The 118,227-nt window shown below is 37.4% G+C and overlaps 1 protein-coding gene and 1 pseudogene across 1 annotated transcript; both read left to right on the top strand.

Moving 5' to 3' along the window:
• The first annotated feature begins 24,923 nt into the window (after positions 1-24,923).
• Prr27 (proline rich 27) lies at positions 24,924-103,542 on the top strand. The gene is made up of 14 exons (XM_051170163.1): positions 24,924-24,974; positions 26,100-26,126; positions 26,614-26,655; positions 28,523-28,546; positions 30,072-30,194; positions 33,289-33,315; positions 35,508-35,630; positions 68,354-68,473; positions 69,239-69,313; positions 69,582-69,626; positions 99,856-99,879; positions 101,213-101,459; positions 101,547-102,235; positions 103,531-103,542. The coding sequence occupies exons 1-14, from the start codon at positions 24,924-24,926 to the stop codon at positions 103,540-103,542; spliced, it is 1,629 nt and encodes a 542-aa protein (XP_051026120.1).
• A 5,075-nt stretch (positions 103,543-108,617) lies between these two features.
• LOC127210504 (cilium assembly protein DZIP1-like) lies at positions 108,618-110,215 on the top strand (annotated as a pseudogene).
• Positions 110,216-118,227: the final 8,012 nt, after the last annotated feature.

Genomic DNA, 118,227 nt, shown 5'->3' on the forward strand with positions numbered 1-118,227 from the left:
ATTTATGAATATAAGCAAAAGTCATAGAATTACAAATTATTCCCTTAGGTTTAGAGATAGGAGTTGAAAAGGAAGAAGGGAGAATATAGAAATATATAGGGAAGACAGAACAAAAAGTAAATTAGTGAATCTACTTCTCAATTTAATGCCTTAATTCTCACTCATAAAGTTATTTTTAATTCACTGCTATAGAATTTTGTATATAGATGCAAATAAGTTTAATTTTAGATACAGTGGTATAGAATTCAAATGTAAGATTCTTCACACACACACACACACACACTATATATATATATATATATATATATATATATATATTCTAATATAAGGTACCCATATAACTCAATTATAATACAAAGTTTACTTCCAATACTTTGAAAGTGATGTTGCCAGCTGTTTAGGATAAAAAATTTATACAAGTTAATTGTTAGTTGATCAAATCATGGTCTTATCAATTACTAGTTTATTTTTATCACAAGAATAAACATCTTATGTGCAACAGATAGCTATGAATCTATAGAAATATAAAGTAAAATAGTTAAATAAGGTCTTCAAAAACCTCAGAGTCATACAGAATATGGCATTTAAAATGTTTTTCTTATTTTACAGATTCACTGACAATGAGACAGGTTAACTATTGGCAACACCCAGCCTACCACAAAGAGGATGATGAGCATCAAAGAACCTACGTATGGAGATTACTTCAGATGAGGCAAACAAGCCTCTGGGCAAAATGACCTCTTTTACCACAGACAAAATTCTGCCTAAAAACGGGCAAGCTTGGCTACAGGCAGAGTCAATGGCCAAATTCTGCCAAGAGAGGGCAAACAAGTCTTCAATAGTTCCTGCCTCACAAACATGTCTGTCAGATATACTGGGCCAGAAGACTGAAGAAGATGCTACAACATTATAGAGAGTTTTTGGTAACTGCTCAGGTAGCAAACTGTCTCTGTCATATTCTCATTACCTGTATACTTAGGTAACTAATTGTATTCCCTCTCAAGTCTCTGATGAGGATGAAGACTAGATAGTGTAGGTTTACAATTAAGCTTAGTTGTTTAGGGGTTAAGACGTTTTTAGGTCTAGATAGATATTTTAAGTTGATAATGAAAAGATACAAGATATGATAGATAATGATTTACATTCAGAATTTTAGATGCACCAAGATAGGAAAGATGTTTACTTCAAGGCTGCCAAATACAAATAGCCAAAACACTAACAATGTAACATTTATATAAGTCCTGATTGTTTCATAGTTCTTCTTGCTGTAGTTAGTTTATTGTATATATGTGTAATAATATAAATTTATATATAAAAAATAAAAACCATTTAATAATAATAAAAAACTTAGACTCCAATGTTCTTAGTAGTATTAGTGATTACAATTACTGATTAAAAATAAAATTGTAGCCCGGAGATCCAAGATGGCGGCGAGAACTGTGGACCATGTTTGGAGGCTCCAGTGAACAATTCAGGGAATAGCACAGATTTCTGAGCCAGGAACACCGGAGTCCCCACACCACAGCAGCGGGAGTGGTCCACGGTTTGGAGGGACCAGGGTGTGAAGGACCGGCAAGCCCCTGCACACAGGAGGAACGTGGATTTTCTTAGATCAGAGCGGCAGCAGCAGAGGCAGCAGCAGCAGCGGCACCAGCAGCACCAGCGGAGGTGGCTGAGGTTTGCAGCTCAGAGCCATCCTATGGAGGCAATTGGTATGGTGGCCGGTGGGACTTGCTGTGGGAGAGGGAACTCTGGGCAGGATTTGGGTCATGTGGTGCCATGGGACCCAGACTGGACTTGGCGGACAGTTCGGCCCCAGAGTCCCGGGTTCTGCTCAGTGCAGCAAGCAATTCTGCCTGGGGCACTGACTCAGCACAGCAACAGCTCCCCTGCTGTGGCGCAGGCTGGGCAGAGCGCTCAGTTCCACCCTATGCATCAGCTTAGCTCAGCGGCACCTCCTCTGCTGTGAGGCAGTCTGGGCGTAGTGCTCAGCTCCACTGGAGGCGCTGGCTCAGTGCAGCCACAGTTCTCCTGCTGTGATGCAGGCTGGGCGGAGTGCTCAGTTCCACCAGCTCTAAGACTCTGGTTGGACACAGTATGCAGTTTGAATCCAGAATTTTTGGCTGAGCTTGGCAGACAGTTCAGGCCCTGAGTCAATAACTGACCACAGCATGTACTTTGGGCCAAAAGCCCCTAGCTGAGCTTGGTGTGCAGTCCCAGCCCAAAAATTCTGGCTGGACCCTGTGTGCATTTTGGGCCCAAAATCCCTAGCTGAGCTCTGCAGACGGTTCAGGCCCTGAGAATCTAGCTGAGTTCTGCCCGTGGATCGGGCCCAGTGATCGTGGCTGGACTTGGTAGGGGACACAGAAAGCTGTGGATACCTTGGCCCGACCCAATGCGCATTCAGCGGTCCAGAATGATTGCAGGACCCACAGCACAAGGGAGCTGAGGATAACTGGCTGTGAGAGTTCGAAACAACAGGGCTAACCTCCTAACATCCACACCAGTGAAGCATTAGAGCTCCCAGCCTAGAAAAATCGTGAGAAAACAAGTGAATCTGTCATCAGACTCCCTCCATCCAACTCTGGAAGCTACCCAACAAAAACAAAGATGGCAAGATGTTTAAAGGACAGCGAAAAAACATACACAGAAAACCCCAAAACAACATGGCGTCTCCAGTTTCCAGCTATCCCAAAGAAAACAACTCAGAGAACTCAAAAACAATGGAAATGCAAGAAAATGACCTCAAATCCTTAGTAATGAGGATGATAATGGAGGAAACAAAAAAAAAATTCGTAATCAAATTCAGGAAGACGCAGCCAAACACGTGAGAGACTAAAAGAAGCACATAGAGTGGAACTGGAAAAATTGCAGGAAAATGGAAAGAACCAGATGAAAGAAAGAAATAAAACGGTTCAAGCTCTGAAGACCTATAAAGAGGCAATGGAAGAAACTCAGGAATATACAAACAATCAGATGAAAGAAATAAAAAAAAAAAACATCAGTTCCAGATCTGAAAATGAAAATGGATTCAATGATAAACACACAGACAGAAGAAAAACGAGAACGTGAAACCTCAGAGAAGAAGGCGAGCAACACAGAGATGAGCTTTTCTAACAGAATCCAAGAGATGGAAAAACGAATCTCAGGTCTAGAAGATACAATCACAGATCTTGAAGCAACCATTAAAGAAAATGCCAAATCTGGAAAAATCCTGACACAAAACATCCAAGAGATTAAGGACACCATGAAAAGAAGAAATCTGAGGATAATTAGCATTGAAGAAAGAGAAGATATCAGACTCCAAGGCCCAGAAACTATTCTCAACAAAATCATAGAAGAAAATTTCCCCAATCTAAAGAAAGAGATGCCTATAAACATACAAGAGACATGCAGAACACCAAATAGAATTGACCAGAAAAGAAAAACTGCCTGTCACATAATAATCAAAACACAAAACATACAGAACAAAGAAAAAATATTAAAACCTGCAAGGGAAAAGAGCCAAATAACATTTAATGGCAAACCTATCAGAATTACACGTGACTTCTCAGCAGAGACCATAAAAGCCCAAAGGGTCTGGACAGAGATCCTGCAAACCCTAGAGACCATAGATGCCAGGCCAGACTACTTTACCCAGCAAAACTATCAATAACCATTGATGGAGGAAACAAAATATTCCATGACAAAACCAAATTCAAACAGTATCTATCCACAAATCCAGCTTTACAGAAGGTACTAGAAGCAAAACTCCATCCCAAAGGGCCAAGCTACAACCAAAACTACTCAGGAAATAGATAACTATCCCATTGCAAAAACACAACTACACAAACGCTCAACTGCAAACAACATCAAAATTAAGACTCTTAATAGTCAGTGGTCATTAATATCTCTCAACATCAATGGTTTCAATTCTCCAATAAAAAGACACAGACTAACTGAATGGGTGCATAAGCAAGATCCAACATTCTTCTGCATTCAAGAAACACATCTCACCCATAATGATAGGCATTACCTCAGGGTAAAAGGTTGGAAAAAAATATTCCAAGCAAATGGTCACAAGAAGCAAGCAGGTGTAGCCATTTTAGTATCGAACAAAATAGACTTTTCAACCAAAATTAATCAAAAAGGATAAGGAAGGACACTTCATACTCATCAAAGGTAAAGTCAACCAAGATGACATCACAATTCTGAACATCTATGCTCCCAATACAAGGGCACCCACATTTGTAAAAGATCTCCTAAAAAAGCTTAAGCCACACACCGATCCCCACACAATAATAGTGGGAGACTTCAACACCCCACTATCACTGAAGGATAAGTCATTGAAACAGAAACTAAGCCGAGAAATAACATCATTAACCAATGCCATGGGTCAAATGGATCTAACAGATATCTATAAAGCCTTTCACCCAAACAAGAAAGAATATACCTTCTTCTCTGCACCCCATGGAACCTTCTCCAAAATTGATCACATCGTAGGTCACAAAGCAAGCCTCAATAGATACAAGAGGATTGAAATAATACGTTGTATCCTATTAGATCACCATGCTCTTAGGCTGCAATTCAACAATAACAGAAATAACAAAAATCCTACACGTATGTGGAAACTAAACAACTCTCTGCTAAATGACACCTGGGTCAGGGAAGAAATAAAGAAAGAAATCAAGGAGTTTCTGAAATTCAATGAAAATGAAGGGACAACATACCCAAATTTGTGGGATACATTGAAAGCAGTGCTAAGAGGAAAATTCATAACACTGAGTGCCTTTAAAAAGAAATTGGAAACATCACACATAAGCATCTTAATGACACAACTGAAGCCCTAGAAAAAAAAAAAGAAGCAGAAACACCCAAGAGGAGTAGACGTCTGGAAATAATCAAACTCAGGGCTGAAATTAACAAATTAGAAACTAAGAAAACAGTCCAAAGGATCAAGAAAACCAAGAGCTGGTTCTTTGAGAAAATCAACAAGATAGACAGACCGTTCGTTAGCCAAACTAACTAAAAGGCAGAGAGACAGTATTGAAATCAACAAAATCAGAAATGAAAAGGGAGATATAACAACAGACACTGAAGAACTACAAAGAATCATAAGATCCTACTCTGAAGGCATATATGCCACAAAATTTGAAAATCTAAGGGAAATGGATGATTTTCTTGATCAATTTCACTTGCCAAAGTTGAATGAAGAACAGATAAACAAGCTAAATAGTCCCATTTCCCCTACAGAAATAGAAGCAATCATTGATGGTCTCCCAACCAAAAAAAGCCCAGGGCCAGATGGTTTCAGTGCAGAATTCTACCAGACCCTCAAGGGTGAGCTAATACCGATACTATTCAAGCTACTCCAAAAGATAGAAATGGATGGAAAATTAGCAAATTCATTCTATGAGGCCATAGTCTCATTGATACCTAAACCTCACCAAGACTCAACAAAGAAAGAGAATTTCAGACCAATTTCTCTTATGAACATCGATGCAAAAATACTAAATAAAATACTTGCAAAACAAATACAAGAACACATCAAAGATATCATTCATCATGACCAAGTAGGCTTCTCTGTCTCTCTCTCTCTGTCTCTCTCTCTCTCTCTCTCTCTCTCTCTCTCTCTCTCTCTCTCTCTCTCTCTCTCTCTCTCTCTCTGTGTGTGTGTGTGTGTGTGTGTGTGTGTGTGTGTTTGTGTGTGTGTGTTGATGTCTCCTTAAAAGATATACCATTAGAGTACTACTTGATGTCATTTTAAACTCTTCATCATAAGAAATAATTTTGGAGGAAGATTTATGAGAAAATATTGGATTAAAAACCCATAAAAACTTAGCATCTAAGAACCTATATTTTAACAGCATTCCAACAAGATCTATGAGATATATTTTAGGAACCTGGCCTTGTGGAGCTAACAAAACAAATGATAGACTGATAAAATAATTTCTATATGAAAATGCAGAAATGTCATAAACTTGTACTTTAGTGTGCCAACTTTACTTATTTATATGTGTGTATTTGTTGCCCTACAAATTTCAAAAATTATTTGTCTTTATCTCTTGAAGTACAGGCTGAAATGGAAATGAAATCACTACATATTCATCTCATGCTTCACCCAAATCATTTACCACTATTCCTGAGATTGCTACCTAAAGATGACCTACTTGAATTTATGCTTCTGCTTAATGAATGTTTTATTAGTCGATTGCAATTTTAGGTAAAAAAAAAAAAATGACATTATTGATGATTCTATAACCAATGATTTTTCCAATAATTTAATAAATTTCAAACATACTCATTTGTGTATTGTCCATTCTTGTTTATAATATTTTAATATTATTTTCCACATTGATTACTTTAACCACATCCTTTCACAATATAAATAGCATGGCAATAAGTTTGTGTGAAAGTTTTCTTTTTTAAAAAAATAAAACAAAACAAAAAAAGAACATTCTTTCAAATTAAAATTTAGTTTAGTCACACACATCACTGTTCTGTGATGAGAGTATTCAAAATGTAACCTAACAGCTATTTTGAAACATAGCATTATTTGTTTGTTGTTGTTTAAAGATTTATTTATTTATTTATTATGTATACTGTGTTTTGCTATGTTTTGTTATGCATATACTTTTGCTCGCCAGAAGAGGGCACCAGATCTCATTATGGATGGTTGTGAGCCACCATGTGGTTGCTGGGAATTGAACTCAGGACCTTTGGGAAAGCAGCCAGTGCTCTTAACCTCTAAGCCATCTCTCCCGCCTCCAGCATCATTTGTTTTAACCATACTTTTCTTAATGAGCTAAGTAAGATTAGGATTTAATCTTTCCTATCATTCTGTTCTCTGGTTTTAGAATGGGAATATTTACTCCCTGTTCCTGTATATATAACTAAGTGGTAAGTTTGTTTGTTTGGTTAATTGGTTTTTTCATTTTACAAGTGCTCAATTTAAGCATTATCTCAACAGAGACCCTGCTCTTAGATCTGTTAACATTCCAAGAACTACGATACTTAGAATTAAACTGTATGCATTTTACACTGTGAAATAAATATCAGACTTTAGGAGTCAGGGACAAAGCTGACAAAGTGTGGCCATGTAATAGTTCATTTAGGATGTTTATTTGATAGTTTTATGAGACTCCAAGGTAATGATCCACACCTTTGGGTGTGTTGTGGGAGCATTTCTGGAATGTTTTGACTGGGTGTTGAAGACTTTTCAATAACCAATATGCTTGGGTCCTGGGTTAAATAAAAGAAGGTTATCTGAGTTTGAGATTTGGTGTTTATGGGATGTTTGATCTGGAGAGCAGACAACATTACACTCCTAAAGCATAATGTCACCTGCCACCATGCCTTTCCTGACACAATGAACTGTTCTCTCAAACTGTGAGTCAATATAAATCCTTTATTCAATTAGTGCTCATCATCATGTATTTAGCCACAAAGAAGAAAATGAAATAACCAATACATGTACTTTAAAAACCCCCTTCTTTCCTTCTATAATATAGTTATATTATAACCATCTCCATCATGGTTAGTATCTTTTATACCCAGCAAGAAGAAAAAGAAATTACTCACATTTAACAAACAAAAGGCACTGAACACTACCTTTGCACTTACTGACTAAAAATGATGCTGGATTATTCCAGATACTCCTACCAGAAAAACAATTCCAACCTTCTATTTTGACAAACATAGAGAATGCTTTGGTGTTTGGGATAGAAACAGTTCCCATAGACTCATGTGTTTGAATGCTTGGCCCAAAGGGAGTGGCACTGTTAGGAGGTGTGGCCTTGTTGGAGGAAGTGTGTCACTGTGGAGGCAGGCTGTGTGGTCATACATGCTCAATCTGTGACCAGTGTGGCACACAGTCTCCTTCTCATGTCTGCAATCAAGATGTGGAACCCTCAGCTCCTTCTCTAGCACACGTCTGTCTGTATGCCACCATGATGTAAGCCAGCCTCAATTAAATGTTTTCCTTTATAAGAGGTGCCATGGTCATGGCGTCTCTTCACAGCAGTAAAACCCAAACTAAAGCAGAAGCTGGTACCAGGGACTAGGGCCTTGCTGTGATAAGCCTGACCAGCTTTTGTTCCGAGGAATATGGATCTTGGGACTTTGGATGAGGAAAGCAGTGGGATGCTCTGACTAGGGCTTAATGGGCCATACTAGTAGGAACATGCAAGACGATGGTAATGAGGAGGATTTGAACTGTGGGGGCTCAGAAGGTTTCAGAGGAGAAGAATCTTAGTATGTGGCCTAGAGACTGTTCTTGTGATATTGTAGTGAAGACTATGGCTGCTTTTTTGCCCTTGTCCAAAAAGTTTGCCTAAGGCAAAATTGAAGAGTTTTTGATTAATTGGAGTGGCAAAAAAGTAAATCTCAAAACAGCCTAGTATAGACTCTGTTGTGTGATTATTTATATTCACTCTTATGAAGAGCTTATTGGTTAAAAGGAGTAAGCTGAGCAAGGAAAAGTAGAAAATATATGGTTCAAAAAGAAAAGGAGCACCAGGAAGTGGAAGGGAGCTAAAAACCTGTGTTCAAAGAGATAAACAGATTAAAGATAGTAAATGGAATAAAGGGAGTGGTAACCTCACCCAGGATCCCATACATCTAAGCTTCCACCTTGTGAAAAGGAATTAAAGAACAGTTTATATTTAGGCACAGTGGTACAAGCCTTTAATCCCAGCACTCAGAAGACAGAGACAAGCAGATCTCTGAGTTCAAGGCCATCCTGGTCAAAAGACCAAGCTCCAGGACAACCAAGCTTAGGCAGTGAAGGAAACCATTGAAAATAGAAAGCTGGTGAAAATGTCATTGAGCAAGGGGCTATGTTCCACTCCCAACAAACAGTAGAACTTGGCAGCTTTGACCATCTGGTTCTGGCTTTAGAGTGAAGAATAGAAGAAAGACGTTACAGAGTCTCCATCCAGGACTAAGGAAAGTCAGTGAGGCCAAGCATATGGCAGGTTATCCCTGCCATAAAGGCCAAGAAAGTCCACAGTGTGAATCTGTGTAAGGGTAAAGCCTAGATTGCCTTGGAGCCCCCAAGAGGTTAGTGATGACAAAGCCATGGAACACCTCCTGAGGAAAGCTGCTAATAGGGAGTGCAACCAACCCAACAGAAAGAAGTGTGTTGCAATCAACAAATATGGAAGGAGTTGAATATCTGATGGAGATGCAGAGTTTGGAGTTAGCCCAGCTGTCTTTTGGTCTTGCTTTGGTCCAGTAAGTACTTCCTTGCTCTGATCCCTTTCCTCGATTTCGGGACGGTAATGTATATCCTATGTCATTATATGTTGGAAGTGTATGATCTTTTTTAATTTTTATTTTACATGGATTACAGTTAAGAGATTGTATGGATCTTAGAACTTAGACTTTGGATTTTTAAACAAGTATGAGACTGTTATAGACTGTGCAATCTTTTGAAGTTGAACTAAATGCATTTCACATTATGTTACGGCTACAAGACTATGGAAGCCGGGGAGTGAGATGTGACGATTTGAATAGGAATGACCGCCCCATAGACTCATGTGTTTGAATGTGTGGACCATAGGGAGTGGCACTATTAGTAGATATAACCTTATTGTGTCAGTGTTGAGGCAGGCTTTGAGGTCATATATGTCCAAGCTATGCCCAGTGTGGCACGCAGTCTCCTTCTACTGCCTGCAGATCAAGATGCAGAACTCTCAGCTCCTTCTCTCATACTGTGTCTGCCTGCGTTCTTCAATGTTGATAATGGCCTAACTCTCTGAAGCTATAACCCAGCCTCTTTCCTTTATAAGAGTTGCCATGGTCATGGTGTCTCCTCATAGTAATAAAACCCAAAGTAAGACAGAAGCCAAATATGATTTCATATGAACAATGGAAAGGACAAAATGGCTGAGACAAAAAATAGCTCACATTACAGAAAGCATTGTGATCATAAGATCTCCACATACTTTAGTTTGTACCCAGATTTTTAAAAAATATTTTTCTCTCTTTGAATCCATGGCTCCATATCTATAATTATGTACATATCCAAGATATCTGAAACAAATTCTAATAACTTCAGGATTTCAGTAACTCTAGAAATTCACACATATTGGATTCTATTCCCTCTACAAAGAAGACTTAAATCTACAAGAATGATTTTATTGTATTATATTTGAAGTTTTTGAGGAAGGGCCTCAGTAAACAGCCCCGGCAGTCCTGGAAATTTTCATGTAAACCAGGCTGTCCTGTAACTCACAGACCTTCGCCTGCCTCTGCCTGCCAAGTGCAAAGATTAAAGGTGGGCATAAGCACACTCAGCAAAGTTTATGTTTTGTTTCGTTTTTAAATGTAGAGCTAAACTAGTGCTTACTAAATATTTTATTTTGACTTGTCCTTACATAGCTCTCATGAAATGCTAATATGCTAGCTTCATTCATACTTAAATCTATGAAATGGCCAACTCAACTAATCCAGCAGTCAGTTTCCGAAAACAATCTACATGTGTTGAACAAAACTAATGAATTATTCAGTTCATTTAGTATAAAAGTGTTAAGCAATAGTCTCAATATTCTGAAAAAGAATATACATTTCATTTAATCTCTAACTCTCTCCCCCCAGCTTTGAAAAACACCACAAGTTTTCTGCAGATATTTTCTCTCTCAGTTATAAGGTCCTTCTATCATTCATCATATTTTTTGAATAAAGGTTATAATGGCACCAAAATAATGTTAATTATTTATGTTTAGTTATTTGTTCTCTGAAATATAATGAATAATCATTCTTGTACATATTTTATCAAAACTTTACATTCATGCCATCAAGGAGCCTTGGAAGTCAGGGTAACATTGACTTACAAGCGTCACGTTTTCCTTCTTGAATTTTGATCTCTTATGCTTCCACAGTATTCCCATATTCAACAAGTTCTCTATTTTCATGTTCCTCTCTATCATATTACATCAGGGTTATCTGTGAGCTCTGTCATCAACTACTTTATTTGTGATTCCAAGAAGGATTTTGTTATGGCCTCTTCCATTTGCATAGTTTTAATTATAGCCAATAAGGTAATAAAGGTCAAAATTGTATCAAAATGTAAGAATTTTGTTCTGAAATTTAAACCTGTATAATCAACTTCATGATTCTTCTAAAGTGATTGATATAACTATGTGTGTTTTAAAAATTGTATAGTCATACACTAAAACTAAGAGCAGAGATTATCACCATGTGGCCCTATACCAGAGAGACTTCATAATATTTATAACATATATTGCTGCATATCTATCAGAAGTTTCTACTTCATGGATTCTAATAGGAAAACAATATATTTGAATTAAGTAAATATCAAGAGTTTTCAGTATGTTCTGGAGCATGCTTCAGTCCCCAGGATAAATAAAAGATATAGGGAAAGGGAAGAAATAAATCTTGTTTAAATATCACTGTTAATATTACTTCCTGTGTCCATGTTATTATTGTGGCCTTCTGTTGATGTTACTCTAATAAAAGATGATCTGGCATTTCCAACAAGCATGCTGTGTAGTGACAAGAGATTGAAACATCTGTGCTTTCTTATAACAAATGTCAAGATATCATCATCTCTGCCATCACCAATCTAAAATGACCTTTTATTGTGTATTATGAAATGATAACTAATATAACAAGGTTACTACTGTTCAGAGCCCACTATTCCTGCTACCTGTCATGAATAACCTGTGACCTTCATAACTAATCAAACCGGAAAATAAGGAATACAGTGATGGCACTTCCTGTACAAATTCAAATGACTTAAGTATAACAGCAGTGCTTTCTCAGGTATGAGTACCTGAGTGTTTGAGAGCGATTTTGGATCTTTAGTTTGCTTATTGTTCACTGTTTTATAAACACAAAGGTTCTGTTAAAATCATACCAAATTAGATTGGCTAAGTGAACAGTAAAGAAATAAATGAAATGACCAATATGAAGAATGTAAGTAAGATAAAATATTAAGCTCATGAATGGCAATCAAAATAACTAAAGTAATTATTAATTTTGAACACCATGTATATTGCAATAGGCACAGAACACTTGGAATCACTTTATGTTTCTATTTATATATAATTTCTTTATTTGTTAAAAATATAATATAAATACATCATTTTTTTTGTTCCCTTTCATTTCCCCAACCACTCTTCTGTACTTCATGTGCTTTCTCAAATACATGGCATATATATGTATACATATTCCTAATGTATTATATGTAATAGATTACATATATTATACATAATACATAATATATGCTCTTGTACAATATATTACATACATAATATAGTGATATAATTTAAGATCTAATATAATATATGTTCCCAAACATATTAACATGTACCGGCCCACGGGGTCTTCAACGGGTACCTGTGGAGGGGGCAGACAAGTGGGGGGACAGGAGACACGAAGAAATGAGGGCAAGTCTGGATTCTGATCAAGCTTCATTTATTGAAAAATTTCACAGGGTTTTTAATAGGCACTGGAGCATGGGTATTTGCATAAGTGAGGGTTGCTGTAGATACCTAACTCTGGAATGGTCCAGCAAGTGTCTACCTTTACAGCTGTTATAATCACAGAAAGGGCGAGAAATTCCAGAGAAAGAGGAAAGTTGTAAAACATCTGGTTAGTCAGGAAAGAGTTACCAGAACTGCTGCTTGTGGGCAGCTGGCCTTTAATTTGATATTACCAGTAGTCTTACTGGAAAAGCTAGTTTATAGCCAGAAAGGAGTAGCTCTTACTATGAGCTTGGGGGTCTTAGAATGACCGTCCTCCACAATAAACCACAGCAGGTTGGCTCCATGTTAGTCTTATCTTTAGTCTAACTGCCGAACCACGACAGGGTCAGCTGGTTTCTGGTAAATGACAGACTGCTGGAGAAATAGAAGCCTAAAGGTGCAGGCTCTGACAAGATGCCTGAACACTGGCCATATGGCGTACTGTCCCCAACATTAATACAACCTACTCACTCCTTGAATATATATAATGCAGGCTGACCACTTGATTTCGAATAACTACCAGACTCATACCTGAGAAAGATTCTCACCATTCCTAGTTCAAGATGTTCTTTACTTTTTTTTTTTTTAATGTGCTTCTAAAGAGGTTTATTATTTTAAGAAGTATTAGGAAGAATCCCAATTGGAAAAAAAATTCTCACAAAAGATGAGCCAGACATACCAGTTTGTCAGTCAGTCATGTGGTCCCCAACAAGGATTCGTCCAAATAAATCTGACTCCCCTAAGACCCAGGGCAATGACCAGCAGAAAGAGGGGAAAGAAGAGAGGAAGAAGGTAACCAGAAGACTATGATAAAATAGAATGTTAGGAACAAGAGTGCCAAAGGCAACAGCAGCAGAAGTTGAGTGTCATGTGGACAAGAGCAGTCGTGTTATATCATTGATCACATCTTGCTTAGGAAGCCATCTTGAGTTAAATTCTAAGCCTGTAGCTTCAAAGGCATTTCCAGGAGAAGCAACCTCATTGCAAACTTCCTGTTCCTGTCTGTGATGATTCCACTACCTCCCACTTCTTTCACAGTGATGTAGCTTAGGTGCAGGAGCTGTGCTAAGACAGGGTCTCCCACTCCTAGGGCTCTTCTATTAATAAAGATTAGAAGAGATGCTAGGCATGGTTCATACATTGTTCGTTAGATATATTGAAACAAGAGTACTTTAGACCAGAAAATTGCATTATTTTTAAGATAGTATAGCTATTTAGATATTTAATCAATCTTAAAAATATTCAAAACACACTTAAATAAAACGTGGACATAGGGGAGGAAAGTAAGCAGTGCAAGCAATATAACATTTCAACTATAAATAACAGAATTAATTAAAAACGTCTATGTAGAAATGAATACATAATGGCATTTTATATGTAAATGGAATATTTTAATTCAGTCAAAGGATTATTTAAATATAATAAAATTACATATTACTCAAATTGAGTTATAAATATAAGCAAAAGTCATAGAATTACAAAGTATTCCCTTAGCAAATATCCTGGGAAAATAAAGACACAAATTCTAACTAATACAACACATTTTTCAACAGGTCTTAATTGTTTTTGCTTTACAGAGAATTACAAATTTCATTATGTTCAGGAGAGGTTTATAAAGCATAGATAGACCTAGTGTTATACTTAATCCTAAGACTGCCAAACATCTTTTAATATATAGTTTAATAATCTATTCATATTACATCTTAATTGTTATCCCCTCTCTTGTATCCTCCCATTCCTCCCTCCCTCCTTCTTTCCCCCTACTCTCTTTCCCTATGACTGTGACTGAAGGGGACCTCCTCCCCCTGTATATGCTCATAGGGTATCAAGAAGACTGCCAAATATAACCAGGTTAGACATTGTGGAAGGCTTAGCAAAAGTTGCTTCATTATTATAAATAATTTTACTGTATTAGAGTTAACATCATTTCTTTTTATTTAGACAAAAGGGGTGATATATAAATAACATAGGAACAAGAGGAAAAGATATAGATTATGTGATCTCATAGATTTTTGTATATTGATACAAATTAAGGTTATATTTTGGTACAACATACTTACATATCAACTCTCTTTAAAATATTATACCTATGTAATTCTTAAAAATGCAATGTGAAGTTCTAGTCCTTCTGAAAGCTACTATCCAAACTGTTTAGAATAATTAAGAAATGCAAACTAATAGTCAACCAAACTTGTGCTTTTGTTAGGGGACAGTTTTCTAAGTTAATCAGTCAGTATTTAGCTAGAACTAGTGATTCAGATGTATTAGAGATGGATAGAGAGATGGTCTTCAGGGACCTCAGAGATCTGTAGAATATGGCATTTAAGGATGTTTTGTTAATTTGAGATTACTTTTGACAATGACACCTGTCAGTTCCTGCCATCACCTCCTTTGACTTCAAAGAAGGTAAGCATCAAAAAATCCTCCTTTAGGAGATGGCCTCATATGTGGCAAACTAGTTACTGGGTGAGAATTCTTGCATCTACTGCAGACAGAATACTGGACAAACTGGATACAGAAAAGTGGGCTGCCGAGTTTTGCAAGGATAAGGTAGGCAAGTCCTTAGTAAAACCTGTATAACACCTAAAAGTCTGTTAGATTTTTCTGAACCAGAAGGCTGAAGATGGTGGTCCAATGTTATAGAGATATCTTGGATGACTGTCTAGAAGCTATTTGTTATTTTTGTAATTTTAGAAGCTGCTTGTCCTGCATTTCCTGTTTATTCAGATAATATTTATCTTTCTTGGTCTCTGAGGGGGTTGGAGACTAAATACTTACAGTCTTACAATTCAACTTAGTTGTTTAGCATTTAAGAAGATGTTTTAGATCCAAAGGTGGTTTTTGATTGGAAATGCAAGATTTGACACAAAATGATTTAGGTACAGAACTTTAGACTCACAAGATAGTATAGACTGTAGAATACTGTCTCCAAGGTTGCCAAATACTAATCACAGAAATTATGAATTATACATATTATAGTATTATGAGTGCATGTTTTACCAGATAATATGTAATTTAGTGATGTTAGAGAAAATTCTTTTATTTAGACACAAAGGGGAAAGAGCTCTTCCCCCCATCTTCCTTGGACCTCTCCCCATGCTTGAGTCCCCTACTTCCTCTTCTGACTCCTCTCCCCACCCAGGCCCATTCCCTCCCCTGCTCATCAATTGGCTTAATCTGCTTTATTAACATATCAGAGAGACAATTGGGGAGCAAAGTTTACATAACATTTAGACAGGAAATCAGAATTTAGACTGCACGATAACCTTATGCCTACAATGGGCTGTTGCTCCAACTTGCAGAAGTCACAGGGCATTGTTAAAAATGCAGGTTCTTGGTGCACAGCCAGGATTTCTTAAGCACATTAGTGGAGGAAGACTAAAGTGAAGATGCTGGATGTGCCACACTCCAGAGATGTGCACTCCCTTCAAAGTTTACCTAAGGAACAAGCCATTTCTCAATACATAGCTCTGAGAACAGTGGGTTACCCTATAAAAAGCAAGTCAGCAGATGTCTATGCACATTTTCCTGGAACAGAATGATTTTCATCTTTTGTCTAATGTTCATGTCAACATCTAGCTTCTAATGGAGACCATGAGTTCTTAAGGATCCAGAAGCTGGGATCCCTGTTATTGTATAGTTTGTATAATGTGATACTCCCAGGAACATTTTATTTTGGAGAACAGTTTTATCCTGAAATTTCCAAAAAGTGTACTCAATTAAGCAAACGTTTATATTTAAGAAATGACGTGCAATACTCTAAAAACAATACAAGAATATCAAAAATAAAATTAAAATAGAAATCTGCAGAAAATATACGAAACACACACTGACTACTTTTATTGCAGCATTATATCATTGCTTAGAAATAAATTCAATTGTCATTATCTGTTACATTTTGTGGCACAAAAAAATGCCACCTTGGATATGCATGCTGTAAGGAGTGTGGCTTCCAAGAAACATTTTCACCATTCCCCTCGCCCTCACCCTCTTCTTCTTACTTACCAAGATTACCAGAGAGACTGATATGCGATGGACACATTTGTTTTCAAGTTATTTGATCATTATAATGCCATTACTGGATCGTTATCTTAAATTTGCTCTAAAGATTTCTGAAGACAGACACTAGGCATTGCTTTCAGTTTCCATAGCAAAGGTCTAGCCACAGGCATTCAGAAGATAGCTATTATTCCAATGTGTTTAAGTACTATAGTCTAGTAGACAGAGCATACATACACAAGAGCTACCCGGAATTCTGTTGGAGGTTCTACCTCACAAAACACAATATTATGAGAAATAATACAGTCTTTTGTGGAAGTGGGAGAGCTTGAGAGTAAGACAGTGTATGCAACACTGTGGAATTCAACTGTACATTTTAAATATATTTCAATGTGAATGAAATGCTCAGGGTGGAGTAAAGGGGTACAGAAATAAATAACTCAGATTCAAGGGATTTTTAATTTTATATTACAGAGGATAGATGACAATTTAAACTTAAGCATTTCTACACGTAGGGCTGAGTAGCTTGGTGTTCTTATGGGGTTTCTAACAGTGGGAGTGGGACTGTCTGTGAATCTTTTGCCTGCTTATGGGACCCTTTTCCTCCTACTTATTGCCTTGTCCAGCTTTGATGTGATGGTTTGTGCCTAGTTTTATTGTAGCATATCATGCCATGTTTGGTTGGTGTCTCTGGGAGGTCTGTTCTTTTCTGGGGAGAGGCAAAGAGTAGGGTGGATCTGGGGGAGAGGAGGAGAGACTGTGGAGAATAGGGAGAGGCAACTGCGGTAGAGATGTTATATATGAGAGAATAATAAAAAATTCATCAAATATTTATTTTATTGTCCTCTATACCTAAGATGCACTTTTAGTACTGGATTAAATTCAATAGAATTATTTATAGATAATTATTTTGTTACCAGGTAATGCATATGTTTATTAATTTTGGAAGTAATTTGTTACTTTTTTGCAACATAGGTTTGACTGAAAAGATCAACTCTTACATACTTTCTTGTGCTTTTTATATATTATTCTGATGCCATTTTGGCATGATTACCCAGAATGTTATTAGAAAAGGGTGATTCAGTGCATTTTCTATATTTTTTAATACTTGTGGTTACAATTATTTTTTTATTTGGTGGAAACCCCCCTCCAGATGTAATAAATTTCAAGCAGCACATCCTGTTGTGTCTGGCCCTCATTTATGTTTTCACACGTATAATCTAAATTAATATAAATCTTAATTTAATAATTTCCATTTCCTAAATTGGAGCCACTAAAAAATTCACATGAACAGTCCTCTTGGGTTGTGTGTTCTTTAACCTGCTGAATTTGTGTTATGTGTGACAATGATCATGCAACATGAATATAGATAGTGGCAGTGAGATGAAGAGACTTGGGCCAAAACTCACAGGAGAAAATGTAGCGATCTCTGCAGCTGTCTGAGGGAAGAGCAGTTTAAGAAGGGAGAACAAAGTCAAACGCCCTGAGCAGAAGGAATGTGCTTAATCAATGTATGTAGGGTAGAACTAGAACAACAAGGGAAGTCAGGGTAGGAGAGGATGGATGGCAGAGGAGACGCAAAGAAAGATGAACAGGGGTGATGTCACAGCGGGAGGAAAGAGGAGAGTTCTGAATGCCTGTGAAAAGAATGAGAATAGTGAATTATAAAGCCAGGTGCATAGGAAGAGGGGAAAGGTGAGAAATCTTATACTTCTGGTGTTTGTTGACATCTATTATGGTAATATTCTGATCTTGGGAGACCTTGAGCCATGAAGCAATTGAAAGCCTCCTTGAGAAATTCTTAGACATAGAGAAGCTAAATAAAAGGATACAGAGGGTCCTAGAAATCTACAAGTAGAACAATATGATAGGCAGATTTGGGCCCAGGGGTCCCGCTCAAACTAAGGCACCAGCCAAGGACAATACAGGAGGTAAACTTTAAACCCCTTCCCAGATCTAGCCAATGGTCAGAACATTCTCCACAGTTGAGTAGAGAGTGTGATATGACTTTCTCACGAACTTTGGTGCCTCACATTTGACCATGTCCCCTGGAGGGGGAGACCTGGTGGCACTCAGAGGAAGGACAGCAAGTAGCCAAGAAGAGACTTGATACCCTATGAGAATATACAGGGGGACGTAATCCCCCTCAGGAACAGTCATAGGGGAGGGGAATAATGGGAAAATGGGGGGGGGGGAGGAATGGGAGGATACAAGGGATGGGATAAACATTGAGATGTAACAAGAATAAATTAATAAAAAAAACAAAAAAACAAAAAAAACAAAACAAAAAAAAAACAAAAAAACAAAAAAAAAAGAAGCTAAATAACAAGGAGGCCCCTAGGGACAAGGCTTAATTCTCATTCAGAAGGGCAACTAGAAGAGACACCTGAAGTGGTTGGAGACAGGGAACACGATGGGAGCCTAACAGAGAGATCCTCTGAAAGACTCCAGCCACGGAGATCAAAGAGGATGCTGAGACTCACAGACAAGCTTCTCGGTGGAGCAAAGAATTGGGGCATAAAAACGCAGAAGCTCCCCAAGGGGAACAGCAGAGCCCAGGTGCACCTACAGAGACCGATGCACCAACCAAGGACCACGCATGGAAAAGACCTAGACTCCTTGCTCAGATGTTGTTCATAGGCAGCACAGTCTCCTTGTAGGTCCCATAATATGGAGAGGAGGGGCTACCTCTGATGTGGACTCTGGTGCCCACTCATTTGATCACTTTCCCCTGGCAGGGTGGCCATGCCAGGCCACAGAGGAAGAGGATATAGGCAGTCCAGATGAGATTTCATAGGGTAGAGTCAGATGGTAGGGGGAGGGCTCCCCGTTTCTGAGCACCAGGACACTGGGGAACAGGCATGAGGGAGCGAGGGTAACACTGGGAGGCTACAAGGGACGGGGCTACAATCAGGATGTAAAGTGAACAACAACAACAAAAAAAATCCTAAACATTCAATCATTGGTTGAGCAGGCAACTGATGCATAAGCTTCCCCCTGACAGTTCTGCATTCCATCTGGACAAAGTAGTTTGGGAACCGACTAGCAGCAAAATATAATCCTAAAGGTTTCAGAGGAATCAATGGGAGGATAGTATGCTGGGTGCTTCTGGAGTCATCCCTCTTTGACAGTACCAAATGGCAAAGATGATGTTTTCAAAAGCTCCTTTAATTCCTTACTATAATTTTGGCACCAAATAAATAGACACATGCTTTATGGTATTCTTTTTTAAACATAATTTATTAATTTATTCACATTACATCTCAATTGTTATCCCATCCCTTGTATCCTCCCATTCCTCCCTCCTTCCTGCTTTCCCCCTACTCCCCTCCCCTATGACTGTGACTGAGGGGGACCTCCTCCCCCTGTATATGCTCATAGGGTATCAAGTCTCTTCTTGGTAGCCTGCTATCCTTCCTCTCAGTGCTACCAGGTCTCCGCATCCCAGAATGAGTCAGATGGTAAATACTCACTTATATCTGGACACTAGCCCAAGGGGCATGTCCCATGAAAGTTTTCACTTATCAGGAAAGTGAGACAGAGAGAAGGACATCCTACTGGGACTCTAGGTGAGAGAAGCATGGGAGAATGGGGAAATAGAAGGCTCCAGAGGGTCCTAGAAACCTTCAGGAAGAACATTATGCTGGGCGCATCTGGGCCCAGGGGTCAAATCAAACTATGGATTTATAGTATTCTTAAAAAGAAAAAGATCCTATTTTCTCCCCCTACCCCCTTAACATTTTGTTCACCATTGAAAGTATCCGTAGTCCACACAGAGCAAAGCATAAAAAGCAATACAATAAAGCTTTTCTGGGTTTGATTTTTTTTTTTTTAGCACAGTAAAAGATTATAACTTGAGAATGAGATTGAGCAATGGTCAAAAAGCACTCCATGGAAAAATCATTCTCACAATGCAAGAGTACACACTAGCCAGAAAGACCACTGTGTTGACCAACATGGTGAGGTAAGCCTCAGTATTTGTTCAAAAGACTCTGGAACTTCCCTGGGGAGTATTTTCCTGACCTGATGATTGACAGGTCCTCCTTTTGGATTAACCCTAGATGGAGGAGACAGTGGTGCGCATGCAATCTTACAGTCTTCTCAGCAATTCAGAAAGCTATATTAATTACTATAGAAATACATAATTTTCTTATATTGACCTACAACCTTAATAAAGCTAATTATAGATTATAGAAGTTTTTATTGCAGATTGTTTTACTTAAACAGTTACATTAAGTGTGAATAAAATAAACTTTTATAATTTTAAATTCCTTTATTTACACTATTACTTTGACATTAAAATATCAAATAACAGCTCTCGGAGCACTTAATCTTTGCCCCATTCCTCTGTGAGGTCTTGGGTTTTTGTTCTTTCTTAGATGAAGATTATTAGGATTAGAATGTTTTGTTACATTCCTCAATTGCTGCTGTTTTGTTTTTCTTCTCAAAATAGTTGTTATATATCCTCAAGTGTTTTTCCTTCCGTTGGTGAAGTGATCATCAGTTTCTTATTTTGGGGTATGTTGACCTGCTTACTTGTGTTAATTTTGAAATGTTAAACATATGCTACTTAAACCAACTCTTTTGGATATGATGTGTTAATATACACACATACAATGCATACAAAATATATGTATTTTTATATATTTCATTTTGCTTTGTTGAGTTTGAGTCAATTTTATATGGCACATTGTTCTGTAGTCTTTGTTTTATCTTGCTTTTTGTTGTTTAGGAACACATATATGCTAGGCAAGCACACCACCTCTGAGCAATCCCCAGTTCTCAGGAGATTGCTTGTATTTTATAGATTAGCTGTCAGGATAATTCTAGCACTGTGTAAGAATTCTCCCAGGGACTTGAAGCAGCTGGATATATAGGCACATTTAATCGGCTTATTCACTGATTCCCTACTATGTCTGACTCTGGATCTGTTCCTAACTGGGCATATCTTCATTGTAAGCCATGTTTTCTATTTTATTGCATAGTTACTGATTTTAAATGGTATGGAAGACAATGTAAATATACCATTTGTGAGATGCCATGTTTTAAACTTCAAATACAGTTTGGGCTCAGTTCTGGATCACAACCAAGGCATTTAGAACAAATTTACCGGGTATAGTCTTGATTCCAGCCTTCTTAAGCAATGCAGAATAAGGAACTATTTTGTTTAGAATGAAATCTAGTCTATTAATGAAGCAATACTTTTCTAGGAATCCTAACAATGACCCTTGCCTGGCATTATACAACCTGTTCATTTTTAATGTTCTTTCCTTGCCATTTTATTGTAATCAAGCCTTGGAAAGATATCACAGAAGTGGGGTGGTTTTCAGGATTCCTTCTCAAGTGCTTGTGCACCATCAACATTTCTTCCACTTGACCAGTCAGTAAGAATTTGCTGTGCTGCCCTTTGCTGATATCAACAGTGTCTACCCTTGATAATCAACCTCTATCCTGAGGCCTTTACTATTTCTCTTGGCATTTGTAAACATTTTAAGATCATAGATTAAGGGAATTTTGTTAAATATATATATTTATGTATGTATACATACATACATACCCTATCTCCAGTTTCCTTTCTTCTTAGTCTTCCAGTGATCACTGTTCTTATTAGGTGATATCTCAAAACTGTCTCTCATGTGTTTTTTTGACCTTCTTTTAGTTATTTAAATCAGGCATGTTTATTCTCTGATATGTTCTCTGATACAAACGTGTAATTTCACAGGGAGAACCTCGGTAAGTCCTGGAAGTATGCTACCATACTGCATTTTTCTAATCCCATTGGTTCTTTGAAATTCAGGTCCAGGACTTCTACTCACCTTTACTCACCCTATTGTGTTAGTTGTTTTAAAAGATTCAGATGTGGTCTTATTTTAAGAGCTAGAGGGTTAGAGTCCTCTCTGTCAGCTCCCTGCCTTTTAACTCTCTTCCATCTTCCAGCTGATATTCTTCTGTAGAAAGCCTTTCTGGGACCATTACCACAGAGAATTCCATCTCTACGAAGACTTCCTATCTCTTTATTCCCAGTCAGTTTCTCATGACCATATCTAATGGGGATTGAATGTATGCAACATTGCTAAGACTCCCTGCAAGTTATAGTATCTACCTCAAGAAGACTAGAATTTTTGGTTGTGGCTTCATTCAATGTGTGTAGAATTTGATGTACTAATTATTTTTCAATCAAACACTCATGTATCAACCTATACTAGACATAATTTTGTACATCCCTTTAAGCTAAGTAAATGAAGACATAGACGTGAGTTAACGAAAGGAATCATTTTGCATGATATTCATAGTCTATTTTATAGCTATGTGAAAATTTTAAAGTGATCTTAAATGGTATATAGCTATTTACTGTTTTGTTTTGTTTTGTTTTGAGATGATTTCAAGGGAGGGAATTCTTAGAAGAAACAAGGAGTCACAGAAACATGAAATTTCATGGTGTTCTCAAGTAAGAGTGTGACTGTATCAGTACAATATGAAGAAATGAGACTGGGGGGCTGGGGATATGGGTCTATTCGGAGTGGGGGTGCCCCTGACCCTTTCCCCATGCTCTTGGGATCCTCCCCTCACTGGGTTACCTCATCCAGGCCTGATATGAGGGTTTGTGCCTAGTCTTGTTATAACTTGTTATGCAGTGTTCGCTTGATATCCCTGAGAGACTTGCTTTTTTTCTGAAAGGAAATAAAGTAGAGTGGCTCTGGGTGATAGGAGAAACTGGGAGCGGAGACGGGGCACAGTAGTCAGGGTGTACTGTATGAGAGAAGAATTTTAAAAAGCAAACAAAACAAAACAAAAACAGATACTTGCTGCTTCTGCAGAGGACCTTGGTTTGGTTCACAGGACCCGCAGTCACCTATAACTCTAGCTACATCGAATCCAGTTGCTTCCAGACTTTGAAGGCTCCAGCATGCACATGGTACGCACACATACACTCAGGCTTACACACATGTCCATGAAAGAAAATAATGAAACAAACTTCAAAAACTGGAAATGAGGCCACAAATAACTACTGTCCACAACGTGATGATAAAGGGGTGGGGGGACAGCTTTAAGAACACGAGAATTAGGGAGTTGGTTCCTAGAACAGGTGAGACTGCCTTCACCCAAATACAATTAGTCTCCATACACCTCAGATTCCTCTCCCTGTTATCATGTTATCAATCAGGCTGTTTGAGGACTCCTTAGAATCCATGGGGAAAAAGCCAGAACTACAATTTCTTACCAGGGTGCTTTCTTAGAATTCAAATGTCTTCTTAGGTATTTGAAACCACAGAATTAGCATATAGTGATGGAACAGGGTTTAAATAGTACGGCAGCTATCCCACGGCACATCGTCACCTACCCAGTCCTCTGGTCTTCCATTGGGAAGGAAGCAAGGTAACATTTCATATATTCTTTCTTTATAGTATACACTAACAAATATATTTCAAAATTCGTTAATTCTCTCCTATATGATAAAAATTACGGTATGGGTAAGAATACATTGCTTGAGAATTTTTTTAATTTATAAAATTTCATCATTTATCTTGTTTTAAATTTTTAGTTGTTAGACTGTAGATAACTAAAAACTTTATTATGATACTGTGTCTTGCAGCTGTACTGTAAAGTCAGGAAAAAGATAATGCGGCTTTTAAAAAATATATTAACTTTTTACTTTGTGAACTTTAGACCACTTTCTTCAACTAGAAGTTGGAGGAAAAATTACATGCCAGTCAACATTAAAAATTATTCAAAAGGCTTCAGATGATAGTATAAAATGTCTCGCTAACACAGTGATTGCTACATAGCAACTGCTTTAAACACAGCTATGTGAAATGTACTTCTCCATTGAGCTGAGACTGTATCTAATTAAGAACAAACATTCAGAATATATTTTAAGAGTGAGTTTTTAAAATTATCTACAGAGTGAAATATGGAAAGGAGACATTAGAATAATTTTATTTCAGGTTTTTAATACAGAGAGAGAGGGAAATGGTTTACAGGTTGTCACAGAACCTTGTAGATGTGCTTTTCAATGGCTTTAGAGTTAGACTTTGCTGTAGCTCATTCCTGTCTGCCACTTCTCTGTTAGGAAGCCAGGCTTGATGCCTTAGCTCACCTAATCTAATATAAGAGGAGTTTCCGTTTTATTTCATACTCTTGAAAAAATCATTCTTCACAAAATGTCCATCTTCTGAGACTATTTCTAAGAATTCATGATTGTCTCTGAATGAACAATTCACACATTTTAACAAACATGGCTTTAATGTTATGTTGGAAAAATAGGGGCCTAAATTAAACTGTGATATTTCTATTCATATTCATAAAATTTTCCAAGATAGCCTATTTTATTTGTCACCATTACCTTTATTCATTACATGTATAATAATAGATAAATGACTGACTATGTCACAGTGTCAATGATAAGATGAATTATTAATCTTCTATACATGGTTTCTATAGGGTCAAGCAGCCATGAAGTTCTTCATCTTTATCTGCCTGGTGGCTGTTGCTCTGGCAAAGCATGTAAGTGAACAAGGACACATGATGCGATGCTGTGACTTCCTTTTTGAATTATGAAAGGAGTGAATCTGTTACTATATGCAAATGATGCAGGCATTGACAACAACAGACAGAGACTGAATCTGTGACCTTGGAATCTGTATCAGTGATAGGACTGACCTGACTGTGTATGAAGCACAAGGGTAGACAGTCACGCTGTAAACCGAAGACACTGAGAAGACCCAGAGATTGTAGACAACGGAGAGAGGAGCTGCTTCTCTTCCGCAGTATGTCCTAGTTCTAGTAATCTGGACGAGCCATTTCTACTCGCAATGTGTCCTGGAAGGATAAGTGAACTCCAGCCAGTAGTCAGTGAATTCACAGAATCTTGTCACTCTTGATTAAAACAGTATAGAAATCATAGTTTACATAGAGAACTTGGTTTACAAACATTGCTCAGTAGATAAATCACTTGTCACATAAGGACAAAGATAGAACTGGATTCCTAGGACCCACATAAAACCTCCTATGAACCACTCAGTCTGTCAGCATTATCTTTACTATCATTCTGAATGCAAACTCTACCTCTAGAATAAAGAAGTTAATTCATACAGAAAGACAATACCATGGTTTGGAAACATTTTACAGGGTCCATATCCAGTCTCTTCTCAATTAAAAACAATTTATCCAGATAAAAGCATCTCAGTGTAATTAGCAAATGGTAGCTCAAGATCTTCCAGAGCACCTGTGTCAGAGTTATTCTGCACTGATATTTGAAACCTAGCCTTTCATACAAAGCCCTTTTGCATGAAATTTGTCTAAGAAGCTGTTCTTGTAGCAAAGCCATTTTTACTAATTCGTGTGTGTGTGTGTGTGTGTGTGTGTGTGTGTGTGTGTGTGTGTGTGTGTTCCACAACACCCACGAGGAAGCCAGAGAACAAACGGCGGGAGTTGGGAGGCAACTCTTGCCTTCCGTCAGGTGTGCCCTAGGGAATGAACTCGGGTCTTCACACTTCATGGCAAGCACCTGCACGTCCCTCAGCTTTTGTTTTAAATTTCAGTGCCATTAAGCAATAGAAAAGGAGACACACCTTGCCACTTAAAAATAAGCTGTAAAAGTTACATTTGTGTTTATTTTTACTTTTGCAGGAGATAAAGGATCAATCCTCCAGTGAGGTAAGGTTCTTTATTATAAAGGCTAATCCTTGCACCTAATAGTACTTGTCCCGCAGGAGCACTGAGAGCATGCACATCTGCATCTATGTAGGGCTCCATTTCCTGGATGTCTTCTTCCCTGCTTCACTGACAGATCCCAGCTCAGTGGTACCCAACAAATTACCATGCTTTCCTACTATGACTTTATTTTAATTTTTTAAAATTTAAATTACAAAGGAAAAGTAAAATTGTTTCTTCCCTCTTTGCTATTGTCATTATGAAATACTGTTACTGTAAAAACTCTTGTATTCAATAGTCAGTGCTCATCAATATTTCTTTGGGTAATGTGGGTAAAAGATTTCATAATCATAATAAAAATGTATTATCATTTTTAATGACTCTGCCAGCATCAACCTTGAAGTAAATCATACATTCTTATATTAAATATACTTTAAAATATTTTTCGATTCATATAGGTATAAAATGAATGTCATTTATTTCTTTTCAGGAATATAAGCAAGGCAGTAATGCATTCTTCCAAACAATTCAGGTAAAATTTCCTTATTAATGTCTGTGCCACTCATTTGCCCAAATGATTGTTATTTTTTTCAACTTTAAACATCAAATGTCAACGTTTTCAGAATCTTAGTTAGCCAATGTAATAATGTGAAAAAAAATCCCACAAGGATGGCTGTGTTTCATTTTGGAGCCATGTTTTCAAAGGTTACTTCAATATAAACCCATAAAATGGAGATAAAATACCAGTATACTTATTTCTAAGTAAAATGGATTTTCTCTAATTTCATAAATAATATTGTAGGAATAATGCGCCTAATTCCTTGTAAACTGGAAATCCACATATAAAAATAGAAGAACTGATAAGAGATTTTTATTCATCTTAACTATGTTTGATTAACAATACTCTTACTTGATGTGTAATATTACTATTCTCCCACAGACCTCTCATAATAATAACCCCCCAAATAAGCCAGAAAATGGTATCTATAGTCACTTAAACTATAATTTGACTTTATTTGCACTAATTTTATCTGGTCATGTTTCTCAATGTTCACCAAACCCCATTTACACACCTGGTAAAGTGAATATTTCCCATTTATTTTTCCAAATGTGATTAGCAATCAGTGCCCATGAATCATAATTTTATGCTTTTTCTCTATGTTCTGTTCTGCATATTAGTAATCCAGTGGGAAATCAATATGGTATGAGTTGTGATAAATCTGCTTTTGGACAAAAATTGTTGAGAAATACATCTTTTGTCACTAATTCTTTTTTTTTTTTTTAATTTTACATATCAAGAATTCTCCTATCAGTTCATCCAGTGAGGTAAGGCATTGTTTATACTGTATTATTTTTGAAAAATAGTGACTTGACAATTGTGTTCTATAATAACATTACAGCTCCTAGGAGATACACATATAAATATTCAGTGGAAGAAAGGGATCTTGAAATTACCCCCATCATAGCTTAAATTGACTTACTCATAAAATTCATCAATATCATTATTTATTCTACCTTATTTTCTGCTGTATTTGTGGCTCAGTGAGAAGTTGAGGCAGGAACTCTGAGCTGAGCTAAAATTTCTCCATTTTACTAAATCTTTGATGTGATACCAGCATAGTAAACATTGACATCCATTTCAAACGAGTCAAAAGAAGGTTTGTATCAGATATTCTCTAAGTTGCCAATATCTTGTCTGCCTTTGGTTGATAAGAAGAATGGTAAAAGATTGACTTATGCCTTAAAGGGGCTGGCAGCACCATAATGGGGCATAGTACAGAGCCTCATGGCCTTGAATGGTGTATAAACTCTTCATGGCTAATGTCTCAGAAAACAGGTGTCAGCCTTTCTGAAAATGTAAGTCTCAGACTGAGAGCCTCCAACCATATTGGTCACTGAGCACACATCCATGAGCCCCACTTCCCACCAAACGTGCCCCTCCCCCACACCCCTCTCTCCTTTGTTGTTCAGGAAGGGCCTCAGGGTCTAACTCTAACTCTGAAACCTAGGTTGACCCTGAATCCATAGTAATCCTACTGCCTTAGATTACAGAGTGTGCTGGGATTACAAGCATGAGTTCACACCATGGCTGGTCTCATTAATTTATTTTGATCACTTGCCTATACTCCATGTCCAGAAATATGTATTTTTTAAAAAAGTTTTGAGTAAAGTAGCACTAATAATATGTTAAAATTAAAATATATTCTAATTATGTTATTATTTCTGTAGAGGAAAAAGAAGACACAGAGAGTTCTGATAAATATTTAGCTTAAATAACTTAACATCTTAGACCAGGATTCTGAATATTTGAGTAATTACCCCTGGCTTTCTACTAGAATCATTTCTATTTATCTATTGCTATATTATTCAAGTAAAGCTACTTTCATGTTTTCCTTTAGGAGTCTGAAGAGGAAATCAATGCAGTAAGTAGTTATAATTCAACTAAGTTTCTTTATTAGCAGTGTTTCTGTCTGTACCTCTCTGACATAGGCAATCTTTTTCAACAGAAAATTGTACAGACTGCAGAACAAAAGGTCAACCTAAACCAGCAGGTAAATTTATCATGACCATATTATTTCATTTCTTCCCAACATTTAACACAAAATTAGGACAAAATTGCTCCCATAATATGTGAATATAATCTTTAAAATATGAAATTTTATCAAAAGGTAGGCAGTCTAAATTCTAAAGAATTTTAGAAATCAGAAAAATACTATGGCTGATATCCTTGAGGTGGCCTCAGTTATATAATTAGTTAAAATGTTCCTCATTGAATCAACAACAACCCAAAAAAAACCTGACACACAATTTAAGGTCAAATGTTACCTCATGTCCTCCTTCTGATGTGCATCTGATGACGAAGCTTATCTCCAGGAGACAGCAGAAATGTACTGTGCAAAAAGGAACAAGAGCATTGAAATCGAGCAAATTCCTTTCCAATGTTCGCCCCCGGAGCAGCTGCTTAACTCCTCCATTCCACAGCTTTCCAGTGCCTAAAGAAACCACTGACACTACAGCTGCAGGTTGTAAAGGTGCCAAAGGATAATTGTGAGCTACATAATCAAAAGTTTGCATCAATAAATTAACAAATGGTTAACAGCCATTGACTTAAACATATAGAAAAATCCATTTGAATTCTATCATAGCAAAATAGTTTCACACTGTACCATTCAAAACAAGATAAAGTAGTCTATTTTAAAGAAATAATTATCCAATACTCTTTTCTTACTCGATATCTGTATCCTTCTGATAACGTTCCTCTCTTATACCCATTCTCACATATATGCCCATCTGACACTGACATCCCAGCAAAGATATACCAGTGTTGTTCAACACATCGACTTAATTATTATCTGTGTGGATTGGAAATTCTCTGACTTAATTATTATCTGCGTGCACAGGGAATTCTCTGATAGATGTGGGGTTTTGTGTGGTTTCAACTTTAACAACACAGTTGTTTGTAGGCAGCTAGCCATGTCAAAATCAAAATTGGAGCATTTCAGGATGAGTACATGAGATAGGCACTATTCAAGCCACTGCGCTCATCAACGCGCATTCCGGAAAAGGGACGCTCCAGACATTGAGAAGTTAGCCTATAACAAAGAAAATATAAACATCACTGTTTCAGAGTGCAGGCATCCCATTTCTTCAGCCAAATGTGAGAAAAAAAATGGCAATGTCAGGTACACCCTTGACAACTCTCAACATTTACAGAATATCTCACTCTCCACAGATAGTAAAGCTTACTTCTTCTGGAACCCTTAGCTATAATGTCTTCAATTCTAAAACTCACTTTATTCACTTTTGAATTGTATTGTATAATAAAATGTCTAACTTAGTCAACCTGGTATAGGTTTGATATTTGTATAAATTTTATTTCATAGGGGTACACACTGACCTATAGAGAATAGTCACTATATAAATACTGGTATATTTGTTTCCTTCTAGAAAAAAATCAAGCAATTTCCCCAGGGCATTTCCTTCCCTCAGTGTTGCACACCTTTTCACCAGCAGCAGGCTAATATGAACCAGTGGGCCCAGAGTAAGACCATCCACAATATCCCCACCCAGGTGAGTGTTGCATGTCTGTTATGTGTTGTTTTGTTTTTTGTTTTTTTTTAACCATTTCCTTCGCTTGAAAAATAATTAAAATAATTAATTGGAAGAAAGTATTTCAGTTCAATTTGAATATAGAAAGCAAAAACCTTTTAATAACACGTGTAATAGCATTTTTAGAATGTAAATCAAGTCAAATTATATAGACAAATTACTATTAAATTACTATTTAAAAGCGCTATAAGTAATTCAAAGAGTAGGTTAACTACATGCAGTTCTCACAAATTTGCATTCAGGTGTTACTTGAAGTGATTATGAAAGCCCATCATTTTCAAAAGTATTCTGAAAACTAAAGAAGACAATCCAGTTGGCTATCTATTTGATGTGTCAATCTCAGTAAGGTATTGGGCTCAGGGAAATCTTTGACACAGGAGAAACAAGTGCCATGTAGGGAACAACGCAGAAAGCAGGATCTTAACTATAGCTTGAGCTGTGAAGTCAGATATCCAGGGAGTCAGAGGCTGAACTAACTACCAAAAGCGAGCAACAGATGACGGCCCTTATCTGTGCTTCTTCTGTTTGGAGTGTGAATCATTTTCCCAAGTGTCTGCTAGATACTAAGAAGCCACTCCTACCACTAGAGCAAATAAGCTTTCATATATTGTCATGAACGCTGCATGACTATGACACCTCCTAAACATTAAAGCATGTTTTCTTCTGAAATGCAAAGGTTTTGATGTTTTATTCTGTCCAGGAGATGGCAGAGTTGGAAAGCCAAGGTTGTAGATCAGCTAGTAGATTTCAGCTGTTAACCAACAATAGAATACACATTTCCCCCCTAGAGCAGAACAAGAAGTGATTTAATGCCTAGGTCTTTACAATTGTAATATTTCAAGTGCTTTTGTGGTTGACAATTTCATATATGAGTAATGAATTTGCATAATTGCATTTCTCTTTCACCTCCGCTCTACAAATTCATGGCCTTTTGTTCTTTAATTAATAGTTACATATAAAGCACACACATGTATTTATGTATTTATATAGCCTCCTGGAGCCTGCTACCCTATCAGCAGGTCTTCCCATGACCTGTAGCTCTTTATCCAGATGTGAAGCCCCACAAGAATCCCTGACCCACGTTTGCATGTCAGCTGGTGTTGCCACTTCTTTAGATCTTGCTTTTAGGCAACCTTATTATTGAGATTTCCTGTGTGTGCCTTCCCTACTGTATCCAGAAGACACTGTCTCACCTCAGATGCCCTGGTTCTCTGGCTCTGGCAATATTTTTTTAGTGCATTAATTTCTTCTTTCTCAGGCCACACTAGTCTTCATAACTGTCTTTATCTTTTTGTTTGGTAGTTAGCTTTAAAAAAAAAAAAAACAAGCAAACAAACAAACAAAAAAAACCTTTGTTTGACCAGAGGTAAATTTCAGTTATAAGTAGGTGGCAAATAAACTATTCCTTTGTCACATTTCGATTTTAAGCTATTTATATCAATAAACTAATTATCTCACTCCTTCAAGGCTAGTGGATGCCTGCTTCATATCATTATTTTTAACATTTATTATAAACCCAAGTACATACTTTTAACTGTAGAATATAGAATAATACTAAAATATTGCAGCATTCTTTGTCACATTTCCACAGACAGGAGTCTACGATTTTAAGTGTGACAATGCTATCAAGTACAACCACACCCTAAATATAAGAAATATATTTAGAAAAATAATGTTTCCAAGTGTTTCTGAATCATTTGTATGTTGCTATTACAAATGACCACGGGTTTGTTCCAAGAAAGCACCAATTAAAATAAGTCATCCCAAAAAAAGGGATATTTTGCTTGGTTATCTAGGTGGGTCATAAACCAAACAGTATGGTTTTTTTTTTGTTTGTTTATTTGTTTGTTTGGTTTGGTTTGGTTTTGGTTTTTCTAGACAGGGTTTGTCTGTGTAGCCTTGGCTGTCCTAGACTCTCTTTGTAGACCAGGCTGGCCTCAAACTCATAGTGATCCCCCTGCCTCTGCCTCCCTGAGTGCTGGGATTAAAGGTGTGCACCACTGCACCCAGCAACAGTTTTGTTTTTTATAGAAAAAAAGAGGAAGAGTCCACTGAGTTTTCCATGAAAACAAAATACAATACCAGATAATCTCACAGTAGAGTTCTTTATTCAAAAAAATTATTATTTTATGCATAAGATTAGATTCACAGCAACAGAAATTTTTATGTCACAATGATGAAAAACTGTATGGGAACAGACAAAAGCAGTAACATTCAAATTTAGCAAGAGAGATTTTCACATTACTGGACCAGAACAAAATGGCCAATACTACCTCCACTGTTAAGAGTGCCTGAACTAGGGAATAAAAATGTATTTCACTTATGATAATTGAGAAGAGCGCTATAGAAAGTAATATTTACCATCAAGATAATTTGGTGTGTTACTTTTTCCTTAGGAATCCACTATTGCCTCTGTGGAGGTGAGTAATGACTACCAAAATTTTGCTTTTAATTTTATAATTAGTGATTAGGAAAGTGTTGTTTTCTTATCATGAGAATATGCGGGACTAAGTTGATGAGCTAAATTCTTATTTCCCATGAGAAATGAAGGTCTTATTATTTAGTGATTTCAATAGTTATAAACACTAACAATAAATGTATTGTTATTAGTTACTAAACTAAGCACTAACGTTTCTTACAAATTGTGTATAAAGACTACCCAGGGCACTGATATGGGTATTTTATATACCAATACTTATTTAGCACAGTTGCAACAAGCATAGTATTATTTAAAATGTTTCATTATGCTAGTAAATTAAACACGTGAACGTATCCATTTATTTGGGAATTATATGACTATCAAGCACTGTCTCATCTTAAAGATTCTAGATATTGGAAATAAGAAAATGAGTAAGATGAGCATGCTCCATTTAGAGTTTATACTCAAATAATGCAGTAAATTATTCTATTATTTGAAGGATTCAGATATAATTCAGTAAACAAATCGTCCTGCTTGAGCTTAAGGCAGATGGACTAGTCGTGCTAAAAGTAAATTTAACAAAGTAAATATAGTGTTCAATTCAATATGTTACATCTTTGTTTTGCTTTCTTTCAGAAAATCCTGAAGAAGATTATGGATGTGGTAAGTTTTTTAGTCTTATGCATTTAGTCGTATGTGGCTTACAATGTTTATAATATGAAGAATGAGCATCCTGGAAAATGTCATTTGTTGAGAAAACAGAGGTTACTTTAGATACATAAAAGAGAAATTTTAGTGGCTTATTATTTAAAATCTTTCCCTTAATTGTCTGTGATTCTGTCAATTGCTTTTTAAATTATCTGAATTTCTATACATTTGAAATGTCTATGTTTTACATTAATTTTTAAAATTTCTTTGTTGCTGGAATTGCTTCACCTGTCATAGTAATGGCCATGTTGGTATATGAACTTTCCAGTTAGGTGACAGATTATAATTTAAATCATTATAAATTTAATTGTCATATCTTCAGATTTTTTTATTTTTTATTTTTTTATTTTTTAATTTTTTGTTAAATTATTCTTGTTACATCTCAATGGTTATCCCATCCCTTGTATCCTCCCATTCCTCCCCCCCCCCCCATTTTCCCATTATTCCCCTCCCCTATGACTGTTCCTGAGGGGGATTACCTCCCCCTGTATATGCTCATAGGGTATCAAGTCTCTTCTTGGCTACCTGCTATCCTTCCTCTGAGTGCCACCAGGTCTCCCCCTCCAGGGGACATGGTCAAATGTGAGGCACCAGAGTATGTGAGAAAGTCATATCCCACTCTCCACTCAACTGTGGAGAATTTTCTGTCCATTGGCTAGAACTGGGTAGGGGTTTAAAGTTTACTGCCTGTATTGTCCTTGGCTGGTGCCTTAGTTTGAGTGGGACCCCTGGGCCCAAATCTGCCTATCATAATGATCTACTTGTAGGTTTCTAGGACCCTCTGGATCCTTCTACTTTGCTATTCATTTTATATACTTTTTATTTCTTAATGACATTTATAGCAATTCATTTGGTAAAATGACTTACATTTTCACATAAATCAAAGAAATAACCAATCAATGCACATATCACGTTTTTCTTCTCTTGCAATTTCTAACAAATTGTTAATTTCCAATCTTATTAATTACATTGTTGATAGTGAGGATTCTTGTTTGCAATTCAATTAATATAATGTATGCATGTGTATAAATCTCTTATTCCAATTATCACATCATTCAATCTCAAGAAGATAATTTAAAAACAAATTCAAGACAAGTAATTAAAATTTTATTTTCATATAAATATGGTTCTGAAAATAAAAGCAGGTCTATTTTAAAAAATGAATTACTTGAGAAACTATCTGACCATTTACAAATTAGTTAGAAATCTTAGTACAGAACATGTTTTTATTTTAAATAATTTAAGTACTCACATAGTAAACTGCATCCCATCTTCTTCCTGCGTCCCACCTTCTCTTTCTCAAAATTGTGCTGTCTCGGCGATCAGGGTCAAACAACATATTGCGTAGCCATTTCCTGAGTCTAAAGCCACACGTGCCTCAGTGAATCTACACAGGCTTTATATTCAGGGCAGTTATACACCAGGCCTGCTACCCTGGTGCAGCATTTAACAACTTCATTCTTGTGATATACCTTATCTCTAACTAAAAATAAACATAAGAATAGCCTAGATACCCTCAAGAATTTTGTGATATATACAAACTCTGTAATGACAGTGATTTCAGCATTTTCTACTACTCTATCAATAACATATTACACCGTGTACTCACTCACTGGAAATAAAAATAAAAGCTCTCATTCACGAGAACTGGAACTCCCTCTTTATTCTCTGGACTCATCCATGGTAAAGTCAACTGAGCAAGCTTTAAAGATCTTGAGTGAAACTGCACATAAAACACACGAAATGCGCTATTCACAAAGCTCTATGTCGACTCTATAAAGTAATTCTGCAATAGAAATGATGCTAAGAGAGAGACCAAGCAACCAATTCAGAGGCATAGATTCCAAACAGTCGGTCATACAAATCATCTTGCAACTAACTCTCTGGCTGTAAAGGTCATTCATGAAAGCAGATGTGGAGAAAAATTAGCAGGCTCACAAAAATGTTATCTCTTTGTGACACACAAATTTGCCTTTTATACATTTTTGTATCTGTGTATTTACTAACAAAATTTCTTCTTTTGTCTCCAGTCTTCTTGGAATAATTTAGCAACTGTCCAAGTAGCTGAAGTTAGAATTCACTAGCTTCCGTTTTGAAGTTTAGAGGATATTAAATTGAGTGGGCTTTCATATTTTTATTTCTTTTAGGTCAAGCACTACAAATCTCAACAGATCCCCATCCCCCAGTATCCCCAGGCTGTTTATCCTCAGACACCTGTGAGCTACTGGAACCTGAATAAGCCCTACACCTCTCCATATGCTCAATATATGGTATGTGCCTGTGAAAATATGATTAAATACATTAGCATATAAATAGCATAAATAAAAATAGTATTTACAATCATTAGCTTTGTAAAAAAGTGACATAATAAGATGAAATAAAATACGTTTTTATACAGAAATAAAATATAGTTTAAACTTAAAATATCAAAGGCATTAAAAATATATTATTTAATTGAAATACATGCAGTTGTAACAAGAATCGTAATTGTTGAGTGTAACAATCAGCAATAACAAAAATTGTGTTGATATTCTATTTTAATTTCTTTTTTAGGATTTTATTTATTTTATGGATATGAGTGCTCTATCTGCATGTACACCTGCATGCTGTGAAAGGGCACCAGATCCAAGTGTAGGTGGTTGTGAGCCACCATGTGGTTGCTGGGAATTGAACTCAGGACCCCTGCAAGAGCAGACAGTGCTCATAACCACTGAGCCATCTCTCCAGCCCTCGATTTTAATTTCTTACATACAGTGTTTTCTATGGAATTTAAAGATTAAGCAGTGAGCAAAATTCATCCCTCTTTATCTTTCTTATTTTTAGCCATATGTATGCGTGTATGTTTGTGTGGGCATGTGCACATAACCCTAGAACTGGATGGCCAGCATGGTTCCTGGGGATGGAACTCTCACGTTCTAGGCAAGAAAAGTATGAACTCCTAACTGCTGAGCCAACTCTCCAGCTACAGCTTATGAGAATAAATATCCTCTTGGTTACTATAGTTACTTATTGAGATGGCATATTTTAATTTTATAAAATAAGCAAGAGTTAAATGAGCAGAGTGAATCTGTACGTTGTACTCAGTAGTTCTACCTCATCCCTTGCTAAAAAAGCCTTTGGCTTGGGATGCTCTTTCTCCACTCACATGTGGAGCAAACGGTGAAGCACAAACCTGAAACTTTCGTATCAGTGTTAGTGATTTGACATCAAATCCTTATCACTGAGTTCCACATGTGACAGTCACCTGCAGGGTACTTCCAACTTTTGCTCTTTGACACTGTGTTTCCCAGCATGAAACAATTGCCAGACCAGCTTCATTATAGAAAGTAAAATTCAAATTTTAGGTTCAATGTTAAACACTTAGGTAATATATATGATATCTTAAGTGAAATTCAAACATTCTTAGGGAGTTGAAATGCATTGTACTTTCTTTTTTTTTTCAGAGATACTTCTAAGATTCTCGAATTAACTGCTTCACCTTAGCCATAGGTAAGTGCCATTTGGCCTGCACGCTGAGCAACTCCTGAGCAGCAGTTAAACTTTAGCATGTCACACTATAAAATGATCATATCTCAACAATATAGTTATATTTTAAAACAAAGATTCACTGAAAATATTTTAAGTTTTGCTATGACTTTTTGATTTGCCAGTTAGTTATCTGTGTAACTTAGAAGCATGTGCTAATTATGGGTATCTACGTTATACAACATACCTCTGTGGAATTGAATTGATTCAACCAGAAGTAATAAAACTGAGCAGAAATTATTAAAAGTATATGTGACCATATTGGGACACACTTTCCTTTTATACTTCACACAAGGTGTCTTCCTCACAAAAGATACGCCTGTCTAGCCTTCTGAAAAGAGGGATGGATAGACAGGAGAGATTCATTCTGTGCATTTCCTTCTTTAAATTTTAAGCCATTTAAGGTATCTTCTCTTTTCAATAAGTGGTGGATCTGGGAGTATAAGTGTGTCTTAATTATTGGAAACATTTCATAGAATAGCCTTTATAAAATGTATGAGAGAACTTAGCACTTAACTATCATTTAGACAGTCATGATAGCTACTAAGTCAGCATTTGTATGGCATTACTATGTCATCAATTAGAGTTAATTATACATAATTTTATTTGACCACCCTGTAGGTTTGACTGTTTGTATAGATATTTCATGTATATATGCATATTATATCTTTCTACAGTATATGTTTTGATAATCCATTATTTTCTTTTTGTTCATAGGTTTCAGTAGAAAATTGCTTTCTGCATAGTTCCCCCATACAGCATGTCTTCTCCTGCTATTAACATTCCCTAAGATGTTTCTTGAAAAGACAACAAATATTGAGCCAAAAGAGGAAAGAGTGGGATATTTTCTATATTGTTAATAATCTTCCTTGTAGGTTGCATTGGATGTACCAGCTTTGGATTATGGAACCATACTAATTGTGTTGCTTAACTGAGGTCTTTTCAATACTACTTCTGAGATAAGAACCAAAACAGCTCTTGTCAAAACATTAAAAATTTTTAATGCATTTTACTGCGTGATTTTTTTCAACTCACATTCATTGTACATTGAGATGGGGCCAGTTTTACTAGAACAATCAATTTTATAAAAGTAATAGTTAACTAACCATGGAAGCCATTGAAGTACTTTTTAAAATTTAAGAACACTTTTTTCCACACAATGTAAGGTTGTGTCAGTTCTTGACTTTGTGAATATGCATATTTATATACAATTCTGAGTTTCTACTATCTTTTACCTCTGAAAAAGCCATCTTTATATTTCTCAAATTAAAATGCAATCAAGCTGGATGACGCTTCACTTAAGCTTCTCTTACACTAGCGGCTTTTTTTTATAAATTCATACTTAATTGAAATGTTTCAGATAAAATGAAATACAAATATATTTTTTAACAAATTAATTTGTTTATAATGAAACGGAGTTGGAGGGTTTGGACTTCTTTTCAAGACCAGCCTCCAGCTTTTTTATGAGTAGAGATGGGAACTAAGATATTTTTCCACTAATTAAAGTAGTTTACAAATAAAGCTGAAGAGATTAGAATAAACTTTTGACAAATAGTGATTCTATGGAACCAATTTTTTAAAATCACAATAGCTTTTGTCAAGCATTTGTCTCTTAATGAAAGAGCTTATGTATTTTCAAATCATAGAAGTGGGTCATTAAGATAAAAAGTGTGTTTCCTCTATTGTGAAAGACTAAGACTTATTTTTTTTTCTGCCTATATTTAAGTCTCCTGAAGCAATCTGAAAGGTTTAGAAAAAAATAAACACACTCAAGAGGAATACATAGCAGGAAAAAAAAATCAAGCTTAGGCTGAAATCAATAAATTACAAACAAAGAGAACAATACGAAGAATCAATGAAAACCAAGAGCGAGTTCTTTGAGAAAATCGACAAGATAGACAAACTCATAGCCAAACTAAATAAAATGCAAAGAGACAATATCCAAATTAACAAAATCAGAAATGAAAAGAGGGACATAACAACAGACACTGAGGAAATTTGAAGAATCATTAGGTCTTACCTAAAACCACTAAGTGTATTAGAAGAGAAAGTGAGGAATTGCCTTGGACTCATTGGCACAGGAGAGAACTTCCTGAACAGAACACCAACAGCTCAGGCACCAAGATCAACAATAATAAATTGGACATCATGAAACTGAAAAGCTACTGTAAGGCAATTGTCAATAGAACAAAGTGGAAGCCTACATCTGACAAAGGGCTAATATCCAAAATATATAAAGAACTCAAGAAACTAAACACCAACAAACAAAATAACCCAATTTAAAATGGAGTACAGTATCACTAACGTACAGAGATGATAAATTCTTTTCAAACCAATATGCGTGTCTTAAAGTTGTGAGGAAACACCATGACCAAAACCAAGTTGGCAAGGAGAGCATTGATTTGACTTATGCTTCCACATCATAGTCCATCACTGAAGGAAGTCAAGACAGGAACTCAAACAGAGCAGACATCTACAGGCAGGAGATGGAGCAGTGACTATGGAGGGTGCCACTTACTGTTTTGTTCCCCATGGCTTGCTCAGCCTGCTTTCTTATAGAACCCAAGACCATCAGGCCAGGAATGGCACCACCCACAATGGGCTGGGCCCTCCGCCATTAATCACTGATCAACAAAATGCCTTACAGGCTTGCCTACAACCTGATGGTATGGAAACATTTTCTCAATTAAAGCTTTCCCTCCTCTCAGATGACTCTAGCCTGTGTCAAGATGAACAAAAGTAGAATTGCTCCAGGGAACTGAGTCTAAAAAGGTCTATATCCCCTGTCCCTACTAACCTTCTTTCTCCCCTACCAGGGCTAAGTGGATTGAAAGGGAGCATTAAGGAACCCCAAATAAAGTAGGTTTTAAAAAAATCAAAGCCACCATCTTGGATTAAAAAGTCATCATCAGTTTATGCGGTAATTGCTCAGACATGCCTGCTAATGATGTCAGTCATGAACAAGATGAAATAACATAGCGTCCAATAGAAATGTTAGATCTAAAGCATTTTAGAGAGTTTATTGTTTTCTATGGAATGAATTCCCCCTTCACTGAACAAATATTAAGTAACTTAGCTATCCAAAATAGAATTACTCCTCAAGACTAGAAGGGATTGGTTTCAGCTGTGCTGGAAGCTGGCCAGCAGTACAGTGCTTATCATGGTGGAGGGAGGAAGCCATGAGTGTAGAACAATGAAATGGAGCAAAGGGGATAAATGTTGGTAAGGATCAATTGCCTGGTGAAAGGTGTTATTCTAATCTACCAAAACCAGTCTGATCTGATGGTGTAGTTATAGAACAATGTCACTTAGCAGCTATAAGAGCATTAGATATGGTTGATGAATGATGGGAAATATCTAGTTCATTTACTAATATAATAGAAGGCTCCGGAGAAGCCTTCACACACTTCTTACAGAGATTGATTTCAGCTATAAACAAAGCCATATTAAATAAATTCTGATGCCAGGCAGGTGTTAATAGAGACCTTGGCATTTGAGAATGCAAATACTGACTGTAAGAGAATAATTATTCAATTAAAGGCATAAGCATGATCAATAGACAAATGCATAAGAGACTTTGCAACTGACGTTGGCTCTCACGGGTATCATGACAACATCGCAGGACAAGCCATAGCTAGAGATCCCAGATATCAAAATATCTGGTGATTTAATTGGGGTGAACTTGGCCATTTACAAAGAAATTGTAAGGCTAAATGTGGGGAACTGCAGCTGTGCTGGTAATGACCATTACTTGTTTTTCTCTGCAGTTGAAACATTGTGCTCCACTGGTTGCCTTCATTTTTCTTGTTTTGAGTCTCATGATTTGGCCCTTGGTTTGCTCCAGCTTGGGGACTTTCCACAGTGCTGTTCGATTGCTGGTTCCTCCCCTATAGAAGCAGTTCTGTTACTCCCAATAAACGGCATTCTCTTAGCACAAATGACCCATTGTTGTGTCGTCTTTTCAATTCTCAGACCCTCGCCATAGCCTAGACTAGCAGCGCAGGTGCTGCAGCTAAAAGCCTCAGAGCTAAAAATGGCAGGTGTGTTCACTCTAGGGAATTCTGTACTCTCACTCATAGATGCGAACACACAATTTCTGGCTGCAATAGAATGCCCAGGTTTCCCAGGTTTTGTAGGCACTATGGGGAAGAAATGCACTGAAATACAGATCCAGGAATGACATGCAAGTTAACCTCTTGCTATCAGAAAGTGATCTGAGGGGCTTGTCAGCTCAAGGGCCTGCAGCAAAAAATATGAGCCATTTTCCTTTGGTTAGCCAGGAAGCAACAAGAACACAGGCAAACAGCAATTAAGTATTGCTGATCTCGTGCACACTACTAAAAGCAGTGTGGATTTAGATCTGGCCAAAGACAAATCCCTTAGCCTATCTTCAAAAGTGTTAAAAGTGTAAAAGGGGAGGAGAGATATAGGATTGCAGAATAAAATGTAGATTATTGAATCTATGTCTCATTTTACATTGGTATTGATATTGATAAAAATTTAATATTATTTTGTTCAGCTCTTGATTAATGTATTGTAAATAAGCAACTCATTTGAAAAATGTGATATAAAGTTCTAGTCTTACGAAGGTTACTATTGCAAATTGTTCAGGATAATTAGAAATGCAAGTAAGTGGTTAGTCACCTATAAGTAATCTTACTTGTAGTCTTATTAGGTTCTAGTTTAATGGATTAATTACAGATTACTAAATAAGCTTTATTTAGTCTCTTGTATATGTTTTCAAAGTTAAGACAATTGTAAGCCATAAACATAAACCATAAACAAACAGGTTTCTGTGTTATATGTACCATAGATAAATACATGGTCTTCAAAAACTTCAGAGATATAGAGAATATGGCATTTAAAGATGCTTTAGTAATAAAAGGATTTTTGACAAAGAGACACATCTGCTCCTGGTGCACCCCCAATCTACCACAAAGAAGATGATGGGACTGATGAACCTACAAGTGGCACTTGCTTCAAATGTAGCAAAGATAGCCACTGGGGAAAAAACTGTCCTTACCTCAACTGCTGACAGCAGGTTGCCCAAACTGTTAATTTGTAGGACCCTGGGAAATTGACTGTCCAACTTTGCAGAGTCAAGGTAGGACAATCCTTCAAAACTCCTATTTCAAACATAAGTCTGTATGCACCAATGACATAGAGAAACCTCTGGAAACTGTCCAGGTATCCATCAAACTCTGCCATTTCTATAGTTTTAGAAGCTTCTTGTTCTGTACTTCTGGTTTCTCAGGTAATATTTATCTTTCCCAGGTCTTTAATGGGGTTGAAGACTAAATAATTATAATCTTACAGTTTTCCTTATTAACAATAAAGACAAAATCTTAGGTTGTTTTGAATCTAAGAAATGTTTTAGGCTCTAAAAAGATGTTCCTAGTCTGATAAATGCAAGTTAGAGAGAGTGGTTTAAGTACAGAGCTTTGGACTCACCAGGATAGAATAGGTAGTGGAATATTTTTTTCTAAGGTTGTCAAATACAAATGGACTGGACTTTATATATGAAATTCTTACCTAATAATTCTCAATTATTTTTATTGTATATAGTTTGTTAACGTTCCCAAAAAAAGGCTACTTTATAGACTATAAAGGAGAAATGCAGTAGGAATTTGCCATCCTTTAAAGCTCAGTTATGTTGTATAAACATGATTTTGTTTTAATCCCAGATGTATGGGGCTGTTTTGGTTTGTACACAGCTGTTAACTATGATTGTCTCATGTTCTAGCAGGGTGTGATCTTTGCCAGCTGCAGATAGTTTAATCCTGAGGACCCAGAGACAAAATAAATATCAAAACCAGGAAAAAGAATGAGGAAGGAGACTGATGCTCCCCCTGCTGTTGCTTCTGGTTGCTGCTGATGCAGTCTGATGAGAAGTTGAAGACTGGACTTGCCCTGAGAGACCCAACAACCCTAACAAGCAGGAAGTAGTGAAGAGACACACTCTGCCCCTTTCCCCTCTAAACTCTTTCTCTCCTACCTACTGCTAGGGGATTGGAAGGTATTAGGGTGGATAAGGGTTGGGAGATAGGTATAGGCATAAGGAACCCAACAAATTAAAATATATTTAAAAATACAAGCAACAGAGAATTCTCAATAGAAGAATCTTGAGTGACTAAGAAGCACTTAAAGAAATATTCAACATCATTAGCCATCAGAGAAATGAAAATCAAAATGACTCTGAGAGTCCATCTTATACCTATCAGAATGGAAAAGATCAAAAATTGAAGTGACATCACATGCTGGTAAGGATGTAGAGCAAGAGGAACACCCTTCCATTGCTGGTGGGAGTGCAAATTTGTACAATCACTTTGAAAATCAATCTGGAAGTTTCTTAGAAATTTGGGAATAGTTCTACCTCAAGACCCAGCTATACCACTCCTGGGCATATACCCAAAAGATGCTCCACCATAACTCAAGAATACTTGTTCACATATGTTCATAGCAGCTTTATTCATAATAGCCAGAAACTGGAAACAACCTAGTTGTCCCTCAACCAAAGAAAGAATAGAGAAAATGTGGTAAATCTATACAATGAGATACTACCCAGCTATTGAAAACAAGAAAATAATGAAAATGGATGGAACTAGTAAAGATTATCTTAAATGAGGTAACCCAGACCCAGAAACACATTACATGGTATGTACTCACTTATAAGTGAACATTAACCGTAATGTACAGGATAACCTTGCTACAACCCACAGACACAAAGAGCCAAAGAGGGTGCAAGGGAGAAAATAAAATAGACATCTGAAATAGATGGAGGGATGGAGCTGTGTGGCAGAGCAGTAGGGAGGGTAATGGGTTGGGGATCAGGTATGGGGAGGACGGGGAGAGGATGAGGACTGGGAGAGATGGGGGAACATCTCAAGGACAGGATAGACAGTCTATGGGGACCCTAGATGAGCTCTCTAACATCAGAGGAGGATAGATATTGAGCCTGAAGTCACCACCTCCTATAAACAGCTGGGACTTCCAGTGTAGGGATGTTGACACCAACCCACCCATAAAACCTTCCACACAAAATTTGTCTTGCCTACAAGCGTAAGATAAAGAGGGAACCGAGATTGAGAAAATGGCAAAACAGTGACTGGCCCAACTTGAGACCCACTCTGTGGGAGAGAGCCAACCCCTGGCGTGACACTATTAATGAGATTCTGCTATGCTTGCAGACAAGAGCCTAGCTTAACTGTCTTCTGAGGGGCTTCATCCAGCAGTTTGTAGAAACAGATGCAGAGACCTAAGACCAAACCATAGGCCAAGTTTGGGAAGCTTTGTGGAAGAGTAGAAGGAAGGATTGAGGAAGCTGGAGGGATCAAGAACACCACAAGAAGACCTGCAGAGTAAATTAACCTGAGCCCATGGGGGCTCACAAAGGACTGAACCACCAACTCTTGCATGGGCCAGACCTAGACCCCTTACACATATGTAGTAGATGTGCAGCTTGGTCATCACATGGGACCCCAACAACAGGAGTAGGGGCTGTCTCTGACTCTGTTGCCTACATTTGGATCTCTTTTCCCTAGCTGGGTTGCTTTGTCTGGCTACAGTAGGAGAAGATGTGCTTAGTTCTACTGTGACTTGAGGTACCAGGGTGGGTTGGTACCCCTTAGGGACCTCCCCTTCTCTGTGAAAAAGGAGAGGATAGAATGGGGAGGATGGGGTGGGGGAGCAGAGCTGGGAAAAGAGGAGGGAGTGGGCTGAGATCAGGCTGTAAAATGATTAAATAGATAAAATTTGAAGAAAGAAAGTGAAATTGTCAAAGAATAAACAAAAGATACTTTATCTGTAAAAGAGTAAATAATGTCACAGTTTTAATGTTTAAATTTATATAGGAACTTGGGTGCTTTTCAAATTAGTAAAGGTTTTCCTACATAGCAATAAAAAATACTTGGGAGCTTTACTTCCAAATACCTTATAGGCTCTTAATTTTTATATTAATTTTTATCCCATATAACTATTGTGTTGAAGAATGTTTGATGAGTATTGTAAGGCATAAGTCAGCATGTAATGAAAGACTTAAAAAAATGAAAAGATAGGCAAAGGGAAGCACATTCCACTAATATTGTAACTCAATAAAAATGACTGCTTCAAAGTTCAGTTGTAAGGAAAATTATTTTAGTGAACACAAAGGATGTAATAGAGGTTAAATGCAATCCTAAAATGCTTAGATCACTTTCCAAAATTATGAAATTCAATTATTTTTCTTTAGATGTATATTAATCTATATGTTTTCTTGAAACCAGATGAAGACACGATATCATGCAGTAGTTCTTTGAATATACTTCAGGAATAGTCCCATAAAAATACATGGTACATATAGACATGATGGCTCACACGTGAAATGCTTAGATTTGGGAAGCTGATGCAGGAGAATTTGCATGAGTTTGAAGCCAGTCTGAAATACATAATGAGATCTAGGACACCCTGAACCAGTGGGATTCTGAAAGAAAGAAAAAAAGGAAAAGAAACAACAGAGAGAGAGAGAGAGAGAGAGAGAAGAGAAGAGAAGAAGGAGGGAGAAAGGAAGGAAGGAAGGAAGGAAGGAAGGAAGGAAGGAAGGAAAGAGCTATTTAAGAAATAAGAGCATTCTATTGTGGATTAGTAGTCATGGGGAGGCCTCTGGGGAAGGAGGAGTGAGGGAGCGGGATGGGAGGGTGGGACTGGGAGCAGAGGAGAGATGGTGGGCTGCAATCAGGATTAAAAATGAATAAATAAAAAAAAGAAATAGAAAAAAAGAGAAACAGGAAAGAAGGAAGGAAGGAAGAGAGGGAAGGAGGGAGAGAAAGAGAGAGGAAAGAAAGAAGGAAGCAACTGCGTGATACATGACGTATGATGCAAAATGAAGCCAAGTTGTTTAGTTTAAACAAGTGGTATATTACTGTAGCTAACATCTGTAACTTTAACTAGCTATTGTAATATTCTGTCTGACAGACTACATTCATTTCTCCAATGTAAAACTGGGGTATACATTGTTTACTAGGTGAGTAATTTCAGTATATGTAAGTATAGCAATATATAGATTCATTTTAGGAAGTCCTTGCAACAGGATTGAAATTGGTCAATGAGATACAAAGTTAAGATCTCAAGGATGTACATTTTCTTGAGTATAGATTTATCAAGAAAAACCAGGAAGATACTAAAATTTTTAGGAATGTATGTCATATTTTGCATAGTTTGGGAATGTAATGAGTTTTATGTATTTTATTCTCTTTTAAAATCATATCTTTTGTTTTGAAGATTATAATTACATCATTTACTGCTTACCTTTCTTCCCTCCAAAATGTCCATATAGACCTCCTTGCTCTCTTTAAAATTCATGCCCTCCTTTTTTTTTATTGTCTTTGCATGCATATATGCATATTCCTAAAACTAATCTCCTCGTTCTGTATATTAACTTGTAAGTGTGTTCTCAGGTCTGACCATTTGTTTGTGAACAACTAATAGGTGTGCTTATCACTTTTTTCAAGATTATGGTAGAAGCACATCATTTCCCCCTTCCCCTTTCTTCCCTCCAGACTTCTTCCCCTGTGGCACTCCTCATCATCAAGACTTTTAAAACTGTAGCACGAACATGTAGAATCCAGTCACTGCCTCACTGTGCCACTCCCTTTCCCGTGCTCTTTTCTCAAGATGATTATTCACTAAGCTGAAATGTGTAGCTTCTTCCTCGAGTCTACGTTCAACAGCCACAGGCCCAGTTATGGGAGAAGTCTAAGTAATGACACTAGCATTGAATGTCTTTGTGCCAATAACAAGGGTTAACTGGGTTTAAAAAAAAAAAATTAAAATGACAATTTCTTCTTGGATTGGGGGAGAGCAGGGGATACTCCCTAACTCTCTTAGAGGACTTACCTCAAAGACTTGTAACTATGTTTTTCTCTGTTTCTTAAAAGAGGTGTCAGTATTCAATTAGGAAATTGTTAAATATTTAAGACAAAATAACAAAGACTTTAAATAAGATAATAAGTAAAGGGATAGAAGAGACAGCAGTAAATTTACTGTGTTGTACATTCAGATTATATAACTTTTGCATAACTTTAGAAATATTTTATATTCAGTACATTAGCCTGTCAACCAAAAGTTTTATGTAATGAATTTTTATTATATGATGATATAACAATGGGTAGATACAAATTAAAATCATCAAAAGATAATATTATTAATAAGTATGTCATACATATTCTATGTAACTTCCTATTTTTACAAAAGGTCTTTGAGAATTCAGTGTATTCAGTGTACATAGTTTCTTCCTCCTTGACAACCCTTCTGTGCATATAACAGCATTAACAGATATACTCAATTTCCATTTCTTAAAAAAAACTCCTTATTTTAGTAACTTTTAAAATAACATGTGGTTTGCATTTTCTTGTATTATAATGGCATTTAAAAGTAAAATAAAATGACCTATGAACAGTTGCTCAGAGTTCAAATCAGTGACCTACATTAATATCACAAATTGACAACCATTGGCCACTATCATCAAAATATTGTGTGTTCTATAGTGTCAATTCTCACATAAATCACTTTTGCTTCAGAAGACTGATCGGTGTACCAGTATGTATAATGATTTTTATAAAGAAACACAATGTCAAGCTGTTTCATAGTCACCAAGTTAATCACTATTTATTCAGGAAGTGAGGATGTAAGATTTCAGAGCACTTCATCAACGTGGGCATACACACAACAATAACCACAACTTTTCTTTCACTGTTTTAATTGTATCAATTCTTTTTTTGATGTAGCTTGTAAAGAAACCAGTAACAATCTTACTTTTTATTCCTACTTTAATCAGAAAGGACACAGACTCACATGTGTATCATATCTACAAAAACATATCCAACTATATAGTTTATAGGTAATTGTTCCAGATCATATTACATTTTAATAGAAATATGAAAGCAAAACTTATGAGAAGAAGGCTATCTCCCTCGGAGAAAAGCAGTTGGAACTAGAGGTAAAACTGTAACCGATAGTTGCTCATGGGGTCGTAGGAGAAGCAGGGGGAGGGTTGAAGTTCATATGAAGAGGAAGGAAGCAAAGGATGGCAGAAGGCAGTGGGACACATCAAGCCCGACATCCACTCCTGGTACCAATGTTGTGCCTATGAATTGAACAGTCTCATAGGGCTAAATAAATTCCAACAGACATACCGCCTGCCACAATGGAATGTCCATCAAAAATAGAAAATCTGACCACATCAATAAAGAGCTGGGTACCGAATCTGTCACGATCAGAGATCAATGAGATAGCTGGGAAAGTAAAAGCACTTGCTACATTGGCCTGAGGACTTGAGTTCCATCATTAGATCCTGTGGTGGAAGAAGAAAACAACTAGATCTTGGGGACCAGTAATTAGCATCAGGATACATAGCACCAGACCAATCCCAACAAGCTCTCATTTTTGAGAGGGGAAAGTGAACACAAACTCCCATCCCTAACTGTTACCAATTGATACCTATTGGAAAAGAAAAGTTAATATTCCCTAGTGGAGTCCCCTTGGGTATATTAACAATTTAAGGGTTATATACTGCTGGTCCCATGCCCAGCAGTAGATGGTCCACACATAATGAACTTAATGGTATTTTTATAGATTTTTTTTTTTTGGTCTCATATAACTTTGTTTGGGCATGTTTTGTCTTAGTGGTCTTTTGCACATTATGTTTTCCAATGTTGTGCTTTTATAAAGGTGTGTGTAGTGTCGGAGGTGGAGGTGGTAGAGGGTTGGAGTTGTGTGGATGGATAGTAAGGAGGGGAGGACCTGGGAAGAGTTGGAAGAGGAGAAACTCTGATCAGAATATATTGTATAAATAATTTTTTCCAATAACACAAGAAAATGGACTCCTGGAGATATGCTCTGACTTCTACACACGTGCTTTGGCACAGCTGCAGCCTGTACACACACATACCACCACCACCAATACCACCACCATCACCACCATCATCATCATCACCTAAAAACTAATTTTAAAAATTTATACATTCACTTTACATCCCAATTGTACAGTGTCTGTTGCTATGCCTCCTCTTTTAAAATATCCAAGAAAAGCCAGAATCTGGTGTTTTCACTGCTGCATTCTACCAAACCGTGTAAGAATTAACCCCAACCCTGCTAAGACTCTTCATAGAGCAGAGAGGTAGGGAGATTTCCAAAAGTCACTCTTCGAAGTCCTCATTGCCCTGTTGTTAAACCCACTCACAAAACCCATCCCTGAAAAGCCTCCTCACAAGATTGTCTCTTCCTGCCTTTTTTAAATAGCTCAGTGCACACTGCACTACATTTCCATGCCCTTCTTCTTTCCTGACTCTGCAGCCTTCCTGTCTCATCTTATCCACATGAATGACTTTAATTACTGTTTCTATCCTATAATGCCCATTTGTACTCATCTGCCTCCTAGACATCCCTTGTCTTCATCTGTCTCCCAAGACGATCAATGAGCACCTTAAAGGAAATGCTGAGGTCTTGTGGAGATCCCAGGGCATAAATCGCTAATATCCACACATTTGCATCCAAAGGCTGTTTTAGTAAGTGAAACAGTAATAAAACTTGTGTCTAATCTCTTTGGGTGATAATTAAACTGAACTTAAATTTTTTTTTCCAAGAGAAATTAACAATCAGAATTTGACAAATGAATTTAAACACTCTCCAGCATTGAGGATCTCTCAGTAAAGGTTGCTGGCTATAGACTGCCATTGAATATTTATAAACATAAATCAGAAATCTCAGGCTGGAACTTGGCCATTGTTTATAACTATGACACAGTGCTAACATTAATATCCTTTTATTGAGCTGTGTTATGTGAGTGAAATACTTGGACATTTTTTAGAGTACAACATTCACTCTCAGGGGAGAATACGCATTCTTTCTTTACTGAACAATGACAGCACATGCTATGGTACACCTGTTTTCAACACCCTTTTGCTCCATCAAGCAAAGGTACAATGCCAGTCTTATATTAGACTTCGCAGTTCTTACTTTTAATATATCTTACTGAATCATAAATTAATGAACTGTGGTATGTTAAGTTTAGTAATCAAAAATGTTATAGCATGTAAGTTTCTGTAACCGTTATAACTTCTTTGTTTATATAAAACCGGTGTCACTTGAATTTTAGTATTTATGATTATATATTTTTATAAATTCATAAATAGTGAGTATCTTTTATGTTGTGTGTGACTTTATGATATGTTCCAGGCAATGGCTGGCTCTAACAACCTGGCATATCAATTATTTCACATTGTTCTATTTAGTTTCAAGGCCTCTTAGAATCTTTCTATAATTTTAATCAATTAGTTATTAACTATAATTCATATGTTATACAATGCATCTTTATAACTTATTCCATTTAATTAATGAAAATTTTATACATGTTGACCAACAGCTCATCAATCAACCTCCTTTTGCCACGCTCCTTGAAAACCACCATTCTATTCTTGGGTCTACATGTTTGTTTGTTTTTTTAATATTTTAATCAAAAGTAATAACAGGCAATTTGTCCTTGTGTTATGTGAGTGAAATACTTGGACTATTTTTAGAGTACAACATTCACTCCTAGGGGAGAATACGCTTGGAATGCTGTTCTCTAAGCTTATTTGTGTGGTCAGAAATAACAAGAGTTAGTTATTAAAGTCTGTGATATTCCTTTTGTCTACTTACACAGCATTTTCTTTATCCAGTCTTGAGCTGATGGACTGTCACTTTTATATCTATAGATTTATTCTGATCCCAAGCTTGGACAGAGAACCTTCTTATTTCATAGGAAATAAGTAGTTAATGCAGTAGAATGTGCTGGTAAAATGTGTTGAGAAGATGTGATTGTGAGTTTAGATGCAACATATATAACATTCAGCACCAACCCCCAAGTTCAGGGAATGTTTCATAGAAAGGGGCTAAAAACAATTCTAACAGCTGGAAGATGGGGAGGAAGGGTATAAACTGTCCTCTGGAAATGACAGGGCTATCACACACATTAACTTAGGTGACTTACAATTGATAGCTGCTAGAGAAGTAAAATTTGCTTTTCTCCAGTGGAATGAACTGGTTATATCAGCCTCCTACTCAGGAGTAGCTGACAAACCCAAAATGAACTTCATGATTTTGGGTTGGTTGGTGTTTGTGTGTGTGTGTGTGATGTTCTTTTTATTTTTTTCTTTGTTCTGTTTTTCTAGACAGAATATCTCTATGTAACCTTGGCTATCCTGGGACTCACTCTATAGATTAAACTGAAGTGAAACTCAGAGATCAGCCTGTCTCTGCCTCTCAAATGCTGGGATTCGAGGCATGCACCACCACTACCCAGCTTGTTGTTTTGTTTTGGGTTTTGTTTGTTTGTTTGTGGTGTTTGGTTTGGATTTGTTTTTGTTTGTTTGTTTGTTTGTTTTTGTTTTCAAGAGTACAGAATTTACTTCAGTTCACAATTTAGGCTACAGTATTCTAAGGTGCCAAAGGCATGTTAGTGAGAGGAGCTCCCATTGGTGATGGGAAATAAATTGCGTATGTATAGGTGCTCTAGTTTGGACAGAAAGCAAGGGCTTCTTCAGGAAAAACTCTTTAGGAAAAAAAAAAAAACTTTTAACTTTTCTGATACATGCTTGGCCAAACTCCTTTCAGGGGTGACTAAGTCCCTAGTACTGCAAGATAGCCTTTTCTGTGAGTGCTCGATGTCTTTGTCTCCTACACATGGCAGCAGATCATTTCATTAGCTTGTTCAAAAGGCCTACGGTGGAGATCTAAAATTGGCTAGAATGTCAGGGGAGGGGGAAGAAAGAAGAGACTATAGCAGAGACGTGGCAGAGTGTAGAATATACTTAAGGACTCTGTCTCATCCTCATGACATTTTTGTTTCTTTGAGGCGTCTGCCACACAAGGCCTGCATAGAAAGACTCTGGCTCACAATGCACAATGCCTGTCTGTCTGTGTATCTATCTATCTATCTATCTATCTATCTATCTATCTTCAGCTCACAGTAATATTATAGCTTCTTTGATTGTATTTATTTCAATAGGATTCAAATAAAAATCAAGTTTCTCTCCATTGCTGTAACCCATGTTCTTGGGCTTGTCATGTGTACAGGTGTAGAAGAAAATTCTTATTCATTCAGTTAACAAAAGCTAATATATTTTGTGTACTTTTTATATTAGTTATCAAATTACATTTGTTTCCTATGAGTAATTTCATCAACTGAGCTTTAAAAATACCCTGAAAGTAACCAAACAGATTTTTGTACAATTCACACTCACAACCCTATTCCTCCCTGACATATCTAGCTCACAATCTGATTGTTCAATAAAGAAAAGGTGATAAGTGAGCACAGTCCTCTTAATGTCAAAATTACTGGAACAAAACCTGTGTTTCCTGACTGGAGTCCAGCTGCAACAACACACCCCTCACATGACTTCCCTAATCTTCTTCTGGTGAATTTAGGAGATCTTCCGCAATGATATTCTCTGAATCCAGTTACTAGAAAAGTCACGTGCAGTTAGTGGCAGTGCTCTAGACCAGTATACATGGTCCTCTGAGTCTAATAACATTACACATCAGTACCGAGGCCCTGTTTTCTTTCCTCACAGTGATGTGGGAAAGAGAGTAAAATAGCAGTAAAACAAAAAGGCAGGAGCATGAGCAATATCAGCAAAAGAGTCAATTGAAGTTACTCTTATTTCTAGACCTTAGGACAAATCCTCACTCAAATTGCTCTTCATGATCAACTTTATGCAACTTTAAATAAAAATAGCAAGCTTAAAGAACTACCTGATGGTATGCATACATAAGTCCTGTGATCAATGCTAGTAATGACACAAAGTCAGCCATTGTTTTCTCTAGCATGTAACAAAATTAAGATTCTTGCTTTTCTTTTACTATGAAAGTGAATACTTTTCCCTGGTGTGTACTGTTATTATTCACATAGACTATGGGCACTCTAACTTTTTAATACTTTTTCTTTATTTCAACACAAATATTATTAGGAGATATCACTATGTAATATGCTATGTTTTTGAGTTGAACATTCAACAAAATACTGATTCTCTTACATGAGTTAAACAAAACAACAAAAAACCAGAATATTTTATATTTTCAAACTTAGATTGTGTTCATAAGCTTCAGAATACATCAAAACTTAAGTTTAATATTACTTTTACAGAATAATGCAAAACCAATTATAACATCAGTTAGATATGCATAACTCAACACATTCTCTACCACGTATATTAACTCACTATGTATGAGTTTTGTTTTCCTTCCAAAGACTAATTCCATTCAGATTCAGAGCTGAATAAAAATTTCAAAGTATTTCCCAATAGGTCCACTTTCAATGATCAATTAAGAATTTTCCTAATGTAATCAATACATTTGTTTAAAGCTCAAAATTTGTATGAATTTTTAACATGTACATTTATTTTATTGCACATGAATAGAACAAACTACATACAGCAGGGAGAACCAGGAGACAGTCATGAGTTATATAAATGTTACGTTCATGGTGATTTGGCTATTTGTATTTGTCAAACTTGAAATAAACATCTCTCCTATCTTGTTTGGTCTAAATTCAATACCTATCATATCTCATCTCTATTAACTTTAATCCTTTATCTTGATCTAAAAAGATTTTACCTGCTAATGAACTAAACTTGATTATAAAACTAAACTATTTGGTCTTCAACCCCCCTCAGAGACTTAAGGAATAAAAATTAAATGCCTGAGTGAACCAGCAGTGCAGATTAGCAGACTGAGACACTTTACTGCCTGAACAGTCACCCAACACTTTCTAAAACGCTGGAGCCTCATCTTTGTCCTTCTAGCCCAATATCTCTGCCAGACTTATTCACTAGGCAGGAACTATTGAGGACTTGCTTGCCCTGTCTTGGCAGAGTTTGGCCATTGATTATGCCTGCATCTAAGGCTGGCCCAATTTTAGGCAGTATTCTGTCTGTGGCAGAAATTGGGACATTTTGCCCAGTGGCTTGTTTGCCACATCTGAAGCCAACTCCATAAGGGGGTTCGTTGATGCTCATCATCTTCTTTGAGGCAGGCTAAGTGTTGACAGGAGTTAACTTGTCTTGTTGTCAAAGAACTTTTAGAATAATAAAAACATCTTAAATGCCATATTCTGTGAGTCTCTGAGGCTTTTGAAGACCTTATTTAACTATCTTACCTTATAGACCTATAGAATCATATCTATCTGTTAGACTTAGGATATATATTCTTGTACTAAATCAGACTAGTATTTGACATGCCTATGATTTGCGTCAATATACAAAATTCTATACCAATGACTTAGAGATAACCTTCTTTGTGAATAACATTAAGGCCTTGAGTTAAGGAGTAGGTTCAATCATCAACCTTTTGTTCTATCCTCCCTCTGTATTTCTCTATCCTCCTTTCTTTCGTTTCAGCACCTATCTCCTTACCTACAAGAGAAAGATGAGTAAAGAGACATCCCTGAGTTCAGCCTAGTTTCCTCTCTGTATAAGACCAATAATAACATATAACCACCTCCCAATGACAGTAAGCATTTGTAGACCAAGAGAGCAAATAGAAACTTACCCAACCCCCCTTAAAGGGAATGGGATGTCATTTTCTTAAGGTTTCTTCAGGCTGAATTGGAGAAAGGCTAGCATTATTTCAGTGGACTTCAAGTCTTCAAGTACATGTTTGAAAGTGATATCTAATTGAGGGACAAACAAAGTGATGAATCATAGAAAGATTTGACAGAATGAGTCAGATATAGGACGTACCCAACTCTCATGCAAACAGGACAGAAAAGAGGGGCTACTAAAAAGCAATGTGGGGAAAGAAGAGATTTTTTTTTTTACTGAAGTTCTTGACCAGGGCAGTTTTACAGAGAAAACAAGCTAGACACTGGCAAAGAAATAAAAAAATGAGCCAGAGAATGAGAATGAGCCAGAAGATTAAGACATATTTCCAGAATTAGTTTAAGGGCAGGCAGAGAAATTCAGTGAGAATTCTAGAGAAGCAAATTTGAATCTGTCAGTGTGGAGAGGAGTTTGTCCCAGAAAAGCTGAGTTGAACCAGCCAGTGAGAGTCCAGAAAGAACTAGAAAGGATGAGTTTAAGAAGCTGAAGCATTCTAGGTCTAGGTTAGCAGACAAAAGCTAGAAGCTGACATCTTCAAGATTCAGGTTTTCAGAAGATTAGATTGTATGGAGGCTAGAACCTTGCAGGCCTAGGGAGAGTTACAACAGAGAAAGAAATGCTCTGGGCTCAGCCCAAGCCATGTCTTCACACAGCTTAGGCACTGCTCTTCTCATCTGGTCCCTTCAACTGAGGAAATAAAAACAACAATTACAGTTCAAGATGATTACAACAATTCCTGGCATTTCTGAGCAATAAAAAAGTATCCAGTCTATAAAGTATCTAATTTTAATTGTACTTTCAATTTACCCAGAGGTAGCAGATTTGTAATCGCAAACATAAAGAACATGAATCCCTGTTATCAAGTATATGAGAGATCTTTTCACAGATTGTTTCAAATCTGAGTGCTGTGTTCTTGAACACATGCAATACCGTGACGTAGAGTTTGAATGAAGGATGTTCTGAAACAGAGGAACCATGGTGTCTTCTAAAGTGCTCTGGAAACATTGCTGATATAGAAAAATATAAGATGATAATATATATTACCAAGACCAGAGGGGAAAAATAATTACTAAGAGGATTTTTTTGAGGCTTTAGAGTCTATGACAAATATTTTTAATTCCAGATAGTACAAAACGCAAAAAATATTTTAGTTCAGCATAACTAGCTGTTATATCTCTTTTAGAAAATAAGTATTTAAGAAACTGTAAGAGAAATGGATCTTACAGACAGAATAACAGATACGAGGCCCTATGACCTATGGTCATCATATTGTTAAAAATGCAGTCTTAATTATTATTAATGATATATATATTTCTACACAAAATGACAAGCATTGTGAAAATCCTGGAGCTTAAACATTAATTCTTCAGCTAACCAAAACCTTGGGTTTCTAAAATGATCCATTTCCCAATAATTATAGATGCACGAAAGTTAACATTTTCTCCAAACAGTTAAAATCAAAATTTTTTATCATCTCGGAAAAAGTCTACTATAGTTTTAATAGTAATCATAAATAATATTTTGACAGTTGTAATTTATTATAAATATGTAAAATATTTCAAGGAAATGTTAACATTATAGAAATAGCAAAATTGAGGCAAACGGTTTAGACTTAACTTATATTTAAGAATATAGAATTTAGGATTTTAGAGATTATTATGTATATGAGCATTTTGTAGTGTATCGACATGAAAGTCTCTCTAGGGGAAAAAAACCTTACATTTGCTGATGCAGCCAGTACAAGGTAAATATGAGCTGCTCAGACACAGAGGAAAGATAAGGATGATCTTGATGTCATAATCACAACATCCTCATTTTGTTTTATCATGTTCTAAATCAATCTAAGTGGAAGAACTCCCAGGAATAAGTGACACAAAATGGAAGGAAAAACAATTTCTAATCATCATGACTTCTTAGAACTCACGTCTCTCTAGGATTATTTTGAACCACACAATTACCATGTCATGGAGAAACAAGATATAAATGGGACTGGGTGACTCATCTCAGGTCTCTCATAGCCTGGACAGCTCATCTTCGGTTTAGGAAGCAAGGTAACATTTCCATTTCTTTTATTCATCTATTATTATTGTTGTTGTTGTTGCTACTGCTGTAAATAATATTGTTATTGTAAAACAGACTGCCATTATGCCAAAAGTGTAAAAAGACTAATGCTAAGTAGCTTAAAGGTCTTTGAGAATATGTATTTTTAACTAGCAAAATCTAAAAATTTGTCTTCTTTAGGTGTTGGTAGAAAGAACTACCATATAGACACTAGAGACAATTAACTACACTGCTCAACATAATGGAAATCCAGGGTACTGTGTATTTGATGTTTGGTACCCAGACATCAATATTTAACTATTAGTTTCTTATAGGTAGCTTTGTGCTTGGATAAAACAGCTGGTTATTAGTCATCTATTTCTGTTACCAACATATTTAATTTTTTTCTTTAACTAGAAAACATTACTTTAACTCTCAATATTTGTCCAATTCCAATTTATTTTATCCAAGCAACAAAAAATATGTATAAAAACTGCTTTGTTAAGAGAAAACAATTATGACCTTACATGTTAAAATTAAATGCTCCTGAAATAAGTATCCTATGAACACATGTATGTTCCCAGAAATATTTTTAGAATAGGCATTTTAGTAGGGTAAAGGACTAATAATAAACTTTGACTTTGCAAATCTTTTTCTTAATACATAAAAAATGATTTCATGTACACATTTCCTAAATGTGTATAGTTACGTCCTTGGCATACTGTTATTGTTTTAGAAAAATGTCATGTCCCTTAAAATAATTTAATGTTTGTAGAAAATAAACAGCAAAATATTATTTTACCCCTGTAAAACCTAAGAATGACTTTATTTCGTTTTTCTGGTGTTGTTGTTGGTGTTTATTTTGATAGCTCATGGAAAAAGTTAAGTTGATGTGTGATCAAAAAACTACAAAACTGTACGTAGTCATTGGGTAGAGACTAATTGAGTTGAAGAAAATCTTCAAAATCTTGCTAGGACTGTCATTGTCTGGACATGTGAAATGAAGGGCACCATACTAGGTGGCTTTCTTAAGCCTGGAATCCTAATGCCTAACACCGTATCATGCTCACTCACTCCTCCAGTTAAGGAACCAGACTTAATGATGTGGCTGAGGGGCCCCATGATGAAGCTTAGAAACCTAGAAATGTGGCTTTAGCTGAGAACTCTAATCCATGAGTGTTATCTGCCTGTGTTTTACTGTTTCTTGTTCTCTCCGAGACTGAAAATGATTTGTAAAAAATGAGTCCTGAGGCTGGAGAGATGACTCAGAAATTGAGAGTACTTGTGCTTTCTTTGTGTCTCTGGGTCTATAAAATCTCCTAGAATGTGGTAGCAAATATGAATAAATTGATATAATCTCATGTCTCAGAAGTGAAATTTTCACAGTATGCTCTTTTTATGAAGAATTTGTTACATGCATACATGATTCCCAAGCTAATCTGCTTCTGCCAATCTCTGTTGCTCTATCTCTATTAGAGGAGATGAAGCTGAAGTAACAATCAGTAAAGACATTTATGATATCAATGAAGGAAAGAAATTCATTGACTTTCTATCTATTTGACAGGACTTAAGAATCATGAAGTTCTTCATTCTTACTTGCCTTTTGGCTGTTGCTCTTGCAAAGCGGGTAAGTACTATGAGAAAATTAAGACCATCTCTGCTTATTTGCATATATGAAGCATTAGCCTCCTGTGAAGATAGGAACAAGCACATGGTCGTTTGAACATGTAATCAAAGATATCATTCTCCCTGTTTCATACCAGACACACGGCAGGCATGGTCTTTGTGAAGTATTCTTACAAGGTTAGGGAGATTTCCTTCTATATCTGCTCAAATGTAATAATGAATCGTTTTCATTGCTCTGATAAATTTCTCTAAAATTACAAGAAAGGCACAGTTTAAAATGGAGATTTCAACTAAAGAAGAAGTAAGTCATCATTTTTGACTACTCTGGTTCACAAGCGAAATTTATTATGCGAGCAATGGGAGAGCTTTGCACAATTCTTTCCAAATATCTTATTGCAAAGCAATCTCTCCACTCTTGTGGAGATATTACAGCAGTATTGGTGTCACAAATGATAGAATCTGGCCTGGATACTTCATGTGATATGTTTTTAAAGAATCTATATGTCCTGCTTACCTCCTCAAGGTGTCTGATTCTGTTCTTCTCCCTGACAGTCCACACTATCCACTCCTCTTGCTCACATCCTTTCTCACTCCTCAGAGGGACATCATTTCATACTTTGTGCTACAATTCTTTACTCATAAATATTAACTAGTGGCTGTTACCTCTTAAACTTGAAGATGGTAAAAGAAATACTGGGTAAAATTCAAGTTAATGCCTTTAAAAAGTAATGTTTCAGTGTCATTATTAGAAAGCTTCACTCTTTAGTCTTCACCACACTTCTCCATTCTCTCTTGTCAGCAATAGTTCTCAGTGTTTCCTTTAAACAGAAGAACTTCCTTCAAGTAAAATTAGAGCTGTTGGTTTAGCAAGTTACCAAATTAGATACTATTGGAAATAAAGGTATACAGTTGAACTTACATGGCAGTTCTTCACAAAAAAGATTTAATCTTCATCTTTTATGCTACTTCACAAAAGCACTTGTCCCATGTTAATTTTAATGGTTAATAAAAACCAAACAAGATAATACAGAATGCCATGATTGCTAAGCATTTTAGATTCTGTGATGTAAGTTTGCATGTATCATATTTTAAACTATAACAGTGTAAAGAAAATTTATTCTATTAAACTTACATAAACTGAAGGAAAAGAACCCAAAAGAAGTCACGAGAATCTAAGACCCTCTCGTTCACACACTCAAGTCTCATAAAAACACTAAACTGAAAGCTTTACTTAGCTGACCAGGTACAGACCCATGCAAGCTGTGAGCTTTTCACATCTCTCTCTCTCACTGTGTGTGTGTGTGTGTGTGTGTGTGTGTGTGTGTGTGTGTGTGTGTATGTATGTGTGTCTGTCTGTCTGTCCATCTGTCTATCACTCTTGTATCTCTCTCTGTGTGTCTCCCTGTCTCTGTCTCTCTGTCTCTCTCTGTCTCTCTGTCTCTCTCTGTCTCTCTCCCTCTCTCTCTAATGTCTGGCTGTGGATCTCTCTCTGTATTTTTTTCTATTTGGTTCTGGAGGAAGCTGTTCTGATAATAACTGAATAAGGCATTGATCTACAAATATAGCAGACTATTGTTAGCAGCCATTTTATTGATTTTTAAAGGCCAGTAATAATAATATTTGGTTTTACCGTAGGTCTCTTGGCTATCTAGTCTCTGGTTTTTGCTCCTCTAAGAAGTGACAGGTATGGGTTACATCTCATGGAGCAAAGCTTAAGTCAAATCAGATATCGGTTGCTTACTTCCACAAACTTTGTGCCGCCATTGCCATAGCATGTTTTGAAGGCAGAACATATTGTAGATTAAAGGTTTTACAGCTTGGTTAGTTTTTATGTTTCTCTTTTGGTAGTCAGACAAGTACCCTTCGTACCAAAACATTGGAATATACCAATGATATTTCTATGTAGGCATCAGCTTGATGTTCAATGAATTGTGTGTTTATGTCTGTGTGTTGTCTTCAAGATCATAGTATACATAACATATATTATGTATGTGTTCTATTATACACATCTAATTTTCATATTATATACATATTCTTATGCAATCTAAAAAACAATAATGAACCGACTACAATGGCAGCAAATGCTGTGACAGGCTGTCACACTAAAGAACCACAGAAATATGCCATGTTTTTATATTTGTTTGTAGTATTTACATTTTGTGTTTCAAAACTAGAGAGAACAATTTTGTATTTTAAAACTGAGATCTGTGCTGGTCTGAACAAGACGATCCCCATAAATTCATATTTTTCAAAACTTGGTCCTCAGTTGGTAGGTTTGTTTGTGGAAGAATGGGAGACAAAGCCTTTCTGGAGGATGTTTGTCATTGGTGTTAGGCTTTGAAGTTTCAAAAGACTTAGTCCGCACTGCTATTGCTTCTCTGCCTCCTACTTATGGATCAAGATTTAAGCATTCAGCTGTGCCTGCTGCCATCTCTTTGTTTTACTCTCATGGACTCTGACCCTCTGTAACTGTAAGCCCAAATTAAATGCTTTCTTTTATGCATTGCCTGTGTCATATTGTTTTGTTACAGCAGTAGAAAAATGATCAAGAGAATTTGTAAGAATGAGTGACAAGAAGAAGATCTTTTGCAGGAAAGGGGTTCTGATTGCACAAATGTTATTTAAATGTAACTTTATGGTTTGTTCACTTCTTTCATTATATGACTTTATTAATATTTATCTTAATCAATAAAAATCTCTTACATTTATTTCTTTACTTTGAGTATTTATGGAGTCTGTTGTGAATGTGTGAATATATGTCATGTTGTACTTGTATAAGTCAGGGGACAGCTTGTGGGAATCAATTTTCTTCTACTACTGTTATTCTCAGTGTTGAAATGCCTGCCGTCATCAGGTACCTTTATCTGCCAAGTCATTTTACCAGGCCTCTCCATTTAAAGAAAAATATTTATTTTTAAGAATTTGAAACACACACATGTGTATATGTATATATATATGTAAATATATATATATATATATACACACACATATATAATGTTATAGTACATCTGTATGAAATATAATCATTCTCTTTCCCATTTTCCCCTAAACTTTCCATATATTCCTCCAACACACCTCTGTTGATGTTATTTTCATAAAACTGCTTATTTCTCTTAGCCTGTTTCTTAACCCAGCTATCACACAAGTAATTGAGACTTTTATAATACAAGCTTCACAACACAATCTAGTCAGTTTAAGTCTGTGTTTAACCCTCTGTGCTACCCTGTCTTACTCCAGCAAACATCTCAAGAGATACTCACACTTTGTAGCTTTCCTTGGCTCCATCTCCTTCCTCCTGGTCTTCCTTGGACCTGTACCCATGGCTGAATCCCTGCTTCCTCTTCTAACTCCTCCTCCCCTGGCTGGCAGGAAGTCCTGGTCTGTTCGCCCTCCTGCTCAGCGATTGGCTATAAGCTGCTTCATTGAAATAACAGGGGGACAATTGGAAAGCAGAGTTTACACAACATTTAAACAGTATATCAGATTTTAAACTGCACAATAACCTTATACTTATTCCTCCTTCCAAATTTTTATGGTTTCTTTTTTTAAAATGAAAGTAAGATACATTTATGTTGCACAGATTACGTTACGAGCATGCCTGATATGTTAAATTGCTTAAGAGGTTTCTGGTAGGGAAGTAACCACCAACACCTTAAAATTGTTGTTGCTTTTAAAAAGAAAAAAAAACAAAAAGATTCCCCCAAAGTACATCAAATTCCTTTACAAAATGGCAAGATAACTTCATATTATGCATAGCCATAAAAGTAAATTTTACATTTTTGTATGTTTTTATAGAAGATGGAACAATACTCCTCCAGTGAGGTAAGACATTCTAATATTAATACAAAATAATTTCACTTGGTAAGCATGTGCTATGGCCTAAACATAATGGTTTGTGAGTGTCAGAGTGGTGTCTGTGACAATGTCCCTTTCCATTTCTGGATTAAGAACCCTGCAAGCTTCTTTGGATCTATATTAAATGTAAATTCCTAATGACTCCCTGATCTCAGGTGCATTAAAAAAAAAAAAATACCTAACACCTAGTGATCAATATCACATAAGAACTTCCTCATTGCTTAGTAGAACCATATGCATAAAATAGCATTATATGGGCTGATAAGATCATATTTATATACTTATGATTATATATATAATTATATATGTAACAATGACTAAATAAAAAGGTGCCAGTGGCCATGAAATTAATACAGAGCAGGAGGAGTGTCATATTGGAAGACTTGGAGGAAGGAAAAGGAAAACTTATGTAATTAATTTTAATTTAATAAAAAGACAGAAGAAAAATGTCAGAAGGAAGCAAGAATAGAAAGAATTAGGAAACGTGCAGGAGAAATAGAAAATAATTTAATTGCTTGGTTCTTGATGCATGAGAGCTTTTGTTTCAACAAATTGTTTGAATGAATTATTATCTGGACGGTGATAAGCTCATTATATAGAGAGTGAGACTTTTATCAACTCTGCTCTAGAATTCAGGCAAACGTGTTATTTACACATTGACGATGGGTGTGGATTGGAACTTTGTAGGTAGTGCAAATACTCACGGGGTGAATAACACTTTTTTTTTTTTTCCTTTCTAAGGAATCCATGGACATCTCTCAGGAGGTAAGGTTTTTTTTTTTTTTTTTTTTTTTTTTTTTTTTTGCAAACTAAATATATTGTAACATTTCATTTTATCAAAATTGTAAAATCAAATTTTATTTTGCAGAAGTTTAAGCAGGATACGGATGTAGTCATTTTTCCCAGTCAGGTAAATATTGATCACTTTAACCAATAATTTTGACCAATACTTGTTTCTATGAAACTATGTCATTTTCTCTTAAAAATGAGTATTTTATGATTCTGGAAAAAAATGCTTTCTTTTGTTTTCCCAAAATTATATGGCCTACTATGAAGAAGCCCCAGGAAAGATGTCTGAGCCATTTGTTTGCCCTGTTTTTAAAGTGGAAAGTATTTAAATGTCTTGGCAATTCGAATCCCGTGCTTTGCTGGTTCGCTATCCCAAAAGCTGTCACAATTCAGTTCAGAGGTGATATATCACAGTTCATTCATTTCTTTCTCAGAATATCACATTTAAGAACCATCGATAAGAAAAGCCTTACTTTGAGTCTAATTAAAATTAATCTAAAAATTAGAAATTATTTAAATATCAAGACAACCAAACTTGTAAACCAAGATCATTTGCAAAGAATGAAATGCTAATACACCCTTTTATTTTAAAGCTGTAATACACTGCAGCACAATATAGTCACATAAATTAATTAATACATTTTATTCACAGATTCTATTGGTTCTAGAGTATTCATGAGTTAGTAGTCTGCATTCTTTTCTCTCTCTCTCCTCTCTCTTCTTCTTCTTCTTTTCTTTATTTTTTTATTGTTATTTTTACTTTTTTTATTCACATTACATCCTGGTCATAGGCCCATCTCTCGTCACCTCCTAGCCCCACCCACCCTCCATGTCCCACATGCCCCTCACCTATTCCTCAGAAGAAAGGAGCCCCTTCCTATATTCCCACCTACCTCACCCTACCCTACCCCTGGCTCATCAGGTTGTATTAGGACTGAGTATGTCCTCTTCCTCTGTGGCCTGGCAAGGCTGTCCTTGAAAAGCTGTCAAAAGAGTCCATGTCAGTGAGAGCCCCCACTCCCCTTACTATGGGACCCACATGAATCCTGAGCTGGGCCTCAGTTGCATCTTTGTAGTGGGCCTAGGTCCAGTCCATTCAAGGTCCTTGGTTGGTGCTTCAGTCTTGCCAGCACCCTTTATGCCCTGGTTAGGTGGCTCTGTTGGTCTTCTTGTGAGGCTCCTGTCACCTCCAGGTCCTTTTCTCTCCACCCCCCGCCCCACTTTTCCACAAGGTTTCCTGTATTGCTCAATGTTTGGCTGTGAGTCTCAGCATCTGTTTCAAGGAGTTGCTGGGTGGGGCCTCTCAGAGGACAGCTCCCCTTGACTCCTGTCTGCAAGCATAGCGAAGTATTGCTAATAATGTCAGAGGTTGTTTCTCTCCCATGGAGTGGGTCTTGGGTTGGGCCGGGCATTGTTTGGACCTTCCATCAATCTCAGCTTTATCTGCCCTACCCATCCTGTAGTTGGGGTGAATTTAGGAAACAAAGTAGGAGAAGAAATACAGAGAGATAAGAAGGAAGATCATGGGTAGGAGAACAAAAGGCCTGTAGAAAAAAAAAGAGAGAAACTGTGAGAGGGGGCATATCTGCTACAAACTGGAGATCTATGTCAGGGTAGGCTCCTGGGGGACATGAGAGGGACCCTAGCAGAAACTCCTCGTAGCAGGGGCCATAGAGAGTGAAGAGGACACCCTCTAACTAGACAAGTCTCCTGGTAGAGGGAGAGGAACACCAACCCACCCACAAAAACTTCAGTCCTCATTCTTAAAATCCTCATTTTCTGCATCGCTTCACCCTTCTCTTCCTACTTAGGTTTTTCTATTTAGTTAATGCATAAAATTATTTTAATTGACTCATTTAGATTTAAATCAATAAACTCCTAAGAAAGCATTATGTATTTGTTGTCAAAAACATATTGGTAACCCAAGTAGTACATTTTTATTAATATATAGCATAAAACAAATAATATCAAATAAAATGAAAAATTATGAGTACATTGTCTGAACTAATCTTGAGTAGCCATTCATTGTGTCACAAACTTGTATGGCTTCCTCCAGCTCTGGGGCTGCAACGAATATGAAGGCAGAATGTCTTTCTCTTCATGTTCACATTCCATGTATCTACTGGTTCTGTGTTTACCACTGAGTGAGATATTCAGATGTAAATCAACAAAACTTGCAATGGTGAAGAATCTGTTGTGATGCTTGCTTTATGGGAAAAGGAATTTTCATACACACACACACACACACACACACACAAGAAATGCTTCATGATTAGTACTGTAGAGAAAATAAAATATAATTGTTTTTCTTTTTCATTTAAGGAAACTGTAAAAAAGATTCACATTCCTCAAGTGGTAAGAACTTTTGTTTATTTAAAAGTTTTGATTTGTACTATTATATTCAATAATACAGTCTTCCTGGCATACAAGGACATATCTTGAAAACCTTACTTTTAATAAATGAGTGATAATTTATGTTTTTTTCAAAGTAGACAGTTTCTCCCTTTTACTTTAACAGTAGTTACCCAAATGGGTCTTGTTTCTTGGAGACATTTTTTATCCCTTTTACTTTTTACCAAGGAGTCAGTCAACTAACCTGACTGTTTAAATTATCCTTTTTATACTAATGACCATGTAGGCAATATTGGACTTAAATCAAAATAATTTTTAACATTTTATAAATAATAGTAGACATTTCCTTTGATTTCCAACCTTGATTTTTAATCTTAAGAAATTTTAATAGGCATATATTTATTACTCAAAGTCCTGGGTTTCATAAGGACATTTTCAGCCAACTGTGTAATAAGTTGAGGGTTGCCAGATTTTTATTATTCACTACATTTTTTTTTTATCAAGGATGCTAATCTAAGTTTCAGCTTTAACATCAAAAGCAGGTTCATCCAGAAAGAGCAGATTTTTAACAAGCAGATTTTCATGAGGCCCTTACTTAAACATACTGTCATTGCTGGGTGAGGCCTGAAGGTGGCCATCTGCACTGTTTCCAATGTTTCCTGCTTAGCATTCTTTCACAGTAGAGACCAAGTGTCTAACTCCACATAAACATCTTACAAGGGTACAGTGAAGTCGCTCCCAACTATCAGCACCACACCCAATGGGTTTTCTGATGCAACTGTGAAGATTTTTTTTTTTTTGCAATGGGAGTGAGTGAGGGAGGGTGTGCAAGGGTCACTGGTTTGGTAAGAATATCGAAATTATAAACATGATTAGGAACGGCATCAGGAAAACAGAGACAGAGAGCAGCCCTGAGCTTTAGGTATAAAGTGAATCCTGCCATGCTTGTGTGACCGTCTCTCTAAACTGCAACACCAGTTTCTTGTGGCATCACCTTACCAGGCTTGTGATGTGCAACCTTCTGTGTCACCTGCCCATTGACTGTAGCATTAGATATTTACAATGTGTGTGGAGTTAATAGAAACTTAAAGCATACTCTAATCATGTACTGTTATTTCACTGACGTTTCTGATGCTAAATATTTTATTTCATTTACTCTGTTAATTTTCCAATGAATGATATAAATTGCTGATTAGTGATGATTTGGGCCCAAATTATCCAATTACCTTTCTCTAACATGTCATCATGACTTTAGGGTGAAATATTATTTCTAAGGTGTAAGTGATGTTATTACTCTTTCTTAAGGAATCTGCTGAAGCTCCCTTGAAGGTAAGAAATTTTCTTTTGAGTGACATGATTAATTTAAAAATAGTTATAATTAGTATAAAGTAAATAACTTCCAATTATGATGTTTAGTCATATGAAATATAAAATCAATATGAACTGCTAGTGGCTTGGGGTTTTGTGTATTTTAAAACAAGCTTCTTATCACAAAGCTAGGTTCACTATGGAAGAAAAACATCAAATTTCTCATACAAGTTATAATTTCAAGAAAATCATATCAAATTTACATTTTTCTTCTGAGTGTTTCATAATTCATGTCATCTCAGTGAGATACTTAGTCCCTCCAATTTATAGGCAGTAATACAGTTTTCCTGTTTTCTTTGTTCTGATCTCTGGCCAAGAATAGGTATGGATATTTTTAATATTTTTAGTTGAAATAAAAATCACATAAAGTTCCATCTTCCATTTCCTCCCTCCAGCCCTCACTATCATTATCACACTGAGGGTCTTTTTCTTTGATTATTATTTTTACATACATATATGTGTGTGCATGTATGTACAAATATGTAAATGCAACATGATGAGTATATTTTTGTATACTGAATATTATTTCACTGACTTCAAAATGCCATCATAATATTGTATCATCACTTGTTAAACTTTTTCATAGTAGCATAGCAGACATAAATTTCGAAATATTGACAAGCAAGAGGATTTCCTAATTCCAGCCATCTGGAGAACATTGATAGGTACAAAGGGAAAGGTCAGTGTTGGAATTTTCTAATTTAATTCCAACTCAAGCTCTTAAAATTCAGTTTTTTTTTCAACTGGCAGTGCAAAGTGTATTGGCTTTGAAGGATTATACTGGATAGCAAACATTTAAATTACATAAAATATTGTGCAGTGTATAGTTCTATATACGTGGCATTTATTCCAAATTCTTTATAGCTGAATTAGTTGTCTTTGAAAGCTTAAAACTGAAGAAATCCAAGTGAGTCCTTTCTTTTACAAAGATTTTTAATTTTTGTAAAAATCATTTTATTTTGTGAAAATTCTTCCAGGAATGTTCTCACTCCTAATGTAGCGATGAATTGATCTAACGATGGCTCCAGGAAATGATAATGGTCTACATATAGGCCAGCTATGAGACTCACAGGGTAAAGTTGTTTGTTGCCAACCCCAGTGACAAGAGTTCAAGCCTCCAGGCTAAACTGAAGGAAGGAACTTCTTCCTTCTGTAAATTGCTCTCTGACATCCACACTTCACAGAGGCACTGTGGCATAACTAAATAGATACCAATATGTGTGCATTTATTTTGTCCAACCCATTTTCTGTCTTCTCTGATAAAAATGAAAATTTTCCTGAAGAAAGAGGCCATGTACTTTTTTTATACACAATGTCTAAAAGGAACATACCAAGTCAGACTCAGGGTTTTAGGACTTAGTGCAATGTCGTTCAACTATGCAAACTGCTATACCTGTAGCAGCAGACACAAAGAGAGTAAGCAATTTCTTTAAGTGTCAGTACCTGGAGCCAAAGAAATTAAAGGTTGGTTCCTTCTGTCTCCTAAGACCTTGAGACATACGTGGAAAAGAAATGAAAAAGAGACACACAACTTCTGTTTCAGTCTTTCCCCTTTGCCTTTGTTGAATAATTTGTGTGATACATGTAATCTTTGTTATTATATATTATATACATAATTAATCCAGAAATATTTCTTAATAAGACAATATTTCTAATTGTCAATAGGCTACAAATGTAAATGCTGTTACAGGAAACTTTATACTAGTAGATTTCTGTCACCATAGATTATCTAATTCAAGTTCTAATTCTTTTGATTCTGTCAATATTTGCTGGGATACATGGACAATAGAAAACACTGAAGTGAATGTTGAATATTTCCCTCTCTCTAGAACAAATGCTACCCATCTATTCAGAAGGTCAAAACACCACAAGCCTTCAAGGGTCTTTACGAATACCATGTTGCCAGGAACCCATGGAGTCCTTTTGTGAACCATGCCACTCACACTCTGGTAAGGGCTGGGTTGGGGGAGCAAAGAGTAAAGCAGAAAGTAATTAGTGCTAAAACACCCCCAATTGTAATTTAGAAAGACCATAGTGAAACTGAGAGGAGTAGAGGGAAGGGAGCCATAATCAGGATATATTATGTGAGCAAAAATTTTTTCAATAAAAGGAGAAAACACAAAACTAAGTTTTAAGCAAGGTTACTGTATAGCCTGAATACAAAAATAATTTTCAGTAATAGCGATAGTCATGAGTGAGAAATGTTATTAAATTCACTGTGCATGCCCTTGGTATTTGCTCATATTTTCATGTACCTGGTTTCCTAAACATTCTTTACTGTAGGAGGAATTAGAAGCTACTGTCTTCATTTAATAGAAAAATCATGATGTGAAGAACTATAAGGCAGTGATACCCAGCATTTTGTTTCCTTAGGATGAGTCCCTCTCAACTTTCAGTAAAAATGTAAAGTCACAGCCTTTCTTTTTTCTTTCTCATGGAGAACAGAGAATAGGTCTTGACTAATAGGGTGAAGCATTTTATTATGAAAACAATATCCTGTAACTAACAAGATGCTACACACAGTAGCGGATGCTCTTCATCCTCCTTTATAAAGTAATAAATTTAAAGAATCCATTTAAAGAACTTAAATCAGAGCCTTGTAAGAAAGATCATGTAAGAGCAGGCCACAAACATAAACCTTCAAGAGTTTAAAAAGTAAAGTTGCACTAGGAGACACTGCCAAAAGTTCTAATATTATTTCCTCTTCTATAAAGACATGCATCAGTACTGCTGCTAAACCAGAGTGTGGTACTCAGGCAGAGCACCATCAGCAGGGAGAGAGGGTCCAAGTGAGTCACCATGGACTAAGAACTCTCATCCAGATCCATAGAAAGTGCAATCAGGCCAATGCTTTCCATGTATCAGAGATGATAGAGACAATTCAGTGCCCCAGCCCTATAGATAAAATAATTAAAACATATTATTTTATTTTAAAGGACTCTGACATCAGTTCTCAGCAAGCTGGTCAAGTTATATCAACTATAATTAGAAAATTATTTTCATTTTGCTCCCCGCTCAAAATGCTATTTGGAATAATAAACATTATTTATTTTGTAGCAATATAAACAGAAGATGACGGACATAAATAAGCTTGTCCGAGAGGTAATATTTGTCTTGTATTGCTTCATTAATGAGATGCAAATTAAAAGCGTGTATGTTTTCCCTATTTTACACTCAATCAGCATCTTCTAAAATCTAGGGTTGTGAAAGGTGGTGGTTAGTTAACTTATACATTATGAATATATGTGAAGGTCCTGAAGAGAAGAGTGGTTGTGCTCTTCTGTGTTCACACTGTAAATGTCAGGGCTCCTGGGAGGATTTCTTGCTATTAGGCCATCACTGTCTATTATTATTGATTTGCAAGAGTACCAAAGAGGTGTACTTGTACCATACTCATCTTTAATGAGGAGAAACATGTGTATTTTATTCCTTCCAGCACTCAAAATCACTAAGTTGGAACTTACGAGGATCTTTGTTTGCAAAATTACCATGTGCCACAAGTGAATTAGACTGTTTTAGAGGGGGAAAAAAAAAAGTAGTTAGGATAGAGTTGAAAACAGTATGCAACAGTAAATCATTTGACTAGTGGCCTAACTGCATTTGTAATGTTAACTTAAATTTGTTGTTGCTAATGTGCATTCTTATTTCACTATCGGAATAAGTAAAAAAAAAAAAAAAAAAAAAAAATTCACATTTTTAATTTTGCTTGAAGGTCCTAGTTACTCAGAGTAACCCTGAAAAGTCAGTTGTTCAGCAGGATCTTGGTCAATACACCTATGCCAACATACTCACACTGTATTTATTATGCAGTGCCTGAAAATTAACTTACACATTAGTATGTACAGTGGCAAGTTTTATGTGAACTTGACATAAATTAGAGTCCTTTGGGAAGACGGAACTGACAAACGTCCCCATTAGACTGGCCATCTTGTTGTACTTTTTTTTTTTAACTGATTGATGTGGGCCCTACCCAGAGTACTGCGGGCGGTGCCATCCCTGGGCTGGCGGTCCTGGGTTCTATAAGAAAGCAGACTGAGCAAGCCAGTAAGCAGCACCCCTCCATGGCCTCTGCATCAGGTCTGGCCTCCATCTCACTTCTCTGAGTTCCTGCTCTGACTTCCCTCAGTGATGGACTTAGAAGTTAAAAGATGAAATAAACCCTTTTCTCCTGATTTGCTTTTGATCATTGTGTTTCACCACAGCAATATAAACGCTAAGTAAGACAGGCTGTAAATTCTAAAATAAAAACAAAACAAAACAAAAACAAACAAACAAGCAAAAACCCAGAATAACCTTAATTTGAGACCAACAAATAGTTTGCTGAATAGGAAATTTTCACTATTTTTAAAATGCATTCCTTTTATAAAGTCAGGAACTATTTAATTTACCTGAGTACATCAGGGATCTTTGAAAACAGGACAGTGGAAAATGACTCAGTGCTGTATCACTATCAAAAAATCTAAAATATTTCACACTTTTATTGGAAGGATATGTTAGGGAGTGAGGTGGATGTGAGTGCATGTACATATTCTATACAGTTTAGATGGTCACATTTTATTATTATTAAATTATTATTAGAACATATTTTATTTTATGATCCTGGGGATCACACTGACAGTCTTGCCTACACATCCTCCATCAAGTGACACCCAAGCTGCCTGTTTTGTTTTAGATTCATTAACTTCATATGGTGCTAATGACCACCAAATATTTGAGAACAGAGATACTGTGTAATAATTACGACAATTACTTTTCCTATAATTTGAAAAATAATCAAGTAAATAATGAATATGGACTAGAATAGTGAGCCAAATTAAATTTGTGAGTTCCCATTAGGAACGGAGGCCTGATCATTTAGTGACTTCATTATTTTTATGTATTATTTACTTTTAAATTTGTTTCACTGCACACACTGATCTATTTAGTCTCTTGTTGAGAACACCTCTCATCCTTCCAGTTACAAGTAGAACTATATGAATATAATTTTCTTATTTTTAAAATGTTTTATTCTTTAATAATTTATATATATATGTATATATATATACAATGTACACTGATAGTAGTTATTCCTCAATCTTCTCCTTCCTACTTTCAGACCACCACCACCCCCTTTGTATCTCCCAATTTGATGTTCCTACGTTTTGTTTGTTTAAAAATCTGAGTATAATTAGCTCACCCCGTGTGCACATGGGTGCAGAGCCACCCACTGGAACACAGAAACCATCACGGACTGTATCACTGCAGAAACCTGACTCCTCCCTCTTCCAATAGCCATCTCAGCTGCTCAGCTAAGGGTGTGGCCTCCTGATGCCCTCCCCCTTCTTGCTCTGTTGATTAGCTTGATCTTGAGCAGGCTATGAAGAGGCAGCCACAGCTGCTGTGAGTTTGTGGCTATAATAGCCCTGTCCTGTCTACAAGACCCTATTTTACTGAAAATCTCCTTCTGCAGTGTTCCTGAGCTGTTTGGGGATGGGGACAATACAGCTGCTTTATCAAAGGCTGAACACCCTACCCCCACTCTCTGCTCTATGACAAACTGTGGGTATTTGTGCTAACTAATCTCTGTCTATTGCTTTTCTGATGAGGGTGAGAGTCTGTGAACTTAAGGACAATTATTGATAAGGCAGTTTGGATCCACGGCTTCTCTGAGTAGATGATTCCTCAAATTAGATTTCTTTTTTCATTTGGGTTTTCATTCTTTGGAAACTGCAAACTTACTAATGCTGTTTTCTTACCTATTTATTTAAGCTGAGATTTGTTTAACATTTTTTAAGGTACTTTATTTTAAAGTTATTGTTAATGCTGTGCAAATTTCACTTGGCTCTACAATGTGGTTACATGTTTCTATACCAAATATAAACACATATATTTAATTTATTAACATTGATTGACATTGCTATCTAAATTAGCCCTAGAATTTTCTCACTCATTTGTTATTTATTTATTTAAAGATAAACATTTAGCCAGCGTTATGCGCCCTACATGCTTTCATATTTGGGGGATACATACAACTGTGATTAAAGAAACTAGTACAAGGTAATTTATATTTCTTTTTATTAAGTCATAATTGCATATACATACACACATACATATATACACATATATAATGTGTTTAATCCTTCATATATTTTTAAAGAAACCCTAAGGATAATTATTGATAGAATAGTGTATTGGTTTTATATGAGCTGTATTTTGTCCGCATTTCCAAGAGATAACTAATGTATTGATGAAATTTCTCTAAACCGCTTAATTCTGAGTCTTTTAACTAAACTGAAGTTTTCGGGTAAGGACTTTCATGTATGCTCTCTCTCCACAGAAGCTAAGTTTTACACAGTTTCAGGGGTTTCCTTTTCTCTTGGATTTTTTAAAGTCAAATTTTTACTCTTCTTAAGTTACAAGCTTTACTGGAGTTGGTCTCTGTCTTTCTTACATTGTTGCCCCAGTCAAATGAAAAAGACCTTTAAAACCACAGCTATTGATAACATACTTAAAAAGATTCAGTAGCCCTCTTCATTGATTTCGTGATATTAGTATTACTGTTTTTATTTCTCAAGGAATCTCTTAGTCCTTGGTTTAGAGACCAACAGTACCTTTAATCAAATGAGGTATTGTTAATTTTACTCAAAAGTCTCTCTCTCTCTCTCTCTCTCTCTCTCTCTCTCTCTCTCTCTCTCTCTCTCTCTCTCTCTCTCTCTCTCTCTCTCTCTCTCTCTCTGTGTGTGTGTGTGTGTGTGCGCGCGCGCGCACGCGTGCACATGCAAGGGGAATCGGGGAATTAAACCCGGGGTTTCATGCCTGTTAGGCAAGTGTTCTTCCACTAAGTTAACCTCTCCCCCATTCTTCTACGTATCCAGTACAGATAAAAAGATAAAACTCCCGTAAGAAATAGGCACATCCACAGGTCTGAAATGAATGGCCAGCATAGGCCATCTGTCCTTCCCATGCGCTCAACTAGTCCGTAGCTGGAATTTGGTTCCATGGAGCACTCCCCTTTGCTACAGTTTACACGGGACGTCTCCATAACACTGTTTTATGGACTGACCTAGAAATCATGTAAACAAAACACAAAAGACATACTTGCTGCTACAGAATTGGGAGAAATCCTGAGAGAAGGTGCATCTGGGTGTGAGTCTTGTAGCCTGAGGCACAGCCTAAGGTCTTCCTCCTCAGTACCTGGAAAGCGTTGCTACCCGGAACTCCAGGCCTCCAAGAAAAGGCAGGAGGATTCTGCCAGATGCCCTGGCAGAGCTAGTAGCTCCACTCCTTCCTCTTCAACCTCACCCCTCTCTTCCTTCTGCCTTCCTACATTTCTTGAAACCTTAAAATTCTTATAATAAGGGTAATGAATAAAGAATCCAAAGTAACACATATCTTCAGCTAACTACTCTTTTGTTGAGAGAACATAGTCTGATAATATTTAAGGTCATAAATCCCTGTAAAATGTCACTTTGGGTAGTATGAATATAGCCTTGGATTGTTCAAAAAAATTAGCTCTACCTCCCTTCTGCAATGATATAGACAAAATTGTCAGCAGGTTATTCAACTGAAGCAATCCCCACGACCACCCCCGCACCCGCCAAAGAATCCACTGAGGTTTTCACTGAAATTAAGTATTTTCTATTCAACTAACTAAATATCACCCCAGAACATTTTATTTGTGGCGGCTTCAAACAAAAACCTGATTTTATGCAGAAGGCAGAGACAGCTGGTGGGAACTGGTTTCCTGGCTACCATGAGGTTTCTAGGGGTCGCACTGTAAGGCGAGGCAGTAGAGCCTTTTGCTGGCTGGCTGTACTTTGTGTTCTGCAGTCTGTGTCACCTGTAACACATTCGCTCCTGGACACTGCTGAGATCTTAGTGACAAAAAGAAAACTTTTAAGGAAAATTGAGGGGTTGGTGGTGGTGGTGGTGGTGATGGTGGTGGTGGTTAATTATGGGTCATGTTTGGTTTGGTTTGGTTTTGAGAAAGACAAAGCTGTCTTTGAATTTTCTAGTTACCCCAAGCCAGACCCAAACTCAAGTCAATCCTCCTGCCCCAGTCTTTTACTCCCGTCCCACTCCACTTCCCACACCCACATTAAAGTGAACACGGTGACTATGAAAGTCTCCCTTGTGTCTTGTAAAAGATGCTACAGAAAAAGCTGGCTCTCAGAACACCAATTCTCTTCCAGGTGACAGCCAGCCAGCAAGTAAAGGCTCTACTGCCTCGCCTTACAGTGCGACCCCTAGAAACCTCATGGTAGCCAGGAAAACCAGTTCCCACCAGCTGTCTTCTGCCTTCTGCATGACATGTGGTACACATGCACATATTAACACAAAAACACACATACAAATAGATACACGATGATGAAGATAGAGAGATAGATAGAGAGAGAGAGAGAGAGATAGATAGATAGATAGATAGATAGATAGTAAATAGATGATAGATAGATGGTAGATAGATAAGCACATTTAACTGGAGCTCATCCTAGAGGAAGATGCTACTGAGTTTAATTGGAGCTTTAATCCTTACAACATTCTGTGGCCAGGCCCACATGGACGATTCGAAACGGGACATGAGAATGTTCATTAGTCATGAATTGTGTTAATGTCCTGTGCAGCATGTTCTCTCTCTCTTAATTCCTTTACTTCTGCAAGGTAGCTAACACCCAAGGACAAAGTAATTTGATGTTACAGATGGTACTCAAGTAAGTCACCCTTAATTGACTCTGGCACTGAGGATGAGGGAGATAATCACATGTGTCTTTTTTTTTTCCTTAGAACAAAATGAAACAATATAACAAAATCACCTGGCCTCAGCTTGTAAAGCTTCTTCATCAATACCAGAAAACTATGAACCTACTGAGCTATTACCCGTATACTCCCAGCCTGGTGAGTGTGCTATTTATTTTCAGTATAAAACTGAATTAAATTTTTGGCAAAAATAAGATAAAGAGATGAAAGAAAACTTCACAACTCTCTCAAATAAGGAAATTGAAGGGAAACTAGGTGAAATTTTGCTAAAGCAGAAAAAAATAAACTATGAATCATGTAATAAGGCTAATTCGCTTAGATGGAAATTGCATTTGCGTTGATCTTTAACTTAAATGTTTACCAACAGCATTTTAACTCTTGATTCCTTTAGCAATGCTTAAAGGAATCAAAATAACTTTTTAAAATACACAAAGGAAATGCATTTTCTAATATAAGGAATAAAGAAAATACTGAACCTAGATAACTGACAACTTAATAGTAACATCATGGGATTTCCTGTCAGAAGTTGAACTTAGGCCGTTTCTCAATATTTTATAGCACTGTTTATGTCACGCATATAGCATTTAAATATATTTTACTTATATTAGATAAAAGTTTTATGCCTGATATTTGTATAGAAGGAGCCAAAAGAATAGAACGTTGTAAATATTTTCGTGGGATGGAAGTAGATTTTTGCTTGTTTCTTTATATAAATCTGACAATAAAATGCATTATTTCTTTATATTTTTAAAAAGATATTTTTAAGATTCTTGAATTAAATGCTTCTATTTTACTTTGATAAATACGCCTGTAACCTGGGTGATAATTTAAGTCAGAGTTTTATGAGATGAATATGTTATTATAGTTTTTAAGTAATGTATGTTTAACTTCAATGAAAAATAGTTATTTATGGGGGCTGGAGAGATGGCTCAGCGGTTAAGAGCACTGACTGCTCTTCCAGAGGTCCTGAGTTCAATTCCCAGAAACCACATGGTGGCTCACAACCATCTATAATGTGATCTGATGCATACTGTATACATAATAAATAAATCTTAAAAAATTGTTATTTAGTTGATTAAATATTACTGATAATATTTTGTATGCCTAAGAAACTAAGAAAATAATTTTAATGTTTCAAAATTTACTCACAAGATAAATCTGCCACTATTAATAAATTCTAGAAATAGTATTTTTGCATAATAAACTGAAGAAGCTGAATATTAACTCTCAATCATTAATTTGCTCAAAGTTATAATTTAAAAAAAAAGGCTTCTCTGAACTTTTCATCAGGCACAAACAGAAATAGTTCTTAAAAACCTTACTGTGTTAGACATCATCGTGAATGTAGGAAAATACTAATATTAGTTATAAATACTTACATTATACTAAACTAGGATGGATGAGTATGTCTGTATCCTATATACAAATCAACATTATCTTTTGGAACATAAATCCATTTTTGGCTTTTGTTTAACAGGTTTGAGTGGGAAAATTCACATCTCTAGTTACCTTTCTGTCATAATTACTTCTCGGTACCCCTGTATTGAAACAGATTTATTAATGAGACAGAAATGCTGAGCCAAAGGAAGACTACAAAACAGCTCCTGAATGGCTGCTATTCTTGTTAATTTATATTGAGAATGTTGGGTCTACATTTGGATTTCATCTCTACAAGGTTGATGATTATTAAGTATGTTCCCACCACTGCTCCTGTGTCACTAAACTATATTCCTTCTCAAACAATAAACCTTCAAGTGCATTCTTTCACGTGTGATTGTAATTTGTGTTGCCTATTTTGACCCAGCAGGTTGGTGACTAATATAAAGTCCTTCAACAATTAAAGCATAACTTCAAAGACACATAGGTTCACAGTTCTGTGAAGCCACAAGTTTACCCTCTCGTTGCTTATTTCTGCTTACAGATTGCCACAGCATTAATCACAAAGCCTCATCACATCCTCCATGCTCCCTCCAATTCCATAGTCACAGCAAGAAATCAGACACTGAGAACATAATCCTGCCAGTGAAGTAATCTACATCAGAAATATACCTCTTTTATATAGATTAAGCCAATGAAGAGTTTATAGGTCCTTTATCTTTGGCTAGTGATAAAGAGTGGGCAAATACCTCAGGGTCTCTTGGGACCAAACCTCAGGGACATTTTTTTTTAAAAGAACAAACCACAATTACATAAATCTTAAATGGGCCATAGTAAAGTACCTCGCAGCATTTCTTTTTGGCAGAATAAAGTAGGTCAGACATAACATGATAATTATTTTTTAACCTACGCCTTCTTAAATCCCCTTGGTGGGGAGGCCTGGTGGCACTCAAAGAAAGAATAAGCAGGCTACCAAGATGAGACTTGATAGCCTATGACCATATAGTGGGAGAGGAGGTCCTCCTCAGCCTTAGACCTACGGGAGGGGAATAGGGTAAAAGTAGGAGGGAGGGAGGAATTGGAGGATACAAGTGATGGGATAACAATTGAGTTGTAATCTGAATAAATTAAATTCTTAAAAGTTTAAAAATTTTTTATTTTTTTGGTTAATATGTCTGGAATATGGTCAGGGTCATAAAAAAAATCTTAGAGGTGTTGCCAAGGCAGACATGACTATTGAGGGTATAGAAGGCTGAGAAGTTTCTGAGCAATCACAAAATAGAGTCAGGACAAGCTGCCATTTCCTGAGTCAATTCACGTAGAACATAATCACCCGATCTGTAGTGTTCTCAAATGGCAAAACAGGAAAAGCAATCACCCAGTGCCCCTGTGAAGGCACCTACATGGTTAAGTACATCCAGAGAAGATAGAGGCATGGAGGATTATGAAGTAGGCAAAGGAGCATGGGAGTGGGGAGATCGAGGGGAGGAGAGGGGAGTGTTTATTTTAGTTTAGAAATCTGTTTTACCTATTAGCTATAGGAGAGGCATTAGATGGGCTTTGTAGGAAACACTGCATGACATCTGATGCAAAGACAAGAAATAAAGTCTGTATCTTTGACACCATAAACTTTCCCTGCGCTTTGCCCCTTGCATAGTTCAGTCATCAAATCCCCTTAGCTCCTTTCTGTACAGTGTAAAGGGTCAAAGGCTATTCTGTAAAGGGCGAGTCTGCCATGTGTTGGGAAGAGGTAAGCCAGTCAGAAGCTATGAGAACTCTTCTTTGTCTCCTTAGAACCTTCCATTGTTTAGCAGCCTGGTGATGCTGCGTTCCCTCTGTTGACATTCTCTGGTGGCCTCACGTCTCCCAGACTTCATCCCTGGTAACTTAAAATATTATCCTCATAGTCAGTACAATTCTTCTGCCTTTCTACACTGAAGCAACTCTCCCAGGACAATACCTGGCCACTTAGGACTCTGAAATGAATGTTTACTTCCGTTTCCTCTAAGCATCTGAGTCTCAAAGTAAGTTTCTCCTCTAAACTCTGATGGTTGAGAAGGACATCTTACCAGATTCTGGGTTTTGTCAGAATGGAAGTTTGCAGTCTTCTTAGAATTAAAGTTTCAAAACTATTTCCTTTTCTAATTGAAAAATATTGACCCAATAGAGTATAAACACTAATCACTTCTTGATTCATTGATAACTTTATTTTATTTTTTATTTTATTTTTTTTAATTATTTATTAATTTATTCTTGTTACATCTCAATGGTTATCCCATCCCTTGTATCCTCCCATTCTTCCCTCCCTCCCATTTTCCCCTTATTCCCCTCCCCTATGACTGTTCCTGAGGGGGATTTCCCTGTATATGCTCATAGGGTATCAAGTCTCTTCTTGGTAACCTGCTGTCCTTCCTCTGAGTGCCACCGGGTCTCCCCCTCCAGAGGGACATGGTCAAATGTGAGGCACCAGAGTTCGTGTGAAAGTCATACCCCACTCTCCACTCAATTGTGGAGAATGTTCTGTCCATTGGCTAGATCTGTGTAGGGGTTTAAAGTTTACCACCTGTATTGTCCTTGGCTGGTGCCTTAGTTTGAGTGGGACCCCTGGGCCCAAATCTGCCTTTCATAATGTTCTACTTGTAGGTTTCTAGGACCCTCTGGATCCTTCTACTTTACTATTCTCCCACGCTTCTCTCATCTAGAGTCCCAATAGGATATCCTCCCCTCTGTCCCAGTAAATGGATTGAGCTAGAAATGATCATAATGAGTGAGTTAACCCAGAAGCAGAAAGACTCAAACGGTATATACTCACTTATATCTGCATACTAGCCCAAGGGGCATGTCCCACGAAAGCCTTCACTTACCAATAACTTTATTTTAATCTTGGTGTGATATGCTGATAACATGAGCTAAATCTGAAAATAACTTTAACTCTCCTCTTCAAGTTTCTAAGTGTAGGTGATTTTTTTCCCTACTTCAAAGCTAGTAACTCTTCTTTTATTTACTCTGTTTTCTAGCTTCTTGAATGTTGTATTAGAAGTACCAATGATTTTATTACCTAAAGTTATCCAGGCATCATATTATTATTATTATTATTATTATTATTATTATTATTATTATTATTATTATTATTATTATTATTACTATTATTATTATTATTATTATTATTATTATTATTATTATTATTGGTGGTGGTTGTTGTTAAAATTACTATTTTGTTAATAAGATAACTACTGATATTGTAGCTCAGTGATGTTAAAATTACTATTTTGTTAATAAATTTATATCACAAATGAAATGCTTCTTACAGGAGCGCCACACAACGTGCTCCTTGTCCTGACACATTTTCTAATAACTCTTACTATTTTGACTATTTATATTTGACTATTTCTCTGGGGCATTTTTCGTGGATTTCCTTTCTCCACACAAAGATTGGCATTCTCTAGGGCTTTCATCTTCCCTACATCTTTTCTAACTTTGCATGTTTCCTATACAATCTGATTCATTTAAATCATTTAAATTTACACTGATGATTTGCTGATTAAAAAGTCGTTTCCAAAGCCAGGTGTGGTGACACATGCCTGTAATCCCAGCAGGCAGGCAGATCTCTGTGAGTTGAAGGTCAGCCTGGTCTATAGAGCAAGTTCAGGGCAACCAAGGCTACACAGAGAAGCCCTGTCTAGAAAAACAGCAACAAACAAACGAACAAACAAAAAACCAAGTAGTTTCCAATTGTCTAAAGCCATCTCAAAGGTGCTGCCCTCTCTCCAAATAGAGACACAGTTATCTCGTATCTTCCCGCATTTGTTTATTTCACAGAAAATTATGAGTGTAATATAAAAATTAAGAAATAAGCATCAGTTCTCTCTAGTTTCTACTACTGAAGACACTATCTAGAATTGAACTTATTTCATATATGTTGGAACAAATATTTTGTTATAACAGGCTAAACTGTAACAAAACGACCAATCATGGCTCTTTTGTCATTGTAAGTAAGCTTTGAGGGTTTTCAAAGAGTCCAACTTCAAAATGACCCCATTGAAGTAGTTGGATTGATACACTTATTCTTCACCACTTGTTTTTGTTTCATTTAGTAATACCAAGGAGACTTAGGAAATATTAAAACACAAAGCATATTATAGAAACTCAGCCATGAGTTTCACATTCATAGAAACATATTTAATCATATCTTTTCAGAGCACTTAGCTTGTAAATTAAGCCTCCTGGAATTTTCGATAGTTTAAGCGATCATCCATTGATGAAAAGGAACCCATTTTCCTGACTACAAAATAACAGGATATGTATGTTCTGGTCTATTGATCTCCTAAAATCCAGTGTTTGTGGAAGATGAGATTGTACCTAACAAAAGAATTGGCTCATATACTTACACATTTTTCTACATTGTTGAATCTAATGGCAATGGTCAGGGTATTACACATTTTTTAATATTCTATTTTTAAATAATAGAACTAGGTTTAAATATAGCTTTTAAATTTCTGTATTGATAAATAATGCTTTGGAGTAGTACACTTCAAGTGCCCCTACATAACTTTTCCCCCAAGATTCCTTTTACATACATAATTATATTTTTCATACAAATCTTCAGGGCCTATAGTGGTGCTCAGTAACTACTGAATGACTAAAGAAAGGTAGAGAGAGAAGAAGAGATGAAATGAGGGCAAAAAGGAAAGTTAGAAGAAGAAAATATGACAAGAAAATGAAAAATAAGGGGCCAAAATATGAGATTGGAAAATTATTAGGTGATTGCTAAGTGTTGTGGGAAAGAACAGGAGCTGAGTACACAGGAACCATTCAAGGGAAGTGTTAGGACAGTAGTGTAACAGTGGAGACCCACTACTATATGAGTGAGTAATAGTCAGAATGGGACCTTTACCCACCAACAGTGAACAATATTACTAATTGTAAATAGGAAGGAAAGTGAATAAACCAAAATGGCTGGGAAATCTAAGATAAAAAATAAACCTGACAGAATAAAAAAGAAAGGCATGGTATTGCATCCCTGAAATGAGAGGTGGAGAATTGGCTGACTAAAGGCTATTGTTAGAATTAAGACAAAAACAAACAAAAAACCTTACTTACCATCAGTCTCTTTGACATTGGTGGGGGAGACTCTTGCTTTTCCATTTGGTAGGCCCACCAGAAGTAGGTGATAAGACCTGTCGTTGATACCACACACCTCAGAAGCACAAGACACAGGAAGTGAGCTCGGATTAAGCTGAAAGCTTCTTCCCACCAGGGCAGTTTTTATGGTCACAGAAAATTCTATTCAGGCTGCTGGGGTGAAAGGCCATTGATGGCCTGTGTATCGTACCCTTTGCTCTAGAACAACGTGCCAAGCCGTATATGGCCACTGGTGCTATGGTGGCACTACTGATGTGGAGAGACCCACCCCTCAAGAGGGACTGTGCACCGGGTACTGAATGCTAAACAAAACTCTGTTATGAGGAGATCATAGCCTCTCCAAGGCATGAGGGTAAAGGCTTTATTATGTTGTTTATTTAAATGGACATAATGTTCTACTGCCTGCTAAATAAATACATTTATAGTCATAGACAATTACCTGTAAACCTTAATCAAAGAAACCCTCTTTCCCTTTAGCAGAGGTGCATGCAAAGATTTATGGCTGAACAAGATGCAAAGCTCGGGTGACAGATGAGTACCCAGCCATAAACCACCAACCTCTCTAAAGCTCAGAGGACACTGCAGAAGTGAGGAGCAAAAGGAATTTAAGGTGCAGGAAATAAGAAGAAAGGCTGTAAAGTAAGATCTGGGTGAGGCACAGCCATTCAAATCCGAAGCTTACGCCAGCCGTGGGTATCTGCACTGGGTTGGCATAAGAATGAACCTGTTAACAGCCAAGCAGGAAGAGAGGAAGAAGTCACGTGTTCCACCCTTGTGGCTGAACTACTTATGACTCATAGATTCTCCTAGTGTGCAACTCGTTTCTTTCAGTCACTTACACACTCCATCGATGACCCCATAAATCTCCGTTAGGTAGCCAGTTTTCGCACAGATGATCCTAGCTATTAACTTAACATTTCATTATGGATCACAAAAGGAAACCAAAAGTCAAAAGTCTTGAGTCTTGGAAATGTGTTAGTAGGGGTGAGGGGGTGTGAGCTGGGTCAGAAGGAGATAAGAGTAGAGCCAGGGGAATAATCAGAATACCTTATATATACATGCGGAACTGTCAAAAGACAAAAAGTGAGCCGATTTAAACATGTAGTCGCTTACTGACCTAAAAGAGAAAAATGTGGTGGGCACTGTCAAAATATCTGATAACGTTTAAGATTTAAGAATTGTGAGGAGGAGTGGGCCTGCCTCAAGCTGTGGGTCTAGACCAGAAGCGCCGGTCTCAGGTCTTTAAGAATCATAATTGCATTTTAGCAATATTCTTCTTTGGTTCTTCCCAGCATGCCATTTCTTTTCTCTTCATGTTTGCATAAATTCTAACAAGTTGTCTGTGATAAACACCCTTGTTTTATGTTCTCTCTCTCTCTGTCTATCTGTCTGTCTGTCTCTCTCTCTGTCTCTGTCTCTCTCTCTCTCTGTCTCTCTCTCCCTCTGTTTCTCTCTCTCTCCTTTCCTCTCACCCTCACTATCCCTCTTCTTCTCCCTTTCTCTCCCCCCGTGTGTATGTGCATGTGTGTGTATGTGCATGTGTGTGTGTATGTGTGTGTGCATGTATGTGTATGCGTGTGTGTGTATGTGTGTATGCATGTGTGTGTAACCTTCTTGCTGTTGTCTATAATGTGCATCCCACTTTTGTGTCTGTCATTACTTTTGTAGACTCTCAGCCATCATTTCTTTTCTTTCTATACATTTTTTATTGATAATATTCATATTACATCTCAATTGTTATCCCATCCCTTGTATCCTCCTATTCCTTCCTCCTTCCTGCTCCCCCTTACTCCCCTCCCCTATGACTGTGACTGAGTGGGACCTCCTACCCCTGTATATGATCCTAGGGTATCAAGTCTCTTCTTGGGAGCCTGTTATCCTTCCTCTGAGTGCCACCGGGTCTTCCCATTAAGGGGACATGGTCAAATATGGGGCGCCAGAGTTTGTGTGAAAGTCAGTCCCCACTTTCCACTTAACTGTGGAAAATGTCCTGTCCATTGGCTAGATCTGGGTAAGGGTTTGATGCTTATTTAATGTATTGTCCTTGGTTGGTGCCATAGTTTGAGCAGAATCCCTGGGCCCAGATCCGTGGGTCATAGTGTTCTTGCAGGTTTCTAGGACCCTCTGGATCCTTCTATTTCCCCATGCTTCTCTCACCTAGAGTCCCAATAGGATGTCCTCATCTCTATCCCACTTTCCTAGTAAGTGAAGGATTTCACGGGACATGCCCCTTGTGCTAGTGTCCAGATATAAGTGAGTATATACCATTTGAGTCTTTCTGCTTCTGGGTTAACTCACTCATTATGATCATTTCTAGTCCTATCCATTTGTCCACAGATTTTGGGAATTCCTTGTTTTTAATAGCTGAGTAGTATTCCATAGTGTATATGTACCACAGTTTCTTTATCCATTCTTCTACTGAGGGATGCTTATCAGCCATCATTTCTCTAACTGTTCTGTCTTGTTGTCTTTGACTCTCCTGTGGTTACAACTATGTATGTGTTAAGACATTTACTGTTTAAGTTGTGTTTCATGCTGGTCATTTCCGCAAGAAATATCTTAGGTTTTCTGATGCTTTGCTGATTCACAAACTATTGAAAAGCCTTCCATTCCTCTGTAACTAACCTTGTGCTTCTAAGCATTTCCATTTTGTTCTTTCTAACAGTTTTCTTTTTTTGCCAAAATTTCCTTCTTTTACCTTTCCTTTTATTATCAGAATCTTCAAGTCACTAAAATTATTTTAAATGTTACATTTGAGAGTTCCAAAATCCATGCTATCAACTGAGTGCAGCACTTTTTATGATCATCATACATTTTTTCTTGCTTTTCTGCATTTTTTTGTGTCTCATATATGTTATAGTTCAGTAATAAAATGAATATGTTGATGCTGGTACATAACCATATATTTTCTTCTAGGAGACCACTAGCGTTGAGTGTTTTATTCTCATGCATGAGAGACCACATGGTGCACACAAAAGTGACTTTCTCTCACTCCTGACAAATACTACAGCCATTTTTATGATCCAAGCAAGAATCTAACAGATGATGCACATGCTCTGATGAATGACCAGGGAACTTCCAGAACAGTACTATGTATAACCATCATTTATTTTATATAATACTTTATGAGAGATAGTAGATTGTCAATAATAAATGCATACTATAGGAGAGATTTTTCCAGTTTCTAAGGATTGTTCACAGTAGGAAATCCATATTATCTAAATGTAATGTTTTTCAGTCTGTGAAAACTTCATACATGCATAGAGTTTATTTTCATCACATCCACCCCCCTCAATCCTTTCCCTAACTTCTCCCAGACCCACCCCAAACAAGACACCCTCTCTCAACAAGTTGGACTCAGTGGCATATAGTATATCCAACATAATGCTGTTTGTGCCTATTCATGGCTGTGGGGCACCTAGCATAGCCATAAACTAATAAAAATAGAACTCTCTGTCCTCCCAGAAGCCATCAATGATCAATATCTCTTAGGAGTGGGAGCTTGTGAGCCTCTTCTCCCCTCCCCCTGGCCCCGCCCCATCATGCTGAAATGCTGATTGGTTTGATATCCTGGAGGGTCTTACAAAAGACAACCACAGCTACAGTCAGTATATAAGTGCCCTGGTCTTGTCACGTCTGGAATTTTTTTTTTTTGTACCCCGGTCTTCCCTGACCTTTGGCTCTTATGATATTACAGCTCTCTCTTTCAAAACAGTCCCTGGATCTTAGAGAAGTAGGTGGTACAGATGCCCCATTTGTAGCTAGGCACTCCGTAGACATTTATTCTCTTCACGATGACCATTGTGAGCTTTTTTATTAACCACCTTTCACTACACAAAGAAAATTCTCTGGTGAGGCCCAAGAGATGTACTGATCTTCAAACACAGAAACACAAACTTAGAGATTAAATTGATGCTATGTGCACTTAACAAAACATGGTAGTATACTCACCTTTGGGACCTGTGAGCTCCCTAGCCATAGGCTCTGGACCAGGGTTGCATACTGGGCACTGATTTCTTTCTGTGAAGCAGGCCTTCAATTCAGTCAGAAACTGGTTGGTTATCCTACAACGTCCCTGCCAGTATTGCAGGGAGGCACATATCTTTCCACAAGGGTCATTATTAAAATGTGTGTGTTTTAACTTGGTATGCCTGTAGAATCTAGGGAAATAGAAAAGCACGAGGGGTGTGCAGGAGGGAGAAAGAATTTACGGAAGGACATAGCAGAGCACAGGTAAGATGAAGGAGAAAAGGGAAATAAAGAGGAAGATCTAAATGGAGTGGAGTGGAAGAATAAGATATAGGAGGGAGTAAGGGATGGATAATTAGTATTAAGAATGTTTAAAAACTTAAGGAAACAGTCACAGTCATAGGGGAGGGGAGTAAGGGGAAAATGGGAGGGAGGGAGGAATGGGAGGATACAAGGGATGGGATAACCATTGAGATGTAACAAGAATAAATTAATAAAATATAAAACTACAAAAAAAACTTTAGGAATCACACACACACACACACACACACACACACACACACACACACACACACACACACACATATATATATATATATATATATATATATATATATATATATATATATATATAATCATTGCTTCGACCCTGAAAACAAGGTACCTTGTTCCCATCCTAAAATGCTCTTGATTTAAAAAAGATTCTCAGTTGATTTGGGACACATAAACTTAATAGGACAACTATAGCCATATGATGGAGCCAGGCTGTATTTAGGTATTGGTATAAGCTCCAGAAGATAGATGATATATGTTTGAAGTTTTCATAGTCTAGTGATTAACTGAACAACAGTAGGAACATGGAAAATTTCTGTCAGTGCAAAACAAAAAATAGAGTTTCCAAAACATTAACATAATTGAACTATTAAGTCAAGAAATGCCTATAAGGATTTTCCCATAGTTCTCTAATGCTATTCATGTATAAACAGAATAGAACACAAATGGTTTTTTTAATGTCTTACAACTTTAGACAGCATTGTGTCTGTTGTTATTTTTTTATTGTCTTAATAAAAACCTGGTGTGCCATTCAAGGATCAAAACAGATTCCATGAAACAAGTGGTTCAAAACATCTTGAAAGTTTAAGCAGCTGATCAAAAGTTGGAAAAAATAAGACATGGACACTGTGTATTTTTTCCAGGTCTTTTTCTGTAAATATAGTTTTACAATCTTCACTTTCTTAAAGATTCAGCATTATTAGAATATACATAACAAAATTAGTACCTATGCCAAAAAATTATAGGTTATAAAAATTATGGAAATAATTATAAAATTATTAATACATAATTATAAACAGTAACATACCTTAGATATATTGATTATTTAGACATTCATTTTGAATAGATCAAAGATTTAATATTATTATTCCTAGTAAAACACATCAGGTGGAATACTTCTATTTTTCACATTTGGGAACTCAGAATTATCCCGCAATACTGCCTTTGTATAAACATATTTTTTCAAGAATGGAGATATTTTATGTTTTTGAAGAAGGAAAGAGCTATAAACATCAACAATAAAGCAGCTAGAATTTTGTTGTTGTTATACAAAAAAGCCTAACCAAGACATACACTTAAATTAAGTACTCCTTTATTCTTAAAGGCCAAAAAAAATTGAGGCAATTAAAAGTCCAACATGCCAAAGAGCATGTTAGCAAAAAAACAAAAACAAAAACAAAAACTAAAGTGAGAAATTTTTCCAGGTAGATGGTATTAGTCGCCCACTGAAACTACTGTAGATGCACTCTCAATAAGGTACTCCACAATGTGACTACGTAAAACAATTCCATTTCCTGGTATGTCCTCCAAACTAATTGCAAAAGATGCCCTTCAGTAACAAACTGAGTCAACTTCCATATAAAGAAGACTGAGAGGTAGCTTCCACAGCCAGTGATCCCCAGGGTCCTGCTCAAACTATAACACTAGCCAAGGACAATACGTGCAATAAACTTCGAACCCCTACCCAGATCTAGCCAATGGACAGGACATTCTCCACAGTTGAGTGGAGAGTGGGGTCTGACTTTCACACGTACTCTGGTGCCCCATATTTGACCACTTCCCCTGGATGGGGAGGCCTAGTGGGACTCAGAGGAAGGATAGCAGGCTACCAAGAAGAGACTTGATACCCTATGAGCATATACAGGGGGAGGAGGTCCCCCTCAGTCACAGTCATAGGGGAGGTGAGTAAGGGGAAAATGGGAGGGAGAAAGGAATGGGAGGACACAAGAGATGGGATAACAACTGAGATGTAATATGAATAAATTAATAATATATATAAAGAAAAAAGAAAATTGAGTTAGAAGTTGATTAACTACTAAAAAGAAAAGAAAAATGATCAAGCTTTAGTGTCATCTCAGTCAAGTCCTGCTGATAATAGTTAAAAACGGGGCAAGCTTTCAGTTCAGTGTCTTCCTTGTCCAACTAGTAAATCCATTTAATGTCTGTTTCTCTCTCAGAGAGAAATAACTTCAAACATATTGTGTATGTTCTGAAAACGAATTCTACTATTTACGTTTGCAGGGTCAATCAAAATGAAGTTACTTCTTTGGGCCTGCATCATGTGTGTTGCTTTTGCAAAGAGGGTAAGTAGCTAGACTCTCAGGACTGGTATCCGTGGGTATAGATGGCAGCTAAGTGTTGGCGAGACAGGTAGAAGTCATCAGAGAAACATGTTGTGGGCATAAGTTTGGCTACGTCAAAAATCTTGAAAAGAAATTTTCAAAAGCAAAATAATATGGTTCTAAACCATGGAACCGATCAACAACAGTGTGGATAGGAGGTGGGTTTCGATGCAGGAAGCTGACAGGAGAAAGTGTTGTAGGGAATTCCAATCCCGTATAGATAATCTTAGGGTTTCTCTGGCAGAGAGAGCCTATTACTGAGATAGCCATATCGAGACCCAAAGGGTACTCAATGGGACAGAAGGAAATTCACACGATGACATTCAGTGTAATGTAAACAGATAAGGCTCTAGAGCAATTTTCTTAACATTCAGAATCCCACTCTGTAGTCCTGGCTGGCCTGGAGATCCTTATGGAGGCCATGATGGCCTCAAACTCACAGGGATTTGGCTGACTTTGCCTCCTGGAAGCTGGGGCTAAAGGTACCTGGTCTGAAGCAGTCTTAATTCTAGCACTGGAGCATATTAAACTTTCTCTTTGGGAAAGGAGCATCCCCTCCAAGTCATTGCGTTGAATACTAAATAAGGTAGTTACTGAAAGTGATCTCTGCAAAGTTCCTAAGATAGAGAAATTCAGACTACTTGACACTTACAATTATTATTAGCATCTTGACTAAATTTCAAAGTATTATTATGTCCCTTAAATGTACCTAAAGTAATTTCTAAGTCTTAAAATAGTATTTACTGATTTTTTCCTGCGCTAGTTTTTATTCTGTATGGTATCTTGTCTGTGGTGAATTCAGAAGACATGATGAAGTTTCATTAGATAACAATGTATGGGTCTACAAAAAGTGGCGATAGAACACACGCACATACATATACACACGCACACACATACACACATGCACACGCACACACGCATATACATCACACATGGCAACACCAGAGTCGTAAAAGAGAAGAGAAACAATATGTATGACTAAGAGCCAAATGACCTTTCATATGGCAATATTGCACAATATTGCAAAATAAATTCTATTCAGCCAAAATAGATGAGGCTATACAAATTTTTCTGTAACAGGAAAGTCTGGATGCAAGCGCCCTCTTTTTTTTTTTAGTGGCGTTACCCATTTATTCATAAGGTAAAACCTTTCAATTTCTATACAAATATCTGTTAAAGTATATTGCATTCAAAGATTCTCCATTTTTTGACAATGCAATTGACTTTAATTGCCATTAAATATTTGTTTTACTAGTTGCTTCAAATTAAATGACAAAATTTTATAAAATATAAATATACTTCTTGTATTAATCATATTTACCAGCAAACCTTCATGTTTGATGACCAAACACATGAAATGGACTCCTTTTATGGTGGGATCAAAGTTCGTTAGGTCTTGATTTTCCTTCATCTCTCTATGATATTTCTTAATTTGTACTTAAGTAATATGACCCATGAGACAGTGATGACATGAGATATTAGAACAGAAGAAAACATGTCAAACAACTATATAATCAATTATACATTTCATTGTATCTGGGTTGTTTTAGCTTGAGAAGAGGTCTCATGCAGCCCAGGCTAGCCTTGAACACTCTGACACTAAACGTAATCTGGATACCCATGCTTACACCTCCCAAGTGTTAACATTATAGGCATCTTACCATCATGCAGACACCGTCATGCAGACAATGAAAACTACAACGACAAACATGTACTAAAAAAGGTACAAGTATTCTTATCCACAAATGTATTGTGGATTTATTAAAAAAAAAAAAAAACAAAGTGTAATAAAGAAAAACAAAACAAAACAAAAGAAATGGCCTAGGATGCAAACGCTTCTGAATAAAAATGACTAAACTTATGGCAAAGCAGTTGAAAATCTCCGAATTCTTCAACACTGAAACAGTATAATATGTATTTTGAAATTTTAAACTAACAACCATCAGATTCTGGGGTTTTTAACCAACAATGAAAATAATTGACTTCTCTTCTAGGCCTACCTGGAATATTATTATTGTGCATATATTGTACTTTATGAAATATGAAAAAATATCCATTGGAAGACTTTAAGATTAGTAATTCTAAAAATAAATCTAAAATTAGAAAGCAAGATTAAATTCTAAATGGAAAGTTTGATTGGTTGTAGGAGAATTTTCCAGGCATTTGAGTAAGAAATCTGGTTGCATTTTGTAATAGCTAGGATCCTAATGCCTATAAAATATGTGTGTGTGTGTGTGTGTGTTGTGTGTGTTATATGTAATACTATTCATGAAAAATATTAAAATACTTCAAAGTCCCTGAAAAAAAATGTTCGCCAACTGATAAGCTGTGCTGAAAGGCTCATTTCATAGCTAAGATTTTGTAGCAAGGACAAATGATTATAATAAATTAGATATAAAATAACAAACTAGATATAAAAATGAATCAAAATTTTTGGCTCTGGCACTCGAAAGTTTCTAAATAGAACTTTACAAATTAAGTGGTAGTATAGAAACAGGAGCTGGGTAAACAGAGCAATCCTTCAACATCCATGGTGCGCTACGTGTAGGGGGCAATATCCATGTGCTCATAGGGGGCTGTGCATGTGTGGGCAATATCCATGTGCTCATAGGGGGCTGTGCATGTGTGGGCAATATCCATGTGCTCATAGGGGGCTGTGCATGTGTGGGCAATATCCATGTGCTCATAGGGGGCTGTGCATGTGTGGGCAATATCCATGTGCTCATAGGGGGCTGTGCATGTGTGGGGAATATCCATGTGTTCATAGGGGGCTGTGCATGTGTGGGGAATATCCATGTGCTCATAGGGGGCTGTGCATGTGTGGGGAATATCCATGTGCTCATAGGGGGCTGTGCATGTGTGGGGAATATCCATGTGCTCATAGGGGGCTGTGCATGTGCGTAATGCTGTGTGTGTCCACACTGATGTGGAAGACAGAAGTTGAAGTTGGCATCTTATTTGGTTTTTAAGGTAAGGTCTCTCTCCTTACTCATCCAATGACTAGGCAAGGCTGGCCAGCCAACAAACTGCAGATATCCTCCTGTCTTCACATCTCACCCTGCCCTCAACCCAAACTGGGATTATAGGTGTACACTTCTGTGTCTGGCTCTATAAAAAATAATTCTACATATACAATATCCTTTATTTGTATTAGTTCATGAGAGTTTTCAGTTTTATATAATGTGTTTTAACCATATTTATTCCTTGTCCCTCAACTCTATTATGTCTGGACTCTATGTGGATACTGGAAATAAAAGGGCAGGTCCTCATGCTTGCATGACAGGAACTTTATTGACTGAGCCATCTCCACAGTCATGTATATCATATCACTCTTTAAATTTTGTTTATTTATATAACATTTTCATTATTTTAAAATTTTTCTCATGCAATATATTTTGGTCATATTCTTTCTCTTCTCCCAAGTCCTCCCAGATTCTTTCTCTGCACCTCCATACCCACCCAATTTCATATTCTTTTTCTTTCTTAAAAAAAAAAAAAACCTCAAAGAACCAAAACAACAACAACAAAACCAGGAAAACAAAACAAGACAAAACCAAGAAGACAAAAAAAAAAAAAAAAAAAAAAACACTAAACAATAGAAAAGCACACACACATTAAAAAAAAACAGAGAGTCTGTTTCATGTGGATAAACTACTCCCCAGCGTGAGACCTATCCTGGAGTGTGTCACTCCAGTGGAGAAAACCAATTTTTCCCTGTCCCAGCAGGGATCAATTGCAAATAACTTCCGGGATAGGCGTGGGACTTTGTGCCCACTTCCTCATCTTTGCTGGTCTTTTGCATGCTGTCACAGTTTCTGGAAGTTAATATGTGCATCAGTCTTCTTGTGTCTGGAAGACACTGTTTCATTAGAGTTATTCGCTGCTCTGGCTCTTATGTTCTTTTTGCCTCCTCTTCTGAGTGTATCCCTGATCCTTAAGTAAAAGGGTTTGAGAAAGACACCTCGTTAAAGGCTAAGTGTTCCGAGGTCTCTCACTGTGTGCACATTGACCAGTTGTGTTAATTGCCATCTCTACTGCAAGAAGCTTCTCTGGTGCTGGCTGAGCAGCACACTGGTCTAGGGGTACAGCAATGTGTCATTAGAAGTCTTTTAGCGGAACAGTATTAGTGATTACCCCTAGAGCCATTGTTGCACTGAGCCTCAGGTTCTTCTGCACACTAGCATGGTCAGCATCATACCACAGTTAAAGGATGTTTACGGAAGCCAGACATCGTGGTACAAGCCTGTGATTCCAAAACCCAAGGGGCCAAACTGAGAGGATCGCTATAACGTTGAGATCAGTTTAGGTTATAAATCAAGGACCAGACCTAAGACCATGTAGAAAGATACTGATACATTGTTATTATTTTTTTAATTATTTTTATTAATTTATTCTTGTTACATCTCAATGGTTATCCCATCCCTTGTATCCTCCCATTCTTCCCTCCCTCCCATTTTCCCATTATTCCCCTCCCCTATGACTGTTCCCGAGGGGGATTATCTCCCCCTGTATATGCTCATAGGGTATCAAGTCTCTTCTTGGTAACCTGCTGTCCTTCCTCTGAGCGCCACCAGGTCTCCCCCTCCAGGGGACATGGTCAAATGTGAGGCACGAGAGTACGTGAGAAAGTCATATCCCACTCTCCACTCAACTGTGGAGAATGTTCTGACCATTGGCTAGATCTGGATAGGGGTTTAAAGTTTGTCGCCTGTATTGTCCTTAGCTGGTGCCTTAGTTTGAGCGGGACCCCTGGGCCCAAATCTGCCTATCATAATGTTCTACTTGTAGGTTTCTAGGACCCTCTGGATCCTTCTACTTTGCTATTCTCCCTTGCTTCTCTCATTTAGAGTCCCAATAGGATGTCCTCCCTTCTGTCCCAGTTTCCTGGTAAGTGAAGGCTTTCGTGGGACATGCCCCTTGGGCTAGTATGCAGATATAAGTGAGTATATACCATTTGATTCTTTCTGCTTCTGGGTTAACTCACTCATTATGATCATTTCTAGCTCAATCCATTTATCCACAAATTTCGGGAATTCCTTGTTTTTAATAGCTGAGTAGTATTCCATAATGTATATGTACCACAGTTTCTTTATCCATTCTTCTACTGAGGGACACTTAGGCTGTTTCCATGTTCTGGCTATTATGAATAAGGCTGCTATGAACATGGTTGAGCAAATTTTCTTGTTGTGTGCTGGAGCATCTTCTGGGTATATTCCAAGGAGTGGAATGGCTGGGTCTTGAGGAAGCTCTATTCCCATTTTTCTGAGATAGAACCACATAGATTTCCAAAGTAGCTGTACTAGTTTGCATTCCCACCAGCAATGAAGGAGTGTTCCTCTCTCCCCACATCCTCGCCAGCATGTGGTGTCGCTTGAATTTTTGATCTTAGCCATTCTGATGGGTGTAAGATGGAATCTCAGAGTTGTTTTGATTTGCATTTCCCTGATGACTAAGGAGGTTGAGCATTTCTTTAAGTGTTTCTCAGCCATTTGATATTCCTCTGTTGAGAATTCTCTGTTTAGTTCCAAGCCCCCTTTCTCAATTGGGTTATTTGGTTTCGTGGTGTTTAATTTCTTGAGTTCTTTATATATTTTGGATATTAGACCTTTGTCAGATGGAGGGTTGGTGAGGATCTTTTCCCAGTCTGTAGGCTGTCGCTTTGTTCTCTTGACAGTGTCTCCTGCCTTACAGAAGCTTCTCAGCCTCATGAGGTCCCATTTATTAATGGTTGACATTAAAGTCTGGGCTATTGGTATTCTGTTCAGGAAGTTGTCTCCTGTGCCAATATGTTCCAGGCTCTTTCCCACTTTTTCTTCTAACTGACTTAGTGTCTCTGGTTTTATGTTGAGGTCTTTAATCCACTTGAATTTGAGTTTTGTGCAAGGTGACAAATATGGGTCCAGTTGCATTTTTTTACACATAGACCTCCAGTTAGACCAGCACCATTTGTTGAAGATGCTATCCTTTTTCCATGGAACGGATTTGGCTTCTTTGTCAAAAATCAAGTGACCATATGTGTGTGGATTCATATCTGGGTCTTCGAATCGATTCCACTGATCAACCAGCCTGTTGCTGTGCCAGTACCATGCTGTTTTAATTACTATTGCTTTATAGTACAGTTTGAGATCAGGTATGGAGATTCCTCCGGAGCACCTTTTAATGTACAAGATTGTTTTAGCTATTCTGGTTTTTTGTTTTTCCATATGAAGTTCAGAATTGAACTTTCAATGTCTTTAAAAAATTGTGTAGGTATTTTGATAGGGATTGCACTGAATCTGTAGATGGCTTTTGGTAGGATGGCCATTTTTACTATGTTAATTCTCCCAATCCACGAGCAAGGAAGATCATTCCATCTTCTCAGGGCATCTTCAATCTCTTTCTTCAGAGTTTTGAAATTTTTTTCAAACAAGTCCTTCACTTGCTTAGTTAGAGTAACTCCTAGATATTTTATATTGCTTGTGGCTAATGTGAAGGGTGTGGTTTTCCTAATTTCTTCCTCTGCAAGCTTGTCATTTGTGTATAGGAAGGCTACAGACTTTTTTGAGTTAATTTTGTATCCAGCTAATTTGCTGAAGGTGTTTATCAGCTGTAGGAGTTCTCTGGTGGAATTTTGAGGGTCACTTATGTACACTATCATATCATCTGCAAATAGGGATAATTTGACTTCCTCCTTTCTCATTTGGATATTCTTGATCTCCTTTTGTTGTCTTATTGCTCTGGCTAGAACTTTGAGTACTATATTGAAGAGATATGGAGAGAGTGGGCAGCCTTGCCTTGTTCCCGATTTTAGAGGAATTTCCTTGAGTATCTCACCATTTACTTTGATTTTGGCTATTGGCTTGCTGTATATAGCCTTTATTATATTGAGGAAACGGCCTTGTATCCCCAATCACTCTAAAACTTTAAAGATGAATGGGTGTTGGATTTTGTCAAATGCTTTCTCTGCATCTAAAGAGATGATCATGTGGTTTTTTTATTTTCAGTTTGTTTATATGGTGGATTACATTGATGGATTTCCGTATATTAAACCATCCCTGCATGCCTGGAATGAAGCCTACTTGGTCATGATGAATGATATCTTTGATGTGTTCTTGTATTCGTTTTGCAAGTATTTTATTTAGTATTTTTGCATCTATGTTCATAAGAGAAATTGGTGTGAAGTTCTCTTTCTTTGTTGAGTCTCTGTGAGGTTTAGGTATCAATGAGACTATGGCCTCATAGAATGAATTTGGTAATTTTCCATCCATTTCTATCTTTTGGAGTAGCTTGAAGAGTATCGGTATTAGCTTGGCCTTGAAGGTCTGGTAGAATTCTGCACTGAAACCATCTGGACCTGGGCATTTTTTGGTTGGGAGACTATCAATGATTGCTTCTATTCCTGTAGGGGAAATGGGACTATTTAGCTTGTTTATCTGTTCTTCACTCAACTTTGGCAAGTGAAATTGATCAAGAAAATCATCCATTTCCCTTAGATTTTCAAATTTTGTGGCATATATGCCTTCAGAGTAGGATCTTCTGATTCCTTGTAGTTCTTCAGTGTCTGTTGTTAGGTCTCCCTTTTCATTTCTGATTTTGTTGATTTCAATACTGTCTCCCTGCCTTTTCGTTAGTTTGGCTAACAGTCTGTCTATCTTGTTGATTTTCTCAAAGAACCAGCTCTTGGTTTTATTGATTCTTTGGACTGTTTTCTTAGTTTCTAATTTGTTAATTTCAGCCCTGAGTTTGATTATTTCCAGGCGTCTACTCCTCTTGGGTGTTTCTGCTTCTTTTTTTTCTAGGGCTTCCAGTTGTGTTGTTAAGATGCTTATGTGCAATGTTTCCAATTTCTTTTTAGAGGCACTTAGTGCTATGAATTTTCCTCTTAGCACTGCTTTCAATGTATCCCACAAATTTGGGTATGTTGTTCCTCCATTTTCATTGAATTTCAGAAACTCCTTGATTTCTTTCTTTATTTCTTCCCTGACCCAGGTGTCATTTAGCAGAGAGTTGTTTAGTTTCCACATACGTGTAGGCTTTTTGTTGTTTCTGTTGTTGTTGAATTGCAGCCTAAGAGCATGGTGATCTGATAGGATACAACGTATTATTTCAATCCTCTTGTATCTATTGAGGCTTGCTTTGTGACCTACAATGTGATCAATTTTGGAGAAGGTTCCATGGGGTGCAGAGAAGAAGGTATATTCTTTCTTGTTTGGGTGAAAGGTTCTAGAGATATCTGTTAGATCCATTAGACCCATGGCATTGGTTAATGATATTATTTCTTGGCTTAGTTTCTGTTTCAATGACTTATCCTTCAGTGATAGTGGGGTGTTGAAGTCTCCCACTATTATTGTGTGGGGATCGATGTGTGGTTTAAGCTTTTTTAGCAGATCTTTTACAAATGTGGGTGCCCTTGTATTGGGAGCATAGATGTTCAGAATTGTGATGTCATCTTGGTTGACTTTACCTTTGATGAGTATGAAGTGTCCTTCCTCATCCCTTTTGATTAATTTTGGTTGAAAGTCTATTTTGTTCGATACTAAAATGGCTATGCCTGCTTGCTTCTTGTGACCATTTGCTTGGAATATTTTTTCCAACCGTTTACCCTGAGGAAATGCCTTTCATTATGGGTGAGATGTGTTTCTTGAATGCAGACGAATGTTGGATCTTGTTTATGCACCCATTCAGTTAGTCTGTGTCTTTTTATTGGAGAATTGAGACCATTGATGTTGAGAGATATTAATGACCAGTGACTGTTAAGAGTCTTAATTTTGATGTTGTTTCCAGTCGAGCATTTGTGTAGTTGTGTTTTTGCCATGGGATAGTTATCTATTTCCTGAGTAGTTTTGGTTGTAGCTTGACCCTTTGGGATGGAGTTTTCCTTCTAGTACCTTCTGTAAAACTGGATTTGTGGATAGGTACTGTTTGAATTTGGTTTTGTCATGGAATATTTTGTTTCCTCCATCAATGGTTATTGATAGTTTTGCTGGGTAAAGTAGTCTGGTCTGGCATCTATGGTCTCTTAGGGTTTGCAGGATCTCTGTCCAGGCACTTCTGGCTTTTATGGTCTCTGCTGAGAAGTCACGTGTAATTCTGATAGGTTTGCCATTAAATGTTATTTGGCCCTTTTCGCTTGCAGTTTTTAATACTTTTTCTTTGTTCTGTATGTTTTGTGTTTTGATTATTATGTGACGGGCAATTTTTCTTTTCTGGTCAATTCTATTTGGTGTTCTGTAGGCCTCTTGTATGTTTATAGGCATCTCTTTCTTTAGATTGGGAAAATTTTCTTCTATGATTTTGTTGAGAATAGTTTCTGGGCCTTGGAGTCTGAAATCTTCTCTTTCTTCAATGCCTACTATCCTCAGATTTCTTCTTTTCATGGTGTCCTTGATTTCTTGGATGTTTTGTGTCAGGAGTTTTCCAAATTTGCCATTTTCTTTAATGGTTGCTTCAAGATCTGTGATTGTATCTTCTAGACCTGAGATTCGTTCTTCCATCTCTTGGATTCTGTTAGAAAAGCTCGCCTCTGTGTTGCTTGCTTCCTTCTCTGAGGTCTCATGTTCTCGTTTTTCTTCTGTCTGTGTGTTTATCATTGAATCCATTTTCATTTTCAGATCTGGAACTGATGTTTTTTTTTTATTTCTTTCATCTGATTGTTTGTATATTCCTGAGTTTCTTCCATTGCCTCTTTATAGATCTTCAGAGCTTGAACCATTTTATTTATTTCTTTCATCTGGTTCTTTGCATTTTCCTGCAATTTTTTCAGTTCCACTCTATGTTCTTCTTTTATGTCTTTCACCTGTTTGGCTGCTTCTTCCTGCATTTGATTACAAATTTTATTTGTTTCCTCCATAATCATCCTCATTACTAAGGATTTGAGGTCATTTTCTTGTATTTCCGTTGTATTTGAGTTCTCTGGGTTGTTTTCTTTGGGATAGCTGGAAACTGGAGACGCCATCTTGTTTTGGGTTTTTTTGCGTATGCTTTTACGCTGTCCTTTAGACATCTTGCCATCTTTGTTTTTGTTGGATAGCTTCCAGAGTTGGACGGAGGGAGTCTGATGATAGATTCACTTGTTTTCTCATGATTTCCCTAGGCTGGAAGCTCTAATGCTTCACTGGTGTGGATGTTAGGAGGTTTTGGACTCTCACAGCCAGTTATCCTCAGCTCCCTTGTGCTGTGGGTCCTGCAATCTTTCTGGGTCTCTGAATGAGTGTTGGGTCAGGCCAAGGTATCCACAGCCTTCTGTGTCCCCTGCCAATTCCAGCCAGGAACACTGGGCCAGAAGCACAGGCTGAACTCAGCTAGATTCTCAGGGCCTGAACTGCCTGCTGAGCTCAGTTAGTGATTCTGGGCCGAAAATGCACACAGGGTCCAGCCATAATTTTTGGGCTGGGACTGTGCACCAAGCTCAGCTAGGGGTTTTTGGCCCAAAGTGCGTGCTGTGGTCAGTTATTGACTCAGGGCCCAAACTGTCCGCTAGTCTCATCTAGGAATTCTGGATTCAAACTGCACACTGTGTCCAACCAGAGTCTTAGAGCCAGTGGAACTGAGCGCTCTGCCCAGCCTACATCACAGCAAGAGAACTGTGGTTGCGCAGAGCTAGGGCCTCCGGTGGAGCTGAGCGCTCTGCCCAGCCTTCGTCATAGCAGGAGAACTGCAGCTGCACTGAGATAGCACCGGTGGTGGAACTGAGTGCTCCGCCCAGCCTGCATCACAGCAGGAGATCTGCAGCTGCACTGAGCTAGCTCAGGCGGTGGAACTGAGCGCTCCACCCAGCCTGCGCCACAGTAGGGGAGCTGTGGCTATGCTGAGTTAGTGCTTCGGGCATAATTGCTTGCTGAGCTGAGCCAGAACCTGGGACTCTGGGGCCAAACTGTCCGCCGAGTCCAGTCTGGGTCCCAAGGCACCCTGCCACCCAAATCCTGCCCAGAGTCCCCTCTCCCGCAGTAACTCCCACCGGCCACCACACCAATCGCCTCCACCAGAAGGCTCTGAGCTGCAAACCTCAGCCACCACTGCTGGTGCCGCTGGTGCCGCTGGTACTGCTTCTACCTCTGCCACTGCTGCTCTGATCCAAAAAAATCTGTGCTCCTCCCATGTGCAGGGGCGCACAGGTCCTCCGCATCCTGGTCCCTCCAAACCGTGGAGCACTCCCGCTCCCGTGGTGTGGGGACCTCGGTATTACTGGCTCAGAAATCTGTGCAATTCCCTGAATTGTTCACTGGAGCCTCCAAACACACTCCACACTGCCCGCCACCATCTTGGATCTTTTCTATTATTATTACTATTATTATTATAGGAAAACTGAAAACAGGGCAACCATCTATGGCTCTAAAAAAAGAAAACCCCAAAAACTTCACTACTCAGAGCTCCTCCGATTTTAAGCAGAGATTTGAAGTGTTGTTTTTTTTTTTTCAATGACATCAACTTTAAAATAAATCTTTTCTTTCTTTCAGAAATCACCCTCATTCAGTGAAGAGGTAAAGCGCATTTACATCTATTTATAATTAAGTGTACTAATATGTAGCTTGTGCTACTTTTTTCTTTAAGTTATTATTTTCCATCAAACAATGTTAACTAATTTGGCTTTATTATACTTTTCCTTGAAGGACTAGGGCATTCATTTTGGAACAATGTTCACTTTTCTCCTTCTCTTGGACCCATTTATGTACGAATATGTAGCCATATTCATGTTTATGCATCATAGAACTTTCTATCCACCCTGATAGCCATCCTGCCGATCACCGCACTTGCGTATGTCACTGAGTGGATTAGAGTAAAAAAACGTAATCTCATAAAGTTTGACATTATAGAAAGTATAGTTGATAATAAAGGCAGAACTTTACAAAGAAATGTGAAAACTGAATCTATGTCCATGGGAAGTCTATCATTAGGAAAATACATTGGAATGCATCTAAAGAAAACAACTCTGGGCATAAGAAACATTAAGTATAATTCTTTGAATTATAATCAAGCTGTAGTTGCATAGCAGACCAAAATTCTAAGATCCTGATTTATGAACCAGAGGTAGTTTTCTCATGAAAACATGATACAATAAAAAAAAAAAAAGCACTATATATGCATGAGTAAGAAACATTTCTGTTTTTGTGAATTCTTACATAATTGTGTGACCTGAGCTCTCTGGCAATTTTCCAGAAAAGGATACATAAATCTAGGACAACAGGAGGAAAAGATGTAGGTCCTATCACAAGAGAGAATTAGAAATTTGATGATAAACTCATAAATATTACTAAAATACTCATCTAGAACAGAAATACCACTGGGAAAATGATATATGAAAAACCAAGTCTGTTTTATATATTTTCTGCCTACCCTTCTGATAACAGTTCCTTGAAGGAACTGAAGTCTTGAGGAAACGGGTTAAATCCAGGGCACAAGTCACAAATAGTCATATACGTGGAAGAGGAATATGAAAGCGAAAGGTTCCAGTAGGACAATTTAGAGTCAAGTTCAGCAGGCATCAAGAAAAAAACATGGCGGATAGAAGGCTAGAATAAATAGATCTTTCATTCTATGTCAGTCTTCTAAATTGCAGTCATTTGTATTCTATGTTTATCCTAGCCTAGGCAGTGTATTCTGTTAGTATGGAGCACTCATTTGCCTATAGACAAAGTACTTCTCCTTGAGATTGGGTCTATTAGATGTTCTCAAACTATTTTCATTTCAGTAATTATGAATGCATATTAGTTTTTAAAAAGACATTACTTGTGTATGCCCACTGTCATAACAGAAATAATATATAGCTAGCTATATAAACAATAAACTACAATCAACTCCTTTCCTTCTATTTAGGATTACTATGGAAATCGCTACCCAATTAGTCCATCACTGAATATCCCATACGGCTTATGGAATGAAAATTTACCACCTTTTCTTTTGCCTCCTCTTGACACTCACAAAGGAAATGGCATCACCAAATTCCAGGGAAATAATCCTGAACTTGAAAGAGGGCTACCTCAATACCCTTGGATCCTCACTTCTTCTAAAGTTCACTATGTATACCAAAACCCTAACTATCCCTCTGATGGTTCAATGAATGCTCCTGCAGAAACTGCTCCTCTTCCTCTTCCTCCTCCCCCTCTCCCTCCTCCTCCTCCTCCTCCCCCTCCTCCCCCTCCCCCTCCGCCTCCTCCACCTCTGCCTCTTCCTCCTCCGCCTCCTCCCAGGCCATATCCCTTTGTTTTACCTCCAAAGATTTCTCTTGTCTCACCTGTTGTAGCTGAGCCTGCAAGTGGCCCTCCTGCGCCTCTTGTAGGAGAGGGTCTGGTACCCGAGCTCGGTGTAGACAAAGCTATTCCAGGCCTACCTCCTGCAGTCAAACTTGGACCACCCCCACCAGGTGTTGAACCCAAGCCTCCTGCACCTGAGCCTGTTCCAGCCCAGTTTGGTGCACCTGAGCCTGCCCCAGCCCAGTTTGGTGCTCCTGAACCTGCCTCCGCCCTATCTGCAGCAGCTGAGCCTGCTGCAGCCCACCCCATGGCACCTGAACCCCCTCCACCCCAATCTGTGGCTGTAGTCCAGCCTATACCAGGCGAATCTCCTGCAGTCCAACCTGTAGAAAGCAAACCTGCTCCAGGTGAACCTGCTGTACCCCAGTCTATGCTCGCTGATCCTGCTGCAGGCCAACCTGTTGAAGCCAAGCCTGCTCCAGCTGAGCCTCCTCCAGCCCAAGCCCCTCTAGCTGAACCTATTCCTAGCCAGACTATTGTGGGAAAACTTATTACAGCTGAGCCTACTGAAGTGAAACAGGAGGGAACTGAGCCTGTTGAAGCCAAATCTGGTGGCCAAGAACCGCCGCCTCTTCTTTTTTACCAGGTAGGTTACCTACCCATACCACTGCAATGCCTGGGCTTTGTAGAAGGGAAAACACACAACTCCTGCACAAGAAATACACCCGCTTGAAGGTTTGGAGCTGGTCTTTTAGAAGTCAGTCAATAAATAAGTGCAAATATTCAACATGTATAGGACATTTGCCTATACCCATGAAAAGAATTTTCAGGATTTGGATATTTGAACATATCTACTAGAGCCTCAATACTCCTTATCCTATTCTGCATCTTCTCGTATCTCACATCTTTGATGAACTTTGTTAGGTAAGGATGATGTGTCTGGAGAGATGGCTCAGTGGTTAAGAGCTCTTATTCTCGCATGGAGCACGGGTTCAATTCCCAGCGCTCACACATAGGTTCACACCCATCTGTAAGTCTAGGTCCAGGGCATTCAGCACCCTCTTCTAGCCTCCACTTGCCCAGGCATGTATGTGGGTTTTGTGTGTGTGTGTGTGTGTGTGTGTGTCTGTGTGTGTGTGTGTCTGTGTGTGTGTGTGTGTGTGTGTGTGTGTGTGTGTGTGTCTGTGTGTGTGTGTGTCTGTGTGTGTGTGTGTGTGTGTGTGGGTTGTATATGTATGCATATATATAATGCAGACAATATTCATATACATATAGTAAAAAAAGATTTCAAGTGATCAGTTCAACAGTTTTACCTTATTCCTCATATTAGTGGAAGATTTAAGTTTTCCCCCATATTCTAAGCACAGATAACACACACACACACACACACACACACACACACACACACACATGTACACATATATGCACAAACATTTAACCCTTAATGTGTAATCCCTGGCAGGCAACATGCTACAATTATTACCGGTTCATTTTTCTGCTTCCTGTGTCTTAATAACAACTATCTTCCAGAACGTGAAGTTCAAATCATGAAAAAAAAAAAAAAAAAAAAAACCAAGAAAACAAAAAAAAAACCCTCTTCTCCCCCATAACTCTTTAGGTTTTCATACAGGGTCTCATTATGTAAGGCAGGCTAACCTAGAACTCGTGGAGATCAACCTACCTCAGCCTCCTAGCCTCCTGAGTGCTAATACTAAAAGTATGCACCACCACACCCAGAGTCTGTCCCATACTTTTAAACATACACTTATTTCAGGCAAGAGAGGAGACCCATTTTATAGTATTCATTTTGTCTGGAAGCAAATGTCTCACGCCTTCTGTAGAGCATCTCAGAATAGCTAAATTGTTTAGAATAGCAAGCCCAGGTGATATAAAAATGAAGCATATTTCAATCATAAATGAAAACATATTTTTCCTTTTTAGGAAGAAAAATGAGAGTTTTTCTAGAGAAGAGAGATCTATTCATGTGTTTATGTAAGTCTTACATAATAATGAGGTGTTGGGGCTGTAGTTAAGTATATTGTATCTTCTCTGCTGAAACTACCTCTTGATATATATTATTTTACTACATGAAAATGAAAAAGTGGGATGTGGTTGCTGGTTATCTGTGCCTCAAATGTTAAGACATGATGAATTTATGTCGTGTGTAAAATTTTCAGACTGTTTTGAGACTAGGAAAACTCTTTAAACTGATCCAAATTATGACTCAACTTTCGTGCAATAATAGTCGTGAATTTAGGAACAAGCTTCTATAAGTGGGAAGGAGAATAAACTGTAGAGGACAAGTGCCTCCTGTTAAGGCATTTTGTATGTGCTCAGCTTCCATCCTTACCCACTTCCTACCCCTCCATCTCACCTCACACATTGTACTAAGAATAAAGGCACTGGACAAAATGCTCGGTTAAGCATCTCCCCACTTCCTGTCTTTTCAAAAAATGAGCAAAATAAATTAAATGAATAAACTATTTCCAAGTCCTTATTCCTATTATGTAAGGCAGGCTAATCCAGAACTCATGGAGATTAACCTATTGCCAAGTTATGATTATAAAGGTGATCACTGGACAGGGAAATGGGGAAACACTATTGTGACAGCCAAATAAAAACTCTCCCGAGATGCCATCCATGCCTAGGTTAGGATGAGAATCAAATGTGATGGCAGGTAGCACTGTTCTTGATGCATAATAACAAGGTCCGTTCCCAAGGACATCAGATATGTTCAGTGTTCACTGCTAAATTATTTGACATTTTACTTTACTAGTATTTAATGTGAGAGGCCTATTTTTGAATAATATTGAGGTATTAGATTCATTTAACAATTGCTCATTTTCACAAGCATGTGCGTCAGGTTTCTTACATATAAGAGACTCAGTCTGAATAGGTAAAGTGGAAGCACATTACATTCTGGAAAGTCTATTAAAATGGAGGAAGAATTCTTTTTTACATTATTCAATATCATGAGACAGTATTGATTGAAATCAATAGCTACGCAAGCCCATGTTTTGAGATATCTCTATATGCATTCAAATAAACTGTGGTGTTGCATTTTAATTAAACTGTTACAAAGATGCTTATTAATTCCTACAAGAATATGTAATTGTAAGATTACCACATACTTAAGCAGACAGAAATAGAAAACATCATATATATGCACATATATATATACATATACCTATACACACACACACACACAGACACACACACACACAGACACACACACACACACACACACACATATATATATATATTGGACCAGGCTGACCTCAAAATCACAGAGATCTGTCTGCCCAAGTAATGAGATTATAGGCATGCACCACCACGCCTGGCAAAACATTATTTCTTTTAAATGTGTATTGTGATGTGTATTTTTAGATGACTATTCTATATAGCCCTTTATCATAACAAACTCATGAGTCAAGAAAAATTGTTTTGCTTTATGTTTAAGAAATTTGACAATTTATTATACAAAATTGATGTTATTTTTTTTTACAGATATCGATGAAGAAATCAAAGAAACCTAAATGGTCTTTCTTTTCTCTACAAATAGTTTACTATGTTTTATTAAAATTATCAGTCCCCCCATATTGAATGGTTTGTGCTGGATTTCTTTAGACCTTATAACAAAGTAATATTGGTGGAATACTTTATTTTCAGTTCAAATTATAAAATACATACTTTATAGGTAGACCTACAGAAATTTCAACAAATTTAAATATATGGTAATGGACTAAATACCTTTTTAAAAAAATAGCCTCTAGAATACAACAAGAGTACACTTTTTGTCTTTTGTGTTTAAATACTTTCCCCTACAGACCATTTTGACCACTGACTCCCCACCCACCCACCATTTTCTTTTCTTCAAAATATCATCAACTTTTCTGAATAATGCATTTATAATACCAACTCACACGGCACTGGTGTCAGGAGCCATTCCATGTTCCTTTCAAAGATTAAACCCTGATAATAATCATACAAATAGATATTGTTCTCATTTTAAATACAATGACTTACTGATGATTAAATATCTACAAAATATTTGCAGCAACATGAAAAAGCATATCGAGAAATTATGGACTTTGAATATTACTGGAAAGGAACTGTAAAGTAAAAATTAATGTGATGTTTAACAGTGGTTTTACTAGCTTCTTACCAGCTGTCGTAACAAATGATCACAAAGTGCACAGTTTATAACTACAGAAATCTATTTTCTCATGATACGAAAAGTCAAATGTTCTAAATTAAGTTTGCTAAATTAAAATCAGTGTGCTATGAATGCTCTGGGGACGTTTCTTCCAGGCTGGGCCTTGGGCTGTCAGTTTTTGGCTTCTATCCACCTCCGATTCTTTGATATGCAATCACATGAACCCAGGGAAATAAAAGAGAAGCTGGGAAATATTAGACTGGTAAATAAACAGCCAATCTCAGCACATCTTACCTTACTGGTTAAAATCTAACCACTTAATCTTCCTCCCACAAACACAGAACAGTCGCTTTCTTGCCTTGTCAGGAAAAAAAAAAAAATCAAGATCTTTAACTGCAAAAGAATGAGACTTTTCCTGCTCTGGCACACTGAACAAAAAAAGACAAGTTAGTTATTCCCTAAATTGTGGTCTTGTGATAAGCACAAGATAACTGTAAAAAAAAAAATTCCCATTTAGAAAGTTACCACCACTGCAGCATTCTAAACCAAACAGGAAAGCCAAAGAAGAGAAATGTGCATGATTTCCCTCTCTGGAAATGATTTTCTCCAATGATACGAGAAGGGAGTTTTCCGTGCTTGGACTATCACAGTCCACTCCTGCTTGGAAGGCTGGAGCCCCAGCACTTATTTACTTTGCCAAGAATAATAATGATTATCACAGGATGCGAGTTGGCATAAACAGTGTTCAGAGGGTATAAATATTCAGTTAGAAGACTAAAAAGTTCTTGAATCAAAAACTGCAGCTAGAGGACCAAGTACTAATGTATTATATACTAGAAATTTATGAAGAGTGACTCCTCCAAAGGCAACTATTTAAGGTAATATGAATATGTCAGTTCATTTAATAGTGATAATCTTTTTACTTTCTGTGTATGCATGTATATATATGTGTGTGTATATATATACACATATTTTAAAATATTTAAGTATCAGTATCAAACATCATTATACACTTTTAAAATAGAATTTTTGTCAGCCAAACCCAAAAAAATGTTCAAAGAGAAAAAAAAAAAAAAAAAAGAACATCTCAATCAAGTAATTAGTATTATAGATTATAATTAAATATAAAGCCTATGTCTTTAAAGGATTTACCTATCTAAGGACACAAGTTCTCAGTGGAGCCTTATGCAGTTGATCTGAGAGGGTTTGTTTTGTTTTGTTTTGTTTTGTTTTGTTTTGTTTTGACAACCTAACTTAATAACAAATGTCTTCAGGATGCTGATGAACTTGCTTTCAAGACTGCTGTGCCAATAGTTACAATGAATGACCCTTTTTCCTCAATAACTTTTTGTTGCTCCATATTGCTCCCTTACTTCATGGGCTACTACAATGAAGTCTTCTTAGGGACAAAACAAAACAAAAAAAAATCATTGTGAATATAACTCCACTAGCTCGATCTTTTCTGCAAGTCACTTTATTAAACCAAAATGATTTACTTGACCTTCAGCGTGTATTATGCTAATTAGCCTTTCTCTTAAGAAATCAGCTTCCTGGTTCTGCTGAAGTCTAAGCCTTTGGCCACCACTCTGCTCATATCCATGTCTAAGAGGGAGATCTTCCTGAGGGAGCCTCTTGTCCCATCTCACCATGAGCAGCTGGTTACAGCTCATATAATGTGCATTTGTGGCTAAGACACTCTCTCCAGGGTGGACACGTGAATCTAGCCTAATGACACACATCATATCATCCCAACACTGGGAAGACAGGTGCAAGAAGAGTCCGAGTTTGAGGCCAGCCATGCTTACAAAGGAACCCAGGACTACCAAGAGAAGCAAGGGTTGGGGTGGGAGGGGGGATGGGCACAGAGGCAGGAAATGATAACAAGATGAAAATGATATCAAATTAATTTCTAGAAAAATATCCTGTATTGAGTTAGAAGCAAGACACCAAAAATTCCTTAGGAGAGAATATTATACTCATAAATAAATCTCAAATTTTGGGTATGGGTGTTTGCCTTCATATGCCTCTGCCCCACCTGCATGCAATACATCCCAGGAGACAGGACAGACCCCTGGGCTGAGTTACAGACAGCTGTACGTCGCCAGTGCTCCAAACATACATACTGTGCTCTCTCTAAAGCCCTAAATCTGTAAATTTTTGAACATTGCACAGTGGTTTACCCTATGGTCAAATGTTGAGAAATTTGAAACCAATTGCAAGAATGTAAGGAATATTTTGGGAAAACAAATTTAAAGTTTAGTGGCCCAAGGTTATAAAGGACTGCTCAAACTGCTGTATATAGTAAGGGCCTTCAGAAAACCACTCTTCTCTGCGCAGTCACCAAGGACACTGAGAGCAGGGAATGATGAGCTGAACGTGCTAGTTGGATAACGATTGATAGAGATGCGTTAGAAAGAAAAAAAAAAGACTGATACCCCAGTTAGAAAGTCTTTGTTGGTCAGTGATATACAAATAAATAAACAACTCACAGGCTTACAGCCCAGAGTCAGGGTTTGTTCCTTCAACTTGCCCCAACCAGAGAAGATATGAAGGAAATAAGCCTGGAGCCACTGTCTCCTTAATTAGACACCAGATTCAGCCAACTGTTCTTTATTCATGCAGCTACTGGGCACAGTCCGTAAGCCACTTGCCGTTGTTGTTGATGATGATGATGATGATGATGATGATGATGATGATTTGGTTTGGTTTTCCTCCTCCTCCTCCTCCTCCTCCTCCTCCTCCTCCTCCTTCTTCTTCTTCTTCTTCTTTCTTCTCCTAGTATGCTAAATTCTGGTAATACTTCAGTGATCAATGACCATCTTGTTCTCCCTTCCCCTGACACCCCAATGGATAGAGGCCAAGGTTCACGGAAATGTCGGAAAGAATGAGAGCGGAAAAAAAGGTCCTCATGGTTGGTCGGTTGGTTCAGTCCTCCCTTATAGATTAAAAATACCTGGCTTTTCTCGGCTCATTGATCTCTATGGAAACCACTAGCAACCCCCACCCCTGCCCTTCACAAAGACTCCCCAAAGTGAGAGCCTTAAATGGTCTGCAAGTTGTAAGCTTTTAAGTTCTTCAGAATGCGGCTCTCCCTGTTTGTAAGGTCCTCAGGTGCAATCTCATGAGCAGACATGCCTAGAACTCCAGGCTGAGGCTGCGCGCTGCCATAGCAACATACTGGACATCTAGGTTTTAGGTTATAACCACTGCAGCAGGGGTCCAGGCCATCAGTTGCCTGCTCACACTGGATGTGGTGGCATGGAACTACAGATTGGCCTGGCCAGGTAAGAGAGACTGCCCTGTTTCTCCCAAGAATGGCCTTGAGAAACACATCTGCTATGCTCTGCCCAACAGCCTGGAGAAGCGTGATGCTTCAGAGGCTGGTGCATACCCCGGGGCCTTTGTCACCCCCAACTTGGCCCCTGGACCCCTGCCCGTCTTCCAATTCCAGCCTCGTCTGGAAACTTACTGGAGGCGGCTGGGCGCCATTGACGTGGACAAGGTGGTGGGAACCATGGACGTATTGACTCTTAAAGAGAACTTAACAAACATCACCTTCTGCAAGCTAGGGGATAGGAAGTGCCCGTACTGCCAGTTGGGGGTGGACCCCCTCCTGTTGAAGCTCATCCGCATGGCACAGTTCACCATTGCGTACCTGATGCACTCTCAAGAGTTCCTCACCTCACAGCTGAGCGTAGTGGAGGAACGGTTGCACCAGAGCCTGAGTGGCCATGAGCAGAACAAACAGCTCCTCACCAAGCAGGCTGAGGAGCTCAGACTGCTCAAGCAGGAGTGTAGGCAAAGAAAAAAGATGCTGTCTGCCTAGCAGCTGATGATGGGCCAGGCCAAAGCCAACCATTACAGGTGTCATTTTTGTGACAACGCCATCATGAACCAAACGTTTCTACAGAGCCACGTTCATCGCTGCCACCCTGCAAATTCTTGTCTTGGGAGAAACGCAAACGCACGGAATGACGAGCTCCACAGGGAGATTGACACATTGAAGGAGCAGCTGCAATTCACCGACTCACACTTGGAGTCTGCCCAGCAGACCCACACAGTCCGCCTCTCCGAAGACTATGAAACGCAGAAAACAAACGAGGAGGGCTTTCAGAAGTTAGTTGACGGATGGGAAGGGGAAGAGAAGCAGAAACTGGTTGATGAGATGGAAAAAGTCAAGGAGATGTTTACGAAGCAGCTTAAAGACTTAACTTCTAAGAACTCAGCTTTACAATATCAGTTGTTGGAAATCCAGAGATCCAATATGCAGGGCAGGACCCGACATCAGCACCTGGGAAGACTCTACTAAGTTTAAAGACTGACTTCCGTATCTCCAGCGTTTCTCAAATACGCTGCACTGAGTGTGCAAGTAAGCCAGTAGCGAGATGGGGCTCAAGTTCTCAAAGAAGAACGCAGCAAGGAGCAAGGTCAGGTCTTTCTCAGGCAATGGCAGCTGCTCTGAGGTCGTGAGTGCGACACTTTTGCCAGGTCCAGAAGACACGCTTTGCAGCAGTCCTCATTATCTTTACAATCTCTCCACCTTCCTTCTCCGTGTTCTTTGCTGAGTGTGTGTGTGTGTGTGTGTGTGTGTGTGTGTGTGTGTGTGTGTGTGTGTGTGTACTGTCTCAAGGCTAAGAACTCCATAGCCACTTATTCTCTGCAATTTGACCAAGTGTAAGTCTGCATTAACCACCACCCACCACAAGGAAGTTTCTCTGATAAAAGGCTAAGAGGTTATCTTATTTATCTATGAGTAAAAACTAGCATTTAGAAGGCAGTTTGGTACTCTTTCCACTAATCAAAATGAGTCTTGAATTCCACCACAAAGTAGTTGGTTATCCCATACAATTTTGCCACTTTTATACTGTAGTCATATCTAAGGTTTACACCTCTATAAATGTAGACCCCTTCCCCAAGTGCATATGTAGCCTTACAAAACCTACATTTTTCAATTCCAACATTATAATTACTTCTGTGTGTTTTAAAATACATTCAGAATCATTTTATTGGCTAGGTGGTGATCTCTTGTGAAGAGTGTTATCCTTCCTGTATTGTTGAAGACTTGTATATGTGGGTGATGTTTTTCTCATCAAGGACTGTTCACTTTAACAACAAAACATACTAATAAAGACATTTAAAAGAAAAATTAATGATATTTGATAATTAATGTAGACAGACAAACAATAGGATGGAAGGAGAAATATAAGAATCTAGACTTTCTGTGTTGTTTGCACAAGTCAGTGAAAAAGGCATAGGCAACTCAGAAAGATAGAACATTATTGTTTGTTATGAAGAATTCTACTTTGCTTTAGAGGGAAACTGTGGAAAAAGAAAATAGGGTTTTTAAAAGACAAAGGCAACAGACAGAAAAGCATGCAACTAGAAATGCCAAGTTGCAATGATGTAAACACAAAAATGAAAAATATTCTCATCAGGGGTTAAAACTAAAAACGAAGATCTGACAGATGCTTCCTCCACTAAATAATGAGTAACTTATGGTCACATTAGATACTAGGATTCATAGAAATTGAGAAAAATTTTAAATATAAAAATAACTGCTCAAACTGTCATTTTAAGTAATAATACACTATTATAAATTTTAATTATTTAACAGCTGAAGATTAGACCTCTACTACATTAACATATGTCATCCAGAAACCAAGACCATGCCTTCTAAGACTTCACTATAGAGAAATACAGTCATAATATGAGGAAGAAAGTGCCCTGATCATATATATTGCCAGCAATGTGACATATACAACTGACAGTCATGAAAGATGATTGAGAAAATAAACTCATCATACCTGTCAAAATGACTTAGACAAGCTGTCATGCGACCTAAGGGAAAGCTATGGTAGGGCAAACTGAAATAGCTTCCAGTCTCAGGAGTTGACTGCACTTCTTCGGTGTGATTTTAGTATTGAGCTAAACGGAATGGACTATTATTTTAAAAGAGCATAATTTTCATCAAGAATCTTTTTGTCACAAAACAGAGAACCTTTGACAATGTATATAACAAACGCCTATGCTATCCATGATTTTAGTAGTTTAAATACAAAACAAGTTTTCCATCAATTTTTTACTTCTGCACAAAATTACAATACAGTTTGATTCTTATTGTAATCACACTATAAGGTGAATATTACATCCCAATCACATTTACATGCAGTTTTCATATCCACTGGGAAGCTGCAACAGAGCAATCCTATAATTAGGCCAGGTTGCTTATAATAAAGGGCAATCTGATAAACTTGATGTCCTTGAAGCTTGATTTATCCATGGTGAACAAGATTCTGATTTATCAAAAACATCTGTATTCCCTATGCAAGCAAAAAAGGATTCTCAATCTTGACTCACGCATAAAATCTTTAATTTACATATTTTTTCTAACAAGAAACCTGGCTGGTTGTATTCCTAAAAAGAAAGAAAGAAAGAAAGAAAGAAAGAAAGAAAGAAAGAAAGAAAGAAAGAAACATTCTCCTATATGTTAATGGTTATGTCCTTCTCCATTGCTCAGGAACCAACAATCCCTGTTACTATGCCTCACATCATTTTGTGAAACTAAGAATGCTGTACACAAATGCTGAAAGGAATAGCATCGTATTGTTCCACTCGCCTCCTCCTTCCTTCCACCTAGCCACTCACGCACGCATTCTCTAGGGAGCAGCAGCTTCTTACAGAAGCCTCAAGGCCTTCTCTGTGACACAGAACATAATCTGCCCTGGTCTCCTGGACACACTGATCTGGTCTAACTGATTCCGTGTTTGAAATATTGAGCTCCCTGTTTTTATAACTGGTTAAAGGGTCCAGTGGCCCATGCAGCTGGAAAACATCCCGCTTACATTTCAAGTGCTGAACTTTTCCTTGCTGTGGTGACCCCCATTAGACGCATCTGCTATCACATCACCTTTGTTCCAACCTGTACAAGGAGATAATGTACCTCCACAAAAATAAATATGCGCCTCCCCCTAAAATTATGCAGTTGTTGCGTAAAACACAATAAAAAGTACAAAGAGTCTAGACAGCACCTTAAATTTACTGTATGGGCACCCTAAATTTTAGTTGCAAGGTTAGCTAGTCAATTTTCTCATATACAGAAGAAATCTTTATTCGAAAATATTTTAACGACCATGTCATTATGATTTAATGAGTACCTGATGTGATGGGAAATTCTGGGGTGATATCAGAGACAATGAAGCATGCTCTAGGAGGGAAAGAGGTATGTCCCCAGAGTGACTCACGCTTCACGTAACATCTCCCTACGCTACCTTCATCACCTACTACTGAATTCTGAAAAGCACAGGGTGACAGCTTTTAAAAGGCCTCCAAATGCCCCAAGGATTTCACCCCATCCTCAGGTTAGAAATAACAGATAAATAATAACATATGTAATATACGTGTATGTATGCACGTATATCCAGAACCCTCTTACAGACTTAAGATTAGTGAGGCTGTCAGGGTTGCTGATCTCATCATCAACACAAGCATTCCATTTCTCATTTGTCTGTTGGAGGATGTTTTTGTATGCTGTGTATCCAAATAATGATTTCTGTGCCCAGAGATCTGGTTGCAGTCTGGACTTTGGCACTGTAATTTATTATGAAGCATCTCCTGTCTTGGTATTTTTTAAATATTGTTCTCCATTGCCTTCTGATTAGCTAAATGAAGAGCTGAACAACCAAGCTGAGCAGGAAAGGATAAGACGGGACTTCTGAGCCCAGAGAAAGGGTCTCAGGTGGGTATGAGAGAGAGAGAGAGAGAGAGAGAGAGAGAGAGAGAGAGAGAGAGAGAGAGAGAGAGAGAGAGAGTGTGTGTCAATGAAGACAGAGGTACCAGGGCAAGACTAAGATGGCAAGTAACAGACCATGTGGCTGGGAAGTAGGTCAGGCCAGTATTGTCAGGCTGAAATAGGAAAGAGTCCACCCAGATATAGTGCCCTAAGCTTATAATAAATATATAAGGTCTCTGTGTCATTATTCAGAACTGGGGCATGCAGAGGAAAACCATATTTTATATTCGTCTGTTCTTTCCTTAGAATTTAAATGGCCATTATAATGATAATGATTCCTTCGAACATCTGCCTCCAGAGGACAATTTGCAAGATTGTCCACTCGGTGGTAATGAAGAAGTTCTCTATTTTGCACCTCCTCGGTAGTGAAAACAAGGTAATTTTGAGTGTTAGAATATATCACTCAGTATCTCAGGATCAGCGCTTAGTAACAGGATCGCCCAAGCCAATTGTTGCTTACTGGTGTGATTTTGTTTCCACCTCTCTTTAGTAGATGGTAGTTCAAGGACTGTGTTTGCAGTACAGATGACACCAGATTTTCAGTAACATACAAGACAAAGCCATACCAGATAAACAAGGGATGGACGTGATTGCTATTGCTTCAAGATTCTTAAAAGACTATGTCCTCAGCAGTTAATCGTTTTAGTTTAAAATGAAAACTATGACAATATAATTAAATATGATATGTATTCATTTTGTCTTAGCTCATTAGCATATTAAGTCAATTTCCAGTTTCAGAATATGAATGCGCACATAAACAAACCAAACTGACATATTTCAGCAGAAACAGACTTTCAAAAGCAAGTATTAATTTGTATTTCCCACACATCTACAGAAATTCTCTTTCATAGTTTTTGTTTAAGATAAACATTAATGTTGTGTGTCCTGTATTATTTCACTGATGAGGAAACTAAGACCCATACGACTAATTTGCCTGAAATTACAGTGCTGTGAGTGACAGAGAATTTACCCACACTGGTTACACTCTCTTGATATACCTGAGTCCCCTTTAGGTTGTTAAGACTGTAGGGTGAAAATTGAGATACTGTATGTGTAATAAACAGCAGCATAATTAACAAAAAGTACCATGATGTTCTAAAATAGTACAGCAAGGCTATGTTTGTTGGAAATAATGTAATTGTTTATTTATGAACTCTGTATATATTTTTGCAATGACTGACCCCAAATTTAGACAATAAGTCCAAGAGTTACTATATTAGTTGCAATAGACTCATCATGCTATGGAAACAAGTTATCCCTAAAATATTAATGTATTTGAATATTATTTCTTCCTCACACTAAGTCTTACAAATTTATATATCTATACATATCTAATATATATATTTTTTTTTCAAGGGTGGAGAGTAAGAGCGAACACTCTTAACCTGCCATAGCCAGGAAATAAAAAATATTTCCTGAAAAGAAGTCTCGTCCCCTGGATGGGGAGGCCTGGTGACACTCAGAGGAAGGATAGCAGGCTACCAAGAAGAGACTTGATACCCTATGAGCATATACAGGGGGAGGAGGTCCCCCTCAGTCACAGTCATAGGGGACGGGAGTAAGGGGAAAATGGGAGGGAGGGAGGAGTGGGAGGATACAAGGGAGGGGATAACAATTTAGATGTAATATGAATAAATTAATAAAAGATTTTTAAATAGAAGTCTGAATATTCTCCACAGTTGAGTGGAGAGTGTGATACGACTTTCTCACGTACTCTGGTGCCTCACATTTGACCATGTCCCCTGGAGGGGGAGACCTGGTGGCACTCAGAGGAAGGACAGCAAGTAGCCAAGAAGAGACTTGATACCCTATGAGAATATATAGGGGGAGGTAATCCCCCTCAGGAACAGTCATAGGGGAGGGGAATAATGGGAAAATGGGGGGGGGAGGAATGGGAGGATACAAGGGATGGGATAAACATTGAGATGTAACAAGAATAAATTAATAAAAAAAAAAAAAAAGAAGTCTGAAAACATGATGAAGGAACCAAGGCCCTTAGACTTTACATCACGCACCATACTGTTCCTGACAGCCAAAGGTTGGAAGGAGTTCGGAGGGCAAGCACATGAAATCAGTAAGACTGGTGCTTTATGTTTTGAGTCACTAATATATTGTCTTTCAAATTTTTGGTGCAAATCTATGAAACATCTTCCTTCCTTCTGAAACACTGATCTGTATACCTACATCCCTTCTAACAAATCAAAGTTTTACTCAGGACTTTCATCTCAAGTGTTTGTTTCCACTGTGAGGAGACTGTAGATCACAACTGGCATATCTGTGGAGATGAATGACAGCTGCATTGGCTTGAAATTGGACTTTCTTTGCTTTTACTAATAAATCTCGTACAAGCATTAAGCTTTTTGCTTTATTTTATTTAACTTCTCAGGGCCTTATCCATTGCAGCCAGTGCTATATTGTGTTATATTTCGGCTTAATTCATCTAATTATTAAATTTTCATTGCCTTACCACATGCGTATTGTATGTGATATAACATCATTTTCCACTCATCTAAACGTAGCCCATTGCTGTCTGCAGAACAAAGCACCAAAACTGGCAAAGCCCAGGCTAAGGAACATATTCCATGGAATAAGACATCATCGTGTGGCTGTTCTCTGAGCTCCACTCCAAAAATAATCCTTAACAAATAAATACCTTTCAGTTTTCCTCTGCTTCAGGAGCCATTCAATGGAGTGGGGACTGACGTGTCAACGTCAGAAAAATAATTGTTCTCAGTCAAATTGCATTACAGCAGAGGTATACAGAAAAGGCAAAAGATAAAACAGGATGTGGGTAAAAGAAGTGTTGAAGCAGACAGAACCCAGTGCTTTGATAGAGACTGGCATGGATCTTTCCTGGGCACTACTAATAAATATTAGTATAGAAGTATAGCATTTTCTGGCCCCTCTCAGTGCATCAGAGGCAAGACATTTATCTGAAAGTTGGGCACATATGGGATTCTTATGGAAAGATGGTGGCCATCACAGTCAAGTAAAAGTGTATCTCAGTCCTGTGATCTGAGCCACTTCCATTCAAACTTCCTGTGTGTGAACTCTGCTCCAGCACTACCTGGAGACATTCAGCATGCCTCTAAGATGTAGACCATCACACTATCTCCTATGTTTGGAAAGCAAGATTCTCTAGGATCTTACATGTTATAAGACTCTTTCTGACCTAACCACCATCAAATTCCCAAGGCTCAACTACTGAGACTAGGGTAGTGTAACAGACTGCATGGATGACTCCATCCTGTCTGTCCCAGTCCGTGCCTTAGCTCCACACCTTCCTTCAGCATCTCCACTGGTCTAGGCAATTTGCTTCCTAAAGAAACCTCCTAGAAGCTGCCTAGTTTCTACTTCTCTTTTCCAGCCACTCAGTTCATCCTGGGCAACCTCACTCTCCAAACTCCTTGTCTGTTGCTGTACAGGTGGTCTCTCTAAGATGCCCTGACAGGGGACACTGGGAACTTTGACACTGAAAACAGCCGGCTTTTCTGACTGCATTCTCAGCTGTACCATTTAGGATGTTCGCCAACCTCTTTTTATCGCCTTTATATTCTATGCCTAAATCCCCCACACAGCCGAAGTGGTCTTTTCTTTTAATATAATCCCAGTCAATATACTAGTACATTTTAAAGTAATCAATGGCAATGAGAAAAGAAGAGAAAAGAAAAGAAAAAAAAAAGAAAGGAAAATTATATCAACTAAAAAAATTGTTATCTACTAAATGCAGTACAGTATAAGGTGAAAGCAGAGTGGATTGCATGTCTATTGATTGTATGACTCTCTCCAAAACTTGTCTCTTCTCTACAGAAATACATAATTATATAAAAAGAATGATTACAATTTAATTATACAAAAAATATAGGTAGCATTTAATCCAAACACTTAGAAGTGTTGAGGCAAGAAATTTTACGAGAGTCTGATGCCAGCGCGAGCTGCACACTATAACCTAGAAGACAGGGCTTCATAGCGAGACCCTTTGACTTAAGAAACAAAAGAAGAGAAAAACAGAGAAAACAAAAGGTCATGCCGGTTCCACACTACAGAATCCCCTGCTTTGTGCACTGGTATGCAGACTTCTAGGGATAAACATGATCACCAAGCATTTATTATTAGTCCCTCCAAATTTTGATTTTGATGTATTTAACTTATCACCCTTTAAACATGCCAACTTCACAAAAACAAAACAAACAAACAAACAAAAACAGAACTCAAAATGCAAGTTGCAAAGTCTTTAGCATAATTACTTTCTTTTGTTTAGTTTGTTTTTCGAGACAGGGTTTCTCTGTGTAATAGCCCTGGCTGTCCTGGAACTCTCTTTGTAGACCAGGCTGGCCTGGAACTCACAGCCATCCACCTGGCTCTGTCTCTCAAGTGCTGGGATTAAAGGTGTACACAACCATGCCTGGCCTGCTTGTTTTCTTTTAAATGACTTTTTTTTTTTTTTTAAACTTTCATTGACACATTTAATCAAAGATAAATCTTCACTGCCAGGATTTTTTTTCAATGTAGATTTATTTCTCCTCAGCCCCTAGTCTCTTATCTTCTCTGTTTGCCCCTGCATGCTGTCATGGTCCCTGGTGATTCTTTCATAAGTGTATGTGTGTTTCTATGGATCATGTTATTTCTCGCTAATTGGCTTGCTTTAATCCTCAATCCACTTGGTTTTTTTTTTTGTTTGTTTGTTTTGTTT

The sequence above is a fragment of the Acomys russatus genome, chromosome 28 (assembly GCF_903995435.1).
Source record: "Acomys russatus chromosome 28, mAcoRus1.1, whole genome shotgun sequence".
NCBI lineage: Eukaryota > Metazoa > Chordata > Mammalia > Rodentia > Muridae > Acomys > Acomys russatus.

Excerpts from the sequence above, each read along its gene's own strand:
- Prr27 (XM_051170163.1), top strand. The coding sequence starts at position 24,924 with ATGAAGTTCTTCATCTTTATCTGCCTGGTGGCTGTTGCTCTGGCAAAG. Across the intron at positions 26,656-28,522 it reads CATTCTTCCAAACAATTCAG|GAGTCTGAAGAGGAAATCAA; the intron begins GTAAAATTTCCT and ends GTTTTCCTTTAG. Across the intron at positions 28,547-30,071 it reads CTGAAGAGGAAATCAATGCA|AAAAAAATCAAGCAATTTCC; the intron begins GTAAGTAGTTAT and ends GTTTCCTTCTAG.